General features: G+C 42.3%; 6 protein-coding genes across 18 annotated transcripts; 2 read left to right on the top strand and 4 right to left on the bottom strand.

Moving 5' to 3' along the window:
• The first annotated feature begins 22,041 nt into the window (after positions 1-22,041).
• Positions 22,042-67,326, top strand: LOC105906743 (chemokine-like protein TAFA-1). Of its 3 annotated transcripts, none has more exons than XR_006152369.1 (6): positions 22,042-23,933; positions 62,704-62,844; positions 66,528-66,652; positions 66,788-66,856; positions 67,102-67,155; positions 67,272-67,326. XR_006152369.1 is itself a non-coding variant. In XM_012834939.3 (6 exons), exons 2-5 carry the CDS (start codon positions 23,810-23,812, stop codon positions 66,812-66,814), a joined length of 417 nt encoding a protein of 138 aa, XP_012690393.1. In that variant the 5' UTR covers positions 22,042-22,470; positions 23,803-23,809; the 3' UTR covers positions 66,815-66,856; positions 67,102-67,308. The 3 variants fall into 3 exon arrangements, 2 of the variants coding, with proteins under 2 accessions (XP_012690393.1, XP_042563563.1); XM_012834939.3 differs by having other exon boundaries at positions 22,042-22,470; positions 23,803-23,933; positions 67,102-67,308; XM_042707629.1 differs by lacking the exon at positions 67,102-67,155 and having other exon boundaries at positions 67,272-67,319.
• Positions 67,327-84,202: 16,876 nt separating this feature from the next.
• Positions 84,203-95,520, bottom strand: LOC105906744 (chemokine-like protein TAFA-4). 3 transcript variants are annotated; one of them, XM_031565522.1, is made up of 6 exons: positions 94,816-95,520; positions 93,150-93,233; positions 92,688-92,791; positions 89,523-89,678; positions 87,743-87,867; positions 84,203-84,330 (listed from the first exon to the last, which is right to left on the bottom strand). In XM_031565522.1, the coding sequence occupies exons 3-6, from the start codon at positions 92,788-92,790 to the stop codon at positions 84,319-84,321; spliced, it is 396 nt and encodes a 131-aa protein (XP_031421382.1). In that variant the 5' UTR covers position 92,791; positions 93,150-93,233; positions 94,816-95,520; the 3' UTR covers positions 84,203-84,318. The 3 variants fall into 3 exon arrangements, with proteins under 3 accessions (XP_031421382.1, XP_042563561.1, XP_042563562.1); XM_042707627.1 differs by lacking the exon at positions 84,203-84,330 and having other exon boundaries at positions 87,491-87,867; XM_042707628.1 differs by lacking the exons at positions 84,203-84,330; positions 93,150-93,233; positions 94,816-95,520 and having other exon boundaries at positions 87,491-87,867; positions 92,688-92,886.
• Positions 95,521-96,982: 1,462 nt separating this feature from the next.
• On the bottom strand, positions 96,983-105,225 carry LOC105906787 (NEDD8-activating enzyme E1 catalytic subunit-like). Of its 5 annotated transcripts, XM_012834981.3 has the most exons (19): positions 104,719-105,225; positions 104,509-104,628; positions 104,357-104,395; positions 103,439-103,556; positions 103,020-103,100; positions 102,793-102,875; positions 102,488-102,568; positions 102,177-102,220; positions 101,985-102,049; positions 101,716-101,871; positions 100,786-100,888; positions 100,440-100,553; positions 99,611-99,664; positions 99,420-99,456; positions 99,235-99,316; positions 98,734-98,834; positions 98,564-98,627; positions 98,302-98,356; positions 96,983-97,636 (listed from the first exon to the last, which is right to left on the bottom strand). In XM_012834981.3, the coding sequence occupies exons 2-19, from the start codon at positions 104,526-104,528 to the stop codon at positions 97,548-97,550; spliced, it is 1,386 nt and encodes a 461-aa protein (XP_012690435.1). In that variant the 5' UTR covers positions 104,529-104,628; positions 104,719-105,225; the 3' UTR covers positions 96,983-97,547. The 5 variants fall into 5 exon arrangements, with proteins under 5 accessions (XP_012690435.1, XP_012690436.1, XP_031421984.1 ...); XM_012834982.3 differs by having other exon boundaries at positions 104,325-104,395; positions 104,509-105,225; XM_031566124.2 differs by having other exon boundaries at positions 104,509-105,225.
• A 77-nt stretch (positions 105,226-105,302) lies between these two features.
• Positions 105,303-108,751, top strand: LOC105906850 (PRA1 family protein 3). Its single transcript, XM_012835079.3, has 3 exons — positions 105,303-105,521; positions 106,413-106,630; positions 107,182-108,751. Exons 1-3 carry the CDS (start codon positions 105,343-105,345, stop codon positions 107,355-107,357), a joined length of 573 nt encoding a protein of 190 aa, XP_012690533.1. The 5' UTR covers positions 105,303-105,342; the 3' UTR covers positions 107,358-108,751.
• A 199-nt stretch (positions 108,752-108,950) lies between these two features.
• On the bottom strand, positions 108,951-113,172 carry lmod3 (leiomodin 3 (fetal)). Its single transcript, XM_012835077.3, has 4 exons — positions 112,318-113,172; positions 111,676-111,950; positions 109,880-111,499; positions 108,951-109,523 (listed from the first exon to the last, which is right to left on the bottom strand). Exons 1-4 carry the CDS (start codon positions 112,688-112,690, stop codon positions 109,476-109,478), a joined length of 2,316 nt encoding a protein of 771 aa, XP_012690531.2. The 5' UTR covers positions 112,691-113,172; the 3' UTR covers positions 108,951-109,475.
• Positions 113,173-113,747: 575 nt separating this feature from the next.
• On the bottom strand, positions 113,748-143,367 carry frmd4bb (FERM domain containing 4Bb). Of its 5 annotated transcripts, XR_004163550.2 has the most exons (25): positions 130,972-131,591; positions 128,440-128,505; positions 128,142-128,236; positions 127,883-127,975; positions 127,592-127,676; positions 126,820-126,876; positions 126,683-126,705; positions 125,297-125,380; positions 124,513-124,578; positions 124,165-124,222; positions 123,811-123,897; positions 121,816-121,892; positions 121,412-121,547; positions 121,125-121,263; positions 120,542-120,675; positions 120,290-120,406; positions 119,593-119,821; positions 119,150-119,206; positions 118,724-118,868; positions 118,191-118,355; positions 117,208-117,977; positions 116,704-116,842; positions 115,399-115,519; positions 115,072-115,113; positions 113,748-115,037 (listed from the first exon to the last, which is right to left on the bottom strand). XR_004163550.2 is itself a non-coding variant. In XM_031566122.2 (24 exons), exons 2-23 carry the CDS (start codon positions 128,503-128,505, stop codon positions 115,420-115,422), a joined length of 2,922 nt encoding a protein of 973 aa, XP_031421982.1. In that variant the 5' UTR covers positions 142,888-143,367; the 3' UTR covers positions 113,748-115,113; positions 115,399-115,419. The 5 variants fall into 5 exon arrangements, 4 of the variants coding, with proteins under 4 accessions (XP_031421982.1, XP_031421981.1, XP_031421980.1 ...); XM_031566122.2 differs by lacking the exon at positions 130,972-131,591 and adding an exon at positions 142,888-143,367 and having other exon boundaries at positions 113,748-115,113; XM_031566121.2 differs by lacking the exon at positions 130,972-131,591 and adding an exon at positions 138,468-138,679 and having other exon boundaries at positions 113,748-115,113.
• Positions 143,368-144,179: the final 812 nt, after the last annotated feature.

Genomic DNA, 144,179 nt, shown 5'->3' with positions numbered 1-144,179 from the left:
TAAAGTGGGAGAAAAAAAGCTATAATACAATGAGGCACACTGTGACATATCTGTTACATAAAGGAATGCATAGTCACTTCTACACAGATATGTGTCGCTACACATCGAACAGATCGTCTATCAGAGCCTGTCTTACACGACCTCGTGATTGCATTTACATGGAACTGACAAAATCATGATGCATTGCCTTCATTACTGATATGATTAAATGTGCTGGCAGTTATATCATCATTTCAGTGGACAGTCACCGATATATCTGACTTGTTGGCAGCTGTAGTGATTGAAGAAGATGACAGTTGACAGTTAAAATGATGGTAGATGATGACAGCTAATCCAAGGGTTGTTCTAAGATTCCATTTGTTTGAGTGTTTTTTGCTGTTCTTTTTTGAGATTGAAATGTGTGGGCATGTGCATTTTCTTTCTCATCAATAGGTATCATGGAGAGACATGAACAGAATTGGACACGGTTCAGTGGGGAGACGACCTTTCTCTTTTATTTGTCTTTTGAAACACACTGCTAATGCTGGATGCAATGCAGTGATGAGGAATCATCAGATCACACTGTCATTTACTGAACAGAGAAAAGTCCCCCTGAGTGGAGGAAGGAATTCAAAGTCAAAGCTGGTCTTTCAAACCATTTTCACTGGATTTGAAACATTCTTGTGCAGGCAAGAGTATTTTCTGTATCCCTTTGTAAAACGAGGGTTTGTTCAGCAGGTTGTTGACTCAGGAGGAGGGTTCTGCTGTGCTTCTGAACTGTTGTAGAACTTAGATAGGGGCTAACAACTGTGGATCAGAATGTTCCTGGGTGTTAACATTCTTTTTATTTGTCTCAACATAATATTGAGGATGCATACATACGGCGTGTTAAATCTTGTACTATGTATCTTTAATACTCAATATATTGCCACAGAACACCATTCCGAAGTTATAGAATATACTGAAGCCAGCATTACATTACATTGTCATTATCCAACTTCATATGAAATACATCCAACAAAAGAAGACAGAAATACAAGTATATTTAGAGTGAATTAAAGTTTATTTTTTTGACTCACCTGTTCCTGTTATCGCGCATCACACATTAAGTCACTAAGAGTATTAAGAGGTGACATCTGACGTTTACGCAATGGCTGCGAAGCCCCAGGCTAGTGGCAGCTGGTGCACAGAGGGGGCTGGAGCCAAACTCCCCAATCTCGGAAGGCCAAGACGAGCTTTGATGTCTGGCCCACTATCAAACCATGGGTATCAGGAGATCATCCTGGACTTGAACCTCACATATTGTGATATTGCTGCTTTGCGTGGCCATTTTGTGAACTGAAACGGTGTGCATTGCCTATTGCATTCAATAATGTTGCATATATGGCACTTGGTTTGATATTAATGCAAGTCTGCAGTCTGTTCAGCCACATGTCATTGGACAGAGCGTAAATCCACCTTCATTTCCCCAGCAGTCACTCCCTGAGGCATGTTTCAGATGGGTCACAATGTGCCATCACAGCAAGCAGGCACAGCAAAAGCACGTCCTCACCGGTGTGTGTGTTTATACATGTACAGTATAGTATATATAACACCTGAACATGATCACTGTGAGCCAGAGGACCCTTTGCTGATATCTCTGTTACACACTCAATTTTCAGCATGGTTTCAAGTGTCTCAGTGAGCTGCGCTTGCGTCATCCTCCCTCCAAAAGTACTCAGCTGTGGGTAGTCTGAGGGGAAGCCTGCATGAGGAGGTCATTAGCAGAAAATTCTTGGCAAGACTGACGGCCCAGGAGACTGCCAGTTACAGCAGACAGCAGCTCCCTCACAACTCTATAGGGCTCTTTCAACTCCCCCCAGCAGAGTGTTGGGTTTAGGCTGCAGAAATGGCTGTTAAATGCTTCAGGGGATGTTTTTTAGATACTAATCCCTTGTGTCTCTATTAATGACCTGCTACCACACTTCATTATGGTGCTTTATGGATAATATTTACTGAGGTTTGTCAAATAAATGAGTAGGCCTATTTATTAGTCTCACTTCTTTGTTGTTGTCAGAGGTCTGAGATATCCACATGATGTAAATGTAACTTAATGCAAGATACTGTTTTTGTGCAAGTTTAAGAGACACTTAGTATTGAAATGAATGGATCTGAAAATGATCAGAATTCTGATGTCCATGTCTTGGGGGCAGAAGTTGGCAAGCCACGGTCGTGTCCTTGAATTGTTGATGATAAAAAAAACGTTCTCACATTGCAAAATTTTATCAGTCTTAACATGTGCCTTCTAGCTACTGTGGAAAGTCAGAGACCTCCACCTTCGCTATACACAGATGCATTGGTCGTTATTCTGATTAGAATTTGTACTGTTTATATAAAAAAGTTAAAAAATAAATAAATGCTGTTCTTATCCCTAATGATGGGTAGCCTTCTATCTGTCATAACAATATAGTATGTTTTATTCATAGCCTGTTTAATCAACATGCCATGGTGAATCATTTATATTTACAGGTTATTTGACGTCCCTCGTGATTTCCATTGGTCAGCACCTACACAACTCCTAGTATGTCAATAACCGCCCCAATAAACATTCAGGCAGCCAGGCAACCACCTCTCTCCTCCATTTTCATTTGAAAAGCACATTTCACACTTTATTCAATACTACATGGCCAAGCAGGTTTATTATATTGAAATGTATTCACTCAGAGGGTCAATTATCCAAACTATTTCTGACTCAGATTGGACTTGATCATGGAAGCCAATGGGGCGTACAATAGACATCTGGTCACATATTTCCACTTTTACAGTCCTCGTATTTGGCTCTCTCGCTCTCTCTCATGCCCTCTCATGTTCAGAAAGAACAGTGTAAGCAATCTCACTGTGATTTAAAATTGTCTTTTTGTTAGAATTAAGCAATTCGATGTTGTATGTTGTAGATTCATTAAGGATTACTCAAGAAACAGATATTAATGAACACATATTAACAATTAACGCCTCTTTTGTTTCAGGTCAAAACCACTCTGTCACACTGGAGTTGCCAGATACTTGAGTTCAACCATTATTTCCTACCAAGATGAAAGTAGAGAGCTGAAACATTACCACAGCCAAGTCAGGCAACCACTGGACACTGGACACTGGACACTGGAAAGAAGGCCTTCATCTAGCGGGCTGGTTGGTTATGTCAGATGCAGTATACTGTAGGTGCCTCACCATCCCAATGGATTCCAGTTTTTTTATTCCTCTTTCTATGCGCTGCATATGAGAATATTTCCAGTTTCCATATCTATTTATGAACACTCATGCATGTAGCGGCACTACAGGATATGTCAGAAGAGTGAAACGTCTTGTGAATGATTAACCATCAAACTCATTATATACCAAAAGAACTTTGGCATATAACTTTGCAGAGTTCAAGCTTTGTCTTATGCTAACATCAGTCTTGGAGTTCTACAGACAGCATCCTTGTCAGTGTGACGCCATTTTCCCCAGTGTCATGAACAATCATTGTTGACACAACAGCAAATCCTGTCAAGAGATCCCCGCTGTTTCTCTGAACTCCTGGCTTGCATCAAAGGAGATCATATTTGCCTGGAGTGCTATTCTTGGGGCCCTTAGGTCAGCTTGGCAATGGAGATTTATGATGCATTGTCTGGGTGGCAAACGGCCTGACACGATTCCCCCAACTGAAACAGTTTGGCACTACAGAGAATGAGAATGAGTCAGAAAGGGAAAGAGAGAGAGAGAGAGAGAGAGAGAGAGAGAGAGGGGAGAATGAAAGAAATAATGAAAGGAGATAAAGCAGAAAGAAGAGAAGCAATATCGCTTCTTTAGCAGCCTTTGTCTGTGCATGGTTCCCTGATCTGAAATGAATCAATGGCTTGATTTGGCATCTCAAAGAAAGGAAGGAATTGTGGCATAGCATTTTAAAAAGGCATTCAGACACTGGTATCAGACAGACACTACTGTTGACATTGAAACTTTTCAACCAAATCCTTCTTTAAATCTACAGTCATGATGTCCAAACAATTCAAATCCTCTGTAACCCAGGTGTATTAAATGAAACTAAAAACAAAAAAAAAGAAATGAAGAGGAAGCCAGGTGAGCCTATTTACATAAAGCAGCTGCTAAATGGTGAAGATGAATCATTCTTGCATAAGCAACACAACACACTGCTACTCAGGAATAGAACACAATTACACCAAGCACCCGCTCTCAGCTCTGTTTCAACAACATGATTGTAGCCGATTTCAAGAGTCCTTCAAACACTCAAGTATTTGGTGGGAGAGGGATCAGATTACCACTCACACACACACACGAACACACACACACACACACACACACACACACACACACACACACACACACACACACACACACACACAAACACACACACACACACACACACACACATACACATAAAGTAAGTGGGAGTGGGTGGTGGTGGGGTCTCAATTATGTCTTAAAATTGAATTTCCTCTGATACCTGTCCCAGATCTAAAATAACTCCTGTTAATCATTCAGTCTAATAACTCTTGTGCCACCTGAGAATGCGAGATGGTGGTTTACTGTATTATTACATTGTTTAATAGCCCCAGTTACAGCTACACTACATCAGATATGGCAGTGGCTATGGCAACTTACAAGGATTCTTTTGAGCTGCCTTTATTAAAACAGAAACATTCACAGGTACACTCAGGGCATCCTCCGAGAGTTAGTCCACTGACAGCTGATTGCGATAAAGTTTGTAAAATGCTGAAGGTCCTCAGTATATTTTGTAACAAATGTATATGCTGCTGGTGTTAAACAAATATGTTGCCAACTGACATGACTCCTATTTACATATGTTTTCATTTTCCGGAGCTCATAACAAATTATTTGCATTTACAGAGACACTGGCTGGATGAGACATCAAGAGAGGCTTGATCACAGCAACAAAAAGACTGTACTGGAAGATACATTGTTTACACTGGGTATTTACATCAGCTGAGAAGACCACACTGGCTTTTGTTTGCATGCTATGTAATTACCTGATAAAACAAAGAAAAACTCTGCCTGGAGGCTTGAAGATCTTTTCCCACACGATGCAAACATTCTGACCGAAGGTGAGGTTGCACAGACTGTGGGCAGAAGGTGATTCTATAGTGGCTTTTCTGCTAGGGTATGAAGCAAGTACCTTTAATCATTTAGCAGACATCTTTATACAAAGCAGCTTACAGCACAGCACAGATACACGTTTTCATCTCTAAGTTTGCTCCCTGGTAGTCGAGCGAGCGGTGATCTCGGTGGACCTTTGTCTACTAGTCGCTCTCTCAGTTGAGCTACAGCAACACAAATGACACATAACCCATGAAGCAAACACTACAAGACGCTGGCTGCCAAAAAGCCATACACTATATCCACACTAAAATAGACTTAATGTGTTACATAAATCATTCATATGTATATTTACACCATTGAGCCATGCAAATAGCCCCCATATTCTTAGAGAACACAAACAATGATAGCACTGGCTTGCATTCACCTATTTATGCATTCACCTCCCTAAATTACTCGGGCTGTCAGAATCTATTATATGTGCCTGTATTGATTTATATGCCCAGATAGTAACCTCCCGTAACTATTGCTAAAATGTATCAGTAAGTATCTTATTTGTGTTAATTATCTGTAATCTAATTCACAGTCGTAATTCATCATTTATGTTATTGAACAAATGTATTATCAAGAGCACTGTGAGTGTTTGGGGCAGCTCCTGGTCGTGACTCAGTCTCCATGATGTTCTTCCTCTCACTCCTGTTTTTTGCTCTTGAATATTCCCCAGTGTCTCCAATATTACTTTAACAACCTCTATTTATCAACTAACCAACCGTCTGCAGTCAGCAGCACCCATAGTTTGGGAATTACTATTATAGTTCATATAATTTGGTGCTATTGTACCGGCAAAGGCCCTAATCAGGCCCTTAACAAGCTGGCTATGTAATTATCCTGTCATCTAATTAGCTCATTAGGAAGAAGAGACTTCCATTACCCTATTCTGAGTTAATGTAATGATGATGATTAAACAAGATTGCAATTTCTTTTTTTTTCATCTCTCTGCTGAGGCTGGCACCAAAGTGGGCAAGGCGTGGACACACTGATTCATCCGTCCCCCTCAAAAAGTCACACTGTGCACACTGTGTGTTTTTCTTAATTCGGCTGAATCTATTTCTCCAAATGCATCTGGCTGACATTATCAAAACATCCTTTATAAGGGAAAATTGGTGGTAACACCGTCACCTCTGGAATTAAGGCATTCAGTACTATTGCTAAGACCTTCTTCCCTTGTAAAATGAAATTGTGTTGCTGGCAGTTTGGGTTTTTGCCATGCATAAGGTGGCCTTTGTATGAAGTTGTTCTTTCAGAGGTGGAGAATTTTGAGAGAGTCGTGAATAAGGCAGTTAGGAAATGGGTTGGGGTGTCCTGTTGTCTAAGTACTGTAGCTTTGTATGGAAAAGCCTGGAGATCCAGTATGCCAGGATCCAGTAGTCAAGAACATTGCTCCAACTGTACAAACAGGGGAGAAGTGGAATAGCTATGAACTCCAAATAGGAAAAAAACATGGCAACCAATGACTTTGGAACAACTTGTGTATCAGCTGGAACTTAAAAAGAACCTTGTTTTTCCCCACACCCAGAGCCATATTTACCAAAGGGTGTTTATCTCTTAGACATGTCTAAGTTGGCCCGACAGATGGGAGGATGATCAGGTGTGACTAATAAAACGCAATTTTACAACGGGTGATTATCCGAGAGGCGTTTAAATGTTAGTCACCTGTGACTCAATGACAATGAAAAGAATTAGATGTCCGTGGTGGCTTGTTTTACAGGTGTCTAATGCAGTTATCTGGGTAGTTGGTGAAATGGACACACTGCAAGGACTTGAGGAGATAGAAGAACCTCGTCCCTGACGACTGCAAATATTTGCTGACAGGAGCAATATTCTGGCAGAGTTTGATGACAAAAATTTCATAATGCGATATAGAATTTCCAAAGCATAATTTTACTGTCTTGTAAACCCTAAACATGTATACAATTTATAAATAAGGAAATTATAAAAAAATTAAGATTTCTTTTCGGACATTTGTTCAGCCTTCAAACTGTACTCCCACATTTGAAAGGTTGCAATGTACAGGCCTGGCTCAGCCAATAGAATGAGTGCCCATGCAGCAGCTGATAACTTTGATCACCGTGCGATTAGCCAATTTATACGTGGCCAGCTAAACAGGTACTGATCATCATTTGCAATTTGCACTTATCACTGTGTAGCTATGTACAAGCTATGTTAAACAAGGGTTTAAGGCTTACATGTTGACCAGAGAAAACGCAGCTTAAACAGCCTTCGTAAGTATGGCCCCTAGTGCTCAGCAGATGGTCTATGGTTATGAGGCATCTTCTTTTCATCATCTTTTTACAGTTTGACTTGAATAAAGTAAATATCCTTGAATGTTGAAGAAATTCATTTTCTGTTCTCTGTGAAATATCTGTAAATTTACTGGAAAGAATTGTATATTTCTAACGGCCATGTTTATGTGTTCGTGAAGTGCAGAGACCACATTTGAAATATACCTCTTCCATCACCTTTCTCTCTCCCTCTCTCTCAGTCTCTCCTCTACCCTTACCTTTACACACTCCCTCTCTCTCAGTCTTTCCTCTACCCTTACCTTTACACACTCCCTCTCCCTCTCTCTTTCCTCTACCCTTACCTTTACACACTTCGCCTCTCTTGGATATCTCTCTCTTACTCTCTGCACTTCTTTTCTCCTTTCTGCTTTCCACCTTTTCTTTTCTCTCATCCTATTTCTCTCACCTTTCATCTCCCTGTCTCTCTCTCTCTCCCTCTCCATGCAGAGGCAGATGGAGAGATAGGTTCACACATGCCTCTCGGAGGACCTCTATGGCGCGGCGCAGCTGAAATATTGCTAGCGTACACACTGAATGATTGGAGTATACATCTATCAATAATGCATTACCAGGGGTGGGAAATGACAGGCACTCAGGTCACCCCGCTCTTTCAAGAAACCAGCCGTAAATTTCGAGGGGGTGATGATAATGAGGCTTTTTCGGGAAGATAAAGGCAAGGACCCTGTTCCCTAAAGTAATAAACCTGACTCACTTTCCCCTTGTTGGGAAGAAAAATGTGGCTGCTCCAACCTCAGGAGTCATACCGGGTGGTAACTCCAAGCTGGGGCGCACTGGAGGTTGCAATCTCCTTTCATTTCACTGTCAGAATGCAATTTTAAGTCTAGTATGCATCGTTTTTTTTCTCTGTGTGTGTGTGTCTGTGGCGTTCCTCAGGCCGAGGTGGAGAATGAAAAGCTCACTGGAAATGTTCCAGTTGATGTTCCATTTTTCAGTGGTCAAAAGGTGATTGTTTGTGTTTTTATTGTTGTTCATTGTTTTATGCTAGTTAATTCTCTCACTCGTGGCCCCTTGTTTATATTAGCGTATCCTGACTGTGTGGCTTACGTATCCATTTACAAAAGGATAATCTCAGCAAACTGTGTCCAATTTATTCATATCACTGTGATGAAGTGTGAACAGAAGACATACAGACCTCTCAAGATTTTGGCTGCTCTTCTCTCAATATGCCCTGTGGATAATTCAAATGTTGATTTCATACATGACAGATTAGTCATCCTTTTTTTTGTGTGTTTCCCTGCACAATGTATGTATGTCAGAAATCTAAGAGATTTCCTCCCTATTGGTATCTTGCTCCGCAAGGAAAAATTCAGGCATTTCTTATGATTTGATTGAAACATCCTCCCCTGGGGTGCATACCTGTCAGCAGATTAATTTGAAGGGTAACAAGACTGAGATAAAAAAAGGTTATTTTTGTCAGTGTTCATTTTCAGTGGAGAATCACATCTGCCATTGTGGCAGCAAAGACATAGGAACGCCCTGCCGAGGCTAAACGCGAGTTGAGTGTGTTTATTCTATTCAATGTGGTTTTGACCTTGCTTGGAGAGTAAATTGTCCCTGATCCTTGGGCATGGTGCATATTACGTCTACAGCAAGTGTCGTTCTTCTGCCAGTGCTTCAGGTAACTGCAAGGACTAAATTGAGCCCAGGAGTGGCTGGTCTCCACTCCGCTCTCTGTCAGCTTGTCCCAGCAGACACATGGCCATGACAAGCCCATCACGGCACCTGTCTGTCTCCATGGTGATGCCTAGTTCTCTGTCGGTTTAGCAAACATCCTCAGCTGTTTGAGGGACAATGAAGAGAAGAAGAAGATCAGGTAAATGTGCATTTTCATCAAAAGCCAAAGCTCCATTCACTTTCAGCAAAGCTGAACAAACAGAATGAGACAGATAGAAAAAGAATGTAGTCTGAAAGCTCAGCTTTATCTCTCTAGCTCAGTTCCTGATATTGATTGGATTAAGATACAAAAAAAAAGAGAAAAAAAAGGGGAAAACATTTCTGTATGTGACTGTTTCTGTTACATTGTTCAACCCTTCTATTTACTTGCAAATGGACACTAAATGGAAAGACATCTCAGTGTCACTTTATCCCTCGGTGAATATTTACATTGTTGGATATTTTTTTTTCTCGGATGTGAGAAATCAGCACACTGGCAAGATTAGATTGCTGCTGTGTAGCGTGAATGAGCTTCAGATACCACAGAGCCACTACCAGCCAAGCAGAAGCCACAGAGAAGAAACAGAACAAACCAACTCCAATATTTACAGAAGAAGCTGGCACACAATATTCCCTTTGTTCTCACAAGAGAGAAGATCTCAGGAGAACAGCTGTCTCAGAAACTAGGTGGGAACTTGGGTGAGTGTTTAGGTCCATTGCATACTGTAGCATTGGATGGCATTACCCTTTTTTGCTTTGAGTAAATAGGAATAAAAGGAATGTTGCCCTCAGGGATGTATTCATTTGCTGAGAACATTGTGAAACTAGATTAACCCTGACCTGGTGTTCCACACAATTTGCAGTATGTCGTAGTTCTTGTCATATTCAAATCCATCCATCAGTTTGACCAGCTATCATTGACTTTGGGATCATTGGGGTATCTTGATTTGAATACCATTGTATTCTAAACATAATGTTATAATCTTTTGTTATTTAGAAAACATACATTGGAATGTTTTACATCCTTTACATCACCATTTTGCATTCATTATGGCTGCTGTTTATCCACTGAAATAGATGGAAATATACAGTATATACACACACTGTTCCAAGAAGATGCAGAAAAACTGCATTCTGATATTCTGATATCCTGAGGAAAACCTTATTTGAAGGCTACTTAAATATGGATTTTAACGTATTTTGAAGCACCAAATAACAAACATAAAAAGCAATAACACTAATATAGGGTGTAGATAAATGCCAGAGCCAATTGCATTATGAGCTTGTCAACTGGCTTTAGATTCACATTAGAGGGCACACCAATAACTCATGCATAAAATAACAGACAGCATTGCAAATTGCGTATGTCTTACCACTTTAGTTTAAGAGTATCAGAATCATTCATATAACTCACAATTAGACACCCATCATACAGTACCTCTCCTACGGAGTCTGGAGGAAAAAGAGAGACGCTTTAATATAGGGGGCCTTTTTATCTTATTCCTTATCAAGTAGGTTCATGATATGTCATTACGTAGGGCCAGTAAGCTGTTGAATATTGGAATCGGTTTGACTCAAAATCGGGCAAATCATCTTTTACAACAGGCGTGTACTTCTGTTCTGAATGATCAATGTTTGCTAATTGTCTCTGAACCAATGCTCTTTTACTTCTCGTGAAATAATTAGCTTGCTGGCTAGCTCACAGACCTTACGCATGTGGGACAGATGGTGCTTGTCTTAGACACAAATCAAATAGCTGTCTTTAAGCCAACAAAGTTAATAAACGCAAACAAAGTTTAACATGGACATGCCTGAGATACTGAGTTTAATGTCTGCTATCTAAGGAGGGAAAGCTTTAGTTTTCGAGTTATGCTGATGTTTTTACGTGATAACATCAGATAAAGGTCCTCAGACCCTGAAAATAAGATGAATCTCAGTGGCCTTGGTGACAGCTGAAAAAAATCTCTGAAACCACACCCTTAATTGTCAGAACATAAATGTTTTGCAGAAGCTATGACATATCTTCTGGCCCACCACTAAATACTTAAAGTTTCATTCCAGGTCATTATAGATAGTAAAATGGAGCTAACAAACATGATGTCAACTGTTTCTTTATCAAAGATACAGCATCAAGAAACAAACCACAACAACCAAACTGTATAACAAAACATACAGCAAAAATTAGGTACCAAAAATACTCCTGCTGTTATACAAACCTAAAGGTTTACCCTGGCTCAATGACGCCACCAGAGCCTTAAGGAGCGGAAGTGGAAACATGATAAGCTCCAAATTTCATTTGAAATCCTGAGAGACACCCGTCTCAACTACCAGGACGCAGTTAAAGCTGCAAATACTTTTCTGACCTCATCTCGAATAATTATCCTAATCCTAAAATTCTATTTAGGTCTATTAATTCGTTATTCCTCCCGCCCCCAGTCCCACCTTAGATATGTCCCCAACTAAATGCGAAGAATTTTTTAAATATTTTATTAGCAAAGTGTCAAAAGCTGCACTGAGGTCAAGAAGAATCAGAACAGCACAGTCACCAGAGTCAACAGAGATGTGTATATAGATGCTTAGTTGAGTGTGTTGCTTCTGTTTTTCTATTTGATTTTTTATTAAAAAATAAATGTTGTGATCTAATTGTTTTGTTTCTGTTTTTCTATTTGTCTTGATATTTTATTGTGATTTAATTGTACAGCACTTTGGTCAGCGTGAGCTGTTTTTAAATGTGCTTTATAAATCATTTTGACTTGACCCCGGTAGCCCCGTCTCAATAAGCACCAAACCAAGACCACAGGCTAAGAAGTGGATAAATGAACCACCTCTGGATACCTGCCACTCAGTCTCTGATTAACATGGTTCTACATGAATGAGGCAAAGGACATGAAAGAATAACAATTTAAAAAGAAATAAAAGAATAGTGGCAAGAATATAATACAAAATAAATTAGAATATAGAATATAAAAGAAATTTGGCAAGCGCAACTGATTACAAAAAAACAGTAATAGTCTGCCTGGTGACTCATTCTGATTAGCGGTACCTGATGCTGTTCAGTGCAGCTTTGCACCCGATCAGTTCCAGGGAATACAGGTATGATATCCTGGGCAAGGCACACTTACCCTATCTCTGGAATTTTCACTGCAGTAGAAGAGCTGACTCTCGATCACAGAATAGAAGTCACTGGTCATCGCACTGACTTCAGAATGAGAGCTCAACACAAAAAAAAGATGTTAAAAATTAAGATTATGTGAGAATATGTCACTGACAAATACTACAATGGTCAATAATCACCAAATGAAGCCCACAACAGTTAGCTGAGGAAGCAAAATAGAGTGGAACGGACACGTCCTACGTGCAAAAAGGGATACCACCGTTTGATTCATGATACTGATCCTGCCTTGTCAAAACTGATTTGTGCTGCTCAACACAAAGATGGTTTCACAGAGTGTGTCGTAATAGCCTAGTTGTTTATCGCATTATATTGGGTGAAGTCATATCTTCTGTTAGTCTATGCCATGTAGTAGGTAAGGTTAGTCTGACAGAGGATGACAAGCTTCTTAGCTTGCAACAGTCATTACAGCATTGGCTTTGTGCTAATTTAACTGTTAACTGGTGACACAGGCTACTATTACATACCTCTCATGTGGACTTACCTCTTACACAAACATGGTCTCACAGAGTGTGTTTGTGTGTGTGTGTGTGTGTGTGTGTGTGTGTGTGTGTATGTGTGCGTGTGTGTGTGTGTGTGTGTGTGTGTGTGTGTGTGTATGTGTGTGTGTGTGTGTGTGTCTGTGGTGGCCTAGTTGTTTATTAAGGTAAGACCCCCACACAGCAAATCAGAGATTTGATTGGTTAGACATCCTGTCACTTTGCTAATAGGCAAACATCAGCAAGCCTTCAGAAGGGGTAGCGTGTTCATGCAACAGAGAGGCTATGCGTCTCAATGGACTGTTTTAATTGGCTATAGCTCAGCAGTAGAGTAGAAAGTCACCACTAGCCTATAGCCTTTGTGAGAGAGTGCACTTCCATGCCAGGGTTACCATCCCACTGTATTTGTAAGAGAGTCCAAATCTGGAAATTCTGATTCTGTCTACAGGACTTTTCAGGTGAAAGTTCAAAAGCATTCTTGCTGTTTGTAGCCCAGTGGTATTATGAGTGTTCTCTCAACTGCTGGTACTTCTGTTGTGCCTGCCAGTATTTGGCCCAAGTGAATGATAGTGCTGTGAAACCAGCCAGTCTCTCCCTCTTGCCCTCAGGATGACATGGCAGCCCAAACAAGAAGCAGAGGGATGCCAACACAGACCTATGGGAAATGTTGTTGTTAACTTGCATCTTCTCTTGCCACTGCTCTACCTAATGGTCCATATCCATCACTAGCAATGTACTGCGTAAGGCTAAAATCATGTTGAGTTTTTAAAGGCTTTGTTTCCCCTTGGGGTGGTAGGTGTAGTTTGGCTTTTCAGAGAACCACAGAGTAAGCACAGCTGCTGCATCAAGTCTGATTCTAAGGCTCATAACCAGGGAGTCAGGATGTGGAGGGTTATCTTCAGCCAGTTGGCATCAAATTGACTGCTGACATTTTTTTAAATGTTGTCCCATGGGTACTCACTTCCATTTATAGAAAAGGGCCAATTAGGCACCACATAACATATGACAACAGGCACTGAAAAATAGTGTGCCGTCTATGCAGATTGATGTTGAAAACCGTCCGTGATGACTGTCACAAAGCCATTCATGAACGCCCATAGTTGGCTTGCCACCACGCAAGTTTATATCCGTGGGTAGCTGGAAGGGTAACTTAATTAAAGTGCAAGATGTTTTGTACACCCAATGTGTAACATTTGCGGTGCTTTATCCATCTGTTGGCAAGCTAATTAAATCAAGCCAACTCAAATAAAACAATTATGGACAGAAGTACACACCCTTGTACATGCTGGTGAAGTGCAATTAACAGTGGAGCACGACGACATTTGAACTTACACGACAGAATATCTACTCCAAACCCACGATCATGAAATTCACCCACTCTCACAGAGAACTGCCGAATTGCTACTACTCCTATTTACAGCCCTCAAGAAGCATGGGCTGTTGCATAGTAATTAGTTGTTGCATAGTAATTGCATGCAATAAGTAGAAAAACAAAAAAAAACATTTCAATTTCAAACAATGTCACACATTCAAAATCAAGACTTATTTATATTGTACAGAACACAACAGGTGCTAATGTACGATGTTGTTTAACTTCCACATAAAGATATGCTAAAATTAATTTTCTTCTTTCGCAGTCATAATCACATTACCTTCCTATATACGTATTCCACAGCTTTTTAATGTTTCCCATTTAGCCTATAAGGCTAATATAATGGTTTGAGCCAAAAGACATTAGACTCGACACAAATCTCAGCAGCCAGTCTCTCTTATTGCTATTCTGAAACAAGGAATGTTGTCAACATGCACGCGTGAGGAAGTTCATGCCCTTCACTAAACTTGTGCATGAGCTGGCAGTTTTCAACATAGACATTCACATAGACGACAGACTACTTTTAAATGCCTGTTTTCATATGTTATGCGGTGCTTATTGGCTTTTCATATAGATGTTGCCAGAATTGAGCACCCATGGGACGACATTTTCAAACATGTCAGCGGTCAATTTGGTACTTCCTGGGCTGAGGGTTAGCATAGCATCGGCCATTGAAATAAATGGGGGTGGTACTTTCCTCACTCTCTCCAGGTCTACACAATACTGCCATGCCCGTAACTCCTCTCTTCAATTCCTCTGGACATTCCCAGCTGTCCCCAGCTCATTTGGCACATAGTCTGAGCTGTCAAAGCTTTGGAAATATTCCTGTCTTCCTAAGGTCATAAAATCACAGGTATTCTCTGAAGTGGTAAGAACACACAGGGGGGCCTCAGTGTGCTCTTGGTTATCATCCTGCTAGGACACACTGCAGAGAATCCAACACCCTCCTCAGACCTAGTTACAGGGTGTCCATACTACCACCCCCTAATAATGCTGTTAAAGCTGAGAAATCGTCCTTTTCTGAACTCACTTTGGCTACAGACCTTGTTTTTGCCTCTGCAGCTCCAGCACTGGCATATGGGGAAAGGTATTGGGTTTAGTTGAATATTGCCTGACTTTTTACATATTGGAATTCAAGTTAGCTTTCATCTTTTGTCCTCGGCTTTGTGGTGCACCCCTGCAAGGAATTATTGAACTTTCCAACCACTTCCTATTTTAATGCAAGCACATTAATTCTGTGGTTTGAATAAGTCATACTTCTATTGTTTATTCTATTGTCTAAGGTGAAGGCAGCTTATACACTCCTGCTATGCTCGGATTCGAGCCAGCACCATGCTACGGACCATCAGTTTATAGGCTGCTATCTAAACACACTTGCACTGGCTTGTAATTAAGGTATCGGACTCAAAGGTGAGACAGGTGGCACTTATGAGGCTGTGGCTTAAGCAGATGGTTCTGATATTGTAAACAACTCCATCATACAAATAAACAGATTGTTATACATCTGACCTTTCAAAAACACTGCATAAAATACTGAAATGTGAAAGTGCTATTGCGGAGGCCAAAAGGCAACCACAAAAAAACCTAATATATGCCAAAACGTGCACAACATGACATTTTGTTTTAAATTGAGTCAATGCCCTCTCTTCCACCTCAGTACCATGTAACCATGGAAGTGCACAGGGAAATAAATCCTTGTGAGTAGCTGCGTTTTAATCACAATAATTGACACAAATGCCTATGCCCTGTAATTGTAATTCATTAGAGTTCGCAGGGCTCCCTGTAGGCTTGAACTCCCCTTTCCCCTTTAATTAATTAATCAAACTTTACTGTTGCAAATAACTTCAGCTCCACACACATTCACAAGAAACAGCTAGACCAGAACAAAATTCAGTAGGGTCAGATGTCATGGAAATTCAAAATAACAACATTAAAATTCAGATTTTAGGTATGACATTCAAACATACGATTAAAGGATATCTCCATATCCCTTCTCTAGATTTCAGAACAGATGATTTTTGTCTGGAGGGACACAGGAGAGTAGGAATTTTCCAATCAAGCGTTTTCCCCCCATAGCAGATTCCAGATGATGGATGTTCTCTCAGGGAGGTGCTCATCAGAAATGAGGATAGCATCTGGAAATTGAACCAATTCAAATTCACCTCCAGCTCTCAGCATTCCTGAAAGTGCCCAAGACGAAAGAGGATAATGCACAGAATAGGCCCACTGCCCAAGGAGAAAGTGCACTGAATGAGTGAGTAGAATTCAACACTCAAACACACACAGACAGAGAGAGAGAGGAGAGAGAGAGAGAGAGAGAGAGAGAGAGAGAGAGAGGGAGAGCGAGGGAACGAGAGAGAGAGATGCAGACTTAAGTCCGCTTCACCTCTATTAAAAGTGACAGTATTTAAAGTGTTTTCAAAAGTCCAAACTGACCACAGACAGGTTGAAACACTTACAAAATGTGATGACATTGATGTGGAAAATCTCCATTTTTCCCTGATACAACCCGTCACAACTTGTATCGTCCCTTGCGTTCGGCCATTACAATGGAATAACCTCAAACCCTGAGAAATGTAAATGTGAAGTTAGAACAGAGAGGCGTAGGGCACCCATGATGTGTTTGATGTGCTCTGCTCAGCAGTCCCATGTTAAATATTTACGAGCACACAGCAGCTCTATTGTCTTCACACTGTGTGCATCGCAGCAGAGACATACCACCGCCAGGAAGAAAAAAAAAGAGCAAACATCCATCTGCAACTAAAAAGCATGTGGCAGTGCCACAGCTCCAGTTTGTTGAGTCAGAGCCAGCTTTGTTAACTCTGATGAATGCGGTTCCACTCAACAGCCACGCGGTCCCGGTAACAGCGCATATGAATTACATCTCTCCTCTCAAATTAGTTTACTTTGCACAACGGTGACCTTGAGCTGAGGCTCACCCACTTGTGGTCGCATTTCCTGTGGGTGTAGGCGATAGGCAAAGAAAAGATGTTAGCTTTATTGAATTAATAAAGCAAACGTTGCGCTGCCCTCTAAAGTCTTCATTAGTTGAGAGCCATTAAGCAGTAGGTAAAATGATGGATACAGGACAGCCGTAACGACCCTGTCAGACTAAGTTGTACTCATTTAATATGATGGCTGCCACCGTCACTGTTGTGAAGAGAAGGATTAAGGACCATCCTCCTGCTCCTGAAAACCCTGCTAATCCTCCAAACCGCCTCAGGTGCTGTACTGTGCAGAACAAAACTGATACATTTCACAGAAATCAAACGCTTTCACTCATAGTATTGTGGAATGCCCCAAAACATTATGAGTGAATGCTGATTTCCCTTCATGGCAAACATACAATGGTACATAGTATGATACCATACCACTGTAGACATGTATGAAGTGAATCCTTTGGTGTTTGCTTTCTTGTATGTGCTGTCACAACACTTCTGCATACAAACATTTCAAAAGGCTCACTGATCGATCAAATGTATGCCTTTCTTTGCCAAAGCTTTTGTTTGCGAGTAACTATTGTATGTTTTCTCCTCAGAAGAAATACAAAAGTGGGTCATGACTATACTTAATGACTCCTGTGTTGTCTTATACATTTAGCTGTAGACACATACTGTCTCTTCAAGAAAGATCTGATATGCGAACGAGAGGATCTCCCTGGTGTATCAATGATAGCTTGTGGTTTGTATATTGTATGAGTTTTGATGGGTTTGTTTTGAACTGTGAACTAACCTAGGTGGAAAACCTAGGTGAAAAGAAATGGAAGTTGTCAGTACATTGCAATTCCTCATTTGATGTTAGTCTCAGTTGTCTGAGAGAGGTCAGGTCTTCTTTTCTATACTCAGGGAAAGCCATTTTGACTAAAGTGAATGGAGTTTCACCTCTCTCTCATTGCTCTGCATGTAAATTAATTCTTCTCCATAGAGAATAGCTGTCAAGTACACTTTGAAGTACATCTCTGGAATAGCCGGATGTCTCAAGTGGCAAGATATCTTAAAGGTGGGGAAAGTGGGTCTCTCAAACATGAGTTCACTCGAGTAGTTCACACAGGTCTGTAAAAAACTGTTGCCAGCTCAAGCCAAAAACTAGCCCACAACACCTTAGTGTGGCCAGGATAAGCCTATGTGTAGGAGTCTGCGGGAGTGTACAATCTGGTGCATATGGATGAGATTGATTTCCACCAGCGTTAATTGAACTGACACCCATGGGGGAAATAGGTCAATGTCCGTGCCAAGTCTTTTGTCTTCACTGGCTATTACATTTACACTACATTCTGAAACCTATGCCATCCTTGGTTACATGCTTCTAACCGGCAATCCATTTATTTTTCAAATGGCTGAATGTTGATGTTTGAATTCTAAATGAAAGATGTATCCATCCATAATGGATATTATTTCGCATGTGGCTTATATAACTATGGTTCCTTGGTTGTGATTACCACAACTTTTTGAAAGAGACAGATGTAATATGAGGTCGGTGACTGGTAAATGTGGAGATGTATGGCTTGGGCGCAGTGGTTTGTTTGTGTAACAAATAGCCGCAGACTAATCTGGAGATGAATGACCAACTTAAGCTATTTCAGTCAGTATAACTCTTTACAGTGGGAATGATGCAGTCTGTCTTGTGTGGAACTGAAGGTCACAGACTTCAGCATGAATATATGAAACCCGGCACACACAAAGAATTGAATGGCATGGTATTTGTTGTAGCAGTCCACCTCATAAAACGCAGTTAAGAGCGTGTGCTCTGCAGTGGAACACCTTTATTAAAACTGGATTTTAATTAACAAAGATATGTTAATGTCAGGACCACTGCAGACAGCGGGAAACTAATTATGTTTCTGTCAGACGTACTGATCCCCATATCTAATGTAAAATAAACTGAAAACTCCTCTTCAAATACATTCTTGTAGAAGACAAACCCATTTTCCAAAACAAACATCACAGTCACCGTTTTTGCCTCTAGTAATGTTGTGTTTGAAGAAATGAGGATTGCAAACATTTTCACTCTCCTTAGAGTATGTTTTTTATGCCGTTGCCTTAGACTAAACCTCTGGGCTATTTATACCGTGCAGTGAAGCCCAGGACAGGCACATGTCTCCTCCCTCTTGCAATGATGCATCGGTCCCCAGCTTCTGTGCTTCCACACCTTCAATTAGAAAGCCCATGAATCTGAAACTTTCCCCTTTTGCGGAGCTACAGGTCTGATGCTACAGGCGTGTTCTGGGGATCGCTGATAAGACTGGACACAATGCAGATGCTTAGCGAATGTCCCAACTGTCAGTCAGACTGGGGTGATTCAATAGTCCCTTACCCATGCTGAACGTTCCCCACCTCACCGATGATGCACAAGAAATGAAAACACACAGAAATATGGGTGCTGTCATGCTTGCATGCACACACAGAGAGAGTAACACACACGTGCACGCATAGACATACAGGTACATACACTCACGTGCAAGAATGTATTACCACCCACCACACTTCTCCCACCCACCATACCTCTACACACACACACACACACACACACACAAACACACACACACACACACACACACACACACACACAAATGTATGCCTGTAAACATGCGCACATCCTTTTTTATGCACTCTCCCTTTCACATACACACACACACACACACTCATACACACACGAATAAACCCATACTTACAGCAACACTTACTTAGCAATACTTACAACAGTAGCAATGATTCATGGCTTACTGATCATTGTTCTTAGTTGTCGGCATGACAATACTATTTTCAGCACTCACCATAAATACACAAGACCTGCTTTGTAAACAGCATCAGTCATGAATAACAAAAACTTTATTTACCCTTGATCCCCCCCCCCTTCTTTTTCTTTTATTCTCAAATTATTCTCCATTGTGCTTTTACACTGATCTCAAGGGCTCAACTTGACAGTGAAAGGACTTTGTTTTTGTATAGTGGTGAAATTGCTATGTCACACTGAAACGCTCTCTGGATACTTTACAGATGTGTGTCACAACCAAATGAGCTCTCATGCAGATGGCACTTGTGGCTTCTCATAGGTTCAGTCACTGATGAGACCATATAAAATGACAAGTCAAACATGGACCCTTTAAGTACTCTGCAAGTCACTGAAGTTAAAAATGTCCCCTGCAAGGTTAAACACATTTAGGTCAAAGAACACTTTGTTTAAATGATCTCATCCGAAAACACTTCCTGGAGGCTGCTAGACTCTTTTAGCACCTTCTGTCCCCAATGGAGTTTCTTTTAGTCGACCAATAAATACTCTTCTAAGACACTGGATAGGAATGCACAACATTCTGAGAAAGTATCACAAACTGCCTTTCTTTCTAGTTTTTTGTTGTACTAGATTTATAGTAAAGGAATTCAAACGAAACAGTCTTTGTTTAGTGAGGCTGAGTAATGATTAAGGGTTGTTTGTGTAACACAGAGAAGACGTGCTTTTGTTATGGACGAGGGACCATGTCTCACCCCTGGAGCATGTTGTGGTTGCAGCTGTTTGACATTGTTCTGTGCAGGGATCAAATATGCTGTCGTACAAACTGACTCAAGGCATTTTCTACAAGTTGATAACAGCAATTAAAATTGCCAACATGCGCACATTAAAAAGCGTTTGGCTGTCAGCTCATGAATTGTGCTCATGTGTCATCAAGCATGTTTTTGCAGCGAAGATCAGCCTGTGGCCTTACTGATGATGAATGAGAAATGAACAGGTAAAAATATAGATTTGAGAATGTGGGCATAACACAGACGTTGCATGTCACATGCTTGTTTGTTTTTCCACTTCAATCATAGCCTCTGATTAAAGGGAGTGGAAATCTCCAATACAGGACGTTTAAGATGCTCTCTCTCGCTCTCTCTCTTTTTTTGTCTCTCTCTCTCTCTCTCTTTTTTTTTCTTTTCTGTGTGAGCATGAATGTGTGTGTATGTATGTTGTGTGAGTGTACGTGTATATGTTTGGTGGAGCGAAAGTGCCCCCACACAATATATTGGTGTCAGTCTGTTGGCAAGCAGGTTAAAAATGAACATTCCCTGTCATAAGAAGGCCATTAAAAAGAGCAGGTAGACAGAGAAGGTCAGAAATTCAATTTATCCAGTGTAAGGTCCTTCGAGTCATTTGGGTGTTGGTGGTGAATTCAGCAGCATGTTAGGCAGATACGAGAGTGGGATGGGACCGAGCTCAGATGACAAGCTTCCCCCACCCCACTGCACACATCCTCCTTCTGAGGGAATAAAGCATGTAACTCCCTCTCTTGAATTGCTGTTGATCACTGAACCCTCTGCTGAAACAACACTATAAGCTAGCATGCCGTTTAATGTGGATTTAATGGCATTTGCCTAAGAATAAAGACTTTAACCAACCAATTTAACCAATGCGCACTGAGAACAGAAAAGTGATGTGAGTTTATTCCTACTCTTTATTTTTCAGAATGACAAGCAAAATATGGAAAGCAAGGCGGAGTTCACATTCGGGTGTAAATTCACCTGACTCTGACTCTCTCCGTCCTTCGCAGAAGTCTGGCACCTGCACTGACGCAGTGACGGGGCAAGATGACATAGGGTGTCATTCGGCGCACACTTTCTGAGACGCGACAGGTCTGCCGTGCTTTGAGACATGCAGTGCAATACCAGGGCACAGTGCAGCAGGCAAGCAGTGACAGGGGGAACACTTGCACTGCAAAGTACTCACTGAAGGAGGCACAGACGTGCAGCTGGAGACAGCACTAGTAAGGAGGAGAGGCAGACACAGAGAGTGAGAGTGAGAGAGAGAGAGAGAGAGAGAGAGTAAAACCGGGAGAAGGACAGAGAGAGAGAGACATAGGGGAAGGGAGAGCGGGAGGGAGGCAAGTAGAGAGAGAGAACAAAAAGCAAGAGGGAGGGCGTGATAAGGAGAAAAGGGAGGGAGAGGGAGAGATCGAAAGAGAGGAGAGCCTGATCAGTCGCTGGCCGCACGCGCGCAAACACACACACACACACACACACACTCACTCGCTCTCTCTCCGCCGCTCCTTCCTTGCGCACGTGTGAATGTGCAGAGGCGTATTAACTCCACGGCTGTTGTCAGCCTCTTGTCCTGGGGGAAAAGTGACGATTCGGTGGTGAGATGTTCCGCCTTCCACCGAGTTAAATTACGTCGAGTTATCGCCTCATCTCCGCCAGGCTCCTCTCATTCAGCCGACAGCTGGTGCGATTCTGCTCGGAGTGAGCAGAGTGGAGAGGGAAAGAGAGAGAGAGAGTTTTCCCAAAGACGCCAAGCGGGGTACAAGTGGATATTCATGACAACTTCAGAATGGTGGAATTAGAGTGGACGTATTAGACCCTGCCCTTTGCCTGTGCCTGAAGATTACAGGTAAGACATGCTTTGCCACAACAACAACTGTAAGAGTCTTGATTGCAGTGTAATGCTGCTTTTTCCTGCTTCATTGCTGTCTTGTACTTTCAGTGAGTAACTGGGGTACATTAATGTAAGTGAATGACATATCTAACAGTTTCTCACATCTGCATGAGTATGAGACTCATGAGTTGTTTTTTTTCTTTTTCTTTTTTACATGCTAAGCATACACATAAGAATTTGAGCATCAGAATAAATGATGATCCTGCCAGAAAGTGCCGTCTGATTTACCTGGCACACAGTGCACAAGCATGACAGATGTGACAGCTGTCAGACACCAGCATGGCCATATGGGTCAGAGGACTGGAGAAATCTTACAATTATTTCACTGGAATATTCCTGGTTGCCAATACTGGTTTGCCACATCCCTGCCATTGCAACACAGAGAAGACATCCCACCAGTTTATTGTAAGAAGCTCCAGCCGCTCTTTTCAGTGCGGTGACAATAAAGCATTCACGTGACGGTCACAGTCACAGTCGGTGCTTTTTGCAATATCAGAAAGCGTTGTCAGACACAATGCTGGCAGCCAAGTGTCCTGAAAAGGGAAATGGAAAAAGAAGTCTTATCGGCCCCCTTTTAAGTCTAATTTTGGCTTAAATTGCGGAGTTGTGTTCAGAGGTTGACGGCAAAGCTGTCAGGAGGAATATCCAGCTGTGAGGAAACGTTCCCAGGAGGCGAGATCCATATTTCTGAGCGTTTGGGTGCAGAGTGAGCGCTCAACATGATTGGCCTTTAATTCAAAAACACCACAACAACAACAACACATGCAGTCAGTGTGGAAGGAGGCAAGAGTGTTCATGTGTAATATGAGGTCAGTGGAGATAGGCAGGAGAAGACAGGCAGGAGGAGAAGCTGGTGGTGGGGTTTTATAAGGGGGAAGGGGGCTGTCGGGGGAAGGGGCTGATGGGAAATGTGAGGAAGTCTTCACACCAAAAAACAGATTTTGGTCATTGCTTTTATTCTCTCTTGGCATCCAAAATAGATCCAAAAAATTGCAGTTGAGGAAAGAAAGAAAGAGTGTTTATTAGGTGTCAAAATCTCATTTCTCTTCCTCTTATGACACCCTTATGATTTCCTCATATTTTATTGTTTGCTTGTTTTTTGCGCATTCTTTTTCTGTATGGGAACAAAACAAACATTCATAAATAGGAATCAAGAAACTATGTAAACGACGAGACAGCAACTGTGAACCTAAAGGTGAATGACAAGGTATATGAGTGTGAGTGAGCGGGGGGGGAGGAAGAAGCCTTTGGGGACTCTGCTGTTGACTCTCAGCTCTCTCCCAGCAGAGGTGTCATGTCGTGGCTGCTGTGGCTGTGGATCAGTGTGGCAGGCCTGTCGCTGTGCCAAGCTACTTTCTATCACACAATCAAGCACCCGCACCTGACCCGGCCTGGACGCAACACCATACAGATCATAGGTGAGTACATCACACTCTCGTTGGGAAAAAAAAACACAGTTCTTTTCCCCACCTCGACTGCCTTTGAATTCAGAGTAGTATATAAAATATGGTTTCAATTCTTCTCTGATTGGATTGTGGTCTTCTGTTGAGAGGCTTTGAAGTGCTGGTTTCAGTAGTTCTGTCATGCTGGCCTGGTCTTTTCTCAGCAAAAGTGATGGCGGCCGGAGAGATCTGAGAGCGATTGGCTTTGATTGTGGAGCACCTTCTGTTTTGATATGTGATTGTGTGCATTTGATTTGGTAGTTGCTTTGTTCAGGCAGTGTAATAGAAGTTAATTTACCAGAGGCCTGTGGCTCAATTGTAGCCTGACGATGTCATACTCATTATTCTAGTCAGAATATGAGTCTGATATCGCTCCATTGGGCTGTGATTATGGGGCGTGTTTCAACCGAACCAGGAGAAAAAATGCCTCTTCGCTCAATTGGTTACCTACAACCAATCAGAACAATGTAGTATGTGACCAGGGCCAGCTGATAAATTAAACTTTTACCGGATCCCGTAGGAAGGAAGGCAAAAAATATTTTCGATTGACAAATGCCTTGATCGCGTTTCTTTGTTCCTCTTTCAAAATGAATGCACTGTCAATGTCTAAATGGACTCGAATCTATACATTTCAGCTCTCCAGCGGCAGCCATGTTTGTTGTAAACGAATTCAAACCAAGCGCCTTTTTATGACGTGGTTGGTTACGTTACTGTTGATCATCTGTCCATCATCGTATAAAGCCCGCCTTGACAATTTGATTGGTACGGCAATGTCTGTCCGCAGATAATTTCTCCTCAATGGAGTAATGCCAGACCGAACTTCCCAACCAAAAAATGTGTGGGCGGGGGTAAGTTCGGTCTGGTATCCAGGCTAGCTCAATTGCAGAGTAACACATTAAACCAAACAAGGTAGCCAGAAAGGCAGAGGCAAGTTTCTTGCGCATGTTAACATTTATTCTTAAAAAAACATTATAGCCACCTCTCAATAACCTTCTCATGAAGGTTTCAGAGGTAGAATTATTTGAAGAGTCAAGAATTGATCTCAAACGAACTCACTGCTTCAACCTCACCCACTAACAACCAAGGTGTACTTCTTCAGTATCGGCAGCAATGTGAGATAGGGATCAATAAGTGGTTGAGAGCTTGTGGTCCTCTACATCTGCTGAAACTGATAAGCTGTAATCAACATACAGTCAATATGCCATCCACTGGGACCAGAATACAGTGTTTTCATTTGCAGGGCAACAGGAAATGCTTTTAGCAGGGAAAACAACATCAGCACTCAACTGTCATGGTATGGAAGAAACAGGTGTATGGCAGGTTTTTAAAGTAGATCTACAGTGAAGCAAAAAGGAGGGTTATCTCCACTGGCAGCAAATGCAAAGGTGGTGAGAAATGTTGCTAGACAAAATTAATGAGACCCATTAAACACAGTCCCCCTCATTTTATTTTTTTTACAGCTGAAACACTATTTAAATTAACTGTGTTGGTTTTTGTTGGCAGTGCTGCCCAGTGACATTGCCAAGTGTACATCAGTGTATCAAAGTGTAGGTCCTGCATTAAAGAAGGTATTCGTGGTTGGAACTGCATTATGAACCAGTAGCTTCATGGTCATTAGTTAAGAGCTCTTGATGAGGTACAGAATTCTATACATCATGCTGTATCATGCTGCATCAGGCAAGATTATTTGGTTTTCAAGGTTTTTGTAAGGGTAAATGTTTACATTTGATTTAAATAAAAAAATATTTTACTACATTCCTTTTACTCTCATGTTATTATTGCTGAGGTCTTCTAGAATATAATCATATGTGCCACTTTTGCATCAATGTTTTTAGTTAGGTGAAATACAAAAACATCAAGGTATGTCAGACTACCTAAAAGAGTCTAACAGACCTTGGACTCCCAAGTGTGAAGAGGTAAGGGAGCATACTGAATCAGACTGGACTCTAGCTATCTGTCAGTTGCTTAGAGAAAGTATTTCTTAGATACACTGCAGACATATCAGAAGAGGTCCTTGTAAACTTAAGCTGAACAAATACCTGAAAGGGTCCTGCTCATGTAGCATGCTGAAAAGTGTGAAGTAAACCACTGAATCAGACCTCACATTAAAATGCATTGGCTTTCACAGCTGATGCTAATGCTGTCACAGAATTTCAGTTGTTTGCTGTTTACTGACAGGAATGACATTTATTATTTTGGTTCACTTACCTGATTTGGCATGGTATATGGCATTTAAGATCTGTGAAGATTATGAGTCATGAAATTTAAATAATTTGTTAAAGTAATTAAAAAACAACTCACATTAATCAAGGGATATTCAGTTGTAACATGTAACATTTATTTTTTATTTTTTAAAGTGTGAAACAGTTCACACTTCACAGCATCATTTAGGAGGCATGCATATTATAGATGTTAGAAATACTTTGATATTTTCCATCAGTCATACTCAGCAATTAAATGAATGCTGATGGTAATGAGTATAGTTTTAAACTGAAAGGCAGAGATGGAAGAAACTCTGCGTCATGAGTGCACAGCACAGCCCCCACTCCACATCTCTCCACATCCACATCTGTGAAGACACAGTCTACTTTTAACTTTAGCATGACACGGCCGACACACCCGGGTTCACATCTGACCTCTTTCCCCGCTCCCGCTCCCACTCCCCATCTCGCTTCCACTCATTTCCTGTCCTATCTAAATAAAGGCAAAAGCCCCAAAAATAAACTTAAAAGAAATGTGCGAAGTTAGTCCAAAAACAAATGAATGAATCCTGTAGTGATGGTAACCTTTCCAGTTCAGTTGAGATGAGAGCAAGGTGACTAATTACTGTAATGATAATTACAGTAATCAAAATAGGATTAGACAAAGGCATGAATAATTATCTCTAAATTATTAAAAAGAAAGAATTGTTTGATCTGAAGCTGAAATGGAAATTAACCAAAAGACTACTTGATAAATATAGCTGCAAGCAGTAATGAGGAGGCCAAGCAGTGCATAGTTGCCGTGGAAACTTCTTGTCATATCAAGGGCATGGCTGTCTTCACAGCAAGTTTCATGTCAACTGACCACAGATTGCCTGAGATATGAGCTCACGTCCTATTTGTTTTCAATTAGATTTTAATTTGATAGACTGTAACACACTAATGGTTTTGAAAATAAAAAAATCCATCTGATAACTTGCATGAGGCATTATCTGAAGATCATCTGTGCCAAATTTGGTGAAGATTCGAGAAGGTATCTGGACACTGAAAAAATGTAAAGGTTATTGATTTAATCCAATATGACGGCCACATTAATTTGGTCGACATGATAGGTTGCCATGTGCCATTCAGGGGATCTCCTGAGATATTACCAGGCATAGCAACCACTTTTATAAGGTCAAGAAGTAATAGGAAAAACATGTGTTTGCTTCTTGCAATGCCCCCTTGTTGTCCAATAATGCTAAATGATCTAATTTCCGGTTTGGCGGCTTTACCATCAATTTTCTAAATCTAAAATCCATCTGATAACTTTTGTGAAGCTTGGTCTGAAGATAATCTGTAGCAAATTTGGTTGAAAATGTAACAACATTTGTGGCCAGAGAAACCTGTTGATAAAATCCAATATGGCAGCCGCATCAATTAGGTTGACATGACAAGTTGCCATGTCTCGGCTCTGGCAGCTCCCACAGTATTACCAGACATTTTTTAAGGCCAACACAGTTATTTGTCAAAATGCATTTATGCTTGTTGCAGCGCCCCCTAATGGTCAAATGACACATTTTTGAGCCTCTTTTTTAAAGATCATCTCTGCCAAGTTTGGAGAAAAATATTAGAAAAAATATTTAAACTTTCTCATGAAATCCAAAATCCAATATGGATTGTGTTGAACCAAGCTTGATCTAAGGAATCCAATGGTATCTCTTTTTATCTGGCATTCGGTTCAAAAGTTAGGTGCATAAACACACCTCCAACTTTGCCCCATTGGTGGTGCTAGACTTCTCGAGGCGCAGACATGAAACTTTCAAAACTTTCTAGCATACAGTTCTAGGGGCTGCCTTAGATTCCAATGGTAGAAGAAGAACAAAAAGAGGATGAAGAAAAGGTAGAAACACAATGGTTGCCTAGGCAACTTCACTGCTTGGCCCCCAATGATACATTTATTGACCAAAGAAATATTGCAATGTACACAGAATGACTTAAAACACTCTATGGATATGACTATGTGCAGTGGGTCTAAAACTCAACCGTATTATCGAAGAGGAGAGATATTACCTTTCAGAGAGGTATATATTATGAGTAGCAGCACAGTTAAAGAGATGAACAGCACCAAGTAATTCATGCCCACAAACATACAGTAAGGTAACAATTCGCCCACGTTCACAAACACGCGCATACTCACACACATACACATTAATACGAACGCACATACAAAGCAACTCTGAAAGTAAACTTGTTAGATTTGTTATGAGACAATAACACCTACACAGCGTGAAGCAGAAGCTTACCCCACATGCAATTTTCAGCTGGAACTGATTTTGCAACAAAGCTCACTTATATTATTGACAATCACGTGTTGTACCTGTAGTTTTATTTCTATAAATGCACCCCCCTCACACCTCTTCAGTACCTCAGTATCTGGTAACATTTAAAAAGAAACCATTTCTCCACCGAAAGTGGACACAGGAATCATTTCCCATCCTTTATATTTGCCAAAGCTCTATGATGAATGATTAAAGCGGACTGTTAGTACAGGGTGTAAAATCTAGTTGGGCATGGCTACTCCTGATGTACTTTAACATGCAGTGCATCATAAATTCCCCCATCGCTCCCCTTTCCAAATGACAAATATCCTCCTTTGGCACAATTTATATGGAATAAGAGTGGAGGTGCTGCTTCATCACTTGAGCAGGATGTGCGAGGCCCCGTGCTCTCTCTCGTGAATCTTGGTTTAGACAACCTCCTCCCATGCCCTGCCAGGGAGATTGATTAGGCTGCTGTCCTGCGTGCCACGCTCAGGTTCTCACAGGCAATAATCCAATGCGCTGACAGATGATGACAATGTGAATGGGCGCTGGGCTCATCTGAATCCCTTTAACCCCCGGCCATAGCCCGGGCACACAGAGAGACAGGGAGCCCTGTTGGGAGATAAGGATGGGGCTGACACACTCTATACACCTTGTACCTCAAGCCCTGAAAACTCTGAGATAAAGCATAAATGTAAATGGGGGTCTATGTATAGGCAGGAAAGCTGTCCCATCAGGCACACAAACATGCATACGCAAACGCACACACACACACACACACACACACACACACACACACACACACACACACACACACACTCATGCTCACACATACCGAACAGAAACCTGATGACAATGGGGAAAGATAAAACCATCAAACATCTGTGCAGATTGGGGCTTTATGGGCTTTGCCTTGTTTCTGTCTGACACGCCGAATGACATGCTCATTTGGAGACCACGGAATCAGCTCCCTGGGATTATGATGGAAAGTCCTTATGCTACACAGCAAGGACAGGTACACTTTAGCTACCTACGTTACAGCCAGCCTCTTCCCCACAGCTGGGGGAAATTGCTCAAATCTAATTGGAATGCTTGATTTGCTTGCTGCAAAGTCGCTGTGAATGCACTTTCTCCTCTGATCCTCTGGGCGTATAGGTGCCCTGTCACTTCCAAAATGCATTGATGGCTTACCCCCCCCCAAGATGAATGATATAGCAGTTTCAGGGAACAGGAAATGTTGGGATATTGCGTGACAATGAGATATTTGTTTTGGGTTGAGGACTATGTGGCTGTTGGATTGGCTGGACTATCAAGGTTGACAGGTCATGAATTGTCGGGGGTGGTGGCTATTGGTGTCAACCCCCTGGCGCATTTATCGAAGCCAGTGATGAGCAGATTGGTCAGAATTACCTGGAAGATTACAAAGCACGGTGAAATCGTATTTCACTTGCAATAGGGATGTGGCCATTATGTTGTAATACATAAGGGTTGATGTGGGCAATCGGTCAGCAAGCGGTTGGCGGGAATAGAACCCCTCTGTGCGGTATTTATAGTAAACATTTGATCTGGCTGGGTTTCTCTCTGTTCTTCCTGTCACAGAGAGTCTCATAGCTGAACTTTCATTTAAAATAACATAGACTTATTCTATTATTAACAAGTTGTATAACTGCTAAATGATGCATTCGCTGATATTGCAAGCAACTGCTAATATTGTAGTTTGATTTTCAGTGCTGTAGAACTTTTCTGGTCCAAAAAAGATTATTAATAACTGATCCTCTCCCTCTCACATCAATGACCTCTTCTCTACCTTCAATTTGCCTCTCGTACGGTGTGGAAGGAAAGACATTTGGCCATTATTTGGGACTGTACTACTTAAAATAAAATAACTCCAATTTGATTCAAAGTTGTATTAATTATCTATACATTGGTTACTGATGTGTTTGTGTTTAAGTTAGTAATATTATTTCCTATTAACCTACACATCTTGTTATGATAGACTGGAATTCAAGCACTGCAGGCTGAATACTGATGACAAGGCATAGGACATCTTTTTCCTATGTTGACATTTTTGAAATTTTTGAATGAAAATTGATGGAATCAGTGTTGATTATTCAGTTATCACAATCTGGATATACTTCTTTTTAAGCATACATTAAATCCTGTTACCTTCTTTTTATTAATTGTTGTTTGGTTGGTTGGGTAGACCTGCAATCAGCTTATCAAGTTCCCACACCTCAATATATATATATACAGTGGATGCAACAAACCTCTGGAGCAGGTACAGTGAAGAAATTGTCTTCACAGAAGCTTTCTCACAGAATCCTTCGTGTTATTTATACACCCAATTATCACTTCAAGAAAACAATTATATGGATGCTTATACTTGGAATTGGTAAAACAATATGTGTGGAAAATAATGTCTATAGTATATGGCACAAAAACTAAAAGGAGGATACCAGGAGGAGCTCATGAAAAAAAATCATTATTTAAAATAAGAATCTCCCCCCCCCCCCCCCCCCCACATCTCCTACTTTCTTTAATGATGCCCAACAGCAAGGTAACCATCATTTACATGAAAAAACCGTGGCCTCTTTATGTGAATCCTCCATTTTAGTTCCCATTCCATTCTGTTAAACCAAGATAAACCAGGAACAGCACCAGCTAAGGGGCGCGCAGCACAATGTCATGCAGACAGGCGGAGGGCGGGTGGAGGCACAGATGATTATTTATGTGCTCTGGACGTGGTGGCGGTGGCGCTGCATGCACAGGGCCCCGGCCCCAGAGAAGCACTCTTCGAGAGCTCTGGTAGCGCTCACAGATGCGCTGCCGGCTGTTTGTCTCTCTGCCTCCATCCCAGTCGGCAAGGCTTGCGATGGTGATTCATAAGACGCCCGTTTTTTCTTTTTTTCATCCGGTACAGAAGACTTCAACAAAACAGAGAAATTGTGTTTGTCATGCATGCATAGCCAGTGTGTTTGGCTTATTTATTTATTTATTTATTCATCTCCCCCAACCCTACTCACTGCGACATGTTTGAACTGTCCATATGTGGGGAATAATCCGACTTCACTGGAGCGTGACCAGACCAGGCCGTGGGTAATAGCCTGCGTGGAAGCTCACTGGCTAAGGCTCACCTACTGTAATGTGTAATTACCCTGTTGACGATTACAAGCGTTTGTTTGAGGATTGATTTCTGTGTCTTTGCTGGCCCAATCACAGTCGCATTAGGCCTTGGCATGACATACACTCTGCAATCTGAATGAGAGAGTCAGCCACGCTGATTGTTTGTCTAGGGCTGTGTCACTCAGTGTGAGGACGCTACGGCGTCTGGAGGGCAGGGTGGTGGGGTGGGGTTTTGGGGGTGACACAGAGCCTGGGGGAGGTGGGAGGACCAGCAGACGTGTCCTCAGAGATTGACTGCCGTCTGCCAGTACCTGTCAAGCAGGCTGGGCGAGATTGGAGGGGCTGTGGGAGTGTTTGTCTGATGTCTCCATCAGCAGGGCCTCTTTCATATGCTGTACTCTCTATGTACCCATGCAATCCAAGGCTCCTGACGTGAACACACGTCCCCAGTGGATCACAGATGTGTTCTGTCAAGAGGTGTTGTTTTGGTGAGGAAGAAATTGTGTGTGTGTGTGTGTATGTGTGTGTGTGTGTGTGTGCGTGAAAAAGAGAGAGAGGGATACTTCTTCTAAGCATTTGTTTGTCTTTGTAAGCAGCATCCAGTCTCACCCTGTTGGCTACAGGTTTGCATCTCTCCATCGTTACACCAGCAATCATGTAGATGCACTCTGAGGCTGAGCAATCATCTTGACTGACTGTGATGACAGCAGAAATGCAAGCGAGTGGCTGCCCTGTGACAGTGCTCATATTAAAACTAATATGAACCATTGAAGGTGCATCTTGAGCCATGATGCTTTTAACCCTCATACTGCAACATGGTTAAACTTGTTGTGGTTCTGATCTGTATTGACTGGCCTGACATGAATGTTAATAATGTATTTGATTTTGCTCTATTTTGATTTGAACCTTTCTAAAGATGCAAGTAGTTGTTTTTATGACAATACATTTATATAATTTCTAGTTTTTAAGCCTCCTTCGATTCATGTTGTACCACTTGGTTTTATTCAAAATCAGGGATATTCATAAAATATTTTAACATACATACGACTAATCCAAATCTAAATCTCAGGATCATTAGTATTTTGTGGAATTAACAACGTATTTAACAATTAACATCACACATTTAAAATATGCATAAAGTATACATCAAAGTGAGTATTACAGTCTAGGACATTCATTTTAGAGGCCCGGTCATCTTTGACCAGAGACACAACAAATGTAACAGTGTTCAATTATTAAAAAAATCGTACTATAATTTACTTTATTAATTTAAGTAGGAATGTGTTACGGTTCCACATGAGTTTAAGATGAAAGAAAATATTTTTGTTAAGGACTTAAGTTTCTTAAAAAAAACCCAGAACACAATTTAATCACCAGATGTCACACAGTGAAGTGCGCGCCTTGTTTTGCTGAGGCGCAAGATGAATTTCACATCAGATGTGACATGACAAAATTCTTGTACATCATGCCTATAAATTAGCCATCTGCAATTACTGTGTGTGACTTGTGCAGTCTCTGTTGACTCCACTGTGAATGAGGAGAAAATAAGGAAACAGAGTGTTGCTTTTGACATTCACACTCAATATTTGGCATTACAGGAGTAAATTTTCCAGTGGAAATCGGTCAAAATCAAAGCTATTAGAGCTGCCACAGTACTATAAACAGTACGAAGACACAATTCTAAACCACGAAAATGTAAATCTGTTCATACGTAGTTCCATTATCACTGCTCTACTTGCCAAGCTCTTCTTCCAATTAGCCCTCGTCTAACTTTATTGTCATGTTTTAGAATAATGTATGCCAAAATAGTATGCTAATGAAGCACAGATATATCCTTCCTTTTCATTTGGAAGGTTACGAGAATGACAAGGAGTGGAGGTCTAACTTATTCATAGGTTCTTCATCCAGACCCACTGTTTTCTCTGTGTGTCGGTGCTTCTGTGAGTGTTTGTACTTGTGTGTGTGTGTGTGTGTGTGTGTGTGTGTGTGTGTTCTTTTTAAATTTCTTTTAAAAAATGATCTGTTCCCTACAGTGAGTACTCTGGTGTTTGTTTACTGTCACTGAGAGAGTTTCTTTAAGAGAGTTTTAGGCTGTTGAGAAGAGTTTTTAAATCCTTAATGTGCTAACATAGGGAGAGGCACTGAGCACACGGCTGTGTAGTAGCCTACAAGGTTGATCAGAAGCCGTGGCCCACATCCTTTTCTTTTTTTTCTTGAAAGCTTTTCATTTCAAATATCTGGGTAGGAGAGCTTGAGTGACTTGAACAGAGCAGCAGAAAGGTGTGCTGTGTGAACAACATGCTAATTTGTTTGTAGCGTAGACAATGACTGTCACGTCCGTTAAGACTAATAGCGTATTACCTGATTTGTAGAGAGGGACCTCAAGAGAGATCTCTCCAGCAGGTGTGGATGGTGGTGTGAGATGCGGGCCCATGAAGTGGCACTCACACGTGGACAGGTTTGTTTGAGATCCATCACACTCTGTACACTGTCTAAAAAATCTTTCAAGCATCATCTTGTTAGAGGGAGGCTTGTGACCATAGTGTTTTTTTTTTTCCACTTGAACATTTATAGAGGCATTTCCCATATTGTCAATTGATGCTTGCAATCAGTCATATCTATTTTTGACACAGGCGCACTGTGAATAGAAAAGAAACAATTACAATAGTGGTGGAGCAGCAGAAAGCACAAGACAAGCAGTAGAATGGTTATACCCAGAGACTGATAATGATATTTCTATGGTTTCCACCCCCTAGACAGATTCCTGACACATGTAAACATGTAAGTGCTAGCCGAGTTACATAAAGACCTTTAGAATAGCACACGGGATTGGCTTTGTTAGCATTTAATGCGTCTTAGTTGGAGAACGGGGACCAGAGCAAGGGAACGGCGTTCACACACAATCCCTCCATTGCTTTTGCGAACAAAGGTGGACCGCCACAGCACTGGCACACAAAAAACAAACACCAGAGTGGATTTTTCGTATGCCTCAAAACAAAGGTTATCTGCTTTTGTGCACGATACAAGACGCTGACAGTTTTATAGCCTTATATAAGGCATCCCCTGCAGCCACATTATTTTTTTCCTCAGACATTTCCATTCCGTGCCCCTCCTTTCCCCCATCCCCTTCTCCCGCCCCCCATCTCCCCCTCCATCCCTCCACCCCCACAACTTCTCCCAAGCCATCGTTTTCCGATGACATCCCGCTCCCCTGCAGTCTGGATGGGATGCGACGTTCAGTCATGGCCCCTGGCTCAGCTCCATCTGCGGCCTGCCAAAGCCACTTTGTTGCGATGTTTCCGTGAATGCCACCGTGCTGACCCAACAGGACCCACATCCCGCAAAACAATATGCCGCAACATGAGGGGACACTCGCGTTCCAAAATCTGTTTTTTTAACCATCCATCTGTCCACAGAAAGAGATTTAATACATGGATGACCAGAACTGATATTAGTGGTGAGGAAAAGTAGACGAAGGAAATGCCTTAAAGTGTGGCAAGAGGCTTGTGACACTTCCCATCAAGGGGGGAGTACAACAGCTAATGTAAGAGATGACTTCAAGCTTTTTCAGTCAAATTTCATTACAACTGTTGTCTGTCCTGATTTAATTTAGACTTCGTAGATAGATAGAGTTGAGTTGTGTTGATGAGAGTGTAGCTGCCAGTTGCAAAGAGATGGGAAACTCTCACAATTTTTTCGCAGACAAACTCCAAACCACAGTTGGCTATTCTTGTCCCAAAGCATGACATTTTAGGAATAATGGATCCAATTTAGTTGTGCAAAAATTTTGAACAGATACGAAATGGGGAGCAGTATTTACAGGAGAAATGTGATTAGATGAGTTCTACCTGTGGATCTCTCTTTGATGTTTAGGAGGAAATCTGTTGAAATTATTCTTAAAATATTTCCTTTTCCCACTCTCTGACTTCACTGAACTTTTGACATCCTGAGACAATTTGTAGCACGATTCCTTTCAAAATGTTGCAGTGTGTATATTTTGACCTTGACTTTGTCCTCTGCAGGCGCCACATGTATATGCTTATTATTAAGAAAGAACATACATGCAGTATACTCTTTCATTTCCCTTTACTTCACACTGTATGGTATCCATCTATCAGGGAAAGGGCCCCATTTCAAGAACGGTATCTACACCCGCTATGCTTTGACAGCAAAATGACCTCAGATGGCATGGGTTGGTTCCATTGAAACAGACAATTCACAAGGTTCATCCATGTCCTCTGAAACAACCGGCCATGAAACTCCAGCAGCGTGAATGGCTTAAGTGTGTCCTGGGGCCACCAGGAGAAGGGTTCTTTCTCAGGCCAGGGCCCGTGTTCTATAAGAATGGGTCGAGGGAGCAGTCACTTAAGAAACCATTAGAGGTGGCGGCCAGCTCTCTTAATCTCTGACTGCCTGGTGGCTGGTAGGCTATGCTATCCGTGAGCAAATGACACCACCGGGGGAGATACAAGAGGATTCTGCCAGGAGCCGCGGAAAGCAGCCAAACCTCTTAAAAACCCGAACACATAATAAATAAATAATTTTTTTAAAAAGCATTTTCAGTTGCGAGGAACCCATTTATCACCCATTGCCCCTCACTGGCTGGTAAGAAAAAAAAGATGGGTGGTTTGGGTGGAGAGGTGGGGTGGGGATCTGATTTCTTCTACACCCCCACCACTTCAGAGAATGAATAATTCAGTGCTAGTGACATGACTGTGCTCCTGGATGTTTGTTTAAACAGCATGTGTAATTGGAAAATGTACAAGCGGATGTTTTTTGCAAGGTTCACCGTGACTTGGAGGTAGAAATGTTTACGAGGAGGGGGGGGGGGGGGGGGGGGGATTTCTCTTGCCCACAGCTTAATTAATTACAACACACACTCTTTCCCCCCAACTTTGCCAGCTGTTCACAGCCCGAGATATTCAATAAGTGGATCCCCATGCCTTAATAAACATGGCAGATTGCTCCCACTGTTTCCTGCCGGCTGCTCGCCGGCTGAGGTTGCCATGTGCAGCCGTGAGCCTAAGACGGACGGACGGGAAATTGTTTTGTATGCCAAAGTCACAGCCATCAACTACCAAGAGTAGTAATCAATCAAAACAATGTCAAATAGCCTAAGCCCATTTATAAGTGGATAGTAGTTCTCAAGCACTCAATATGGAAAGCGACTCATAGCAGTACAGTAGCTATGGAAATGCACTTATTTTCATATAGTTCAACATTTTTAACTTTTAAAGCAGGGAAGGCTTCTGATGTGCATATTTGTTTAGAGCAATTGCACATGCTGTTTGATTGCAATTTGACTCAAAGGCTAGACAAGTGGATAGATTAATGAATACTTTTTAAAACCATGACAACCAATTCTTGCAACTGGCTTGTGATGAACATGACAGATGGACAGTGTATCATCAAGATGCAAATGGAACAACATAGACACCCAGAATTTTGTGCAGCATTTGGAAGTATGGCCCACCTACTTAAGAGGTGTATTTTTGCATATGTGAGATAATTAAATAAACTTAAATCTCTGATGACTTAAACGTTCCATTTGTTTACTGAAGTTATTTCATCTTGCATAATATTGATAGTCATAATGCTCTCAATTAATCTTCCACACTGGAGGGTTCTGGCTAAAATTGGGCAAAGTCCCAGGATGTATTTTTATATGAGGGAGTTTAAGAACAGTCCACACTCACACAAATGGTTGGATTTCAAACAGCAGAGTCAAGGACATACAAAAGCAGGCATATATATTATGCTAACTGTGAGAAAAGATAGAACAAGTTGGAGGCATGTTTTATGTCATTGGTGCATAACTCTGGTGTATGATGTGAAGGCAGGCGGGTACTCATGCGAGCTGCCAGACTATATCTTAGCAAAGCTTTCGCTGTTTAGAGGAGATTGGTCTGACAGGGTAACTGGAGGACCGACCTGCTATCCAAGGGGAGTGGCTGACTGGGTGATGGCAGAGAGAAAGTACTTTTGTTTAAAAGACAGCTTTGCCTGTATGGCTACAGTACTGTTGGAGAGTTTAGCTAAGATGTTGCAATAGATCCAAGGGAAACTAAACCAAAAATTGACTAAACCTTTCTAGTGGATAGGTGTTATGGCTCATCTACCCACTCTAATGATGATTTTGATTCACTGACAACATTGCCTTGAGCTTCCAATTAAAATCTTGAAGGGCTCTGAGCTGATCCAGTGACTTCCAATGTAATGTGGATTGATCACTAATTAGTGACGAGTGTCTCCAGACCATGAAGAATGCAGTGCCAACCTGTAGAATGGCTGTGGCCGTCTAGGTGAGCATGCATAATGTCAACATAAAAGATATATTTGTCCAGATGACTGTGGTGACAGCAGTGAATACTATGTGATAATGAAAATGCACAATTTCCTCCAAATGATCACAAATAACCCTGGAATGAGAGTCAAAGCTACAAAAACAGGCTTGATGGTCTATATCACCATCACTTTAAAATGATGTGTACTCCACTTTTGATGGAGATAATTTCCAAACACTGTTAATGACTTAAGAATATAATAATCAAGTGCTTTGTATTAATGTATTCCTTGTATGAATCATGTGCTTATGAAAGCAGGAACATGGCTTTTCTGCGTGTGTGTAACTAAGATTATTAGGTGCCACTTAGTCTGCATATGTACAAGAGCATGTTTAGACCAGAAGTGATTATAAGGTTCGAACTGTGCTTCTTCCGACCTTGCAAAACTTCAATCCTTGCCTCGGACATCAGAAATCCACCACGTGATTTCCCTGCTGAACGCTCAACTTCTGTCTATATAAACCTTGTGCGATGTGTTTATCATTGCTTCACTTTCAGCCTTGTGCTGGGAGTGAGCCCGATTACGATTGTTGTTTGTCTAATAAATATACTTATATGCAAAAAAAAAAAAAAAAAAAAAAAAAAAAAAAAAAAAAAAAATCGGCTGTTGAATATTACTGGGCAGGAAAATGTAAACAGTCTTTTTGTGGAAAGTGTGTTTTGGCAGTCTGGTTTTCCACCACGGATGATCTTTAGGTAGGCCCCATCGCAGACATTTGACCAAGACCGGTGCCTGTTGTGATCAATATGTTAACAGTACCAAAATGTAGAGCAGTACAGTTATTATCAAATGTTTCACACATTGTTTCATTTTTCCCTTGTAACTCCCCATGACTTCACAGAGATAGGACCGCCCCGCCCCGCCAGTATCCACTAGGCTCTTTTACCCCACTGGACAGTGTAGTTTTCTTCACCAGGTTTGAGACAAACAATTGCAATCGGGCTCACTCCCAGCACAAGGCTGAAAGTGAAGCAATGATAAACACATCGCACAAGGTTTATATAGACAGAAGTTGAGCGTTCAGCAGGGAAATCACGTGGTGGATTTCTGATGTCCGAGGCAAGGATTGAAGTTTTGCAAGGTCGGAAGAAGCACAGTTCGAACCTTATAATCACTTCTGGTCTAAACATGCTCTTGTACATATGCAGACTAAGTGGCACCTAATAATCTTAGTTACACACACGCAGAAAAGCCATGTTCCTGCTTTCATAAGCACATGATTCATACAAGGAATACATTAATACAAAGCACTTGATTATTATATTCTTAAGTCATTAACAGTGTTTGGAAATTATCTCCATCAACTTTGGTCTCATGCCCTTTGTCCTTTTGAAAGTGTGTACATGGGCAACATGCTGAAATGCGGAGACATCCTTAGAAGGAGTGGCAAGATAAAGATGACTGGAAGAACCTCACAAGGCGTGATATAGAGACACATAAACACAGACAAAGATACAGAAGCACTTCCTTGGCCTGGTGAGAGGCTTGCGTTCCAAGCAGCTGCCTAAGTAGGAGCGTCTCTTCTTTGTCACAGTAAAAGAGCTAAAAGGAATAGGTATTTACATTTGCTGAGTGCTTTTTTGAAGAGAGGGTTACAGACTCCTCTTTCTTCCCCCATGAAACAGGTTTATTTAAAGGAGGTTCTTTGAATTATGAAGAGAATATCGGGGCTGATATTCCATGGTTTTCACAGACATAGCGAAAGACTGCTTTGTAATTTGTCAGCGTATCATCAGTGGGCCCAGTGGTCTGGTAAAGAGAGAGGGAGTACCTGAAGTCTGACGTTGAAAAGGACGTGAATAAGAATTCATGGCACATTTCCCATTGCGCTACAAAATGATACACAAACAAATTTGAATCATAAAGTGTTTGTATTGCTTTCACATTGCTAGGTATGAACTAGCCTTTAAGGCGTAATATCTGTATTTTACTGAATGTTATGTTCCCTTGAAAGGTCAGTGACCCACACACTAAGCTTGAAGTGCACAGAAAACAATAAGAGTATCAAACATGTATCTCACAATCTCCTTTATACAACAAAGCTTCTTAAAGACTGATATCTGAAAGGCTGACATCTGATGCCCTAAAGCACTTGTGCGGCTTTAACACCTTTCTGAAAATTAATATTCATTTCCAAATTAAACTGAACATGACACTAGTCTCCGACATTAGCTGACTGGATTCTGTGTGAGTATCTGATTGAATTGCTCTGACAAAAAGCCCACTGTTGTTTGACCTCTGTTTCAAATATTATTAGTGTTATTATTAGTGAGCCATTGACCTCTCAAAAACTCAAACAACATGGACATATGTTCACTCCTCAAGTAAGGTTAAGTGAGGTTTCAAAAACTCTCCAGATGTTCTGCATTATTGATAAAGCACTAAGTCAGGAGAGATGAGTAAGCCATGTATATTCAACTTCTGGAATCTCAAAACTGTGAATCGATCCATTTGCTCTTGGTCAGGAAATCATGCCCTTGGTTCCAATCTCACGTGGCCAAAGGCCCACAGATGGTCTAGTATGAGTACATAAGATAGTGTGTGTAGCACATATCAAAGCCAGATGTGGACAGCATGTGGAATGATAAAAAGGTGAACTGGTGCTATCTTTCTCCCAGTGATCTGTTTTTATTTCTCCATTGCTTCTGACCTTAAAGCAGCATATAAATACTTAGTGTCCTTTTCCAGGCTGGAGGTAGAGCATTAGACTTTTATCCTCGTTGTAAGTGCTGGATGATGTTTCATAGTTATAGACAGTTCCTACTGCACTGAAGGTGCAGAGGGTGGAGTTGAAATATTCATACTCAAATTAATGCATAGACAGGTCCTATGGGTCTCGCTTTCTTATAAAGAGCTAAAGATAGCTTCCTACATGCTGTTTGATGATAAGTGACATCTGGATGTAATCTCAGTTTGACTACACTGTGTGCGCCAAGTCTGACTTTGAGTAGATCAGATGTACTGTTGTCTCGAAACTTAATACATGAACCCACATACTTGGCTGACATGACAAAAGTATCGTCTGTACTATTCACTGACTTTCTATCATCACAACTGAAAATCCTTCAGGGAAAGATTGCAAAATTAATTATCATTACTTAGACCTCATTAATTTAAAAAGAGCATCTTGAGCCTGTAATTGGGTCCAAGAGGGAGTGCAACTTTATAAATTAGCAAGATAATGAAGTACTCTCTGCACAGTGTAAGACTCCATAATATTTCAAGCTGCCATCAACAATGGTCTTCCGGTGAGCACTGAAAAGCTGATTGCACATGTTTACTTGAAGTCCATCTGTGTCAGAGAAGATTACCAACTTATGTCTGTGGCGCCTAAAAATAGCTAATTAAAAATATATTTGCCTGCTACACAAAAAGCCTCGGAGTGGCAAATGACATGGAATCTGGCAATGTCTTTCAAATTATCTGGCAATCTTAAATGGCCACAGATTTAACTCTGCATCTCAATTATATCCCATCTTTCAATTATTCACGCACGTGGTGCAGATCAGTTCAGTGTGTAGTCGTGTTTATTTGCATGATACCTCCACACAGGGCCATGAAGAAAATTACACTGCTTATTGAGTTTGCAATGAGCCATTTCCTCAAGATCCATTACCGGCCCGGATGCCCACCCAAGCTTGCATAATCTCTGCTGGCTGCCCATGGGAGTACATGCCATTTCAGACATTCCGCTGCAGAGTAATCTGAGCATTACACTCGGAGAACACGTCCTATAGGCATATTAGTGTTTTCTAAACCCTGGCACAGTTCTGTCAGCTCGGAAGGGTGCAGGTGGAGTGGCTTAATCTTGGCACGACACAATGCATGCCAATCTTCTTCATGTCAGTCCCCAGTCCCAAGAGTCCTATGTTATTGCCGAGCAATGGAAAATACCATTCCAACCCCCTGAGGAACAAACAACGACCTCCAAAGTCTGCTCTGCACGATGGCTGTGCACGACCGCTTTTGAGGGTGTCACTTGGCTTTCCTGGATTGGTAGCTCCCTGCACCTCATCACCACCACCCAGCACCATCTCATCCTCCTACAGACTGCGCCTGTGGTTGAATATCCTGCCTCCAAAGTGTCATGTGACTTGAACTATGCTCTTTTTAATGTCAGATCTCTCTCTAATAAGTATAATATTTTGAAGGGTTTTATTTAAATTTTTATTTGAGACTTGGTTAATTTGGTTAATTTAATGTCATTATAATTTAATATTATTTTTCTGTTATGTGAATTGAATTTGTATTTTTGTTGTAGTGAAGCGACCTTGGGTGTCTTGAAAGGTGCTTTTAGATAGAATGTATTTTTCTTCATCTTCTTTATTTTTTTCTTCTTCTTCTTCTTCTTCTTCTTCTTCTTCTTCTTATTATTATTATCGCTGATGCACCGCAGGACGGTCAGATAGTGTTATAGTGTAGTGTTATAGTTTTTTTTGTCCACGATTTTTGGTCAACAGTATCATATACTTAGACTTAGAGTTATACTTAGATCATATACTTAGACTTAGACTTTGACCAATCTTCATGAAACTTGGCATGATTGTAGCCCCACGTGGCAAGGTTTGTGTCCCTAGGTGGGTGTTTCCCTTCCTGCTAGCGCCCCCCTGAAATAGGGTAGCTTCAAAGCACTTTTGGGGCAGTAGGTTGAAAACAGTTTCAGTGTTATGGCAAGTTGACTTCTAGGAGAGACATGACTCCGGCTTATTACGGCTTATTTGTGGAATAGTCCCACCTAGTGAATAATGGTTAATACAAATCTAGCACTTCACTAGCCAATATCTTGTGATGTAAAGGTTAAAAGTTCACGAAATGTAACACGCTGCATCACTATTACAATGTTTGAATGCATGCCAAATTTCATGACATTTCCTTTCCGCGATTAGTTAAGGGGAATTCGAACACGTGTTAAAAACGTGGGTGGGGGGTCCGCGAGGCGTCCACGCACTTTTGTGAACAGTCAGGTTAACCTGACTGTTCACTGTTCAGGTTAATAGGGGGCGCTGCAACTGACTGTCCACTCAAAAACTGTTTTGACAAAACTTAATTTTTTTTGGCTGGCCTTACCACAGGTGCATTACCGTAGCTTATTATGGCTTATTTCTGGAGTAGCGCCACCTAGTAAATATTGTTCAATGCAAAAATCTACCGCCTCACCAGCCAATATCTTGTGATGTTGACATGCATGGGCTAAGGCAGCTCTGACCTAAAATCATCCTCAACTCAGTAACTTCAGAACTATTATGCTCCAAATGATGAGAAGTTGTGGTAAGATCTAACCAATTTGTTTGTTCCGCAAAAAATTCCGAAATCCCGAGTGAATGGACTACAAACGAAATATAGCCTAGGTTACTCTCCTGAGTGCTTTGGTCGGGCCTTGTTTGCGGCGGTAGACTACTATTGTTGGCACTTGCTTTAATCTTAAATTTCTCGCATACAAACATTTAAACCGAATAACCGCATGTCCAGTAAACCTACACCGGAGTCCAAACGGTCCAGAGACGACATGGGCTCGACCTGGTTCAGAGGACGACAATGGTATGCCTACAGCATTCACTCCCGCAGACCGGGAGATGTTGCAAACAATCTTTCACTCAACTACAGAAATTAGACATTCTAGAAGAATTAAAACTGATGTCGTGGGTTTAAAACAATCTGTTGAGCACAACAACGCTCTTATTGAAGATTTAAAGATAGAAAATAAATCGCTAAAGAAAGAGGTTAAAGTCTTAACATCTGTTACAAGTACCTTGACCAATGACAACGTCAAACTTAAAGCGAACCTACTCGACCTGCAATGTAGGGGAATGCGAAACAATCTCCTGTTTATGGGAATCGAGGAAAAAGAGAAGGAAACTTATGAAACATCGGAGGCGATCGTGAAGAACTTTATGCATCAGCATCTCAAATCCCCGTGGAAGAGGTTAGGAAAATCCAACTAGAACGAGTGCACAGACTTGGTCCCCGAAAAGAAAACAGTAAATTCCCAAGGCCGTTGGTTGCTTATATTCGCGAACTGCAAATGTAAGGACCAAGTCCTTGGCCTCAGTAAGAATTTGAAGGGCACAACGGTTCTACCTGAGCAATCAATATCCAGCGGAAATAGTGGAAAGACGACGAAACCTCATTCCAATCATGAACTCGTTCAGACAAAAGGGAAAGAAGGCACGCCTTAGTTGTTGACAAGCTGTATTGTAGACGGAGAATTGTACAGGGGGGACTATCAACAAAGTGGGAAATGATATTGGAGAAGAAGACATGCCGTTAAGGCATTTTTCCTCCGGTTTTCCTAATAACACAATGACGTCGGAGAGGAGTGATGAGGGTTCATTCATTCAAGAATACTTGGATTGGATATATTAGGTTCTCAAATGGAGCTACTTTCTACTTAGGTAGGTGGGGACTGAGGTTGCGATGATTTTTGTGTTTTCCTCTCTTTGTTTTTTTTGGTACACCAGCACGGCCATGGTTTGTCGGGAGGGTAAGGGTGGGTTTTGTTTTATGTTATGTGTTCTGTGATTTATGTTTAATTATGTTGTCATGGTGTTGATGTTAAGAAGGCATTCAGATCCTATCTGGGTACAGTTCAGCGTAAAAGATGCGATTTTATCGTTCCTAACTGGGGAGGAAGGTTTTATCAGCTGCAGATATGAATAAAGAGATAGCTTTCTGGTTACTTATGTTACTTATGTGTGGGCATACATGTATGGACATACATGTTTTATTTGTATTTATTGTTTTGTGTTTACACACTTTTGTTTTTTTCTGTCGTTTGTATTAGGATCAAATGTATTAACCTTTGTTCACGACCCTTCTACTTTAATCATTGTCCTTTTCAGAAATATTAAAGCTACTTTGATATTAACCAGTAGATCCAATAAGGTTCATGGGGCCCTGCTGTTAATTTGCCTAGTCTTGATGGGAAATGAATACGTGACAATGGTGGCTAGTAACCAGGATTTAGAACATAGGACTGTTATCGCTTTAACTTGTAATGCATAACAACCTGATATCAATTGCTAGTTACAACTGCAACGGACTAGCTGACTCCTGTAAGAGGAAAGAGGTTTGGACTTGGCTTCATGACAAAAAATCCTACGGTATCATATGTTTACAAGAGACTCATTCTGTGTTGGAAAATGAAAAAATATGGGAAAAGGAATGGGGTGGCCCCATGTTCTTTAGTCATGGTTCAAAAAGCAAAAAAGGGGTTATTATCTTAATTGAAAGCCATATTCAATATATGCTCCATTCAGTCAGAAAGGACACGGAAGGAAGATGGATTCTGATTGATATATCTATTGATGAATTAAGATGTAGTATTTTAAACATATATGCTCCAAATAACGATGATGCTTTTTTTTTTGAAGAGATTACCTCCACTTTGAATGATTGTCCGGAAAATGTACTGATTGTTGGCGATTTCAATCTGGTACTAAATGCTGATATGGATAGACAAGGAGCTAGTCAATACAATTACCACCCCAAAGCATTTAAAGTCTTATCCGAATGCATAGCCTCATTGGATCTGGTAGATATTTGGAGACTAAGAAACCCAGGACTGAGGAGATACACATGGCGCAGGAATAAACAGGCAAGTAGGATTGATTCTTCCTTATCTCTTTTGCTTTAGTTGGCACTGTATCACAAACTAAGATTTTGGATCGCTTTAGATCTGATCATGCTCTTATTACATTACAACTGACCACTAGTGAGTCTCCAAGAGGTAGAGGATATTGGAAACTCAATCAACAACTGTTAAATGATTGTAAATTTATCGAAAATACTAAGAGTTTTATTTCCATGTTCTTTGAAAATAATGTAGGCACTGCTGATCCACATATGGTCTGGGACGCCTTTAAATGTGTTATTAGGGGCATATTATAAAATGGTCGTCATGGACAAAAAAGAAGCGTCTTGAGAAGGAAAATAGACTTGGTGATGAGATAGATAAACTGAATCAAGAATTAGACAAGGCATTAGATCCTCCCATAGATATGCTCATTTTATTAAAAGATAAACAATATGAACTAGAAAGGCTATATTCTGAGAAGGTTAATGGTGTTATACAGAGATCTAAGGCTATTTGGATGGAAAAAGGGGAAAAATGCACCGCCTTTTTTTAGATTAAATAATAGAAATAATCATAGAAAAAATAACTAAATTATTATCAGAGATGACCTGTATAACATCCCCTGAACAGATCTTAGCAGAACAAGTTAACTATTTTAGAGAAATGTATTCCTTTAATCAACAACCAGTATCCCTTACAGAATTAAATTGCAGCAACTTCTTTCCAGAGAATGCTGTGAAATTGAATGTAACTCAGAGAGCTAGCTGTGAGGGGCTAATAACTGAAGAAGAACTGCTTTTAGCCATAAATTCATTTCAGACGGGGAAATCGCCTGGATTGGATGGCATTTGCATGGAGTTTTATAAGGTCTTTTATGAAGAAATTAGAGGTCCTCTTCTACGTGCTTTAATTATTCTTATGAGACAGGTGAACTGTCTCCTACACAACGAGAAGGCCTGATCTCATTGCTTCTTAAACAAGACGGTAACGGAAAAGATAAGGATCCTCTATATTTAAAAAATTGGAGGCCATTAACATTGTGTGCTGTGATGCACGTATTTTATCAAAATGTCTCGCTCTCAGAATAAAAAAGGTGATCAGTTACATTATAAAAACGGAGCAATCCGGCTTCATTGCTGGTAGATATATTGGTGATAATATTAGACACGTTTTAGAAATTATTGAATACTATGAAAAGGAATGTCGGGAAGGCCTATTGTTTGTTGCCGACTTTGGAAGGCTTTTGATAAAATAAGGTGGATACATCCGCGAATGTCTTCAAAAAGTCAATTTTGGTCATTCCTTTCTTAAATGGTTTAACGTCCTATATAATAATCCTCGAAGCAAAGTCACCAACTATGGATACCTATCGGATAGTTTTGAATTATTGCGTGGCGTTCGCCAAGGCTGTCCCTTTCACCATATCTGTTCATCATTGTAATAGAAACACTAGCTAATCGAATTAGGAATAATAACAACATACTAGGATTAACCATCAATGGATTTGATACAAAAATCTCATTGTATGCTGACGACGCTACCTTCTTTATACAACCAAAACAGACAGTACTGGCAGCCCTTATGGAAGACCTTAACTCTTTTTCTCTAATCTCCGGTTTAAAACCAAACTATGAAAATGTACAATCTTAAAAATTGGTGCCATCAAATATTCAAATATGAAGCTACACTGCTCCGATCAAAGTCAAATGGAGCAATGGTCCTGTCAATATGCTTGGGAAACTATACCAGAAAATATGGCTGAACTGACCAAAGTCAACTTCAATAAAAAAATTAAAAGATGGACAAGATACTCATGCCTTGGTATGGGAAATCATTGTCCCTTTATGGAAAAGTGACTTTAATAAACACACTCGTAGTTTCTCAATTTGTTTATTTATTTCAATCACTACCTTCACCAGATCAAGGATTCTATAAGATATATGAAACAAAAATCTTTAAATTTTTATGGAATGGCAAACCAGAACGAATAAAGCGGAAATACATTTATAATTCTCATGATAGAGGCGGATTTGGTCTAACTAATATATATACCCTGAATCAATCACTAAAAGCTTCTTGGATCCAGAAGGCATATCAAAATAGGGGCTGGGCATACTGTAAGATATTAGAAAACCGTCACCCCCTCTTCAAAACAAATCTGTTTCCATTTATTCAGCTGGAAGCTGCTTTTTTCTCTTGGTTTTTAAAAGAGTATTTAAAAAATGTTTCGATTTTTACTAATGAAGCAATAATGGCTTGGTTACACTTTCAATACCATCCTCCTGAGGGACCAAACGATATCTTAAGCCAGATACTATGGTTGAATTCAAACATACTGATAGAGGGTAAACCTCTATTTTTCCCAACTCTCATCAAAAACGGGATTATATTTGTTAATGACCTGATTGATCCAAAAGGAAGTTTATATGATTTCAATACTTTCTGTAAGATCTTTGGGAAATTATGTACGCTGTTTGAATACAATCAGCTGTGTGCAGCAGTTCCAGTGAAGTGGAAAAAAGGAATTCATAATACAGACCGACTTTTGGTTTGCAGACCTTGCATTAGAGAATATAAATGGCTTAACAAATGTAAAATAAACAAAGCAGTATATACACATGTTTTACATAGTAGAAAGTTGACAGCCTTTCCACACAAGTTTTGCAATTTTTGGGAAAATCAATTTGATACTCCTATTGACTGGAATAAAGTATTTAATCTGATTTATATTACAACTGTTGATTCCAAACTACGTATGCTGCAGATAAAAATTATTTATAAATATCTCCCGACTAAGAAAATGTTAAACATCTGGGGTATTGAGGAGTCGGGTTCCTGTCGCTTTTGTAGTGCAGAAAAAGAAGATCTGTTACACCTATTCTGGTATTGTCCTGTAGTAGCACATTTTTGGGAGACTGTACATAGATGGATAGGTCCCAGCACTAAGAACTTTAGAACATCTCCTGATATAGTTCTGTTGGGTGATTTGAAGATGGGTGCAATGGGTTTGAATAACATAGTAATACTTCTAGCCAAGGCATTCATTTTTAGATCTCAAAATATGAATGAGCTTAATCCCAACTTTATTTAAGAAATATGTCAAACAATATTATATGTTGGAAGCCATAATTGCTGGCGATGAGAGGTGATAGGGTTACACAAAAATGGGAAAATCTTATTCTCCGGGAAAACTGGAATTGACTAAGGAGTACAAACAATATATATATATATATAATTATAAAGATGGGCGTGAATAATTCTTGTTTTCTTTGGGTGCATACACACACATTTTCTTTAGTATTGTTACTACTTTGTTTGTTGTGTTTTTGTCACTATTTATATGTGTATGTTTGTCTAGTTTGGTTTAGTTTTCTTGTTTTCTCCTTGTTGATATGTTTTTTTGTTTGGGTTTTGCCCCCCTCAGTCGCGTCCTCGTATGCTTACACCTGTGCGAGTACGGTGACTCTGCTGATAATGCATCCATCCCACTCTTTATTTTTGTCATTGTTAATGTTGTATGATTATTATTGATATTGTTATTCGGCCTTATTTTATATAGTTTTTGTATATGGGAAATGTATGGCTTTGGTCTGTACATGGTGTATGTGTAAAGACTGTTGATACTGTTGATAACTGTAGATAGGGTCTATATATGTATGTGTGTATATGTATGTGTATATATATATATATATACGTACATATGTATATTGTGTTATTATATATACAGTATGTGTAGAAAGAAATAGGAATAAAATATAAATGATAATAGTGATAAAAAAAATAATTAAAAAATAAAAAAAATAATAATAGCAGAGTCCCCAATTGAGGGGGGGTGGTGGCGGGATTAAAAAAAAAAAAAAAAAAAAAAAAAAAAGGTTCAAAGTTCACAGAATTGAACACAATTGTACACAAATTCACCAAATGGAGTTCTTCAACTGACAAATTTTAAATATCTCAAGAATGGCTTAAGCTAAAGTTTTGAAATTTGGTATGCTTGTACTTGGCTACATTGGATGCATGCCAGATTTAGTTACATTTTGTCCATAACGGGCACTGCAACTGACACATTTCAATATCTCAGTGACTGCTCAAACTAAAATTTGGAAATCTGGTATGCTTATACTTGGCTATATTTTCTCACATCTCCTTATATCCAAAATGGCTGCCTTCTTGTAGCAACTCATAAGTATTTGGCAGGGAAATCTTTGACAATTTTGAACTTTTTTTATTGTAAAATCTTGTTGAAAATGTATGTATCAAATATGATACAGTGGGTATTTAAGGAAAATGTATCAAGTATGATATATGATACAGCAAGAATTGAAGGTAATTTATCTGTAAAGCCCTCAATTGTCTTTGATGCTGAATGATGCTGATAGAATTTAATTCAATTTGATTTATATAGCACCAAAACGATAGAATTGTCTCAAGGTGCTTTACAGATCCCAGAGCCTGAACCCCCAGACAGAAAGATCATATCTCAGCAACTCTTAGATGACACAAAATTGGTATAAGGACCAGGACCCCTTCCTTAGGTGATGCAAAAATGTTGCCTCATTTGACCACACGGGGAGCACTGTGATATTTTTTGCCTATGACAAGGTGAAATAAAAAGGTTCCTGTTTGAAACAAAGAACCAAATTAAATGAAATGTTCTAAAACATTCCAAATGCAATGTGCAATATTTGTTTTACAAATATAGCCTTCAACATCTACCATCAAACATGCAAATAAACAATCATAACAATGTGCCTTAAACTACAGTCTGTTAATCTCATGTTTGGCATAGCAAAACCAACATAACCACCTCTGCTTCAAATAAACTTCTTTCTACTTTATATTGTTCCCACAAAGAAAATCATTCACAATAACAATCTTTTTCTCTTGGGATGCATTGCACACACACACACACACACACACACACACACACACACACACACACACACACACACACACACACACATGCTCCATTTAAATTGACTGCAGTCATGAGCTTGCACCTAAAAACTATTCAGTAAAACCAGGCTACAAGCAGCAATCTACTGTATATTTTAAAAACACTGGAGAAGCAGGTCATAGTTTAACACTATAAGTCATTCCCTTTCCCTTTCTCTCTCTCTCTCTCTGAATTTTAATAGGTCTGATGGCACAGTTGATAGTGAACTGGAGCATACTAACCTTTACCCTTTCACTACAATGGAGAAATTGGGGCCACAAATTGTTTCTTTTTTCCATGGAAACTCTGTCGTGTGTGACGGCTCTGTGACAGCCTTTGAGGGTCCTCAAATGCAAATGCAGACCCATTCCCTGGATCCGTCTCCTCCATGCCGTTTGCACACATCTTAAAACAATAGCATCTCAGTGCTACCAGTTCACCAGTTGCTTGCATTTCGATAACATGCTATCCTGGTTTTTTTTTGAGAGAGAGAGAGCACAGAACAGAAAAAAACCCCACAGAGAATCCACTTTATTTCCTGTCTGTACCCTCTCTGTAGTAATGGTATTGCTTCATGGCGTATGCATTTCATAAACTTATCCGGCTTTAATTTGTCAGGGGTGGCACTGTTCTGGGTCTTAGGTGATTGATATTCTTTTCATCCCTGAGTAAATGGTGTGTTCTAGGACTGGATCCAATCTTTAGGGAATGGCTTTGGGGAAATAAATCATTTGTGATACGCAAACTAGACCAGGGTGCTACCTTTCAGTATATTTGACAAAAAGGGAAGTTATTTTTTGCCCATGATTTGGGACACATTGTTACAGACTTTTGAGTGACATTTCAGAGAATTGAGGTCAACAAGGGACTGGGCCGAGTTTTCTTGTGAATAAATAGCAGCTCTCAGTGGAGCCGAGCCGCTGTCAATAAGGTGATGACTACCTAAGCGAGTTTTTTAATCCTTTACATTAGCACATCAAGTAAATCACCTCTTTGTTTCATATCACTGGTAATGAAAGAGTCCTCTTGTAGGAACTTGTCTCCGATGCTTTTTCAAAGGATGACTGTTGAAAGTTGGAGCCTTTTGCATGGCAATTTTGGGTGGAAATGATGATGACTTGGAAGTGAGTGAGGCAGTGAGGCTGATGGGAGTGTAGATTATTCCAGAGCGCAGCAGTCACCCTGCGGGCCATTTGCAGCATGGCAAACATGGTTAGGCCAACTGGAGAGGACAGGGTATAGGAAGCAGGCCAAACATCCCATAAGGTGATTAGAGTCCACAGCATACCCCCCGCATGTCGGCATGCCACACTCCCTCATACATGCCCACAGTCAGTGGGTGCACTGAGGAGAGACTGAGGCAGTGTATCAGCCCAGAAGTATCAACTGGGTGGTGCATTTCATGTCATTCATTCTGACTCATCATCCCTATACTTTATCACACAACCCATCGAGAACGTTGTCAAGTTACAAATGTGAAGTAACCAAACCAAGGTTTGCTTGATTGCTGCCAGGATTTGATTTTACAGGGGCAATGTTGCTGTTTAACGAGAGCATGGACATCAAGCTATAAAGTCATCCAGTCATCTCAGACAAGTTAATAAATCAATTAATTGAAATAATTGCTCACTCTGACATCTTCTGTAAAATTAGCCTCACATAAAAACATACCCAGTGTACAAGATATCCTTCACTGCAGCAATCTATTGTTACATCTGATCAGGACAATAGAGATAACTGGTTGGCATTTGATGTGTCACATGCGTGATGTGTCTGATCGCTGCGCAACCCAGCAGGGTCTCAAGCAGCGGGGCTGTGTGATGTGCCATCTGTGGAACTTGGGAGACTATGAAGAAATGCATCAACTGTTCAAAATAACAAACACCACAATTCATTATGTGGGATATTGTTTTGCTTCACACATTTTATATTTCAATATTATATATGATGTGTTGCTGGCGTCTGGATGCATTTTTCAACTTGATGATTTTCTTACCCTGATTCACACATCCAAAGGTATTTTTTGGTGACTTCTTGGTGCAGCATGGGGCATTCTCTAAGTGATGCCTTTTTCAACAGCAATAGGACATAAATGTTGAAGCCTGAAAGACGATTGCCTTATTGACATTTCATCATGGCAAAGAGCTTCTGACAAGACTTAGGAGATTATCATATGGTGCTATGCTATATATTATCATATGGTGCTATATGGGTCCTGTCATGTTAAAAGCATGAGTAAGATGCAGTCAGTGCATCTATGACTACACCAGTGCATCTATGACTACACCAGTGCATCTATGACTACACCAGTAAGACCAGTAAGCATGGTATGCATTCATTTAAGACTAGAAATCATGGCTTACATGACTGGAAAAAAATGGTAAATAAGTGGTATTTCAAAAAGATATGACGGGAAAATTGCTTATCAACTAAATATAAACAGATAGAGATGATCTCAGGATAGGTCTTTTGCAGGTTTAAAATAAGTCTGGATGGCCACAAACTTTGAAGCTGATTTGCACCGGATCAAGGCCAGATGTGGACAAGATGTGACCCAGAGTCAGCGACTGTCCTGGAAGTGTGTGATTGTGCTCTGCTGCATGGCATGGGGAAATCTCAAGTGTCTCGCAGGGCAATTTCCTCCTGCTATCTGTAGATTTATTTGAAACAGATGAACATCAGTTGCCATTACACCTTGTGAAATGGACTGGAAGAGTTCTCTTCACCTTAACCCTTCCACTTACCGCCTCAGTATAACATATGGTCTCCTCTTCTCATCTGACAAACTGTCTATGAAGCACAGAACCCACCCCCCCCCCCCCCCCCTCCCCTCTCTCTCTTTCTCTTTCTCTGTCTTTCTCACCAACTCTCTCTTTCTTATCTCACTTTCTCCGGTGTTTTGAGAGAAGAAAAAACAAACATCTGTTATGAGAACCAAACAGTGTATCACTTCACGCTCGGCCTACTACTTTATTGCTTGTGTATGTGTGTTCCACCAGAGCTGTGTGTTTTCTCAACAATCCATCCATCCAGACCTCAAACGCAAAACCGCGCAGCTGGGGCACATCCCCCCGCGGCCTGGGCGGAATATCAGAGGCAGGGGCTGTCCTCCGTGGTGGGTGCCATCTCCGGCATGGGCCCTTTGTTTCTGGCCTTTTTCCATCTGCATTCATCTGACACTGTCTGATCAATCCCGCAGTCTCATTACAGGGTTCTGACAGGCCCTGTCATAGCCCTGCCAGAACACACAGCCAGAGAGAATAAGCGCTGAGTGTCTGCTCAGGGTGACCTTGAGGATAAACATAAATAATCACAAGCACACACGCACACACATGCGCGCACTCTCACCCGTACACACATGCACACGTCCGCTTACAGGCCCATGCAGGCCTAATCACACATACATTCAAGCGCACACACAGACACAGTGAGCATCAGTGGCGCTTTGGTTGGTGCCAGGGATGTGGAGTATTTCCTCTGTTGCTGAAGAGCTTTGTACTTTATTTAACTGCAACCAAAACACTAAAATATCTCCAGTGAGATGTGGCAGCAGAACCTAGTGGCTTTCAGGAGTCATGCTTCAGTAGGCTCACACAGAATTATGATGACCACCTGTTGGTGCTCTTTGAGATCTTGTAAAGTATGTGAAAGCAGAGGGTTCATGAGTTCAAAGCAAGGTTAAGTGCTTTTTCTCAGACAGAAAGGGCTTGTTGCATGTGCCCTTCTATTGTACAGCAGGCATCCTGGCAGGTCTCTCTCTTTTTCTCTTTTCTTTCTCTCTCTCTATCTCTCTGTCTTTCTTTCTATCTCTCTCTTTCTTTTTACCACCATCCCACAAAGACGCTGTTCAGGGCAGACTGCAGATGCGTGCTGTAAGCAGATTTCTCTGGGGAGCCCGGAGTTTGGATGCGTTTATGCACTGTGGAGGAAATGGACTCAACCCAGGGGACCCCCCTGCCCTGAAGCCGAACGCAGTGTTCAGTTGAGCTGCCCACACAAACACACACACACACACACACACACACACACACACACACACACACACACACACACACACACACACACACACACACACAACAGACGAGAGTAATTACTTGAATGCACACCCCACAGCACACACTTTGTAATCACTGAGGGGTCAGGTGTAAGCGGTGACAGGAATGACAAATTAAGAACACCGAATATTTTATGATTGCCTGGTGCCTGGTGTGTGTGTGTGTGTGTGTGTGTGCCTCATGGTGTTTTGGGGTGTGTGGAGGCATGCATGTGTAACCACATGACAGAAAATATAGAATCTAGTGTGAATATATGGGGCACCAAATGTAACAGACTTTATTTTGTGTACAGGGTGCATTCGGTGCTACGACAGGCATTCATTATTAAGACCATTCCTTTTCTTTCAAAATGAGCTTACAAAATGAGTCTACAAAGTGAAAGGAGCATTCAGCCCTTTTGTCTACAAAATGAAGAGTGCAACGGTCAATTCAGCGCAACATGAATCATTTGGTTTGTTTTCTGTGACCGAAGAATGTGCTCTCTTCAAAATTTCACGGACACAATGCTGACACATTTGTGTTTTCTTGTACAAAAGGCTTTACGATGTTACACGGTTATGTAATAAATGAATGCCTGTCGTAGCACAGAATGCGTTCTGTATACGAAATAAGGTCTGTTACACTTGGCACCCCATATAAATATGGCGTATCTGTCTGTGCATATGTCTGTTGCAGCATGTGTTGGTGCATATGGGGCCGTATGTGAGTGAAAGACACAAATAAAGAGAGATATTCACTGCAAGCTTTAATGTATGCATGTGCTGAGTGGAGTGTTTGTGCATCTCTCTCTGTGTGTGTGTGTGTGTGTGTGTGTGTGTGTGTGTGTGGTGTGTGTGTGTGTGTGTGTGTGTGTGTGTGTGTGTGTGTGTGTGGTGTGTGTGTGTGCCTGTTGTCAATCACAGGGTATATCTGTGCATCCAAGGGTCCCTGGGGAATACTTTGTTACTGTCAAATTGAGTCCTGGTGGCTAAAGCAGCAGCCTTGAATGGTAATGTGGAGAAGGGCTGTGTAATTGCCACACAACTACTCGCAGTACAAAAAACTAAAACCTTGCATGTGACCAACACAAAGAAATCTCTCTCTGCTCCATAAGCTTTAGTAAAGATCCAGTCAAAGATGTTGATAATTATGGCAGTACGTGCTCTTGCGGGGTCTTTCACTTGGTTGCTGTCGCTCTACTCCTCTACTACTAAGTCCTGAACCTCATTTCACACGCACGCACGCACGCACACGCACACACACACTCACACACACACACACACACACACACACACACACACACACACAGATTAACTCATATACTCACTGATACAAATATTAGAAATCACAAACATACCCACACCTACATGCATAATGTACATAATAAAGATGCATGTCTTCATATAAGCAGGATAGTGCACTGAGTGCTTCCTTACCTGAGCTCACCAAATGTGTTTCTCTGTAGGTGTCACCCCTGTGAGTGAGAAATATTACCCAGTTCAAAATTGCAAATATCATATTCTATCTCCCCACAGTAACATGAAAAAAGATCATGCTGGTTGTTGTTGACAGCTTGCAATAACCAGCGGATCAGCAGATACAATGTTGTACCGTACCGGTTATGTATGAATATTTCCAATGAAGGAAAACATACAGTTTCACTTAGCCTTGAAATTGCTCTCCCTCTAGCTAGCTAATTAGGCAGCAATGGCTTACTTATTGGGGCCTGACACATCAGCTGTAATATATGGGCTATTTCCCACTGTGCTATGACTGCACTGTTATAAGAAAATGAGCATTTATTGGTCCCATAAGACTTCTGCTGCTATGCATTTATCTGAAGTCTGCTGTATGCCTCCCTACTGTAAATCTCACCAATTGCACATCTGCCGTACGCTCTAGTGCAAGGCAATATCTTCTGGAAGACACATAACCATGTTTCTGCCTGTGGACAAGCTTGTGTGTGTGAGCATGTGGGCATGCGTGTATGTATGCGTATGAGTGCTTGAGGGAGAGTGGGACTGTATGTGTGTGTGTGTGTGTGTGTGTGTGTGTGTGTGTGTGTGTGTGTGTGTGTGTGTGTGTGTGTGTGTGTGTGTGTGTGTGTGTGTGTGTTTGTTTCAACCACAGCACAGTAGCAATCTGTACCAGTGGCCTTTCTGTGTTGTTTCTTTTAATCTGTCAATTCCTGGGTCCAACCATCCAATATGGCCAATCTTCTCAGGAACACAGAGGCCTCGCAAGGTCACGGGAGACTGCCGCAGCATAACAGTGCAGGAAACAGGGGCGGACTGGCGGCCTGTCATGTCTGCCAGGTGTGATGACATGCACCCCCCTCAAAGAGCCACTAGAGGGGGGAGGGAGCGAGCGAGGGAAGGAAGGAAAGGAGGGGGGGAACAGAACTCAATAACACACTGGCATAACATCAACCAGGCTCCCCTGCTGCGTGAGGGTCTGTGCCCAGTCAGTCCACCGGTCAGCAGGCAGGCGTGCGCCTTATGCAGATGAGCTGCTGAACAAGGGCAGGGTCCCTCAAGGTGCTCGCACTGCTCCCGGAGACAGTAATTACACGCCGAAGGGCAGGATGCTGACTTTCACGTCAGTTCAGTTTTGATTAGAACGGTGGACTCACACTAAACACGCATGCATAATCACAGTGGGACTCCTCAAGTTCCTCTGAGTCATGATCCAGTTCCTTCCTTCCCATTGTTTCTCTCTGTCGTTCTCTCTTTCATGGGTTTATTTGTTTCAAAGCCTCTTTATCTCACTGTCTCTTTTCATTTCATCACACAAATGCATGCACAGTTAGCTGATGATGGAGTAAAGCTTACCTTGCACGCTGGAGGATGGACTCCTTAGCAACCAACCATTTAATGGAAGGCAGTGGTTGAAATGGAAATTATGATAGAAAGCAATAAGTGAGCATTGTAACAACCAAACACAAGTTAAATTAAATTAGAAATCCACCTTGAGCAACTGAAACTTAAAGTAATTGATTGTGTGCAGCCTATATATCTGCTGAGGTATTACAGATTACAACCACATGTTAATTCATGTGAAAAAGAATACTATGACACAATGGTTTATGCAGATGAACAGCTGTGAAGAGTTTTATTTAGAAATGTATGTGGGTCCTGGACAAAAGTTATGGGTTTCTGGTTTTGAAAGCCTCCAGGTACTTGACCAATTAGCAGCCATTGTAAGAGTGTTAGAGTCAGAAGGTTTTTCATTTACATTTAAAAGCAGAGACACACCACAATTATAGTAATTGACAGTTACCTACGGAACTGGCAAATGGAGATTAAGTTATACAAGCCCAGCATCCTTTCAGTGCTAAATATATGATATTGGTTGTAACCACCAGAGGCAGAAACCACTGGAGAATAACTACAAGGAGAAAAACACACGCAACTGTGAACACAACATCAACATGCCTGCATACCACACACACACACACACACACACACACACACGCACACTGGCCCTAAATACACAAGAACACAAAAACTCATGACATGAAAGAACAACAGGCCATAATGGTCTGTGCACAGTTCTGCACAGTAGCACATGGAGCTGCAGTCTGGCTTGAAGTCATGCTATCCCCCCTCACCTTTTCAAATATTTATGACCCTGAGATGTGCTCTTAGAACAGTCAGACAACTGTATGTTACCCTAGCTAAGGAAGACATCTTGTGTGTGGTTCAGGCAACACTATGAGGTAGTTTTAGTATCATCTTTAAATTCATTTGTTAGTATATTGTCATGTGAAGGTCAGATAAACACACTTGTCGCACCCACTAGCTGCCCAGGCTATGCACTATGTATTTCTGTTGTTTGGGACAAAACACCCCCGAAAACATGTAAGATAAGCTTTTACAGCAGAACATTGCCAACTAAATTATATCGCCAAAAGTCACCAGTTAGCATGCTGGCAAGCTATAGCAGTGGTGTTTGCAAGGGTTTTACATGCCTTTAAAGCCCGCTAGTTTTAGGCCAAAACTCCACACAGTTACTTTTATAAACACATTTGTATATAGAGCCTGTCAGATCACTTACCTGCAGGAAGTGTAATTTCACTCTGCATCTTCTATTCATTTCTACAGAAAGTTATCATTCCGCCTGTGCTGTGTGCTCACAGGCACTAAAGTTATTTTGGTAGAGTAGCGTGTTTTCTAAGAGATCAAAGGATAATCTGGATGTGTTTTATATAATTAAGAGTGCACATTAAAGAAAATAAACCCGTGTGTTTTCCTTGCGCGGGTCCCACTGGTGCGCTGGGTGCTCCATAATTAATGCTGTGCAAACACGGCCCGCTGTAAAGCACTCAGACAAAGCCACAGAGGATTCCACCTCGTTTCTCAACGCATCCCACGAAACCCTCTAGCTCCACTGCAAACTGGTATAAACCACAGGACTTCCCACTGACTGGGTAATATAGTAAGACTTGAACTGGGAGGGTGGGTGGGGTAATCAATCTTTTGTGTCTCCCTCCCTCATTATCTTTTTTAGTCCGGGCTAAAAATGTAATTGCTCCCCAACATGTTTGTCGTCCCATTAACCTTATGCGGTCTCCCATGAGAGTAAACTGTCTGGCATGGTTGTTAATTTATTAATTCATAAATTATCAATTTAAATCCTCCCGGCTCTGTGTCTGTGCACCGGAGGAAGGACGAGGAGGGTGACAACCCTACCCGGGGCCCAGTGAACCGGCAATGCTCCTGACATAAAACTCCCTCAGTCATGGAAGACATCGCCACAGATCACCCTCTCATTTTTCTACCTCTTCCTGTGTTATGAAAAGCGAATGGCACTGAGGGCAGTTCTACATCAGTGACGAGACGCATATAAGGTCTGAATAACTGGGCCTGTGTTGTGACTGACACCTTTGTATTGACTACAGTTCAAAAGCCTTTACACAAAGAGGGGAGACGTCACTTAAAGCATCGATCTCACCCTGTGCATTCTCACCCAGATCTAACACCTTTGGAAAGTCACAGAAAAAAACCTCTTTTCACATGAATCCATTTAAGGTTATGCCACAAAAAAAATCACAAACCAAGGCCAATCAATGATCAGTGCTCTAAACCCTGGCATTCTGAACCTCGGGGTGTTTTTGGCACTGGATGGAGTAGTGTTCATTTAAAAGCATACCCATAGTGCAATGAAATCTCAATGCAAGCAACAGGCGGCAGCACAACAGTGTCTACTGCAGCACAAAGGAACACACCAGTAGAAATGTCAGCATTCAGTGCCCATGCTGCCCTGATGCTGGATGCTGGGAGTTTCATGTAGTCCTATTGGATGTGAGCCGTCAGGATGCCAGGTGGCTAATTCAATCGACAGGATTCTTGTGGTGTGTTTTTGTAACTGAATCTTTATGATTGACAAGATAGCACACATGATATATACTCCTGCACATGCCAGATACACAGTAGATCACTGTGAATGTTATGTGGGACATGTTTTTAGGCTCATTGTACCACTTACCTCATACTGCTTGACTTTAAGAAAGGAGAATGTTAGAAGTTAAGTACATTATCAGGATGACGGCATGCTTCAAAGATTCTACATGGTTGCATCTACTCAAAAAGTCAGTGTAAATCTCCATTAAATCGTATGCTTATGTGCCCTGAGGGACCAGCTGTTAATGTCCCATAAGCGTTCTTATCTGATACTATGGCTTAATTAAGGATTGCCAATTCCCTCAGGTCTCTGTGTGCAGAGCAGCTCAGCTGAGACAACCAGAGCTACATATCAATGAGAAAATGATAAAAGCCTTATGAATATTTCACCTGCTAGCATCAATCATATATCCGCTCTCCCGAGCTTATTTTACATTGCAGCTGTCATGCAAGGATGGAGATGCAAAATGTGAGTGGCTGGTTCCAGACATTGAGAGATATACATTACATGATGAATGATAAAGCTACAACATAATCTGGATTGTTGTATCGTGTTTAGTTTTTTTTTTTTTTTTTTACACCACTTTAGTTTCTTTATCCCTCTGGATTCTGGCATTGCTGAAGATCCAACTGATTTCACACATGCTTTGAGAGGTCCTTAGAATGAAAGGTTTTGGCAATCTAGAGCTTTTGTGTACCATTAGCATACTGTTGTTGGCAAAGAGGAAATATGTTTCCTTGGTTTGTCCAAAGAGGTTTGAATGTTAAAGACAGAGAGAGACTAGTGGGGTTAGAATGCGATGCTCATGTATAGTGATAAAATCCACTGCATTTTTAAGGAATGATAACAGTGATTGCATGCCTTACTGCCATTTTTCATAGATCTCAAACTGAGTCAAGAATTCAGCAGCAGATAGAAAAGCACCTCACTACACTCTGCCCCACATCATACCTAATGTCATTCATTTATTCACTGGGATGACCCAGGGCTGTATAAATAGACTTGCTTTAAATAAGGAATTTAATCTTAACATTTAGTCTGAGTACAATATGTTTTGGGGTAATAAAGACAATTAAGGTGATTCCACCATATAATGATTGTAGATCTCTTTACATTTGGTCCTAACATTTGTACATTAACAGACTATGCAGCCGCACAGGTTTTGATCACACTTAGTAAAAGTCGTTACCTGCAAATTGATCGCATAGCGTGCACTAAGAGTGACTTTTAAGGAGGCTGGAATAACTTCAACGTGTTAATTCAACGCTCATCCCACACACTGCATTACTGCTTCATTGTTTATTGTTGAAAAGACTCATTTATGCATGCTGGAATACACAGCTGTTTTCCCACCTGAAATAGGCTGGAGTGTTTCTAAGCAACTCGCTGGCACATTCATAGTGTTCTGGTGGTTTCTCCACACAACTCTACAGAAGAGTTTAAGGATGAGTGCCTAGAGGTTCTCATCGCTGATGCCGAGATCATTAATAACCATTAGAAGTCCGGCTGCCACGGTTAGCTGTTGAAAGGCAGTGAAGCGTAACCATACAGTGTTACCCCCCAGGATATCTCTGTGGTCAGCATTTACAGCAACAGATAATTATGAACACTACATATCTCACATTTGTCAAACCATTTATATGCATTAAAGATTCAAGACATCTCATTTAAACAGGAAAAAATCCTGATGGTACAATAACCTTTAATCCTCAATCAGTCCTCTGTAAAGGTGTAGATACCTGTCTCGACTTTCATTTGTTAAATTACATATGGGGACAGAGTAAACTGGGCAATATTTTGTTGTTTTTTGAATCTCTGAAATGTCATGCGTGTGCCTCGCAAATGCTTCGTGATGAAGTGTGTTGTGCAAGCAGTTTTCATGCCAGCATCCAGGCATTGCTTTGGATGTCAGTGGCAATGGACTTCGAGGGGGCATCTTCACCCTGCAGTCCTGCAGGCAGAATTAGCCAAGCGTTTGGTAATTACTTGAAGGGCCATTACTCAATCTCAGTGAGTGCACCTGCAGGCCTCTCACTCAGCTAATAGATCTGCCTTAAACTACTACTCTCTCACTTCACCACCACCCCACAACCACCCCACCCCTCGTTACACCCCCCGACACACACACACAGAAACACACACACACACACACACACACACAACCAGCAACCCCCCCTCCCTGTGATGTTGTGCATTTACGCAAATAGAATCTTCCTCTGAGGCTGCCCTGCCCTTATGCGTTCAGTGTAAATCCGCTTTGGTACTTGGTAATGATCCAGAGTATCTGTGGGATGTCAGATGAAGTCAACAAAGCCCGGCAACTGTCAGCCTCACGCTTGACGCGCCACTGAGGGATGAGTGATGTCCTGTTTGGGTCCTAGAGCTGTCCTGCTTTTTTTTACAGAGACTTCACATGCACTGCAGGCTGACTCTGCCTCACTCAGACATGTGCAGCTGCATTACATGCACTTCAGTGACTACAGATCACTTGCCTAATCCAATTTAATTTGAGGATTTTATAAGTACCCTGAAACTGAGGTAGTACCAGATGTCTATGGCAGTTAAGTATGGAAGAGTATCCATCTTACCTTACCATGAATCTGGTTAGGTATACTTTTTTTTTGAAAAATTATGACACTATTATTACAAATCATTATTGTTTAATTAATGTAGGCCCATATTTATGTTATTTTCTCTATTCATTATTCCTATTATTAATGTCTGTAGCTCAACTGGTAGAAGTAGGTTACTTGAATACTAGTTAAAAGGACGGAACATGTCTGCTGTTGACATCCACAGTTGCTATCTAAAATGTTGTCTCTCGGCAGAAGGCGGGACATGCGAAGTGATCGCAGCTCACAGGTGCTGCAACAAGAACAAGATAGAGGAGCGATCTCAGACGGTGAAGTGTTCCTGTCTCCCCGGAAAAGTGGCAGGGACCACACGCAACAAGCCTTCCTGCGTCGACGGTAAGTGGGACAGCGAGCAGACACTCACACAAATGTGTCATGACAGTCTGAGTAACATTCGGAATAAAGACAACTTTTTTTTTTACCCAGCAAGGGACTTTATTTAATTTTTTTATCATAAGGAAAAAAGAAAAATTGGGATATGTGCAGTATAAAGAGCGCAAAAACAAAAAAGCAGGATGGTGGTAATTCCACAGACGTAATGGCACCTTCTGGCATGAATTCATTAATTTAAAGGTGTGCATGCCACAGTCTGATGTAATGCTTATGTGCCCATTTATATTATACAAAAATGAACAAGAACTAAGTCTCAAAAATTATTACCAGGACAATGGAGTCCTAATGAATTATTCCAGGAGGCATATTAAGGCTATGCATATATTCCAACTACCAAATCTGTGCCGCATTCCATATTATAATTTAAAAGAAATGTGCGGGTTATGCTAATACAATTGATTCCAGATGCAAAAGCAGGCATATAAGGCAACATTAACCTTCGCACACCAGTCACCAGACTGTGGAGATTTGTGAAGCAGTAGGGAAACAAACTGCCTGTTACAGTTTTCTTCTTCTGTCTATTTCCATATTTTGAGCTAAAGTTAGAAAAACTTAATGGAAGGTTTGAACATTATCGTGCATTGCTTGATGTAAGTAGATCAATGTGGCACGCATCCTGAGAACGAGGTAGGAGCTGAGGAGGATTTTTTTTTTTTTAAAGATAGTTTTGAATGGCTGCCGTGCTGGGTCACTTGGCCTACTGCAGTATCTCGTCCCAGAAAAGTCCACATCCCCGGGCCCCATATTATTAATGTTCTGTCATTTTGAGTAACGAGCCGGAGTAGGCGTATACCTCTGGGACAGAGCTACCGTGCCATCCCAACCAAAAACTACCCCACCACCACCGCAAAAAAATCCCCATTGCCTGCAGTTTCCCCACACAGCAGGTGTCTAAAGTAAACACTGCCCACTGAAAGTACCCAACTGTGCAGCCAAGCTTTATCGCAAAAGGGGTATTAACCAGCGCAGGCCCCTACGTGGGATGTAGGAGGGAAGCTTACAACAACAGTATTTATTCAAACAGAACCAACTAGCGTGAGCTAATGTGGCAAAATGAATCCCAGACACTGCCAAATTAAAACAAACATAAAGATTGCACATATGCTAAATATCTTTTGTTTAATTAATCATCAAATGCAACTATTACAAGCAGCAACTGTCCAGTACAGTGTGACTAACGGGTGTCAATCAATACACCACAGAGACCCAACTTGATATGATTTCAAACAATCGACAAAGCATTTTTGTATCACACATATCAAATTGCTTATTATATGAAGGCATGTGGCTTTCAGGGCCTAACACAGGTTTTTTTCTATCTTCCTTCTGAGACACAGGAGCTCAATAAACTGGATTTATGTCAACAGGAGGAATTTTGCCTGAGGCATCACTGTTATTGATTTGTTATAACCTTGGATACATTTAAACATAGAAACTCACCTGACAAGTGAAACAAGGTTTGAAAAACAACATTTACAACTTTCAGTCTGTATCAAACACAACTCTGGACAAATGTCCTGATGTTTTCAAAGATCCCTAATGTGGTACATTGTAATGTATTTTTTAATAGGTTTTATTTTGGCTTTTGGTTTAGAAATGACACATGTTGAAAAAAAAACATCTTGAGATTCTGGTTGTCACTACGTATGTCACAGTGTTACAGGCCTACATCAACATTACACCATAGAATGAAAATTATCCTAAACTCACAGACAAAAATCAGAAAGGACATTTAATAGAACAAATAATAAATAATAAAATGAGTGATGACAACATTATGTTCAGTCTCCATTCTCTCTGATGCTTTGTGGGGAAAAAAAAGTTACTCAAGCAATGAACTGAAAAATACAGGAATATCATGTCATTTTAATCGTCACAATAGCAAAATAATAGTCGCATTTGTATGCACCTGTGACATGAGCCATGGAAGTATTAAAATGCAGTCAGAGTCTCACTCTCACTGACTGAAGTGAATAATGGACTGCATTACGCATAATCACGAGAGCTGTCTCAGTCTGAGCCTGCCTTTATTGCAATCCATTCAGACATAATACAATTTGTAGGGTATAGTAAGAGAAACTGGGTTCTTTTCAGAAAGGTTGATGGGGTCTTTTCTTCTCACAGACTCTGGGAATGAATACCCAGTTATTGTACACTAATGGGGATCTCCAGCTATAAGTGCAGTAATGGGAATGGCTAAAAGGTCCTGCTGCTGGGACAGAAAGACCCCCCCCCCCCCCCTTACGCACGCACACACATACACCTCCAGTATCACAGACTCACTCAAACTAACTTATTTTCCGAAGCATTTTACATGATGAGATTCTGATGAATAGTTTAGCCATCAAGGACAGCATGAAAAGTTGAAATCCCACACAGCATCTGAAACTCACGTCTACACATGACAGCTGCATCTGTCAAACCATCGTTTCACAGGGCCAGACAACTTTGACATGTTGTAGTGAGAGTTCACGGTCTGGAGACTACTCATTTGTACGATGGCCTCTATGCACATCGAAAAACAAATGCAAACTAGGCTGCACTGAACCTAGAGGCTTTCCCTCTAAGGCCCACTCCCAACTTCCTCATGTCTGTGTGATTTAAGCCAAAGATCCTCTTATTTTGACCCCCATTTTCAGGAGGTCTTCAGACTGGTTTTGAAATTTCAAATGAAATGTGAAATGCTAATATTGATTCTACCCTCATTCATTCCACATGGTTGTCTGCCTTCATCACCATGGTTGTTTCCAGACGTACAAGTAATTGTAGGCATACTATCAAAATAAGTGTAACCTTAACTTAGAATGGACTTAAAATAGTTCCCCTTCCACTTGCTCTCATTATCCAAACACTGTAACCCAAAAGGTTGAGGTCTAATAAGCTGAGAGGTCAGGGCTGTCATGTTCTTCTTTAGAATGACAAAATGACCTGTCTTGTTGCCATACAGAGTTACCATCTGACACTCTGAGGTATGAATACGGGTGAGAACCGTTGACAATCTAAAGCTGTAATGTACAACATCATCACATTCGCTGAATTTTAGGATCTGAAAATATGCTTAAGAATATGCTTAACATTCTCTTGAACTTATGGAACTCTTGGTTTCATCAACTTGAAAGAGCGTCTTATCACTGACGATGATGAGACAGAATGATGCTGAAGGTCATTCAGAAGACGTTTTGCTCTCCTCTGTTCTCCCCAGATTTGTTTGCCATCTTCCTATTCACTGCTGTTACACTCACTGACATAAACATGCCACCAGATCAGGTCTTAAAGCCTTCTGTCTCAATAAACAGCATTACGACTTCAGCAACAGTGCTCCTGTGAACATTGTAAGAAATCTAATAAACAGTGTTTTAAAAATAAAAATAAATAAATAAAAACTGTGTTTTCCACAATGAAAATTAATAGTGCTGCACATGAAAATGACAGCAAGTATGACGACGACCTTAATTTTAATCTTAAAGTTTTTCGGATAATATAGAAATCTAGCATCTAATAAATACACAAGATGAGATGGCTCACCCTGTATGCATCTGGCTTTCTGCTATCTTAAACAACCAGACAGTTGGATGTTGCTGCTGTGCTGGGCATGTTGAGACTGTGTCTGTGTCTGTTTGTGGCAGCCTCCATAGTCATTGGGAAGTGGTGGTGTGAGATGGAGCCTTGCTTGGAGGAGGAAGAGTGCAAGACACTCCCAGACAACTCAGGCTGGATGTGTTACTCTGGCAACAAGATCAAAACCACCAGGGTAAGATTCTCTTCTTTTACAAAATATCCTTTATACTGATATTACAAAACATCAGTGTGATCACAAAGACAAGACTAATTAGCTTTGACAAATGCCATGGTTATGTCTAATTGTCTTCTGTCTTTTATTTCCCAGAACACACAGCCTTACACCTCACTGTAGCTACGGAAGCCATATTAAAACCACCGTGAGAATAAGATTCAAGTAAGTTTGGTTTTCCAGGATTGGAAATTCACATACAACTGTAAACATGTGGAGGGGATGTAGTGTTAAGGAAAAGGAACATTCATTTAAAACCATGCTGTTGTTGTTGTTGTTGTTGTTTTAACATCAGTTTCAGTTATGTGAGGTTAATTGCACTGAACAGGGTGAACAGCTTCAGAAGATACAATTATTACATGTCAGAGAAAAGCTGGACATTTTTTTTTCAATTTTTTTTTCTTTCTTAGTTGATTCCTTGGGGTGCTTTTGAGTTAATGCATTTCAGATGAAGTGTGCTCCCTGTAAGTAGCTCAAAGAACATCTTTCTGCCTTTTAGTTAAAAACAGTACCTGCTCTGAAATGCTGCGAGGATTGTGACATTCAATAAAATATGATGCCCTCTTGGTGCCCTCTGCAGATCAGCTGGTGTGAACCCACAAATCAAGTGAGACAGTTTTTTTGGGGGGGGGGGGGGAGAACACGGATTACTCCGACCATAAAGCAGTGGAGAACCTGAAACATGTACACTGCTGAGGAATGAAGAACGCGGACATGTTATCTCCGTCGTTAGTTGTTTTCCTCAGATGTTGCTATGATGGTTGGTTTTGCTGCTACGCCTTTCCTCAGCAGCAACACAACAAACAGCATTGTTGGATTACAAATTCCCCTCTGCTCGACACTCCAGGTCGACTCTGCAAATTGCAGCAACCCCATCTTCAACAACTCGTTGGACTTTATTTTCAGATGTTACTGGTGTGACCCTCTCCCCCTTTCAGGCAGTAATGTTGGCTGCACATGTCTACCCTGCCTAGGGGAAACAAGGACTGATGAACTGTAATACTACAAAGAATTACCCCAAATTGGAAGTTGTCAGATTGGTCGTGTTACTTCTAGTTGTCTCAGCCATCTGTATATACATTACATCATTTACTGTATTGTAAGGAGACGGTAATGGAAAGAGAATGGACATATGGTCACATTTTGTAAAGGGAACGACGGAAATCTTACAGCGTGTTGTATTCATAGTTTATGTGCAAAGTGTATGAAGAAAGCTGATGTTTTACAAAAATAAATACGAACCAAGGCCTTGAAGATAGAATATCTTTTTCATAAAATGTTATTGATTGCCGTTATGAATGCATCTAATACTGCAACTGCCAATTTTCAAAATGTTGCTCACACAAAAAAATGCATCAAGAGTGTTATTAAGTGCTTTCTTATACTCCGCAGTTACAAACTTAGTAGGCGTGAATAGTCCATCAAAGAAAACATCTGAAACATTTTAAAAGCCCCATTACAGAAACCTATTATATGGAATCACGATGTAATGTATCTGTGGACAACAGTGTCTTTCTTCTGAGTTTTCATCGTCATGGCAGCTGGAAAGCCCATATGCATTCCCAGGTAGAAGTGGCACAAACTAAACTGATACAAAACTTTAATATCTTACACTAAAAAACTGTTCAGTTTAGCAACAGTTTCCATCTCTGAATTCCAATTTGACAGTTTGAACCATCTGTTTGAGTGTGAAGCTGTTGTTGTACACCTAGCAGCAGGTTATGTTATAACAAGACACTAGGCTGACAGTTAAATCTCTTCACACATCACAGAAACTCTTGACATTATTTGGCCTGGTATTCATTTCATGCTACTAACAGTTTATAAAGCACTAGGTAAACTCGAACAAGACAATGTTAACCAGACTGCACACATAGCCAAACTCTATGGAAGTTTAGTTCAGCGCACTGCTAGCAGGTCACCAGTGTTCAATGGGGCGAGCTGCTAATGGCTGCTGCCAGTAGCCTATAGGGATTTTACATGGCAGCCATTAAGTGTCCTATTGGTGGGCCAAAATACAGATCCCTGTCCATGGAGAGCCATCTGAAAGACATTTATGTTCACCTACCGTTATGATTTTTATTTGTTCCTGATGACCCACATCTAGGCCACACGTAGGCTAGACGTGAAATCATAATTTTGGCACTTGCAAGTTCAAAGAGGTTTTATTGTACATTGTTCAGATACAATATGTAAGTGGATGTAATAACCTCTCATGAACTCCGTTCAGCATGCCATTCCATAAGGGTTTACATCCAGGTAAATTAAACTTGACAGGAAGTATCATGCACAGACTACCACCATTTTATTGCTTAGTACAGAGGTATACAGAGGTATAGTTTGTAGGAATCTCTTGTTAATTTTTATCTTGAGAAGTGATTTTTGCTTCTCATAATATACAGGCTCCAGTCACATCAACCAAGAAACACTGATACGGCACATCCACTGCTGGTTGGACATCTTGCGTTGTGCAGGATGTAAAATACCATGACATTTGAATAGTTTGCCACAAGTTCACTTTGCAAGCCTGCAGCTGTCTCACAGACTGATCTAAACTTCTGAGAAATACCACGCAGACACAGTTGTCCTAGGGCTGTAATTACCCAGATAGGTTCAGCTGAGTCGAGGAGTAATACAGACATGACAGGCAATGATGGGAGACATGATACCCAATGCAAACACATCACTGGATGTGGGAACATAAACAGTGAAGGGCTTTTTTTTTCTTTTTTTCACGCCCAGGCACCTCTTGCTGTCATTTAAATTCAGTAAAAGTCTTTTTTTTTGTACAGAGAGAGATGGAGGAGGAGAGAAGATACTGAGCTGTAAAATGCAGTGTCTGGCATCCAAAAGAGTAAACACACACACACACGCTCTCTCATTTCTCCCTCTCTCTCTCTAACTCTCTCTGTGTCTCTCACATGCACACATACCCACGCATGTACACAGATACACCAGACACACATTTTAGTCCTTGAAATTCTGGACAGCATGGAAAAACTCTACCCAGAATATAGATTTTTTTTAAATCAGCACAGTGTACAGAGGTTTGCATCTTACCACCGGGCTGAGGTTTTGTTTACAATTGGACCACTCTTTCTCGACGCGAGGCATAAATCAGTTCTCACTAGCTGACACCTCAATAATGCATGCCATGGTAATACTAATAATCCATCAACTGTAAATGAAGTGAATGTATTTGCATAAAATATGAAGCCAATTCTATTTAATACCCCATTTGAAAGATACTTAGTACTGGATAATAGTTATAAATGAATGCATAACCTGAAGAAGCAATTAAGAGGCGGTTCATTGCCAGACAGTTATGAATGCAACTTTTTATGATCTTGAATCGTGAATCTTGAAGGTCTCTATTCAGTCAAGGTACAGAAAGCAAACCACTGAATATCAGCACTTGCACACAAACCTGAACACACATACAAAATTGGCTTTTTAGAAAGTATGCCGTCTAGTCATGTGTGAGGAAAGCCTCGACCCAATAAGTGGGTATAAAATCCCAGACGGTGTGATGGCTCATTTGTTATAGTATTAGGGACACCTGTTTATTACAGGCCCCTTTTACCATCTTGCTGATGAGGCCATTAGGGACGGTCAAGATGCAGCTGGTGAGAAAAATACAACAGGGATCTGTTAAAACATCACAGGAAACAAAACGGCTCATTCCCCTTCACTTCTATCTGAGTGCATCCAAAGCTCCATGATAAATGTGGCCTGTCTCCACCAAACCAACTTTCACTGTACCCATTGCCGTCTGGAACTGTTCCCATATTGGGCTGATGATACTGATAGCCAATTAATGCTGAAACACATTACGTTAAAAGTGATCAGCTTGGAGTTCACATCACAAAGGTTGAGATCATAGAAACACTAAATAGAGCTAGATGGAGCTAGATGGAGACATCTCAATCTCAATCAAATCACGAGGAGGAGACCAACGAGGAGGATTCCCTCAACAAAGTACATCTACTCAATTTCAATAATCTAATCTATGAAACAAATGATGAAACTGATTCAATAACATCTAATTTTCTTAACAACAGCATATGGATGTAATCAGATTTCAAAAGAAAGGGCATCCTCTTGGTCATTTCAGATCCTAATCTTAGCAAATGTTAACACAGGGATACATAGTCTTACTATCACCAGTGGTCTTGGCTATGATGGGAGGATACAGGGGTACGATATCTGGTGCGTACCTCATAACCATGATGCTACACCGGAAAAGATCTGAAAATGATCCCACAAAAAGAAAAAAAAAGAAACGTTTTACCACAGGTTTGTGTTCCATGTCTAGGCCAGGCCTGCCCGTCACAAGCATTCTTTTTATAGCACTTTTTGCCATTTCAAAAGCACACAGAACAAAAAAACGCCTTTGTATTTTTTTTAAAAGACGCCATCAGGTCCAGCTGCCGGACGCTCTGACACAAACAGTCCTGCGTAGACGCACGACACCATTAAATAGCACTGTTTAAGTATTCCTCCGCTCTCCCCTGGGGGACCGCACGTCTCACACCACTGTGTAGTGCCATGACAAACTGCCTGACAGTAATCTGCCCCGACTTCTGTCATGATGCAAGTGAGGCAACACGGGAGCTGAGAGGGACCCAGGGGAAATGCAGCCAACAGTTCTTTTCCTCCCTCTCTCTCTCCCTCTCTCTCTCTCGTTTTCCTTCTCTCCCTCTACAATATGTATCATCTCAACAGGGCAGCATGGGCTGTGGCTCGATGCCTTATGCATGTCCCCCGAGAGCGCTGAGAGTGCCGTTTGCAGCCACACTCCACTCACCTGGGCTCTCTCTAATGACCTCAGTCCATTAGTGGGGTGCATATTGAGTGGGCACAATGCAGTCACCATGGGTGAGGGAGGAACACGTTTCCATCAAGGGCTAAGGTAATTTGGGACCTTATTACCATGAACGAAGGCTGAAGAAAAGTTTCTGCTGCCACTGAATGTGTGCTCATTTCTGGTCATATTTTACTCTAATGTAATGTCATTTTTTCATAGACATTCCACCGGTCTCGGCTGAGTAGGCACTTGCAAAGCTTACCTGTGATGACAGTTTATTTGGACTCTGGAAACCTGGAATTGCATACACTGACAGGCAGACTCTGGTCTGATGACATGTGAAGGTGGTTTTTCTAAGCTTCATTCTTCAATAGGTAGCATTCCCAGTCCTTTCCCCATCAGAATTTCCACGCATTTCCTCGTCCTTTCAATTGTGTGTGTGCCTTAAGATATTCAGAAACGCTAAACCATGCTAAAAGAGTTGTCAGGGAATCTTTAGGAATAAGTCATGCGAAGTCAGCCTGAATTCTTATCCTGTTGCCTGCAGCCAGAACATCAAGACGTTACCCCTCCCCCCCAGAACAGATAGTATCTATGTGTCTGAATAGCATCTGTGTACGTCAGGCAGTGCTTCATTCCGCAAAAATCATTTGTCTTATTTGGTAATAAATTAGGTAGAACAGAATAAGATTGCTCGGCCCACAAAACCAGTATAAAAAAAACCAATAGCAATACCCTTACTGATGTACACACCCAATGGGGGGATAGCCGATCAAGAGACAGTCCTCGGAGTTCAAGGAGAGGACACTGAGAGGTAAGATGACTCAACCATCCAGTCTGGATAATTGCCATTGACAACACATCTTTGCAAACAACTCTTTGCTGGACCTCATCCAGCGAGTCGAGTGATTGCTGCGTTTGCTCTGTTATCTCAGCAAACAGGCCCTGACATCATTACAAAGTCTTAACACATCGCAAGACCAAGGCCTGCCAGAGCTCCCCGCTGGAAGAGGAGGAATTTCAAAGTCAAGGTAATTCTGGGCAAAATGAAGTCTAATTAAATTGACACCAGGTAACTTCAGCGAAAAAAGAGAAATCCTCTGGTTTTCCAACTCCATTATTCATGATGAGGGCCGTGGTGTCATGGCTTGACTTGGAATGATCAGAAGTGATAGAAAATTATCAGAAAAGCTCAGCCTTTGTCTCCAGATTTTCACGGACAGATTTTCTACATCCGTGTGTGTGTGTGTGTGTGTGTGTGTGTGTGTCTGTGTGTGTGTGTGTCTGTGTGTGTGAGAGAGAGAGAGGTTTGTGCGGTGCAGCCTAAACCATTCACTGATACCTCACACATGGACGCGCTGGGCATGAGATGAGCAGCTGTGGTTTTTAGCCTGGAGGTCAGCACCTCTGTCTCTCCTGCTCAAGGTCCCTGGTTCCAACCTGGAGGGCAGACAGGTTACGTTGGGCAGGTTCAGAGAGGAGAGCCACTACTGGTGCTTGCCCTAGCAGCGTAAAGCCTTCCCCAGCCCTATGGGAGCCCCATGCATCTCGTCTGCTGGTGGGTTAGCAAGCAAAGCTGACTGACTTGCTATGCCTGAGAGATCCTGATCCTTTTGATCAAACCACTTAACCAGGTCCATGGCTCAAAAAAATAGCATGTAATTTCTTAGTAAAATGTAATCCATTCAATTGTCACTGAGAAAGTTCAATTTTTTTGTGGAATCCTGATTGTTTTAAGCAGATATGGCTAAATGAAAGCATTGACTGATGCCTTGATTCAGGCACCATATTAGCATAGGTCCTTGGTACAGTTTTACCCACTGGCCCTCTATGACTGCAGCAGCATGCTGCATAGAACCTCCATCATCTCCATCATCATGTTCTAACAGGGCCATTAGACCACATGCACTAACAGCCTCTCAATTAGACCACATGGACTTACAGCCTTGTTATCGGCACGGTATCGATCTCATGAGGAAGAGACATAGACAGATGTTTTTCAGTGCATCAGCAATGTTTATAGATTTACTCTTCAAATGTAAATTAAACAAGAAATCAAGGAGGGAAAAATGCTTTCTACAGCACAGAATCCAATGCTCTCTGAAAGAAAAACTAAACTTATACAACTTAACTTCACTTCTCTTTCACACCTTACTTCTAGCTGCATTTTCTGTGTAGTACCGAGATGCTAATAAATGATATCTTTTTGGTGTAAGTACAGAGGCAATTTGGAACTAAAAGGGTTGCGCTACGGGATCATCTACTGGTCTTTCTTTAAGGAAAAAGGAAGCTATAGAAATGGTGGCTGAGGTGGTTGCTGAGCTGTGTTGTATACAGACAGATAACAGGGAAAGAGGTAGGGCCCATCCCATCTATTATGTCCTTCTACAGAACAGCGGGTGACTCCTTGGCTATCTCTGACACCATGGGGGATGTGCCTCTCTTCCAATACACAAGGAAGGCACTCACCACAGGTTGTTCAAACTGTAAAAGTTGGCGGTCGGCTGGTTGTCACTGGGGCTGCATCCCCAAAAACTTCACTTCAAGTTGGAAAAAGTGACCCCAGCTTGAACTTCAGGCCACGGAGGGTCAACCTACCCAACACTAGATCCAGCCTTTGAAGATGTTGCTGAAATGTAGACGAAGACTACAACATCATCCAGATATAAGAGGAGGGAGAGAAAACACCAAAGGTGATCCCATAGGTTGTTGGAAGGTCCCTGGTGTGTTACATACAGTAACTCTGTATAATTCTTTGAATCTCTGCCACAGGTACTTGGTTGCAACCACTTGCTAAGTTGAGGGTGGAAAACCAGCAAGCACCAGTGAGACTCCTCAATATGAGGTAAGGGTCTTTACATTCAGCTGTCTATAGCCAACACATAGACAAATGGACCCATCCTTTTTCTGGACTACCACAATGGGTGAGGAATTGGGACTACAGCTGACTTTCACCACCCTCTGCTCCAGCAGCTCTTGGATGTGTGCCTTCACTATGGCGGAAGCTTCCGATAGCACTGCTGAACCGGTACATCATACAGTAAGGGGATTTCATGTCCAATTAAGTCAGTGCATCCTAACTCCCCTTCCCTGTGACTGAAAGCTGCCCTATACTTCTGAAGTAAAGACTTGGCCTACTCCTGTCATGTTGGGCCAGGAAATGTCAGCATGGCCAGACAGATGGCAGGTTGTGGCTTCTACTGATTGAATCAAAGCAACTGGACCTTGTTTACCCTCTTCATCCCGAAAGCCTATGTGCCTGTTCAGAGGGCATACATCAATCATATGTAGGGATGGGAATCGAGAACCGGTTCTTGTTAAGGTTCCCAGTGGACCGATTCCTTGGAATCATTAGCCAAAGTCCTTTTCGATTCCGCTATCAATACTTAAAAAAAAAAAAATATGTAATATTAATTTGTCGATTTTTTTCGATTCCGCTATAGATGCCTTAAAAATGATTAATTTTTAGATTTTTTTTTTTTTTTCCGGTATCGATATAAGTGCCGTTTAAGGCCCTGTCCCACCATGATGTTCTGGTCAACGTTCTATGATGTTAGAGGAAACGTTGGTAATCGTCCATGGTCGCTGGAATTGCGCCAGAAGAGCTTTGTGTGAAAGCTGGTGAACGCTGTAATCGTCGGTGATCGGAGGAGAACGCTGGTCCAAAAAAAAAGTTTTGAACATGCACAAAAGTTCTCATGGAGATCAGCGTTCTTCAACGTTTCATTTAAACGCTGGAGAACTTTCGTGGAACGTTTTATTAACTTTGCACGCGTTTAGCTATCATAGTCAGTCGTTGGGTAGGGTAGACTGAGTACAGTTGATGCACCCGAAATAACTTATGTGCGCAGCAATCCTGAGAGGTGATTTTTAGTTTGGACATGCCTACTAACGTCCTCTTTGATCCAGGGAAATTTGAGCACCCAACCCATCTCTAGTAGGAAGATATGGCGAAAGTTTTTTCACCAAGGGAAGATCTTGATTTTATCATGTCCCTTCTACAATTAATATGTTATTACCATACGTGATCAACAAACGCAACTTACATCATTGCAAACGTTATTCTGTGCACTATACATCTACATATTCAATGCTATCATGTCATGCAAGGTCATTGCATAATCTAGCGAAAAGCGGAGTGGAGGGTATATGCTTGCTTGAGCCAGCATGAAGTAGATGTAGCCTACTGAACTTGAACATAGCTGAGCACTGTTATAGCTGGTGCTGTTCCATGGCAGATGGATATGATATGAGTGACATGGACAATGTGTGTGGATGTGTTGATGTTTTCTAATAATAAACATTGAGAAACACAAATTCAGTGTCCAATTTAAATCATTTATTTTAATAACATAAAACCCCAGGAATAACGCCCGTTATTTCGTAAATCACAGTAATAATAACAGTAAATCTTCGTCCGAAGACATTGCTAGTGAAAGAGGCTTTGTATTCTTCTTACTTTCAGCAGCATTTATCTTCTTACTTGCAGCAGCGCTAGTAGCAGAAGCCCCCCTCACACCTTTTCGTGGTCTTGGCGGCATGATGTTCACTGTTCAGATCAACTGAATCCACTATGATTTTCCAGCGTTTTATACCCGTTTGACCATAAAACCCACACGCCAGCAAAACGCTTTTCTGTCATTATTCACACGTAAATTACACTCTTAACACGCTCTTCTAAGGTTGACTTATCGTTTGTCGCGCTGGAGTGACACGTCAGCACACGTTTGTCGCGGACCAGTGACACGTCACTTGGTCGGTGTTACACACTCCTCATGTGTCCACATCGCCCTAGAACGCTCGAAATTGAACGATTAGAAAGTTCAGAGAACGTTGACCAGAACGTCATGGTGTGACGGGGCCTTTAGGTATGTCACACGCACGCAGCTTTGTTTTGTATTAGACTGCAGCCAACATGGCGTCTAGGCAGAGGCGTTCAAAAGTTTGGTTATATTTCACGCAAAAAGACGACCACAGGGCCACTTGCAGTGCTTGCAAAACATCTCTTTCGTCAAAGGGGGGGAAAACTACCATTACTCCGAAACATTTGTCCATACTGCATGCAATAACTTTGCAGACATGTGAAGATAACGTCAATGAATCTCAACCAAGCAACAGCAGCGTGGCTATCGTTAGCGCTTTATCTGTTAATATTGAAGGTAAACTCTAACAGTCTATTGTGTTCGTGCCATTTGTTTCATTGTGTAAACCAGCTTTCACTTTTTGTTTATATCAGTTTTATTTTTAGTTCAAGGTGAATACACTTGTAAAAAAAAACAGCACTGTAATTGGCATGTTCAAATATTATTTAGCACAGCGGTTCTCAAACTCTGGTTTATCAAGGACACCTAAACTGCCACAAATTAGACCAGGGAGGGATCCCTATTTGATAAGACTATTTTCCAGGCTCCCCCATCTGATGAGATTTTTGAGTTTAGATGTTTTATTACAAAAATTGTATGAAACCCATTACCAAATCAGTCATACATTCTGTTACTTATGGTTGGAATTATAGTCAAAACAAATAATTTTTTTCTTTGTTGGGACCCCCTGGCACCCCATCAAGGAAAAGGATCTCTAGGCTATGGGTCTCTGGACCCTACTTTGAGAGTTTGTTGACCTATTCTTAGGTTTGTTTTTGGTTATTTAAAACATGTAAATGTATACATACATACTGTATATGCTGTGCATCGTCTATTCAGAGAATATTATATAAAAGTAAATTCATGTAAATAAACTCGTTTGTACTCTTTTTTTTTTTCCTTGCCCAAAAAAAATCGATAAGAGAATCGATAAGGAATCGAATCGATAAGAAAGAATCGTTATGGAATCGGAATCGTTAAAATCTTATCAATTCTCATCCCTAATCATATGTAACCGTCCTAAGATGGTACAAGGTCTTACCCACCTGTCTGCCCACATTGACTACTGGTGCCTGAACTGTGTCATCGCTATGGGGAGTAGAGAATTAGGCAGGGTCAAGTCTGGTGGCAATCACCATTCCCCCATTTTCCCAAGCTCGATAAAAGCTAAGGAAACCAGGGGACAAAGCTCTTGTCTACATACTGCTGACACTGGCTTTATGTATCCAGCAGGGACACGGACAGAGGGGCCTGGGGTTATAGACACCCTACCCAGGACCCCAGAGTCTGACCACAAGGCATGTTTCCAAACATAAGGAGCTGAGGGGGAACTAAACAAAATAGTGCCCCCTTGACAGGACATCTTTTGCACACAGCACCTAAGAATATTCATTATTCATTCATATCATTATGTACAAGAAATCAACAAAGAAATGAAAAAAGAAAGCAATAAAGCATTGTGCTTGTGCAAGTCCTTGCATCCACCAACCAATTGCCATTGTATTATTCATCGTGTCGTCATCCAATTTCCTTCCTCAGCCACTATTTTCCCTTTACTTAACGTGCCTTCGGTTTATCACAACCACACAAAAGAGGAAGAGCACAAGAGGGAAAAACTACAAAGATAGATGCCCCCAATAGATCCTGACGACTACGCCAATGTGACCATACGGGGTTGCTATTGCGTGTAATTCATTTATGAGATGAGTTAAAGTACACTGACTACGCCACTCAGGGAGGAAGGGAACCCAATCTTTGAGCAGGCTGTTCAGGCGAGTGAACAATAATAGTGGCTGATGTCATACAAATACAAATGTATTAAATAACAAAAATAACAATCAGACACGAAGATAAGATGGGGACACCAAACTACATTCCACATACAGGGTACAGTGAATAAAAGACACATACCAAAAAAAAAGGTTGGGCTTAAAAGGATGTATCACACCAATCAGACAGTGTACACATAGACACTGACTATGTCTTGTATGATCACATGTCACAATCCAAACACCTGTAAGTCACTCGTCATAAACACATTGCATGATGCACTAGGCACTACAAAGATAAAATTCAATTGCCTAAGTTTGGGACGCTCACCATCCTAGCTACCGGCCTCCGCATACTCTATAGCCAAGGCCTATTGCTTAAACCCCACATCACAAATACAGAACATGTCATAGCATATCAAACTGAATGATGAAAACGAAGGCAATGACCCCCCCAATGGACCTCTTGAGGAGACAAAAGACAACACACACACACACACACACAAAAACTTCTCCTAAGGAAATGGCACCAGGAAAAACAGTGCCTGAATAGATGAAGACAGTTCTCCTGAAATCAGAGATAGAAAACTATATGATACACTGCAAGGTCAGATAGTGGCATAATCTCTGACAATGCACTTCATATCAACTCGTCCCTAAATGTACAGTGCTGCTTGAAAGTATGTGAACCCCTTGAGCAGTTTAGAGTTATCTGTTGTTTTACCATAATTTTTCTATTTCATCACCAGTTTTCCATATATGAAATGTCAGGTTTATGTTTATCAATTGCATGTACTAGTTTAGAGGGAATTGTGTGAGTAGCCAAAAAACTAAATGAATCATGGAATAAGTGTATGTGCAAAAGTAAGTGAACCCCCAGCTGCATTGGTAAAGTCAAGTAGGTAACAGATATGGTGAAACACATTTGGGTGCTTAATTAGTCAATTAAGCAAACCAATCAAATGAGACATCCTTAAGAAAAGGGTTGGGCAACACAGATTAAAAGAGAGATGAAACCAACCAAACTACTGTAGTGCCAAGGTGTACCCACACAGATCAACAATGCCGAGAGGAAAGGAGATATCCGAGGACATCAGGAAGAAGGTACTGACAGCCCATCAGTCTGAGGAAAGCTATAAGACCATTTCCAAAAGATTCCAGCTCCATCCATCCACTGTAAGACAAATAATTTACAAATGGAGGGCATTCAACATGACCGCCACTCTGCCTAGAAGTGGACGCCCATCAAAACTGTTACCAAGAAGCACCAGAAGAATAATAAATCAGGTAAAAGCCAACCAACACATCACCTCTAAAGAGTCGCGGACCTCTCTGGCAGCATCTAGGGAAAATTTACATGCGTCTACAATCAGCTAAAATTGAATAGACATGACATTCATGGGAGGGTTGCTAGAAGGAAGCCTCTGCTCTCAAGAAAGAACAAAGTTGCCCGTTTCAACTTTGCCAGAGAGCACTTGGACAAACCAGAGGCCTTCTGGAATTCCATTCTCTGGACAGATGAGTCCAAGATAGAATTATTTGGTCACAATCAAAATCGCTTTGTTTGGAGAAAAGACAACAATTTTCATCTGATTGTAGACGCATGTACGAGGGGTTCACATACTTTCAAGCAGCACTGTATGTATCAACCAAAACTCTCTGCAGAAGGCTACTGGTCAGATTCGGACACTCTGCTGTCTCGCCAACTACAACACAATGGCAAATTGGAAAGTACCAGACCTGTGAGCATAACACTTACATTCACAGGTAGAGGAAGTGAACAGACTCACATTCTCTGGTGTGGTTTCTGTAGGCTAGTAGCTGTAGCTAGTAGCATTGTTTAATGTTTGCGCCCTCACATGCAGGAGCTATAGAGCAGACAGCAGAGGGACAGAAGGCAGTGTCAACACAGGTGTATGAAGTAATTTATAATAGAAGAAGGATTTAACAAATAAACTCACATGCTTCTGTGTAAACAACTGAGGTTTTTAAAAGTTGTGTTTGCCGAGAACCGTGCACCATGCTGTTCTCTGGTCAGCATCTTAATTTGTCAAATCATTAAAGGAAAATGTTTGTCACATGCCCAACCAGGTCTAGACTATATTACTCAGCATATGAGGAAGGAGTCATCAATTTGCACTTGGTGCCTTCCCCTGTTTTGCCAGCTACATTAGTGTGAGTCCTATCAATGGCAAAGCTGTTTTTTACTGTAAAACTTACTTCACACCTTCAAGCTCTTGCAGGCCTGTACCGTTCAATCTGGGCAAGCCCAAAATGCCTGACTGTCTGCCAAGCAGATGTAAATATAGTTAGTGTTATTTATTTGAGGAGCTTGCTTTCACTCTGTGTTTGATGTGTAGTCATGCCACTAATGCGCACCAGGGAATGAGATCTAAACTGAAGACAGACGCCTTGTTCTACAAATACATGAGATTCCTACAAAGGATGGAGGTGAATAATTGATGTGGTGTTTTAAAGAACTGTCTTGAAAAAAATGTCTCCTGTTTTTTTGCTGGAAGGAAACAACTACCATAGCCATTTAGCTAGAAATGGGATATCGCTAAGACACTCCTGCTCCACTTGTCTACGGTATTTTTCTTCTTCACAAAGCTCAAGGTAATATTCATTTACAGACTGTAGTCTGTTGTTCCTTCACCCTCCCACTCACGTACTCACATAAACACATAGTCACTCACCTAGGCTACTCACTGTCCTAATTATACATGTATACACAACTCTCTTACTGTACACACACCGTGCTCTCTCTCTCTCTCTCTCTCTCTCTCTCTGTCACACACACACTTTTTTTCTGTCTCCTCGCCTCCTCCACAGACATTCACGGATGCGCTCATACTCGCGTTCACACCTGTACCAAGGGGGCTTCACACATGAGCGGAATAGAGAGGCAGCTGGTGGGTGAGCAGAACAAAAAAGCCGCAGCTCCGCCAGACCTGGCCCCACATTAATGGCACGGACCGCGGGGAGGTCGAGGAGTGCCGAGACCAGACAAGAATGTCAGCTCTCCTGACCCGCACACCGCTCCCATTCTCCCATTCAACAATGGAGAGTGCCAGGATTCACCTCTGATCCTTTTAGATCCAATGAAAGCACTTGAACAAATCAAAGGGAAAAAAGACAGAATCTTGTGTTCCCCTGCGTAGAGACATGCTGTATGTGTCACTGAAAGCAGCGCTGACTTATGTAGATTATAAGGAAGAGACTGGCCATATGTGACATTAAGATGATTCTGTTTTCACACATATGAATGGGGAAGTGTCAGAAATGAGGTGAAACAGTGATTATCTTGGCTTAGATTGTTCATGCCTAAGTGCTCTCAAATACAAGGGAATGAGATTTGGAGTGAGATGGATAAACAGGTTAATGGATTTTGTAATAAATGTCATTATTCCTCAGATGAGGGTGTAACACCAATAGTCATTTAGCCTCAGAGCTCTATGCTGAAGTGAACGGCTGTGATGCTCTGATGTGCAGCTCCAAGGGTTTCTATTTTCTCACAGGAACCAGGTAGAAGAAATCATACTCAGCGTAGGATCTCAATATGTAATAGATCCATTTGGATTGGTCTACAGTAGTATGAGTTCACTGTAGCAACACTGACAGTGAAAAAGGTAAGTGCAGTGATGACCTAAAAATGGCCACATAGTAACCAACATGGTTCAGGGGGTCAGGGGTTCAGCTTTATGACTAGTGTCAAAGACAAAACAAAGACAAAAAAAAAGTCAAAGACGAAGGTCCAAATCATCACAAACAGAAATGTAAAATAATTACAAAATATACATTAACGTTTTCTCTGTAACGTATAAGCAGACCTGGTTTTCCTCATATAAGACAGGTAGAGGGCCTAGCCACCACTTACCACGTCAGTTACTTGCCATCGCAAGTAGCTGTAGAAAAATAGTTCATATATGGACATGTGTATTTTGTGACATTTAAAGGCCATAATGAATTGGTGCACTGCTGCTTTAGCGACCACCATTCTCTGTTACATATCTGTAGTGTTTTCCAATATTAAAGCTTAAATGTCACATGATATACCTTGATGCACATAACACCACAGCTTATCTTCTGATTGTGGCTGCATACAATACGTCATTGACAAGACTGACAATCAACCTTTGTCAGCCTTTGACAAATGACACATTTCATTCCCCTGGCATCTATTTTCCTGGAACACATCGGATTTCGAATTGGCTTTTGTCACTCAGACTGTCTTTTGAGATGATTTTCATCATTACAGTATTACATCACTGACCGTCTCCACCGGAGAGAGATTTCCACCGGAAGATGTGAAAGTTTTGGTCATGCACATTATGCACATACTCCATGCATAATTTATAGGTGGACTCATCTTCTGTAAAGAAACATATGCCCTGGAAACCATCTCTGGTAATAATCAAATTAATTTCATATCACATTAATGTTCAATTCCACTGTCTACATAATTTCATATCACGTTAATGTTCAATTCCAAAGTCTATATAATTTCATTTAAACTCTTGACATCCTCTGTCAGCAAATGCAATCATTTCGAGAGTTATTACCCCCATTTCCGCAATTTGTGCCGGTGCGGTGCCTGACAAGCCTTTAAATATTCAACTCTATAGTCCAAACAGAAAACATACAGCAATTTTGCAGTGAAAACATTTATTCACAAACACTTGTTAAATTTGCATGATTCAGCATATTGTGGGAAGACATTTGAGATTCTCGTTACATTTGAGATTCTCTCCTCAAAACCAACAAAGCCAAATTATTCATTGGAAACCTCCAGTGCACCACACATTCACTCGTGATAGAGGTTCCTCACAGGCACCTTGCGCTCTTTAGCGCAGATGAGAGCGGTGTGGCTTTAACTTCGACGAGATGCTCAAGAGCACGCCAGACAATGAATTACAAGTCAATAAATTATTTCCTCCCCTGCCCAGACAAGTTGCCCACTGATGCAATTTTTCATAATCACTGCGGATGAGGTCACCTTTCGGGGAGAGGCTGGCAGGGAATAATAGAAATGAAGTGTGATGCAAATGCGATCAGCAGGGGGAAGAGTGCTCGCTGCGCCTCTCTCCATCTTTCTTTATTACTCCCCCTTCGCTCTACACCCCATCTACTCTGTTTCCCCATGATTTTCTCCTTTCCTGTCCTCTTGTTTCCTCTCCCCAGTCTCACCTCCCAGTCTACTGTCCTGCCCAATGCTATACTCTCTCTCCCTCCCTCTCTCTCTCCCTCTCTCTCTCTTGCGTTCTCCTCTGCTCCTCTCCTCCTTCCTCTTCTCTACCCCTCCCTTCCTTCCCCTTTTCGCTCCCACTCCTCCTATCTCCTCTGTACTCCTCTCCTCTCTCTGTGATTAGCATTTCAAACAGGCCTTGTTTTGCTGCTGAACCCGATGTTTGTTTTGCATGCCTCCACAACCTGGCAGGTGGTGTGTCAAAACTAAGAAGATGAAAAGTCTTTGTTAGGGATATGGGGGGGGGGGGGGGGGGGGGGGGGGCATATTTGTCTAACTGGCTATAAATTGACTGGGCAACACAACCCTTTTGCTGCTTTTAAGAACCAGCATGACAGATCCGCTGGGAGGAAGAAGAACCAAGCTGTGAACCGTCATCTTCAGAATGTATTAAACAATTGAATGCATACTACTTTTTTAACATAATTCCTACTGAAAAAAATACCTGTTCCCTTTAGGGAGGCTAGTAACAAGGTGGTACCAAATACTTTCCCCTTAATCATTGGATATATTTTGACCTCTTTGTAAATCAGTTAATTACAGCAATTCATTTACAGTACATTGACAAATACAGTAAATTGATTCAGCGTACAGGGTCCAATAAAAATCATGATTGCTATAATGTTGGTATGGCATTAGATGGCAAACATATATAACTAGTTTCCTGATCATCTTGTTAAAGAGGTGCATTGTTTCTGTTGCTCAGACTAGTCACACAAAAACATGAGACAAAAGAGACAGACAGACATGATGAGTCAACATGATGACATAAATACAATCAGGAAATGACCTCATAGTCCCACGCGTGGCTCTCAGATATCTTGACGGGCTGGAGTGTGACGCAAAGAGTTTACTCATAAGTAATGTCCTCATCTTTGTAAATCAACAGTGCATTCAGAAAGTCCATCCGACTCAAACGAGACTTGGCAACTCCTCTGGTCTTGTTACCGTGTCACCTGTGGAGAAAAAAAGACAGAGAAGAGGACAGGGGAACACGAGTGTCAGACAGATGTGGGGAGATTAACTGTGCTAATGACCCATTTCGCCACCGACTCGTCACATTGTAGTCTCCCATACGCCATTACCCCGCCGCATTCAGCTGCGCTCACCGCGGGGAGATCCTGACAAGTTCCATAACCTTCAGAGCAAAGTAATTATGAGGTGTCTCTCTTCCCTTCGGAGGGGGCGCGCGCACACGCGAGAGAGAGCCCTTGTATGAATAAATGAGTGACCGTGGCTGCGATGAGGGGAAGAAGAGGAGTGGGCTCGTGACTCATGCTGCTCTTCTAGCACTATTTCATGGCTCTTTCAGGCAGGATGGCCTTTGGTCAGCCTCTTCCACAGGCAGGCAGGAGAGGATCCCCCCCCCACCCCCGCTCACACTGGGAGAGGAAAGCCAGCTGGAGTGCTAGGCTCACACTGAGAAATATTGTTGCAGGATTTACACCTATAATGGAAGTTGGGATGGGGTATTTGTGTAGGTGCTTTTTATGAGTAACTGGAATCAGACTGCAAAAAGCCTCATTGTGCTGATTCTATGCTTTCTGAGTTGAAACAGTTACCCTAAATCCCCATTTGAACATGTACCATACCATCTCATCAACCCTTTTAATGTGAATGGAGAAATACAAGCGTTTTGTTTTAAACAATTCAATGGTACTCCATTGGTTTGTTAGAGAAAGATAACCTTGTACTATGAAAAAGCCATGCAATCAGAACCAACTGCCCTTTACAAGCCATCAGAGCACAGAGATGGAGGTTAGCCCAGCTCCATCGATTCTGCTGAAGGGGAGAAAGGTCCATGAAAGTGGAGCTTCACATCAACCGATGCATGGCGTTTTGTTCTGCTGGGTTGAATTCTAACTAGCTACTAGAAACACGCAGAAACCCACATGAAACAACACATGCTTTTATTTAGAGGGCTGTAGGTTGATTTGGTTTAAACTATTGATACAGATCCATACTCTGCGCAGCAGCCTATTGTTATCAGAAATATTGCCGAATGTAACATACATTTTTCTGCTGCTCGGTTAAAACTGTATAAAGGAGGCCAATACACCAAGGCATTCTCTGGCCTAGGAGGTCAACGGTAGGCTCTCAGGTGTTGACCTGCGGTCAGAAAGACAAACTATGTCAAGATCTAGACAGAGTCCTGCCCTCCCTGCCCTGTCATTCCGATAGACACATTACTGAGCACAGACACTACAGTCAGCATGTCAGACAAACTGTCATAAACATCATATATGTAAGCATTACTCAATTACATGCAGTCTACTCTTAAAGGAAAGATAATATTGCGTTTATATTATGCTGGCATGTTTATACATGCCTCCAAGTATCATCTCTTCTAGGAGTCTCTACCACTCATGACTGATTATAATGTGCTGTGAGTGATATCATCTGTTTAAGATGAGCATGGTTTACGGCTGTATGACGCTCTGGTCACTGACAAAGAGACAAGGCAGTTCTCTCAAGTTCGTCTGAGAGGACACACACACACACACACACACACACACACACACACACACACACACACACACACACACACAACCTTGGGCTAGGAGGCCTCCATGAGATCAGGGCTCAGTGACCTCTAGGAGCCGTCGCAGCACAGTCTGTCCCACGGCTGCGATTTCCTCTGTCATCTGTCATCAGGCCTCACGGTAAGGGAGTACTTGTTCCACCATTCACAATATTTCCCATCAAACCACCACTCCCTAAACACCCATCCTTTTCTGAAGGATAAAAGGGACATCATCTGCTGCTGTAGACCTAGAGGATTCGTTTTATTAAGCATCAGAATAATGCCCTATTGAAATAATGGCCTTCATGACAATAAATCGTTTTTATGTGTGATATGGTCATATTCGTAGTATGCCCCTATGTGTATGTTTGGTTTATTTGCAGTGTCCAATCAGATATGTGCAAACAGAGGATGAAATTAAAGTGTTAATTTCTTCAACCAGAAGGTTTACTACTGCTACAGAGATTCTTCCCGCTGTGCTATTTATATCCCTGGAGCCCTCATTGTCTTTCACACCAAACCCCTCATTCTTTCCAGTTGTGCCTCTTAGAAACATGTTTTTTCACACTGGTGTTATGAGCCACATCTGTCCAGATTACGGTAGAACATTCATTCAGTCTTTTAAAAGTCGCTCCTGGTTGCCATCATGAGAGCAATTTCAAACAGAAGGGGAGGTTTATGTATGTACTCTTTACATGTATACTAAATGAGATGTCCTTAAGGGTTATTCAAACAGAAGGGGAGGTTTATGTATGTACTCTTTACATGTATACTAAATGAGATGTCCTTAAGGGTTATTCAAACAGAAGGGGAGGTTTATGTATGTACTTTTTTACATGTATACTAAATGAGACGGGCTATTCAAACATTCCTGTTTTAAGCAGTATGGACAAGCAAACGTGTTAGGCGGCACCTCAAAAGTGCAAGGGGATGTTATGTGATCATTGGATCACATACACGGAAAACAGAATACTACATGTGAACAACCACAGGGACGAACAGAATTCCTAGTCCGTGCTCCAGTATGCTCACCATGCAGCAGTATTGCTCAGGTGTCAATTCTTAAAATAAAAATCGAACATAAAAATAAATTCTTTGAAAAATACAAATATGTGATATGTGATTCTGTGATAAGGTGTAGAATTATAAAACCTCAGCATGTACCTCAATTACCAATCAATAGTTGTTTTTGCAGTGTAAAAGAAAAACACACCTCCAAGTAGCATGGACGCTAATTATAGTCTCTCAGTGCTAAAACACCCAACACAATTTGCACCTTGTGTGCTTATCACCACACTCCTGAGAAATTTGTAGAATCTTATGGCTAAGTGCATTGCATGTCTGATGGCTATCACTAAAAAGATGCTCTTAGAAATGGTATTCAGGATTCTCACAGACTCTGTAATCAGCAATTTCAGCATTGTCCCACCCTTGAACAATGAGGAAACAGAGACGCTGTTTACCCAACCAACCAAACATTTTTTAACAATTCAGGTATATTCAAATATCAAAAATTTCAAATAAAAATTCAAATATCCATGCTGTTTTTGATTACTTCTTGAAGCCCATGTTGCAAAATAACCACTTCCCAGAATTTGAATCCTTATGATGGCACAGCATTAACACCTTTGACAAAAAATCAGTCCAGAATATTCTCCTGTTCCAATTAACACACCCCTGTGTTTTCTCACTTATTTCATGAAACCTGTTAGACCCATGCCAGGCCATCAAACCTCATGGCTCTCCGTGGCCTTCTTTGCTACACTTTGCAGACGACCAACCCGGCAACGTCTCGCAGGTTCTCTCCGCGGGCCGCCGCCTGCCAGGAAGGGGGGGGGGCTCACCTTGGTGGTTTTGACCTTGTTCCCGGAGACGCAAGACCAGCCGGTGAGATCAGGGAGCACTCGGCACTCCTCCCCATCCAGACAGGGCCTCATCTGGCACCACCACTTCTGACGGACGATGGAGGCTAAACACGGGACACAGGACACACAGACGTTTAGCCACCACTCCCCTCACCCCTCCAGCTCCACCCAGCTGCACACAATGAGGAAAAAAAAGGATACGAGTTTGAGGAGTGACGTGCTGTGTGCAAGCTACAGGGAGTACAGGGCGGTACCTTAGTGCTGTGGCCTTGTCAGACAGTTTTCACACTGGCGAAAAGTGAAGTATCCCCCAGCCCCACCCAACAGTTCAACAGTACTGAACCCAAACCCAAACCCAAATCCACAGACAAAGCCTTCACAAGACCATGACAACACAGCGATTTATTTCCTCTTGAAACAGAAAGCGCACCCGCGGACTGCGAATGCTCTAACCCACTAAATGCAAGCTAAACCGCCAGAGAAAGCCGGTGGACAAATCTCCACGGCCATCATCTCTGTGGATCTGAGCTCCGTTCGACTACCCGCAACCTCATCGCACAGGGAGACTTACATCTAAAAACAAAGAGCTCACAGAGAGCCACCGAGTGCCGCCAGAGCCTGTGGAGAATAAGTGGGACTTGAACTCCAAGGCTCCGATGGGCTGTCAGCAGACCGCTGGTTTTTCTTATCCCGTCTAGAGGAGCTTGACTAAGAAGATGAAACAGAATGCTATGATGGAGAGAGCGCTGGAGAGAACCAAACAAACTGTCACAGTCACATGAGCGGCGGGAGAGCCTGGGGGGGGGGGGGGGGGGCGCAATGCAAATCTCCATTACTAGGGCATATTAGAAGGGGGATGAAGAAACAGGGACGGGGTTCACTCGTGGTAGTTAAAAAAAACATGGCTAAAACAGTCATGAATAGTCAACATCCTCTACAAAGCAGAGTCTCAACGTTTCTGTCAAGTACAGTCCATTAAGGCAATGCTGGACTTCAATGCCCCTAGGAGAGGAGCAGAGACTGATGTGTGCCAGGGACGAGAGTGACACAAATGCCTTTTGAGAGGCATAGCGGGCAAGACCGCCGCTTAACATGCAGAGTCTGGGAAAGCATTATGCATGTGCGAAATTCTTGTTGAAATTAAAATTGAAATGGATGTACTATGAGGTACAAAGAATTGACATGGTTGTTCACTAGAAGCTTTAAAAAGAGGCAGAGATAATGCCTGTCAAATTCTTCATAAAGTGGGTGATGGTATGTTCATAGAGGCAAGGACGAAAGGTCAGAAATAAAGGAAATAAACATGGCTGTGAAGTCACAAATAACGCTGGTGTTTCAAATAACATTGGCCATTTTGGAACAGATTGGTATTTTAGAACCGCTACTCAGTGTCAAAATATACCAAACACTCTCAAAATCATTATATCATCACAAACCATATTCTAACCATCTGCAAATACTAAGAGAGAATGGAGCAAAATATCTCTCTATGCAACATGATAAACCAAGGATTCATTATGACAAATGCTATGACTTTGTGGGGTAATTCTGCCACCTCCTGGACAATGCTGACAGAATGTGTTCAAACTAACAAAAAAACAAAAGAAATCAATTATAACTATAACTTTAATTTGATTGACTCTCCCCCATTTAGCAGTTGTAACAGTGTTTACTATAGTCAACAAAGAGAATCATAACAGATCAGTCAAAAGCAGAAACTGATTAAACCAGTAAATGGAGTAAAAGTCCCACTGGGTACCTTCCACACAGGAGGGCCGAGCTTCTGTGGTCCCCGCCACCTGCCCAGGTAGGCAGGAGCATTTGACGGTCTGCGATCGCTCCTCAATCTTGTTCCGGTTGCAGCAGCGGTGGGCAGCCACCACCTCGCAGGTCCCAGGCTTCACCTGGGTCTGAGCTGAGACAGACAGAGGAACACTGACTGTCAGATCATGGAAAGAGCGCCGCAGGGAGAAGTTAAAGATGAAGAGAAGTTAAAGATGTTTTAGAAAAGTTGAGTGGCTTGACACTCTAGGGGGCTGCTGCAATCACACTCATGGATTCGCAAGCACCTGATGTACAGGTTTGTTAGAAGGTGATAATTAATTGTGAGAACCATGTGCTTTTCACTCCGGTGCTCCTGCTCGTGCTTATTATGTTTATGCCACAGTGGAATTATTTTCCAGCAGTTGCAGTTAAGTTAAATCAGGTTTATTTAAAGGATCAGGTGAGAACAGGTGCTGTGATTTCTAGATTTTCATGCAAGAAAGTCAGGTCTGATACAGTTTCCATTTCACCCACTCAAGGTCCTCTGAGGAACAGGACAGCCCCATACACCGCACAGATGGATTGATGTAGTCTCATATCAATAAATATCTCAGAAGTAGTGGTATCTGACTAATCAAACTGTGTAAAACTAATAAAACTGTACTGTGCAGTCATTTATTGAAAAAAGTAAACTAATGAAACTATGAAGAAAATGTAATCTGAGTGAGGAATTATTGGATCTGAAACTCTAGATATGCTATCACTCATTTCAAAAGATTAAAGTAAAAGTGATAGTTGGATCACAACCTTGGAATATATATATAAATATATATATATATATATATATATATATATATATATATATATATACAGAATTTGGCAATCTTGGTGGTTCTGATCCCTTGAGTGTGAGTCTCTGTGGAGTAGAGCTGCAGGTTCAAATCTCAGAGAAATGTAAATGGAATGCTGTTGCAGTCATTCGGATTTACTGAGAGCTGGATGTTCTAGTTGAAAGCTTTGAGGTAACCTACATTGAAATGTGACATATACTATAATCTACCGAATCAATGGGTTCAACGGTGCTGTCAATTTCTTAAGATTGGCCTTTTTTTTTTTCAAAGAACATTTACACTATAGAGTAAATAGGCAGTAAGCCATATTTTTAATTAAGTCAGGCTTTCAAGAAAAAGGTTAATTGCACCCAAATGGAGTGGATAGTATGACTTAGAGTTAACAACTGGCTGTGATTTATGGCTGTGGTATAATAGTCAGAGTTGATCATAGCAATCCCTATTTTGTTAACACATGGTGAAGCAGCAAATCACATTATTTTTCTCATCACTCTATCTGAAACATAAAGTAGTGGCTTTTACTAGTTTATTAAACAATAAGAAAATTATATTGGTATTGCATGAAACTGAAGACAGAATAATAAACAGATTTATGCCAAGCACTCAGAACAACCCACATGCACAACTTTACACTCTCTCTCACACACACACACAGATCCACACACACACACACACACACACACACACACACACACAAACCAGTTAGATGGTTTTCCTGTTTTTAAACTTTTTTTTGTACTGGACAGATGTTGACAAGACCAAGTCATGTGGAAACTGAGGTGAGAGAGCCACCATGTGGCTAAAAGACAAACTACAGAACAGGCTACAACATCTGCTAACGTACTCAGCCCCATATGCGTAACACTCACTGCCAATCAAACGGTTGAGGACACCAGCTTGAAACAAATGGAGTTAGAAAGTTCTATACATGGCTCTTGACAACTGTTCTTTCCCACTTCTTTAAATGAAGGCTTCTGAGGTGTGCCAGTGACGAGAGTGACACAAATACCTTTTGAGAAGTGAAATTTCTTAGCATGAAACACATGCACACACTTGGCCTGATGCTGTACCCCGCAGTTTCTTCTTGGCTTGTATTCTACTATACACAGTCCACAGGCAACAGGCAGCTATTGGTAGAACTGCATGGCAGACACATGATGATGGTATGATGATGCACTTCCCCAAGTGGTATTTGGCATGACAGTGAATTCATTATCTGACAAAGCACAGAGCAACTTACATAGCTTCCCATCAATAGGCTACAGCCTTCCAAACTACTTATTTGACTTTACACTTTTGACACTTTTGTAACACTCACCCTAACTACAGAAACTACTGCAGAAACAACAAATATAACTACTAATATTTGACCATACCCTGCCAGCCTTCATCTGAGGATAATTATGATTTCTGGTCTAATTATGGGATAGAATCCACAAGCATCAGATTTCTGCATCTGTAGAGGTGACCCCACCTCACAGCAAAATTCGAGGCACTCAAATTAATACAGAAGCTTAAAACTTTGAACTGAAACAAAACCAAAAACTCTGAAAATAAGACTTAAGATCATATTACCCGTAGTGCATACTAAGACATGTATTCATTTTTTATGTTGCGTTTAATTTAGTTTCTAAATTACAGTAAGTAGTAGAGACTTTAATTTTTTATATATTTTTATAAGAAGATTTTTCCTAATTCAAAATTCACAAGTTTAAAGTTTTTTAATGCATTTTAAATGATAAGCTTCAAATTCTTTCCATCAACAAAAACAATATTGAAAAACAATAGTGATCCATGCAGGCGCATTAGCAATGTTCTCCGCAGGAAACTAGATAAGAAGATAGTCTCCTCGCTGCAAGGACAAACGTGTTCTTTCTTGGCAACACACCAAAGACATGCAGGTTTTTCCTTGATCTCTTCATCTCTTCACTACACCTCCGTGAGACTGAGGAAGCTCTTCCAAACTCCTTTTTGATACTCCTCCTCTGGGGCTCTGAGACCACAACACAGACTCTCCCAGCAAACAGACTCATCTCAACACAAACCGGCTCCCTGTTTATGCCTGTCACTTTTACAATCTGCAAGGTCAATCACTAATCCTGTTTAACCAGTTCACAACATAAAAAGTTAATGCTCCAATTACTTAACCAATACTGTTTCTTCTGGAAAGAGCTCCAAACAACCACTCAGGCATAATGACCCCTGGTCTGGGTGTCCCTTTCCCCTGGGTGGGCATGTGTTGTAGCTATGCTGGTGAGCGCCCACTCTAATGAGCCCAGAGGGGGTTGTCTGGTGTGGCTGAGGCTCACCTGCTGGTCTCATGACATTGCGGTTGCCGGTGGACACTGGCGGAGAACAAACGATCAGAGCGCAGGCGAGCAGCAGGGCCGCCCCCGACGGCCTCATCTTCATCCTGCTCAGCACGTTAAGGAGAGAGAATCACTGATGAGTTTGTGAGAGACACGGGATAATGACACGAATCGCATGTGTGCGCTTGCGTGATCCTATTTCAGCATTGAGTTAAAAAAAGGGAGCTTAATATGTTAATAATGAATCGTCATTTGTTGTTCATACTTAATTTGGCCAATGGCTGTCATTCAACACCAACAAGGAGACTTCAAAATGTGTTTGCACTTTTCCATTAAGTAGGAATGGGTGGGAATGCATATATAGAGACGTCTGTGTTCTAAAAAAGAAAAGGTGATACGGACACCATTACGTTCACCATAAGGGGGTGTCAGGGGTAGGCAATAGTCCTAACTGCCCCTAACCTGTTTTATCTATGATCCATCCAAATCCAGTGAGGCTTTGCTGCTTCTGGGTAAGATCACCATGGTGGCTCAGAGAGAAGGACCCTGGGGAGGGAAAGACCACTACAGATTAAGGAACACTAGCTGGTGTGGTATGGCCATACAGAACTGTCAGACACCAAGGCTTACAGAAGGTGAAACAGCGAACATGGCATACAGTATGTAATATCACAAATGGAGCATTCCCTCTAAATATATCTGACACAATTTTGTGAAATTACTGGCTGAAATGAATCATATTTTTGAAAGTAAGAAAAGAAAAAATGAGAGGGTTGTCATTATAATGAATATTTCTGGCAAAAGGCATCTGAAGAGATATTAAAGATAAATAAATGTTAGCCCACACAGCTTCAGCTGTAGTGCTGATTCCTATTTTCCCATTGAGTCATGTGGTAGAAAGGAAGAAAGGACCGCCACTGACCTCACAAGCAGCCATTCAAACCACTGCAAAACCACACCACTCACACACCACTCACACAACACTCACACACCACTCACACAACACTCACACAACACTCACACAACACTCACACAACACGGCTAGCATCTAATCAGACTGGTGCTTAATTCCTTTAGTGAGAAATGAAGACAAGGTCTTCTGTTCATGTACATTTCAGTAAACTGACACAAAGAGGGCAATAGGTGATAACACTTCCCATATATCCAACAGGCTCACAGTTGCATGCAGGCCGTTCATGTGTCTTGCTCGGGCCTGGGGATATGATGCCCCCCCCCCCCCCGATCGCTAACTGGCCATTTGAGCACAGCAAAGCACACCCAACGCATGTTCCACACCCCCCTCCCCCAGGTGTTCCTCAAAAAATCAACAGGAGGATTGATCTAATTTTTACCTACCATCTGTTCCTTGACCAGGTCTGACATCTACAGATCCTGCTTCACTAATTAAAATAATTGTATAGCCACTATACATAAACGTGTATAATGGAACACTGCATAAAGGTGAACATTTTTTTATTAGACATCTAATGTCAAGTATTCATAGTCCATATTTGACAAAGATCAGAATATATTGATGTTACCTAGGCCTTAGTCTCTTTCTTTGGGGTGTGTGCATGTACACAAAATAAACCTGGCATATTATACTTACTAAACAAAACAATACAAACAGAAAATGCAAATATTAAATACTTAAATTACATTGATAACTCTAGTATCAACCTATGCATGATGAGTATTTAAAAATAGCTTATGACTCGGGCCTAGATCAAGAACAAAATAATTATTTCTCATACATATTCTCCTTCATGCCTATATACAACTAACGCATAGCCTACGTTTTTGTGTATACTGTAAATGTATACTTCAGTAGACTACACATTTTAAATCCCTATAATTGATTATAGGCTACAAATGAAATCTGCTGTAAAAAGTCAACCTGGAAAGGTGTGACTACACTTTAATCGTTCAGTGTCACTGCATACATTTAAAAGTTGTAGACTGTAAGACTTGATTCATTTTACAGCTTTGCGACACTAACATACATGTCTACAAGATTGCACCTTTGAGAATGTATACCGGTGACCAACAGTGAATAATGCAAATCCACTCACGGAGATGTGCTCTAGTTGTTTTATTACGATCTGTGGAACTCAAAGAAAACACCTACCTCTATAATTAAACAGCTCGCGAAAGCAAGGCAAAGTCTTTTTCCCTTGGTGACAGTTGTTTAGGTGCCATTTATAAAATGTCTCCCATGGTATCAGATTGAATTTAAGGAAAAATCTCCGAACTCGATTATTGCTTGCTTCCAAACAATAAATTGTAGAAAGGAAGTTGGCAATATTTATCCAGATTGATGCTTCAAAACGAAAAATGATTCATGGTGGTTTTGAAGTCCGGTCCGCGAACACAGACAAACCCAAAAAAAAGTACCGTCTCGGGCGAGATCGTATGCTATCTTTGCGACAGTTTCAGCGAAAGGTCAAGCGACTTAAGCAATACAATGTGAATATTTCGTCGGCAAAACTTCCCTGAGTGTTTTTCCGCAGATGATTTGCAGTGCTCTTCTTCATGACACTAGTCACGCCCCGTTTTCATCCACAGATTTGGCCGCTACAGCAAACAAGAAAGTGATCAAGAATGTCTAGTCCGACTGACGCAGAAACATGCATTCAGGTGATTTTTCAAGTCAAGTTTGGGTAAAAGTTTTGAGTTTGTCTTGGCGAGGACGAGCGTTACAAACCCCAACACACTGAGGTTAGACTCCCAAGTCGATTACACTCAAAAAGCCGACAAGAAGCTTTTCCCATCATTATAAAACTTAATCAAGACACCATCTGTTCCGTGACAGTAGCAGATCCCTTTCATTATTACTCCGAGGGGAGATTACTCTTGTTTGTCACTGACCGAGAGGACGGTGTCAACCTCATTTATGGCGATGCGATTTCTGACGGAAGCCCTACAAGAGAAATTTTTGCTTTTTCTGTTCCTGATTACTTTAACCAAACAGGCCCATAATTTAACTAATCAAAACAACAATTTCGAGAATGCTATGTATGTTTCTGTTTATGGTATTGGGGGCCATGGACAATACCACGCTAAAAGTGTGGTTATCAGTACCACGGACAGCGCTTTCTGTGCCCCGAACCCCTTGCTCTCTTTTCAATGCAATGGCATTTTGTGCAAAGTTGCTAGAATATAGACTTGTAACATTATCACACTGCAGTGCCTGAAATCTCAGCACCTCAGCTGGACCTCATCTGAATGCAAATGTATTCAGAAACATTTGTGTTTAAAGCATCACTGATGTCACTTATAAAGATGAATTCTTAGTTAATGCTTTATCCTCATCCATAAGGCTTCATCTACCCAACTAAACAAAACACAAACAGTGCTTCACCTCACTGCACCCTATAAAATGCATGTTTTCAGGGTCTGTGTGCTTACGCGACTGCAAAAGAAACGTAATCAGATGCTGATTATCTGCACTGGACGTATGTGTAGTTAACATTTACTCTGTAATGCGAAGAACATATGTTTGCATAACCACAACCACCGCTCCCCCCTTCCCCCTCCCCACTTGCACGGAGGTGTCAGGGACAAACAGTGCAGCATCCTCTAGAATTTCCACAAGCATTCCGTTTCATCGCTAAGCCAGAGGCAGTTTGATCTGATATTTCCATGAATAAATTATTACATTCATTTTCAGCAATCAATGACTCATTAGGGCAATGCTTCCCTTGCAGCCTGCTGTCGACAGCGCACCGGCGGCAGACACACCGGTGCATGTTTCATGCGAGTGTCCGTGACTCACAGTCCGCACGCCTAATGAGACAAGTACAGCTCAGTATCACACAGGTGTGCATGTGTCTTAGTGTTTTATGCGTGGGCATCTGCAAACTTGCTGCATTAATGTTCTCTTATAAATATACCAATGAGTCTGAAAGTGTGGCTTTTTTGGGGCCGAGCCAAGATTCAAACTAAAGTTTTCCATCAAGGAGATTAAGGGGCATTGGTATGTTCTGCTTAAATCAAACAACACTGGGTTTGCAGGTGTGCAGTATTGCGTCTCATGGTCATGTTTTTACTAGTAGATGGTGGTACAATCACATGGTGTTGTGGTTTCAGAATGGTTGTCCTCAGAGGAACTGCTGCCTCTTTTCAGTGATGTTTTGTATTATACATGAATACATGAACGCTCCAAATCTGCAGTTATGGAAGGCTTACCACCTGATAATTACACATATTAATGTCCATAACCATTGGAAGTTTCATGGAAAGCTATGACTTACTTCATGCGTTCTGGATCTATATGACAGAAGAACGCAACACAGTTTAGGCAAAACATTTAATTATGGTACACATAATTTTTCCACAAGCCTTCAGATATGGAAGTGGTATTTACACTTGAACCTAGACACGATAGTTTAAAGCAAGCCTTAGAGATTAAAAAACATCAGCAGTGACAAATGTACATGGTGTACACTGACTCACTGTTTAAACTATACTCCTGTGAAAATGCAAACACAAAACAGCAGGGTACCTTTCAACAGTAGGCTTGCTGTTTGCCTAGTCACACAGTAAGTGAAGGATCAGCTCATCTCTATGCAAATCCAGGAAATCAGTTGCAAAAGATAGAATGCATGTCAAAATGTAGTGCTTGGCCTCCTCAGTCCGATAGCGATACACTGAGTATGGCAATCAAATAGCCTGGATGCACTCTAGCCTCTGTACCAACACTGTGCTTCTCACAAAAAAAGAGCCAGGACACATCTGAAGCTAAGGCTGGCAAGAGGATGAAGAATAAGCATACATAAAATTAGATGTATGTACATTAGCTGTAACATAATTTAAATAGTTGATATTCCAATGTTCTTCCGAGGGAGTGCGAGTGTTCGTTCAGGACGTGAAATTGAGCTTGAATAGAACGGTCTGAGGGGTGGTGGCGTCAGCCACGGCCAGTTCCTGTCCATCTGCCAAGCCCAGTTCTACGTCAGCCAATGGGGTCAAAATAGGGTCAAAATAGAAAACACGTCAGTATGTGGAGCTGGTCAGTCAAGAGAAGTTTATTTTAAAACTTTAATGATTTTTTTATTTTCATATATTCATCCCTTTTCTTTACTGTCTGTATGCAAACATATTCTACTGACAGGGTCTCTAAAATGGCATCCTTAAATTAACATTTTTTCCCACCATACTGTTGAGACAACACATAGTGTCAAGATAAAAGGCTTGGATTCACTGGAGAAATATCTTTCAAGGTCAACATTATCTGAGGAGCCAGGTGTCTTTTCAGACACCAGCAGTCAACCACACACTGATGCCAAGCTGAACGTGTCACTTTAAGTGGAGTCCTGACAGGCTGGCAATGCACTGAAGGAGAAATAACCTTCAATATGGGAAAAAAATGTGCCATATCTATATTTGATTACAATGCTGCATGTCTAATTTGAAATGAGAGATGAGAGTTCAATCAGATGATTTGAGATCCATCATTTGTTTCTGAGCCGCTGCGTATCTCTACACAACCTGACCCCTGGTGACACCATTTGCAGTCTGACAGCTGTGGCTTTCTTCTTGTGAAATATAGTGATGTTTGATTTAAATATTCCTAACATCTTTGAATGAATGCAAATTTAGATCGGAGTCTTACCTTTTAAAGTTTTGCAAAGATTCGGTCTTGTTCTCTCTTCAATCGAGGCAACCGTCTGAAAGAAGCACGTATTTTAAGCACAGAGAACTTCATCACAATGTCTTGGGGAGCAGAGTTGGTATACATTTCTTTATGTTTCAGTGTTTTTCAGTGTAAAGCAGTCGTTTTCTATTTTAGTGTATAGGTAATTTGGCATCTTTACCATAACTTGCTTCTGTGTTAAAAATAAACGACTCCACTCAACAAAGCGCAGGGGCCTCACCTGTAGATAAAGCGTTTTATTCTTTCCTTCCAGTGTTGCTGTTATGGCCGGAGATTTCATTTGCCTGCAAAGAACAACTTGGACATCTTAGATCTCGCATACTTGCTTTCACCTACAGGGAGCCGTGCCATGGGCTTAAGGAGTGCACTTGAAAGTGGCGGCGTACTCACAGAGAGGAGTTCTCCGTCAGGTACTCCAGCACCTCCTGCAGCTTGGCCGAGGGGGGGAACTGCAGCTTCTGAGGGACCTGGCTACAGGCTGTGCAGTTCTCCTAGAGAGCACGTAAAAACACAGCTTGTTGTTGACCTCAGAGAAAGAAAGTAATATCCCTTAATAAGACTGTGATTAGATATGTCTGCCACAAAATAATAACTTATATTTGGGCAGCTCGGGGGGGGGGGGGGGGGGGGCTGTTTGGCCTCTCTGACAGATGATAGTAGAAAAGTAAATATGCCCCAGAACATTTGTTACTGCCCAGACTAATTATTTGTCTTCTTGTGGTAGTTGAATCTTATAATTTATGGAAAAGTAAAGTATGTGAATCTGTTCACTCACTCAGTTATCTGGGTAAACCTTATTGCATAATGCTTTTGGAATTATGGGTGCAACAACAGCGTTTTTTTGTTTCCTGCAGAAGCTTTATATGAGCTACAAGTAATAGAGTTGCTCACCTTTTTCTCAGCTTCAAAGGTGTAAGTGTACAACCCATCCACATCATTGAACACCAAGTAGTTATTTAAGGGAACATAAGCACTGTTTTAAGACAGAGAAAAACAAAACATGTGAAGAAAGGCTTCACTTAAACCATCTCTATAGACTGCTGCTAATGACAGAAGGTAAATGATACAGTACTGACCTTGTGGCGATTTTAAAGACTTCGGTCGCACACGCAGCTGGAACACAGACATTGCACCTCAGTGTTAGTCATACATATTTCCATACACCACATCGGTGAGTAAAACTGGATACTGACCGTGGATGCACTACAGCCTCACACTGTAATGGCCAAGAGTGAAACACTGCCTGATGAAACATGTATGAACTTACCCGCTATTACAGCATTGGTTGATGCAACAGCAGGGATAATCCTCTTGACCACACCTAAAATCAGAAACGAGGTCTCAAGTGTCATTTGTGAAGATAGCTAATTTCTTTTGACCATTACAGCTACTCTTAATATTGTGTGAATGAAATGTATGGATTATGTTAAAGCATATTTTCTACAGACAAATTAAAACCTTGAAAACTTATAAACATATCCAAATTCAAAATCATCCCAAAAAAGCTTTAATCAACTGGCTGACAGGAAGAGCATTTCACACAAGGGTCCTGTCTTAAATGTAAAGCTGCAATCACAAACACATATAAATAGCAGTATGTGGTCTACTAAGAAAGATGCAGTCCATGTGTTTCATTGTGTGTCTGGGCATTGATGGTGTACAGAGTGTAATGGGTGTACAGAGTGTAATGACGGTGTAATGACGGTGTAATGACGGTGTACAGAGTGTAATGACGGTGTAATGACGTGTAATGATGGTGTACAGAGTGTAATGACGGTGTAATGACGTGTAATGATGGTGTACAGAGTGTAATGACGGTGTAATGACGGTGTACAGAGTGTAATGACGGTGTAATGACGGTGTACAGAGTGTAATGACGGTGTAATGACGGTGTACAGAGTGTAATGACGGTGTAATGTCGGTGTACAGAGTGTAATGACAGTGTAATGACGGTGTAATGACGGTGTACAGAGTGTAATGACGGTGTACATAGTGTAATGACGGTGTACAGAGTGTAATGTCGGTGTACAGAGTGTAATGACGGTGTACAGAGTGTAATGACGGTGTAATGATGGTGTACAGAGTAGACGGCTCACCCTGTGTGAGGCGGTAAGTGACTCCAGTAATGCTGAACTCAGCTGCCCTTTCCTGGGCCTTCTGGAACACCCACTGGATGTGCTCTGGATTATCCCCATCCAGGAATACGTCATCTGGAGGGAGGGAGGACAAAAAAGGCCTATGCAATCTGTAATGTCATCAACTGTGTAATGTAATGCTTAATGAGAATGTATAAGATGCATGGGGAAATTGAAAAATAACTTCACTACTACATTTCTAGTACAGGCATCATACGTCTAGTGACTAAGTAGCTGTTCTATCACTTTTGATATGCTGCACCACAGGGTGTGATTCTAGGAATGGGCTGTGTTGACTGCAGGGTACCTCCAAATGGCTTCTCTTTGGGCCACTGTAGCATGCGGGCGTACTCCACACAGTGCTCAGGTAACCGAGGCATGGACGCAATGGTGCACATGGGGAAATTAATCTGTCGATCAAGATAGGGCCAAGACAGTAAGTAGCATATTGATTAGCAACCAATCAATACAGTCTACAACAGTGCTCAGTGTGGCAACCAGGGACACAGACGGGTGAGCTAAGTGCCTAGAGGAGTCTGTTCGATGCTGAAAAGAGAAAGGATGTACTGTGGAGGCACATAGTAGGACTTGCCCATACAGGTTCCACATGGCAAAGAATTCAGACGGGACAATACTGGCAACACAAAAGACTCAATGCACACAGAGATAATAATGTGAGAACCCACATCCCACAAGCTACCTTTATCCATTTACTAAAAGAGCTTTATCGTATTGTTGCATTTAGTGTACAAACTACCATTAGCTGGGTGACATGTTTCTGCTGCACACGTCTACACTGGAATAAACATTATATCAGCAAACTAGTGGACATTACGGACTTCACCAAAACATCACAGAAATATCACAAGAATGGTACATGTTCTTCTTCAAACCTATACAATGAACCAAAACAGTCCATGTGATGTGATCCTGTCCATGTGATGCAATATCTGCACTTGGAGGTAGACTGCCTACCTGTGCAGTCTTCACCTTATGCATTAACAATATGCTGAGCTAAGGACAAAATGCACCCCCATTTACTCAAGGAGGAGTGAGGGTGAGCTGATCCAACTTTTAATATGAATCTGTATTTTCAAGGTGCATTTACAGGTATGTGTCCATTACATGTTATGCAGCATGATGCATTCATGGACAGATTTCAATGCAAGGTATAAAAGTAGTTTACAGCATGTTATTGGAGGTGGGCCACAGGGCAGAGATCATTGAGCAAACTCACCTGAGGGGGGTAGAGCTCCAGGGTGCAGTCGATGCAGGCGGTCATGCCGGGGAGGATGACCCGGGCGTTGCCCTTAAAGCCCTCCGTCCCTCCATCAATGAGAGGGATGATAGAGCTGGGATCCAGCACGCCATCATCATACGTAAGCAGAGACAGCTGGGACGAAAGAAAATCAAAGATGGATCAAATCACAGTCAATAACAACACCGGTTTTGAATAAAAGACACATGATGACGTTGCAACCTGCCCTCAATGGGCTTTCCACGTACCAGCATGCCGTTCATCCACCTCCTGGCAATGATGGAATCCAGCCCACAGACAATTATGTGGAATTCTGCAAGACAAGGCAAAAACGTCTGATGGATTGGTGCTTCTTTCATTCAGGATAGTCTGCAGCCATAAGCCAGAGTAGACTTGGAAGCAAAAAGAATGGCAGGCTAAGTCAGCAAACTGAAACTTACGTCTGTAAAAAGATTCATCGAAGTCCTGGATTTTCTGAAAGTGCCTGAATGTGTTAAGTAAACAAATCTACAGGATAATCAACAAAACAAATCAGATCAGATCAGTATATACTCAGAGACAGTACGCAAAAATTTGCCATTTTTTGAAGTATGTTTTTCGAGGGAAGAAGTACAGGTATCATCTTCAAATGGTGTTTGTAAGGATTTTGCATGCCTTTTCAGTTGTTTTTTTAACAAAACTCATTACTGCTGCTGTACTAATTCTGACAGCACTCTAAGTATTAACTGGAAGTGCTTAAAGGGAAGGATACGGGACAACATCACATCCAGGGACACGGTTGTTGATGAAGTCTGCTGCCACTTCAGCCTTGGGCCGTCCCACATCTTTTGGCCTTTATTAACACAACACAGAGCAGGTGATATTAGTTATTAGCAATAACACACTTAAATATATCATATGTCCGCTGCAGAACAATAATTAAATAGAAAAACTTCAACAAATATCTCTTTAGAGAGACCAATTAAGAGGCTCCACTTCAGTTTTGCGCTTGGATGCCACAGCAGTTAAACATACCTGTCACCTACATACTCTGTAAGTTCATGAAAATAGTCTCACCTAAAGAGGAACTGCCTGTTGAGATTTGAGACATCAATTGTGTCCATATCAACTACATGTACATGTTGAAATCCAGACAGCGCCTACAGTCAAAATAATGAAGAAGCAAAAGAAAATGCAGTTGCAAAAAGGCATACAAAATGGGATATGTATTATCAGATCTATTTAAAAAAAGAAGAATTTTACCCAGTATTAAGTTAATGCAATTCCAATTAAAATGCACTTACCAGATTTTTGAGAAGCTCACAGCCAAGCCCTCCAGCTCCAATTACCAGTATCTTGCATGTTTCTAGTAAAAACTGAAGAGTCTAGGAAAACACACAAAATGAACAAATACAATAGAATGAAGTGCAATAACCTGAATCAAGTGATTGTGTTTCCAAAATGCTTAAAAAGGAAAAGTTGTTGCATTTATTTAACATGTCATTATCAATTGCTTTAAGTTATTCACGGCAGTATCTATTGGTCTGCAGCATATCTTTCTTTTAAATGCATCTCTGTCCAGTGAGATGGTTCATCTGAAGTACACAAAGTTTTTGAGACCTTTCCTGGCAGATGGTTTTGAATTTTGCAAAAATGTTATTGAAAGATTACAAGAGCTCTAGGAGATGTTTAGTAGGTCTTTCAAGTAAGATGTACAGCATACCTCAGTGCTTGGTTCAAAGTCCGGGTGGGTAAAAGGACCGGGTCTCTCCAGGAATTTCTTCACATGGTTCCAGCGTCCTTCCCAGTCACAGCTTGTGTGCCCTTCATCTACTGCCATTCTGCAGAGAACACAAACCCATTTGCTCAAAATGTTAATATTCTCTCTTTCAGTTACCTGGGAATTTTTTTTACCCTTTTAAACCACAAAAAAAACCTACATCTTACACAGGAAAACAACAAGCAACGGTTCTAAATGTCCATTTATTAGCTACTTGAAAAGCACTAATGTATGTTGCCTAAACTGTTTTACTGTTAGCAATTAAAGAGAGAAACATAATTTGACCAAGTGTGTCCAGTGTTTGGAGTACTGTTTACATCAGTAAAAGTACCTTTTAAAATGATTTATCGACGTCAATCAGTAGTCATGGTAAGACTACCATGGTTATTACTGCTGTTGTGATTATTGTCAGAAAATATGGGTTTATTATGGAATATACATGCAAAGAAATAAAGTTCCACTACCTAATAGAATTCATGGTAATGGAAGCCCCTTACACTTAGCAGTGTAAGCAGAGAGATTTTTGGAAGTACAAGCCCACTTGCGACTGCATGAACTTGACAGGGACAAGCAGCTAAATAGGGCTTCTCAAGCTAGCTTGCACTCTACCTAGCTAGCACTGATTACAATTATTTGGCTAAGTCAGCTGGCTAACATTAAAAGGTGAAGTATTTGACACATCGGAAAGCTCATTAGCTGACAACAATCAAATTGTAATGTAGTGTCTCTATAGTGGCTGCCACAGAGTCTCTGTTCAGCTGAAAAGGCGATTTACGGTGAGCAACGATGAGTGAATTTTCACACTCCCTGCGCTGTGTAATCCTCAAACCTGAAGCCAGCTTTTAGCATTTCATCACTAACTTCTCAGTCAGCTCCTCTATTCTCCTTCTTTTCTTCTCCCTAAAGAGAAACATTAAAAGGAGGTTCAACCGGGATTGGATTCCATCATATAATTGTTGAACAGCACTCACAATTTGCGAATTAATGTACTAAACTCATTCAACGATACTCACGGCTCTTCCCCATCCGCCATACTTTCACAGTCCCATGCCTTCCCAGAATGCCTTACTGCATCCAGATCAGCAGCAAAATGTGTCCTTTCGTTTGATTACCACTCTAGAATGCAGATAAAGCTGAACTGGGGTCAGGTTAGCTCTTCAGCAAAACCATAAGCTGGTGCATTACTACTTCATGTAAAAACGTTTTTTAAATGAAGGACGAACCTGTTTTTGATTGGAAATAGATACTTTAGGGTGCCGTTTCAAGTTCATTATAGTCCTTTAATATCTCAGATAATGTTTATATGTGAAATCAGAGCCGTTGACAGTTTTTTCTACCGACCTGTGTGAAATGACCCAATTGAACGTATTGTAATCTATTATTAAAAAACAGGGAAGTTGAGTTTGTTTGAGCTCAGCAGTGCCCCCTATGGGACCGAGTACAATGTTACAATGTACAATGTTATAGTTGCAGAGGAAGTGGTGCATTTTGTATCTAAAATACGCAAAACGATCATATTAATACCACATTTCATTGCACGTAAACCAGACGAGAGTCAAGAAGTCTACAGTGAAGATTCCAGGTGACAAACACATGGACAACATAAGCTGTGCTAGGCTGTGGGCTACATTATTGGCAAAATCCAAGACGAAGACAAACATAGGCAATACAAAATATAAATGAAAAGTTAAGCGTCATTTTGATCATCTAAATTGTTCGGGTGTCGACACTGGGTAAATAACAACAAACTTTCAGAATCAAGTTGACAGGCAGTGTACGCTCGCGCGAGAGTGCATGCTTATGTGACGTTGCTGCGCCATCTGATCTGACATTCACCAAGCGCAGCAATGGCAGGGATGGAGATAGCCCCGCTTAGACCATGGGATGACTTTTTCCCTGGAGTGGACCGATTCGCCAAACCAGACTTTGGAGATTTAGCCAAATGGAATAATAGGATCATCAGCAACTTGCTATACTTCCAAACAAATTACCTTGTGGTGGTCATCGCGGTTTTTCTTATTGTTGGGTAAGTGTCTACCAGGAAGTAGCAACCGAATAGCAATCTGCTCCCACTGTCAACGAGTTTACTTAACGTAATTCATGTAATTCCTGTCTTTCACTTAAGTGCAGTGATATGATTAGTTAGCACGGAGCCATTGTGAGTAAAACAAAACATCTCAGAGGTATTGGCATGGCATTATGTTGCAATCAAAACATTTGCTAGGCTATCTACCATTTGCGATACAGTAGCCTACTGACCACCATCGTTACATTATCCCCAGTTTAGAAATGTAAGTTTGATCAAAGTATAGGAGGAGAGACGCTGTTTTGTAGGTTACAAAAAAAATGTATTCGGGTGTTGAATCAATCTGGGTCTCTGAGCACTGATTCCGAGATGATTTACTGCGGTCTGTGTTGGATAAAAATAGACCATTTCGTATGTTGACAAAACACTCACTGTCTGTTATTATCAAAACATCTCTCAGTCTGGCTTATCTTTTTGTGTAATCGTGGTATTGTAATGATACAATAGATTTTTTAAATAAATATATGTGAAATATTCGTGAAGAAGGGCGTGTGTGTATTAATTTTGAACTGAGGACAGACTGACTGACTCATTCATTCCGAACCATTTGTGTCCACTTGCACAAAAAACAAACAGGACATAGCTGCATGGGGCGTGATCCGCCTGGCCCTTCTGCCTCCTCATCTCATGTGGGCACGTGTAGCTATTTCTTTCAGGCTCATAGGCCTATTTGAGTCAGTGTTTCCATCAGGTTATGGGCAACGAATCAGTGTGAGCTTCCTGAAGTTTAATGCCACATGGCCACTAGGTGGAGTTCTTAAACGCTGATGTTCTTACAGCTGCCTTCATATTTCACCCACTTCACTTACTTTTTTTCGTTTATGTGGACAGGTTCATGAACCCCATCGGCATGTTTCTGGGCGGGGGTGTGGTCACACTCGTTTTCATGGGCTCCGTTTGGGCCGGAGAGAACAAGGCTGTGATCAAGAACTTCAAGAGGAAGAACCCCATGCTGTTCATCATCGCTGTGATGTCGGTCAGCTACTTCGTGCTGTCCCTGTGCGGAGGGGTCATGGTGTTCATCTTTGGAATCACTTTCCCCCTGCTCCGTAAGTTACTTTCCACTGTGCTGTGAATATTCACATTCCACACCTGGCCTGAAGGCCACACGCCACAGTCTGCTAACACTACCACAACACCCTGGGCTAATTTAGCTTGTTCTAGAATTCTACTGGGGTATAGAGCACTGTGAGACACGATGGGTATTTGACAATGTGGTGGAATAACTGGGACGTGACGCACTGACTGTGCCCACAGATGCAGGGATCATCCTGTGTTGACCCGTCACCATGGAGTGCGGGATGCAGAGAGATCAGAGTTACACCACTCTGCCAGCATAGATCACAGCTGGTGTCATGGAACATTTATAGGGCCCTCTTCCCACAGGCAAACAGAGTCTCCCTTCCCTGTGTATACATTAATTACTCCCTGCAAGCAGGGGCAAGCTTATCTGTAGTGTATAGCAGGGGTTGACAATCTCATCCACTATGCACCAGTGTGGTTGTGTGTCATCATGCGACTGATTATCTATGTCGGAAATGTCTGTTGGCATTGCCCCAGGCTTAGCTTATTGAAGGTGTTTGATTTTCACCTCCTCCAGTGATCCTGATCCACGCCTCCTTGCGGCTGAGAAGCATGAAGAACAAACTGGAAAACAAGATTGAAGGGGTTGGCCTGAAGAAGACTCCCATGGGCGTGATCCTGGATCTGCTGGACCAGCAGGAGGAAAAGATCAACAAGATCCAGGATTTCATAGAAAGCAAGATGAAGGACTGAGGAGCGAGGCCAGGGTCATTCACAAGGCTATGGTCCCCTAACCTGTTGTCACCCTCACCAAAGTCTGTTGTGTGTCATAATTGTGTGCATTTTATCGGACTCAAATCAGTGTTTAACGAAAAGATGAAGATGTAAATATCAACTTATTTTGCTTCAGCCAACATCAGGTTTAGATTATTGGGCCACGTAACTGTATAGGCTGCCAGTTGGTTACCCTGTAGATGTTGCATCCCCAAAGGTGTTCCAGTGACTACACAGATATGAAGTTACAACTTATGGGTGACTCACCGCAATTTACTCTGTATGTGTCAAGTTTTTTTGGGCTGTCTGTCCTGAGAAGTGACAGGTAGCATTACGTTCTCATTGTTTTTTTGTTTATCTTGTTCTTATGCGCATCTTCTTGCTTGGAGTGTTATATAGTGTGGTGTGTTGAGGTTCAGCCATTAAGTATTTGGCTGAAGAGTTTGGCTTTATTGAAACTTTTAGTTTTTCTCCTTAGTTTAGATTAATCATAGAATGTTCATTCACTTGCTATAACAAGATTATAGTTGTGATATGATGGCTTGATATAGATCTTTCCATGGCACTTTATTAGACAACTTTTGTGGTGTAAGTTGCAGCTTATCAAAAAAATCATCACATTTATAAGAGTTAATATTATTTTCATTAAATATTGTTTATTTCATTTGAATGATAAATATTAGGTTCCTTTCAATCATATTTCAGTGGAATTCCTAAATATAGTATATGAGACCAACATGTTTGCATGTGCAAAAGTTACAGGCCCCATTTAGAATTCAGAAGGGCAGACTGGTAGTGCCGTCAAGAGCTCAACTCAATTGCAGTGCTACCTCAAAAAACATCTTTGTTTTTCCCAACATTGTTACAAAACAAATTCCTTTTTATATTTTTGTTTATTGTTGTTGTTATTCACATTGTTTTAAGCCATTGTGTTTATTTACATTATTTTATTTACTTATTTACTTTATTTATGCAATATGGTTTGCGTTATTCTCCTATTTAATGAGTAGCAATAATTAGTCATGGGGAGTCGATGGACATGGTCATATCATAGCTATGCAATACTGGAAAAGGAATGGCGACTGGCTTTAATACTGGATTGTATCAAGCTGTACCCCATCCCCAAATATAGCTTTAATGAGATTTTGTGGTATGCATTACAGGCACTTTTCTTGCACTGTTCTGTCTCAAGCATGCAAATGGAAACTGCTGAATGAAAAGCAACATGTACTCCTTTGTATCTAAGCAAGGTAATCAATCACAGTCGTGTGCATTTTGCATTGTTATGTATGTCAGACTCCTGTGTCTCACATCTCGTACGTATGTGTAAATGCAGAACAGGAGGACTTTTGAATTAAACATTTTTCTCTGTTTATGTTGAGAGATTCAGATTATTCAGAATATTCAAAAACAACATACTTTCCAACATCCTCAAAATTGTATCATTACGTTTGTCTATTGCACTCAGAGAGATATATCTGTCAAAGCACAGCCTGGAAAATCATGGTAACCACTGTTTCACAGTATCTTAGTAAAGGATTATTCATTAATTGGTTTCTGAGAGGAACTTCATACCCAATAAACTGCATTGTTGTGTGGAAGGTGAGCAATGAGGTGAGCAGTGCTGCAGCGACTCCATTTGATATGACTATTTTCATTTCTACACACTGAGAAACATTAATAATGTAAGGGTAAAACTGGAGGGAAATCACTGTACTCCTGCAAAACAAACAGTAATAAAATAAAATGAAACCTTGCTTGCTCTCACAAGTGGATGTGAAATGAGTTTGGGTCCTGAATCATCGCCATCACTGTAAGTGTCTAAATTGAGTTCACTTTATTACAACAGGATAATAAATATATTATAAAACAAACTTTGCAAGTAAAGCACACAAATAATTTGAAGTACTATGTCTTCACAACTTCCCAACGCAACATAAAAAACAATATTTGCTTCCGTGTTCTACATGTGCAGGCAAATGTTCCTAAAAAAGGTGGCTTTGTTAATCATCTCAGGCACAGTTCTGATGTAGATGTTTGTGGTATGAAGTGTATATGCTTGTAATCACTCTTGACCATTCCCTGTGAGAAAATCCTTTAGAAAAGACTGGTTTCTTCTGACTCCAGCATTTTGGGGAGTGGCACCTGTGAACACAATCACACAAATATCACTTTACGATGAACTCTAATTTTGTCCAACTTTAACTATGATTCATAGTTAGTCTATTTCTCTGACACCATGCATGTGTCATGGAAGATATTGTATTACAGGAGGAATATGTGATTATATATATAATACAGTTGAAAACAGATATGACCCCCTTATTTTTAATGACATACAACAACACATTATTGGAAAGGAAGCAGCTGCATTGTTAAATGATTAAATTAATCAGCAGCATTTACATTTAAAGTGATGTCAATAACATGGCTGTCTGCTTGTGTTACGTGATGGCAGTTTGTTTAACACTGTTTATGCTTGAGGCCCTGGCTGAACTCACCGCTTTGAGGTAGGCCACGTTACTCTGTCTGATCTCGCTGAGGAGATCATCGCGTGGTGTCGGGTCCACCTTAGGCGGCACGCGCCTGCGCGGCACAGGTTTGAGAGTCTTGATCATGTCCTTCAGGTTGGCGCGCTCGTCCGCCATTAGCGCGTTCCTGCGTTCGCTCCCGCTGTCCACCTGTCTGAGGTTTCTCCTGAGCTGGAAGCTGGCCCTCATCTCCCTCTCCTCAGCAGCGCTCATCTCCAGGAATGGGTCGCGTTTCTTTGGGGTCTTCTTCAGGTGCACGTCCTTGATGGGGTTCCCCGCGTCAGGGCTGGGTGGCTTCGGGGCAGGGTTGTGCGCGTTGTGGGTCTTACGCAGCTGTGGCAGAGCCAGACCTGGCTCGGAGGAGGGAGTCTGTGGCTCTGGGGCATCCTCCTCCTGCTGCCCCTGCTGCTGCTGCTGTTGTAGTAGCTGATGCTGCTTCTCAAGCTGAGCCAATAGCTCCGTCGGTGGCAGGTAGTCGCCCAGCATCTCCAGCAGGCCTGGAGGCAAGTTCAGGCTGACCTTGTACATCTCCATGAGCTCACGCTGCTGCTTCAGGTCCTTCTTATTCTGCTCCTCGTGCCGGGACTGGCGCTGGCGGTCTAGGTTGCGAGTGAGCAGGTTGGTCACCACCATGCGTGGCCCCGGCAGCTCAAAGTGGTAGCCCATCTTCAGCAGCGTGTTGTTGGCCTTGAGCAGCCGGGACACTTCCATCTCAGCATGGTGGCCCAGCATGTGCCTCTGGTTATGGAAGCGCAGCTCCGTCAGGGTCTCGTTGAACTGGAGGCAGCGTACGATGGCGGTGATGCCTTTGCCAGTGATGAAGTTAGACTCGATGTTCAGGGTGATGATGCTCTTGTTCTCGCGCAGCATGTTGGCCAGGCTGAAGGCGGTGTTCTCGTCTGCACCCGTGTTGGCGATGGCGAATGTCTTCACGTGCTTGTTCTTCTTCAGGGCGTTGACGTAGTCCAATAGCATTTCCTTAGGAATGTTCTCGATGTTGTTCAGGTTGACCTCGGTGATCGCAGGGTTGTTCTTGCGGATCTTGTGCAGAGTGCTATCCAAGTTGGTTTCATTCCCGGAAGGCCTGGCTGTCAACTTCAAGGCGTTCCCACCCAGTGCCAGTTTTGGAATTTTCAGTTTGGAGATTGTCCTCTCCTCCCTCTCCGGGACCCAGTTCTCAAACCTGCCCTGAGCTTCTTCCCCTGCTTCTAGGGGTTGATTCTCCTTTTGATCTGTAACGACTGCTTCCTCTTTTTTCTGTGTATCTGTGAGCCCCACAGGGGGCTGTAAGATGTCCTGGGGCTTGGACACCGTGGAAACCGTGTTGTTTACTTTTGAGGTGGCTTGTTTATCTTCCTCCTGTGGCTCCTCCTCGACTTTAATCACTTCCTCTATGATCTCTTCGATGACTTCCTCTATTACCTCCTCCCCCACCTGTCCGTCTTTCGACTCCACTTCCTCCACCACCTCTTCGTACACGTATTCCACCTCGTCAACATCCTCTGGCACCTCTTCTTCTACCTCCTCCACCACTTCCTCTATCACCTCCTCTTCTTTTTCTTTCAGCTCAGCTGCTTCTCTCAACTTTTTCTGAAGGGACAAATTAATTTCATTAAAATTCACATTGTACCGACGATTGTTAACAATGATACTTACCATAATACTGAACATTCTAATCCCATAGACCTACTACAGTGTCATGTTATCTTGATGGAAATGACTAGAGACTTATACTAGTCCACTAATACATGTCAATGTTGTCTCACCTCACTGGGTAGCAAAGTGGTAGGGACTCTCTCCTCATCCATCATCCGTGTCGATTCCTTCTCCCAGTATAGGTAGTCCACCAGTGACCTGTGGTCAAACGTGCCTGTAGGGGTTTTCTCCGTCTGGTCCCTCTGTCTCATCCCCACTGGAACCCGCTCATCGGGCGCTATGACGTCCATCTCACTCTGGAGCTGCTTGATCTCCTCCGCAGAGAGCCCAGATAGAATCTCATCCTCATCAATGTCCTCACACTCGGATTCCTGATCACTGTCATCTGACAGAAAGCCAGAGTCACCCATGTTTAAGCAAACAATCATGTTCATTTCCTTTCCATCTCTATTTAGATATACAGTAGATATACGGTAGCATAAACTTATAGACTGATGGTTTGAAATGTTGTTGTCTGAGATACATGTTAATTGATGACAGGGGAAAGTGCACTTCATTTAAAATGAATTGTTTTGTACATAACAGTAGACACTTAATCTGTATTTTACTTCATCAATGCCTTCCTGGCTTTTAGAGCTATTTGTCTCTACAGCCACATGAAATCCCGTCCCCCTGAAGCAGTCTATTTTCCAACCCTCTAGGGAAGATCCCAAAAAAACAGGATGACACCGGATTTGTCGTGAAGGGCTCACCCTTGACCGTCCGCTGAGGGGCCGAGTTCTTCTGTCTCATGCCGACTGGGACCCTCTCGTCAGGGGCTAGGAAATCCATTTCATTCTGTAGCTCCCTTATCTCCTCCGCTGAGAGCCCGGCAAGAAGCTCGTCCTCGTCAAAGTCGTCCATAAGGGAGTCCTGCTCACTGTGGTCGGACATGCTGCCGTGAGAAATCAAGAAAGAGATGGGGGAACTACCAAGGAAGAAACCAGTGGAGCTGCTGTGTTGAACAGAAGTTGGTAGAAGTTTTAACCCTGGCCGTCTGTGCCGAGTGTTCTGTGCATGGTCTAAAATTAACCCCATTTGACAGAGAGGAAGGTATTTATGGCGCAAGATGGCAGAGTCTACCATGCTCTTTTTTCAGTGGCTTGAGTCAGCTGTTGATATATTTGCATGGCACAGGCTGAGAGTGGTTAGGAGAGGGAGGGAGACAGACAGAGACAGGTGGGTATCTTTTTCCTTTTTCTTTTTTTTCCCAAATGCATGCTTGGAAAGAGCCGCTTGTCTGTGGTCCTTTGAAGCCCCCTCGCCCTTCCCCTGTTCTTCTCACAAACCCGCAGAGATCCCAGGAAAAAGTAATATCTCTCTGAAGCGGTATACAAACTACAATACAAACTGCCTCAGGGGACAAACAATAGAAGACGAAAATAAAAGTTATACCAAGGCTGGTATACCTATGGGGCAGGTGGCTGAAAAAGAAGGTCTTGGGTCAGTACGTATCTTAACCTATTGAATAATAAAAGAACATTTTACAAGATCTGAGTTATTTCTGGATACTGTTAGTAAAGCTGTCAGTAACTTTTTTTCCCCCAAGCCAAATATTTTCCGACACATTCTTGAAATGATTACAATGGTTCAGGCTTACCAGACTGGATAGTGTAACCCCAGGGGGGAGCTCTAATGAATGTAACCACACACCTCCCCTGACGTGGAGCGCGGCAGATGAAGCAACATACTCCGAGAGGTCCGGGGGCAATGTCCCGACTTGCCTCTGGAGAGCTGTTTACGTCTGTGCAGGTGTGGCATCAGCTGGGAGAGTCAGAGGCTGCTCGGGTCCTCCTGTGGTTGCTGTGACTCACTGACTGCTGGTGTGCAGACAGGACAAACTCAGAAGAACCCAACTCTCCCAAGAGCTTCTTAAGAGTTGGTCGATCATTTTGATCAAGTTGAAGTCGTATTACATCGTCTACAGCAGCCAGTAACCTAATAGTACAACATGTTTTAACTGGTTTAATCACAGCATCTTGTAGGGCATTATTACATATTTCTCTCACTGGGTAATCATTTAAGTCTTAGAAATGTTTTCATTGACAGTTGGACGTAGACAGTTTTCATGACTGCAACTGGTGTACCAAGTATTTTAATAAATCCAGCATATTTTAATCAGGTAGACAAGAAGCAACCGATGTCTCTGACAACTTTTTTTATTCACACTCCATTTGTCAATTGGAGAGATGTATCTCCCTGTAAGTGTTGACACAGTTTTGAAGGCCGAACGCTGTACAAATATCTATGATACCAAATGACAGGCATACTCTGTTACCTTGAATGTCATCCATGTTTTAAATTCAAACACTGTCGTCCTAAAAAAAAATGAAACAGCCAAGAACCTGTTTATCAAATGTTAAAATATCACTGTACATAACATGCTTTCAATACCACTTTCAACACACACAACAGAAAACAAAATACAAACACATACTATGAACATTATTGACATTTACATTCAAAATCCTTATTTAGACCAAGAAAGAGAGGAAAGAGAGTACTGTGTGTGAAAGTCAGAGAGAGAGAGAGAGAGCGAGAGAGAGAGAAAGAAAGTGGGGGTAACGGAAGCACCTAGTCCATGTATTCCAGCACAGGACAAAGGCGCGCAGTGGAGAAGGCTCAATGTATGTCATTTGGGACCATGGCAAATTCCCTCATTACTGCTTCATAATGAGCAGCTCTAAAACACAGAGGACTAATCACCGACTCTTCAACGTAGAACAATGACAACAGATGACAAAATCCTAAGAATGACTGGCTCACAAAAATAGCGCACTTAACTTAAACACCTACAATAAACACTGTACTTTGAAAAAAACGTATTGATCCTTCCATTAAAGTCAGCAGATGCCACCCAATATTATTGACAGTTCGACCAGAACGCAGATTTGCGATCATTTTGATCAGCACCTGGAGCTGCATGGAGGTGACATTGTCTTTTTAAAAAACTGACATTTTTATAAATACGATGGAAAAACAACAAAACATATGACCCCTGGGAGAAAACTCAACATGTCACAGACATTCAGCATGGTTGTGTGCGCATTGAGTTAAAGTTATCCATCGCAGAAGGACTTGCATTGTCTTATGGTTTTGTCTTTGTATAGTCAGAAGTTGTCCCCAAATGTGCTGTTTGATTCCACTCTAGTTGCAAATATCAATACAAGTGCTTGGATGGATGTTTCTTTGGATACCCTGGGCTGAACTGCATTTCAATCCAAGGCACATAAGTGTGTGTGTGCATGTGTGTGTGTGTGTGTGTGTGTGTGTGTGTGTGTATACATTTCTGAGTTTCTGGGTTTGTGTGTGTGCATTTACATGTGTGTCTGTGTATTTCGGATCCTGTTGCTCTTGCTGTCCTGTGCTGTCCTTAAACCAGTGAGGCCTTTGGACCTCTGAATCCTCAGAACAGCAGTAGATGTGTAATCCACTTGTGATCAGAACAGCAGTAGATGTGTAATCACCTTGTGATCAGAACAGCAGTAGATGTGTAATCCACTTGTGATCTGGGAAACACAGCACACATAATTGCATCACACACAATTTTCTAACCAGTACAACCACTCAAAAATGAAAGCTTAGACATATTATGGCAATATCTAATGTGTTTTGTATTTGAAAAAACAAAACAATGTAAAGCAGTAAGTAGGAGGGAGCTGTAGTGCCGCGGTAGCGTCGGCGTCCCACATCATACACGGGTGTAGAGCTACTGAGGGCCCAGGTTCGGGTTTGAGTGATGTCATGTCACATACAGGCCTGCCTCAATCTGCCTGTTTGTGTGTGTAGCTCACCTATGTCCTTTGTGCTCTCTGTTAATGCTCCTCATCGGTACATCTGGCCGTAGCACCAATCACCTCCACCGTATCAGACGTGAGACTCACTGACTCCGCCCGCCTGGACTCAGTAGCATATCTGTGCAGACAGGTGGGTAAAAAGAAAAACACATTTATTAAAAAGACAAGAAACACTCTGGTCCTGTCAAATATTTTCAAAAGCTGTGAATTATAATTGGGGAATTTAAAGTCAATATTTTGAAGTCACAACATGCGTCTTTGAAAAAAAAAAAAACAACACACATACATATACAATACACACTCACACATGTAAATGCACACACACAAACCCAGAAACTAGAACACTAGAACAAACTATCCAAAAGATCATATTAAATGTTAGTTTCAGACACAAAGCAGGCTCAAGTATGTCATGGCTCATTAACGCACACCATGCTAACAAAAGAAACACACTTGTGACCTAATTCTGGTGAGAATGGGACTCCCACAGCAGGGGGTCTGTCCATTCACAGGGAGTCTTGGAGGAAAGAGGAGGAGGAAGGCTGAGGCAACAGAGGTATGAGGAAGATGAGGACGAAGAGTCGTGATAAAGGGGGGGAAGGTCATGGTAGCTCTCTCGCTCTGAGAACTGACAGGGGCACTCGGGGGGCTGAGAAATGGAGCAGCATCTGGGGGAGAACCTGTCACTGGGGGCAAGAGGAAGTCATGAGCGACGGCTCACTGTTAACTTGGCTAATTAGCCGGCACTCCCCTGCACACTCCTGCAGGAGCTCAGGCACCGGCCTGTCATGTCAAATGATGTGGAGAGGTGGAGTAGAGTGCAAACACTTCCCTGACATAGTCCCAATATCTGACCATAGACTCCCTGCTCTTTGCCCTTCCAATTGAATTCAAATTATTGGAACATCTGACAGCTTCACTGAACTGGATTATTTTGTGGAATACCTACAATTCTGTGTACACAAAAAAAAACAGACAGAAGATTTTCAAAAGGTTTTTTTTCTCCCAAAGCTCAATTCACTTGAGCATTGAGGTGTGGATGGCTGATGATGGAAATGCACTGGACTGTGTGTGGGGGCAGACTAGTGTGCAAATGCAAGCCTGTCATAGTCCCGATATCAGCCCATAGACACTGCATCTTGCCCTGCCATTTTTGTAGGTAGAGTCATTTGTGTTTGCCACAGACTGTATTTCATAATTAACTGCTGCACACATAAAAACAAAACAAACGTTGATGAGGATTTTCTAAGGGGTTTTTCTGTTTGATAGGAAACTTCACTTGATCATGGAGCTGCTGCTGACCTGCTGTGAGTGGGGCTCCGGCTGTAGGGGGCGCTGTAGGACGGCTGTGTGGTCAGGGGCATGTCCAGCAGCTCACTGTCCGTCAGGCCTACAGCAAGGTGACTGCGCCAGTTACTTCCCCCACTGGCTGCAGAGGAAACTAGTGAAGGAAAAAAATATATATTTTTACTATAGGTGACAATCATGCACTCAAGCAAATCTCAATCATTCAGCTTTATCCTGATTCATAACTCAGCTGAGGAGAGGAAACTGCAGGAGCAGTAAGTAAGCAGTAATCACTAGGGGAATGCGTCTAAATTTGGGTTCTTGGCAGCCTTCCTCACCTGAGGATGATGACTCGCCACATTTTATAATGGCGGAACAGGCTCTAAATCTCCCTCTCTTTCTCTCTCTCACACACACACACACACACACTCAGCATGACTCTGAACCAAAAACGAACAAGTAAGCAACGTCAGCCTTAATCTGTGTTACAGACGCACAGTTCAGTTCAGTGTGCTCTACCTGAGGAGTAGGAGGTGGTTCGGCTGGAGTGGCTGAAAGAGGCGGCTGGTAGGGTCTGGTAGCCCAGGCTGTGTTGCGAGCCCCTCTCGTAGTCGTACCCTCCTATCAGGCTTCTGCCCACGTCCTTGTGGACGGCGCTGCGGTGGTACCAGCCACGGAGGTGCTCCACCACCAGGGCCTTCTGCATGTTCTTGGCCAGGAGCTCGTTGCGGGGCCCCTGCCGGCCCCGGGGAGGCCTCATGGTGGCGTAAGGATTCTGGGCCAAGCTTTTGGGCCCCTCGGCCCCGTAGTGCCGATAGCTGCTCTGGGCCGCGTAGCTGTGTGCCTGGTAGGAGGGGTTCACGTTGTAGTGGCCCTCCAGCTCGTTCTCGTACATGTAGCCCCCAATGGAGTAGGGGTCGTAGTCCTGGCACGGATAGCCAGCCACGTAGTAAGCCATGGGTCCGTACTGCATAGGTGGAGGATAGGCATAGCCGCTGCCTGAGTTGTTGTGGACCAGGTTGGGCATGCTGCCTGTGTTGCCGTACACCTCCACCTTGCGGTGCTGGCGGTAGTCATAGATGCGGTGGTCAATGGTGCGATACTGGGCGTAGTCGGCGCTGGACAGGCTGGTGTACGAGGAGCAGTCGTCCAGGGCCTCGGAGCTGTTGCTGCGGCGGGCGGGCGAGAGTGTGAAGGTGGGCTTCTCCGAGCCGTTTTCTCGTAGCAGGTGCGACTGGGACTCAAGGCTGCCGCTGCGGTGCCGGAAACACTGCACGTTCCCGTCCGACCTGCAGGGGGAGTCCCAAGGCTCAGATACAGCTCATGACACTATGACACTAAAGTGCAATGCTTGTATATTTTCGTAGAGATTATTATTTTTTTAAATACAGAGAGACAAATCTACAGAGAGACTGTCAGAATGCATACACAATCTCAATTTGAAATGCTGTCCATTCCTGACAGCACGTTCTGACACTATGGAGGCTAAGTGTGGGTCTCACCTGAGCTGACTGCTGCTGTAAGCGTTGCGGGTCATGACGGGCGTTTGGGGCATGCTGCGGGCGTCTCGCAGATGCCTCGGCATGGTTTTGTAAGGACTGCTGTGGGTGGACGAGACTTCCCTTGAGCCATAGTAATGTCCCGTGTCCTGGAGGTCATAATCTAATCTGTGGAGGGACAATGTGCACGTCTGTTAGGACATTCTGGATGTTTCTGTGACAAGAGGTCAGATTTATCCACAGGGATGTCAATTATTCCCTCGACAGGGAGTGAACCCAAGGACTAGAGCTGCTCCAAACCAACAAACAACAATGAACAACAGACAGAGAGACCAAGCAAACGTAAGAAAGAGGGAGGGACAAAGTGAAAGAGTGAGAGCGAGACAGGGAGGGACGAAGAGGGGGCACAGACAGAATTAGAAAGAAAAGAGTTAATAGGAGAATAAGTGAGAATGAGAGGAGGGGTAAAAGGAAAGAGGGAAGTGAAATGTAAAAAAGTAAGAAGTAGGGGTGGAGTGGGTGGAGTAACTCTGTACCTGCTGAGAGCCCGGTCCTGATGCTGGTCACTGGCTGAAGCTCTCCTCTCCAGGTCGTAGTCCAAACCAGCGGAGGGCGGCGGGCTCATGTAAGGGGAACACTGCACGGAGCGAGACCGCGGCCTCTGAACCCCATCAGAGTCATCTGCAGAAAGAAAAAGGAAAGAACGTTTGAAGAACATACGAGAACCACAAAAGAACCATCACATGGGCAGTGTGTCTGAAAGGAGAAAACGACTTTAAATGTTGAACAATAATGAAAGTTTTCTCAGGACTGAATCAAACAGTCCAGTCTCGTCCAGAAATATAGATTGATCTGAGGAGACATTTTCCATCTTCCCAAATCTATTTAAACACTGGGCCGGGCCTGATATGTATTCAGGAGACCCAGCCGGGCGGTTTATTGAATGTGTTTTGTCTTCTCACCATCATCCAGCGGCAGGCTATCAGACAGGGAGCTGCACTCCGACGGCACCAGCTCATCTGTGGCACACACACACACACACACACACGCACACACATACACATACACACACACACACCACAATGACAATGCAGTTGAAAGGACATTCAGAATGACATGCACACAATCACACAATGAATCTTCATTGCATAAGTTACAGCATGCGCCTTTAAATGTTTCTCCACCCAAATCAGCTCCCATGTCGAATAACACCATCTTTATCTATGAGTCTGGCTCTTGGCTCCCCTTTTAATATTCTGCTTGGCCGTACTGCTCCTGTAAGGCTGTCTGGCATGCAGAATTAGAAGGGCAAAGGTGCTATAAAAGTCTTTATTGAAAACAAAAACAAAAACCTGCAGACTGTTCTCAAAACCAGTATTTGCTAACATGACGGGCTAATCCCTACCTGCTATGATCAGAGAAGCTCTCTGGGTGGGCTTCTTGCCTTTCTTGATGCGGTACTGGTTCATCTCGTCCTCGATCTCCTGGAGCTTCTGCATAGCGTCCAGGCAGTTCCTCCGCCTCTTCTTCTTCACCGTCTTGTTGAGGTCTAGTTCTGTAGCCAGCTTCTTGGCAGCCTCCACGATCTTCCGCTGCAGGGCAAACCTGCTCTCCAAGTTCCTCAGGTAGGGGTCCTGCACACATAATGCACACCAGAAAAAGATGATGAACAGATGACAATGATGATGATGAAGAACAGATGATAAAACAACAGTATGTGTTTTATTGGGAGAATTAAGCAGAAGTATATACAGCTAACAAATACATATTACATCCTTTTTTATAATTTCAATTATACATTTATTAAATACAACAGTGAAATGTGTCGAACACCTGCTGTAAACAGTGGGATTGGTCCAAAGCACGCTACCACACTACAAATAAAACACAGACAGTACTGCAGTTGGCATTCTAAATTGGGAATGTGCCCATGTAAACTCAGTGCACTCCAACTGCAGAGAGTCCAGAAGTAAACTCAGTGCCCTGAACAAGTGTTGTTGCATCACTCTCATTAATTTATGCCTGGATATGCTTGAAGGCTTGGCCATAGAGCACTTAACTCCAAGTGGTACCCAAAGAGAGACAAAGTGACAGACACACACCTCGTTGTATGGGAAGAGGTCGTCCAGTTTGAAGGCCGTCCCGACCCGCCGTCTGACTTGTGGAGGTTTCTCACCGGTGGTCAGTGGGTACTCTTTCGGGAGCCTGCCCGTCAACTCCTGTGAGAACCATGTCAGTACAAGCACACTCACAATCTCACTTCAAACAGATGATTCCCCTTTCATGCGGGGAAGGGGGGAAAAAAAGAAGCAGGAACCTCAAAAGAGAGAAAGAAAAGGGAACTGGCTCTTTACCGCTTCTCTTAGGCAGATTTTCTTCAGTTCCTTCATTTTATGGAGCAAGGAATCCTGGATGTCCTTCTCCTTCTTCTTTAGATCGGATATCTTCTCTTTCTTCTGGTCGTCATTCATTTCAGAGTCTGCCGAACCTGTGAAGAGGGCATTTTTACTTTTATGGCTTTTTACTTCCTGGATGTCAATCCCATCTGTCCCCTTTCCTGTGAATTCACTCAGGCAAATAAAGGCAGCAAACAGATGATGGGTTTCAGGAAACCCTAGGCTGTTTATACAAACGCTACTTAGAAGTCAATAATTATGGTCATGACTCATAGTTTGCGAAGAATCCAAATAGGGACGGAAATATTTACCAGATCTTCTTATGTACACTGTCTACTGAATACAAAAACAATGTATTCTACCCTAATTAATAAAGCAAGGTGCTACAAAACATTAGTCATGGGTCAATGCACGCATGGAACGACCAGGAAACGCACATGTGATAAAAATGCATCCCCTGTATCCTATTTGCATGATTGTAAATAACTGGTGAAAGCATTTGCGCAATGAATAAATGTAAGTAAATCTGTAGCTGTTCTACCTGTTGATCCAAGGCTCCCATTACTGGCCATGATGAGTTGATTCTTTATCCCCAAATGACCTTTGCTTATCTTCGATGCACCATTCTCTGTGAGGTCCTGGGCGACGTCATTTAAACTTCTCGCTGCGCTCATTTTAGCCTGTTGTAGAAGGAGTTGGTAACAAGATGGAGTGGTTCATGTTTCAGACAAAAATCTATAAAGCGTCAAATAAGCAGTGATTTCACAGTCACTCCCAGAGTCAAATAAGGACAAGCAGCTGGGCTCAGAAGCAAGGGCAAGAACTCACTTTGCTCTGTTTCCTCTCCAAGTAGAACTGGTGCTGGCTAATGGCCATGACCCAAATGGTTTTAATCAGCGAGTGGCTGGCATACCAGGTGTGGATAACCAAACCCGTCTGCCCAAAGGTACGCTTGGTCACAGTCCTGCCAAAAAGACACACCATCTTTAACACACACACACACACACATGCGTGTAGCATCTGGGGAGCTTGCATTACAGTCAAGTGATAATGGACCTCCATTAAAAGTTTACAGCGACATCTGGGAAACCCACATGCATTAATAGGCTTCATATGGGCACAGACAGCTGTGCTGTACAGTTAACTTCCAAATAGTACAGATTTGGTAGGAACACATGGCAAGTGCAGAGGCTGCCGATAACCAAGCCTGATGTGTGATGTTTGCGCCTCACCTGTGAGGGTCGTTCACCTCCACTGCAAACTTCTTCTCACGGAAGTAGAGGTTCTCCAGCTGTTTCCACTGGAAAAGCTAGAGGAGAGAGATAAGACACACATAGAGAGAGTGAGAGAGAGTAAGAGATAGAGAAAAATAGACAGAAAGAGAAAAAGAGACAGAGAGAATGAGAGAGAAAAATCACAAACTTCAGCAGGGCCAGCCCCCCTCCTGGCTGACACACACACACACACACACACACACACAAACAATTGAGACCTCTGTTCCGCTCCAGACAGACGCTACTGTCTCCCAGGTACAGCTCACTGGCCTCTCCAGGTGCACGGGATGCAATGTGGCAAAATTAACACCCCCCCCCCCCCGGCCCCCACAGACACACACACTACCTACTCTCCCAAAAAAGCTTCATGACTAACGCTGACCACGTCTGCACAGACTGGGCCAGACGCCCCTCTCGTGTCCTTTCTGTTCTCCTCAGTTATTTGCGGTGAGGTGGAGTGTTTGCCAAAAGGAAAAACACAACACAAGGTCTACAAGATATCAGCGCTGATAGAGACTTGTTTGTCACTGTTATTTCCCTATCCATTCCCTTAACATTTTAACAGAGGAGTTAACATAGATAGACTGTACTCAGCGACCTCCAGTCTAAAAACAAATCACATTCAAGCAGGCAAAGTATAATTACTGCAGCCATTTTTCACAATCCCATCGCAGCGCAAACCACAACATATAATTTCACCCTCTCCTTTCTTCTCTCAAAATTCTATGCTTGCAGTTGCACGATAGGATGTCTAAGGGATGTTCAGGTTGGGGAAAAAAGCCTCGCTAGTAAATCTTACCAGAGAGGGCTCCTTACACAAGCGGCCCTGCTGTTTCTGGTTCCTTCCGCCGGTTCCTTGCTCGGTACGTACTTCCCTGGGCAATGCTGTGTTTTCCTTTCCCAACTTGTCTCTTCAGGTTCTCAGAATACCTACAGGCACAGCCCAGGCCTTGCCTCTCCCCCTCTAGCATCACATACCAGTGCACACCAATGCCCCACCCGCCAGCATATAACGTGCCAGTCAAACTCATATCACCCTCTCATTCTCTTACCATCTTCTCTGTGCCTCCCTTATCCCCTCCCATCTCTCTTTCTATCTCTCTCTCTCTGTCTCTCTCTGTCTCTCTCTGTGTGTCCCTCTCTCACTGTGTCTCTCTCACTGTGTCTCTCACTCTCTCACACTCTCTCTCACTCTCTCCCACACACACACAAACACACACACACAATCCAGTGGTGTTTCCAGTCAACTGCTTACATATACACTCATTTCCATGAAACCAGTGGGACAGGTTGCCATATAAACAAATACATCAAACATACAAATATATGAACACACACACACACACAGCCTCTTTTGAGGCTGGCGCCTCTGTGACAGGAACTGTTCTGGGTCATCACAATGCAACGCCCCAGAAAGATAGCCGTGTTTTCTTAGGAAAACAGCTACATAGTGGCAACACCTCTCTGCTCACACTCACACTCACACACACTCCTTGAAGAGGCCTCAGCGTCTGCTCATCCCTGTCTGAGTCACTGTCAGAGTGGCAGGTAATGGATGTGTGTGAAAGGTCCAGTGAGTCACGCCTGAGCTACGTGCAGCAGGGCGTCTGCGTCTCTCTTCTCCTCTCCTCTCCTCTCCTCTCCTCTCCTCTGCTTTCCACTGATATCACGCTGTCATCTTTTCCACTCTCCTCCTCTTTCTCTACCTCTACCCCTCTCCCTCCCACAGTTGCGCTGGATGTCAAACAGCTGATCTCATAAGCAAACTACTCAGTTGGTAAACTACGCAAATCTCACAAATCCAAACTGAGCGTACAGAGTGTCACTTCATCTCTAAGGTTTCGCTCATCAGTTAGAGTGCCCAGGTCCAAACAGCGTGATGTAATCCACAAGACACAAACAACTCTTGAAAGGCTGATTACACTTGCCAAAGGAGGGAGGGTGATATTTTACCTTGCGTGGCTTTACTTTGTCCTGTAAGTCATATTGACCAATTCCTTTGTAGCTGATTCCAAGCCACCATGGGATTCCTTGCTTGTCCTGCAAAGGGAGAAGGGCAGCTCAGTAATAATAAATAAATAAATAAATAAATAAAAACAGTCACTGTGTTATGATGGATCTACTCTCATTTCATATATGGAAATCCATTCGGATTCTCTCACATTACCACATGGTTCTACGGAGGCCCACTCTCAGGTCCTCATTATGAACGTGCATTGGTTACTATCCGCTAATAAAAATCTCATCAGTCTTAATGACTTGCGCTGACACAGTATTGATCCCAATGTTGCACTCGCGATTGCTTACCTTGACTTCATAGTAATGGACGCCATATGTTGGCAGCGACTCCACTAAAGCCAAATACCTGAAATTAAACAAATATTGATCCCACTTGAGTTAACGAACTCCCGTAATGCCTTTGCTCAGTCTCATCCTTGTGTCTGAGCCATAACGGTGTCCTGTGGGTAAGTGACTTTAAACGGGGAGGATTCACTCGCACGTGTCAGTAACAGGAGTGGGCTTATTGATTTCTGGCAAGGCCCTGGCAGTGAGACAGTGTGGATTTATGAAGCCGGCCACAAATCATGTCCCGCTTGAATGAGCCGCGCCTGGCCCCGCCAAAATAAGGCTAATCATTGTTTTTCCAATACTTACTGCACTATGGCCCGGCCCCGGGTGAGGCCCTGCAGCAGCTTGTAGTGCTCAATCACACGCTCCTCACTGGAAAAGAGAGATGGTGACACCTTCAAAACCTGGACAGCAGACGGTCGGGCAAGAGCAGATCACCCCCATCTCTCACTCTCTCTCACACACGTGCACAATACACACACACACACACACACACACAGACATGCACAATACACACACACACAGACATACAAACACACACCGATACACACACACACACACACACACACACACACACAAACACACTACATATACAGACACACATACATAATCTCTACCCTCCCAACCTTACACGTACACATACAGTATTCATCACACTGCGTCAGCAAAAATGAGTCACATATATAATGGCCTATAAAAACCACAGCATAGCTATGATTCCGAATGCATCCTCAGCACTACTCTCTCCCCTTCTACATCCCCTTCTACATCTCTCTCTCTCTCTCTCTCTCTCAAATTAGGCCTCCAGGCTCTGAGTTCAGCAGAAAATGGGATCTAAACCCATCAATGCTAATAATATACAACCCATCCAGCAGGAGCCAAGCCAGTCAGAGATGTTTGCTTCCCAGAATAATGTCTGCTATAAGTGTCTCAGCAGACAGTGCCTGAGAAGATGCTCAAATCACAGACCGTAACCTCCAAACATGAACTCAATGCCATGAAATGGCTGGAATGTCTGCTTGAATCAATGCCATAATTCTTTTCTGTTTCTCGTCAGTCAGCCATTTGTGGTGTAGGGCAGCCACAGTACCAATATGCAAGCGACGGGTGCTCCTTCAGCACTTTGGTGGGGAGAGTGGGCAGCTTCTTCAGGTCCGTCCTAGTGGTCTCATCACTGGAATAAGGAAAAGGGTCGATGAAATGCCACATGATTAAAATGCTGCAGTTCATTTTGGTGAGAGAGCAAACGACCAAACAAATCGGAGTAGACTCAGGTTTCAAACTGGCAGCAGTGAAACTAGTGGCATGCACTGTTTTGGCAGCACAGCCCTGGTATGCAAACATAAGTGAAACATAACATACTTGTGTTGAGATTACCACACAACACACATCATTCATGTTTAGTTCTTTGTTTAATACATATATTGTTAGTGCACAATGATGCATTGCCAGTGTGGAGTAATGGTTGAAGCTGATGTGTTTTTTCTTGTGTCCCTATTCATCATGTCAGTTGCTTGCTAGCGTGTGTATTTTAAAAGTTCATTGGTCCAAGGAACAGTGCCACTTCAATATCCAACTGGGCGGGTCTCTCATCTCCCTCCCTTAAATGGATTAAACTGAGCAGCAGACCATCCAACACTCAGTGCTCAGGTGATTTGAGCCGGTTATACTGGAAGCATCCATGCAGCCAGAAATAAATTTAAACACAGGCTGCATTTAAGGCAGCTTGCTGGGCAGGTGTGGAGCAGAGAGAAAGAGAGGGAGAAAGAAAGAGACAGAGAGAGAGAGAGAGAGAGAGAGAGAGAGAGATGGAGGAAGAGGGAGGGGGAGGGGGAGAGGTGGAGAATGAAAGAGCAAGAAAGAGATAGGGGATGAGACATATCGGGTAGAGAGAGATGACAGAGAAAAAGAGAATCACAGAGAGAGAGAGAGAGAAAGAGAGAGAACGACAGAGAGAGAAAGAGAGAGAGAGAGAGAGAGTGAGAGTGTGTGTGTGTGGGAGGGGGGATGTTCCGAGCGGTTGGCTGCGGCGTGCGGTGCAGGACAGCGGTGGCCTGCTCACCAGCTCACTCGAGGCTCCATCCCTGCTGGGTTGGCAGGTGGCCCGCTGAGATAATGACCGCTATTGTTGCTCCGGCGGCTCACTGATTAAAACTAGGCCACAGCTTGACTGCGCCGCACTGACATGCTCCGCGGCCTAAGGTGTCTGGAACTGGTGTCTGACTTACGCTTCTACACGGCACTCTTTGGGTGGACACAGGTCAAATGAGAGTCCTTTCTTGCCTATTACATTCTGTGGCGTGTGTATAGGTACATCTGCGTGTAGACTGGAGGAAGGGGTGTGTTAGAGTGTGTGTATGTGTGTGTGTAAGTGTGCACTTTAGAGTGAGTTTCTGTTTGTGTGTGTGTGTGGGGTGTCTCTGTGTGTGCGTCACCTGTGCAAAATGATTTCATGTTCACTGGAATAACTACTCACCTTGTGTAGTCCCCTTTGGCCTCCTGTGAAAAAGGAAATGAAGAAATGCAATGAGGAGCATGGGACTTTTTTGCTCTTTTGAAAAGAGCTTGAGAGAGACCTGATTAATCGCACCCTCAGGAGGACAATGCACTTACCTGTAAGGCGTGGGCTGCAAGCTTGAAGACGACTTCACTTTCCACTTCAATATCTCCCTGTGGGAAAACACAACAGCACATGAGCCACAGCCACAGAGGTCAGAGAGAGGCTCTGTGAAATTCATTGCATCCAGTCAACCAATCAGGTCAGCTAGCTTAGAATTCAGTTAGGTTCCCTGGCAACAGAAATGGAAACAAATGACAGAAGTTTCGGAAAACATAACTATATATCCAATATCAAATACAAGGGCAAAATGTAATGCTTCCAGGTGTGTGTGTGTGTGTGTGTGTGTGTGTGAGGGAAAGAGAGAGAATATGTGCACTCTGTATCTAGGTCGCAGTACCTGTAATGCATGATGCATGTCTGGGTCTGAAATCTAATGTTCTCTGACTAACACTGAAATCATTGGATGACGTTCTAACCCAATTACTCTTGGCCACCTCAAACCAACACCTCCTGCAGACACAACCATTTTACTGCCTCTCTGACGTTCACTGCCTGAGGTCTGCGGCTTTTTAATAGTGTAAGTATTGATTTTAGAGGGTGTTAGACAGTCACATTTTTGACTTCTTAAGGAAATGCCTAGAGGACTGTCTTCCATGGAAGATATCATTGCAGGTCCTGGAGTAAAATCTCTGCTATCTCAGTTAAAGAGCATTTTAGGTCAGAGCTAGAGATTTACATCAGGTATGCAGTCTTTGAGTTGAGCTTGCAGTTAGCAACTGTTAACAACCTAACAAACATGACAGCCAGATAAAAAAGAATACTTACATTGTAAATGGCAGTTTTTGAATTGAGGAAAAACAACTCCACTGTAGTGGTGTCCTTCAGGAGAGATATGTTCTCGATGTAAAACCTGCAAATTCATCAAACCAGGCATCAACACTAGACATTCACTTCAATCAAAATACACCAAATTGCTTTTTTGAGCTAAAAGAGATTTCTCTATCTGCTCAAAGCAAGGTAGCCCACTTTTTTTATCTTCATTCCAGTCGTATTCAGCACGCTCTACTCTGTCTTTGATGAAGGTTAATTAAAGATAAGAGAGTTGTGGTTTCATACCTGACCAGGAAGTTGAGTGAGATAGGCCCAGACTTCTTGGAGAAGTCATGCTCAAGAACCCTGCGGTCCAGCTGCAGCCACTTGCACTGGCCGCTGGGAAGACACGGATAAACAGAGGGTTCATCGTTAAAAACGGCACCCTTATATTGGGTTTCAATGTGGGATACAACAAAATCAAATATATTTTAAAAGTTTATATTTTAAAAGTCAACAAACAAACAAACAAACAATGGAGTAGACAAAAACAAAGGAAACTCACGTGTCATCAATAAATGTGAGCCCAAAGTATTGCTTCTCTTTGAGGTTAAAGTGGGAGGACACTAAATCCAAGAGTTCGCGGGCCAACAGTTTAGGCTGCGGGGAGAGAGATCATGTTGAGGTGTGCAACTGAAACTGACACATGAGGACACTGTTGGCTTTGCATACCTGTGTTTCCCCCGGCTCTTTTTTTTTAGAAAAAAAAACGTGGCTGTATCTCTTGTGGCAAGTGGGCAGGGCTCACGTTAACGAGCGCGCAGGGTCGTTAGAGTCGTCATGAGACGTTCTTAAGGACATACCTGAACCAGCAGCTCTAGTTTCCGGTTGTCAAGGAGATGCACCTGGCATAGTCTCCCCTCTGTCATCTGTGGAGGTAAGGAGGGACTCGGGTTACTCTCAGCACACTGTCTTCCCCTCCCCCCACACAACTAACACCACAGTCACCACCTCACAACTGCAAACATGGGACTCAAGTACACAAGGTGTAGCCTGACGATGTCATACTCATAATTCTAGTCAGAATATGAGTCTGATACCACTCCATTGGGCTGTGATTATGGGGCGTGTTTCAACCGAACCAGGAGAAAAAAACGCCTCTTGGCTCAATTGGTTACCTACATCCAATCAGAACAACGTAGTATGTGACCAGGGCCAGCTGATAAATTAAACTTTTACCGGATCCCGTAGGAAGGAAGGCAAAAACATCTTTTCGATTGACAAATGCCTTGATCGCATTTCTCTGTTCCTCTTTCAAAATGAATGCACTGTCAATGTCTAAATGGACTCGAATCTATACATTTCAGCTCTCCAGCGGCAGCCATGTTTGTTGAAAACGAATTCAACCCGTGTGTTGATTACGGTACTGTTGATCATCGTATAAAGCCCGCCTTGAAAATTTGATTGGTCCGGCAATTTCTGTCCGGAGATAATTTCTCCCCAATGGAGCGACACCAGACCGAACTTCCCGACTTCAAATGTTGTGGGCGGGGCTAAGTTCGGTCTGGTATCCAGGCTACACAAGGTGACAAGTGACAGGTAAACGGCAGGGAGAAGACTTCTTTTCAAAATCATACCGGCTTTCACTTACCCTGGTAAGGGCTTAAAACAAAAGCAAAATATAAGTTGCCACTGAGACAAAAAAAAGTATGCTGCAGTGTATGAATAAAAATATATTTTATGATTGATGGTTAAATTAAAGTGGTTTAAGGAGCATTTCCTGGTGCGGAAACAAATTGCTACATCGGCTAATGAACTACAGGAAACAGTTATGCTAATTAATGTGATAAGCTGTCCCTTACAGTGTGAATACTTTGGATTGCCTCTGCTGAGACAGAGTGAAGCATCATCTCCTGGTCTGAGCAGCTTTGACAGATTTTGCACATGCTATTGGTCTCCTGTAGCGTCTCTCAAAACATTTGTTTTAAGCAATGAAGACAAGAGAGCTACAAAACATGCTGGTGGTCAACACATTCACTCCAAGGCTGCACATTAACAAAAACATTTCCTGAAATTGTCTTTCCTTGAACACTGAGTTTAGCACATGCAGATAGTTTATTTAAGACTGAAGGACACTGGAAGATTCTGGGCTTCTTAGCCCTGGCCTCCACAGTATCTCGCGTGATAACCACTGGACCGCCACTCAACCACTTGGCCGAACTTGGCACAGCTGAAAATAACTTGCGGACACTTTTGCAGAGAAACATAAACAACAAAAAAATGTTTTAAAAAAAAGAAGACACAATAAAGAACATCTGTTCACAACGCATATGCAAAAAGCAGGCTAGCCATGCAACCACAAGGGTGACACACAGCTTATGTGGTCCGGTGTGGCACAGAGCTGCTGTTTTCTTCATTTCTGACCAGATGTTTTTTCATTGACGTGGAGTGCAAGAGCTAGAACAGCTCGGGCTGTAATATATAATGGTCCAAAACAGAATATGTGTGGTCAAACAAAACACTGCTCTCCAGCAAAGACTTCCCTCTGAAATATCAACACGACATGACAAGTTTTCCAGATTTGAACGTTAACTCTTTCATTCATACATTCTGTAAGATCAGAGTGAAAGTAAGATCATTCAAATACGTGAACAGCATGAAGATAACACCAGACAACTACAGTAATCAAACTTCTGCATTTCATTGTCTAAACACACTTTTGCAAGCCTCGTCTGTGTGAAACAAACTGTTTAGACATCCAACAGCTGGCTGGTTACAGAAAGTGCAATCTCAACAAAACACTACATTTAGGTTGCCCATAATCCTTTTCACAAAATAATTACCGAAGCTGTTAATTACCCAGCTTTGTCGAAAGAGGATTTATTGCTATAGTAACACACTTTGGGAACGTGGTCTGGCCTTGTGCGAGTCTCCATTCTGTGTCATTTTCAAGATGACTCGGAATGATGTCAAAGAAACCTTAAATAATTCAAGATGTTCATGTACTCAACTTAAAATGCCAGTTCACATCAGTGTCCTGCAAAGTGCCGTGAGACTCTTTTAATCCAAATCAAATACACCTCAAATACATGCCATTTTTTAATTTTCCAAATGAATTCACTCAACGTCTAAACTAAATTAACTCAACATCTATGCTGACATGACACAACCCAGAAATTAACAACACAGCTTTCAAGCACCTCCCACACTCCTCTGAGATAATGTCTGTCTAATTAAGACACAAAAATGACTCCAGCAGCCAAATGAATGCAAAAAACGCAAAACACTAAACCGCATATCATGTGACAAATCACATCGGTCTCTGGCCTACAAATCTACACATAGAGACTGACAAACGCATTCCCTGTCTGGAGTTGGCTGACTCTGCACGGTACCTGATAGACCTCGCCCAGGTAAAAGCAGGTCTGCAGACACTGCTGGCATGACCTCATCCTCTCGAAGTAGCACCTCCTGAGCAGCCAGAGCGCGACGTCCCACAGGAACCTGCTACTCTGCACAAGCAGCTTTTCCACACTGACCATTAAGCTGCGGGCCATGGTCGCGGCGACGCCGACGACTGGTACACAAGTCCTGCCTTACGTAACGCTCTGCTCCCCGCCGCGCCGCTCAGCGCCGCTCGTCTCCTCTCTGCTCCGGGCCGTCTGGGTCAGGTTCTAGACAGGCTGTTCTTTCAGCCGCGCGGCACCCATTCGCTAAGCTCCAGATTTAAAAAAAAAAACACTTCAGCTCTAGCTAGAACTGTCACATAGGTGACGGGATCGTCCCCCACTCCAAATAAAGCAGGCCCCTGGCTCCTGGAGAGCTGCTGGACGGACGGACCCGAGCACTCATACAGACTCCTAGTGTTCCTCCGGAGCCGCAGCACAAGCTTTTTTCCCTCTGTTGGGGTTGGACAGGCCCAGGGCCAGGCAGCAGAGAGAGGAGGGCAGGCCCCAGAGCACTCCAAGGCTCAGCCCAGACCAGACCAGCCTGCCAGCCACAAGTCCACTGTGTGTGTGCTGTCCAACACACACAGACAGATGTGCAGTGGCTTCACACACACATACACGCGCGCGCACACACACACACACACACACACACACACACACACACACACACACACACACACACACACACACACACACACACACACACACACACACACACACACACACACACACACACACACACACACACACACACACACACACACACACTTGATCTTGATTACTCACACTGGTCACACATACACACTCATAGGCAAGCATGAACTCACACTCTCACTCTCACTCTCTCTCACTCACTCACTCACTCACTTACTTACTCTTTCTTTCTTTCTTTCTTTTCTCTCTCTCTCTCTCTCGCTCTCTCTCTCACACACACACAGCTATACCCCTCACGTCCAAAAACAACCCAGAGTAGCCACAGAGTCCTCTCTGCTCTGTCCACGTGTCCATTGGTCTCATGTTCGCAGTATCTTGCCACTCCAAGATAACCACTTCACTTCTTTTTCTCCTTTCCACTGTCCTCTACCCCGCCCCCCCCTACACACACACAAACACACACACCACCACTCCCATATCTTCACAAACACATTTCACCTTATTGCAGCTGTCATAATCTCTAATTTTGTGAACCAGGGTTTCTGCATCTGAAGCACTACATTCAGAAATGTGATCACAGACATCAAGCCATTTATTAGGGTCCCCCAAGAATGCCTAAACTCCATTCAAGACCGGTCATTAGTCTGTGCTTTAACATCAGACCTCTTCACCTCTTCATGGGGATTTCTGCATATGTATTTAACATTCGTTCCTCTATTTAGTTAACATTTCAGGAGAGAATGCTGAAGAAAATATCAGGCAGCATTTTAAACATACTGGTGTGAGCACATGGAAAAGTATGCATGCTAAAATTATAGCTCTGCTGTTTTGTGGGCCACAAAGCTATGCTGTCATTAAAATGGAAGAGAGGAAAACCAGAAGAACTGCATCAGCCACAGACAGCAAAAAGTCTCTGAAAGAGAGTTTTTCCGGCCCTCATCTGGAAACAATATTGCATTGTTTGTCCACATAACTCAAAACTGGCACGACACCCTCAAAGAAGCAGAATTATCACACCTCCTGCTGCTTCAAGGTCTCAAGTGTTTTGCACATTTCTTGGGCTCCTAAATGTGTAACATTTTTCAGAAAAACTCGAGCGTTTCGGTTGGCGAAAACCTAGTGCTAAAAATTCACATTTGTCTGGTCTCTGGAGTGTAGTGAAAATAATTCTTAAGCCATTCAGCCATTAAATAAGTGCAAAAGTAAGAATACATAATCATTCTAAATGAGGAGGCAGTAGATCTACACAATCATGTCCAAATAATGTAAACACAGTTTCAGTGACATTAAATGTAAAAAAATCATCCTGTGCTTGAACCTGTTCACTGATTCTCTTTCCAGCACAAATCTTGTGTAAGGCCAGACCTCGCTGCAATAAAAAGCAGAACTGCGTCTGGGGACTGAAACATGAGAAAGAATGGGTCCCGTTCCCGAGCCATTGGAGGACTGAATCAATAATGTTGTAAGCGTGGAAATACTTCAAGCCTCAAGTGGAAGCTGAATGCTACCATTGTAGAATTCACTACACGGCTTATCAAACGGCAATTTATGTGTCTGACCTCAACAAAAAAAAAACAAGCGATTCATGCTTTCACCCACAGGCTAATTGGATGAAAATGCCGTTTGTCCTATTGGCCGCTTCCACACGACTGGCCACACCTCAGCCCACCTCACTTTAGCCTGCCGTACACCTCTGCCAGCGCTGGGGCGTCTCGGCGAGTGATGTCAGCCCATGTCCCTGGGGAGCGGCCAAACTGATTTATCCTTTCATCAGGAGGGCCGGGGAAAGAGCAAGCACGCTCCCTCACCCCCTCCTGCTCTCCCTTCCACCCTCGCTCCCCTGTCCCGTGGCCCCACAATTCACAGCGCGGTAGCCAGGCCACTTCATCAATTAGGGCTCCAATCAAATCCATATCAAATGCTCTGTACCGGTAGTAAAGGGGAATTTGTTACCTTACCCGCATTGGGTCTTATAGTTAAAATAATGCTGGGGCGATTCGGAGAAATCAAGGCGGAAAAATGAATCAGACTGTCTCACATGCTGGTGGTCATTACATCTTCTTAAAGCGTGCCCCCATGACTCATTCACGGGCCAACAGGAAATCTATCTGCTCCAATCATTTTCAGGGAGATGGATTGTTTGTCTGCTTGGGTTGTTTACATTTGCCAGGCCACTGGTTGCCTGCTGCTGCTGATGTGATTGTGTTTGGCCGCCCCCACTGAAGGCCTTCAGTATTAGGTTGGACTGTCACTTCGGCCTGTTGTCTCAGAAAGTCATACGCTTTCATGGAACGACCTGAGAGGCCAGCCGGACAAAAGGTGGGTGTGGTGGGTAGCCATGTGTCCCCTCGCATCAGCATCAACGGCAGGGAAATGCAACACGGAAGAGAGCACCATCTCCTCAGAGCTCCCCCGGGCCTTAAAAAACCACAGGGAGGCTGTCCTGGAGGAAAACCTTGAGAGTTCACCTGGAAGAATAATATTTTTGCCAGACTACTGGGCTAAAAGACCACAAGGTCATTTTCATTTATTTGTCCTTTACAGAGGAAACCAACATGACCATCTTGTTAGAAGTAGTAAGTAATTTCTGAAATGCATAGTTTCAGCTAATTTAGTAGTCAAATGAAGATTATTGACAGTGACCTCAATGCAATTATTTACATATGTTGCAGACACAGATATGTTGCACTTCTACGTATCCTCTACTCATCATATGGAAATTCTGGTAATTCTCTTGATTAGAATGTAAGGAGAAGAGGATAAAAACACACACCACACAGACTGACTCTCTCCCACGTATAGAGAGGGAGAGCTAACAAAAGAAAGTAGGCTGTGTGTTGTGACAAAGTGTTAATAAAACAGAAAGCTCTGTTGGTTACAATGACATGCTGATCACTCTGACATGCAGATCAAAACACTAGTCTGCTTTAAGGATTCTCAATCCCAGCCCTCTTGCAGAACAATGACGGGTAAGCTTTCCACCACTAGATGGCAAAATATTTCAGTGCCTCATGTACTGACATTGTACCGCTGGCATGGGATACTGGATGTGAATATACCCCATTATTTCTTTAATACATATAAGAATAGATATATGTATGGAGGGATGACCAAATAAAATAGAAAATAGTCATAATTAAAGGAAAATACCATAATTTCCCATTTCCGATTTTTTCTGATGTTTCTCTTTGGGGCTCTTACTGCAGAGTTAAGATGCCCAACACATTTACCCTTGAGAACTTTTAAGCCTGCTTAACAATCAATCAAAGGAGTAGATACTGGGTCAAGAGGATGACTGCAGATGGCACCGAAAGGGGGGGGGGGAGTGAGCAGAGGCAAAAGAAGTCTCCCCAAACATCAAAGAAACATGTCCGCCACAGAGACATGAGCAGTGCCAGTGTCATATCGTGACTGGCCTGGCTAGTTTAATTTCCTGCGTCTCACCCCTTCCCCTCTCCAAAGAGTTTCATTAATGACATGCACACTACATGGCTATTGATCAGAGGCCCAATAGTATCACATTAGGCGGTGAGGAATCTATGCGGGATATCAATATTCACCCCGAGTTGTCAGGAATTCTCTTAAACCAATTATAAGACATTAGCCTGAAAGCATAATATGTCTACTGAATTAATGAGGCAATTTAAGACAAATATGCAAATGCGGGGCGAAATGAGAATGGCTTTGACTTTACAGCAAGGCCTTTCGATTCCTGGATGGGAACCAACAATTATTACACTTGCATTCTACTTTCTCAATTGATGCCTTTTGACTCACTGCCTTTCAGGTCATTGGATGCATGAGGCTATATAAACACGTACTTCCACCAAAGTCTTGCATTAGAATATAAGTGGAGCAAGAAAACGGCCTTTGGCCTTTTAAAACCGAGATGGCTGACACTGAAACTGACCAGTCAACCAGACAGCACAACCTTTTTTTAACTAAAAGAAGAACAGAAAAGAGAACCAAGAAATGGTCTGTGAGGCTGGAGGGGCAACGTAAGCCCCTCTGCCGCATGTGGTGAGCTAAAAAAAAAAAAAGACAGTGGGCAAGGACATGATCAGAGGACCAGGAGGCTTTGAGTGCTCGACCTCCAGGGGCTGAATGTTTTATGATGAGAGGGCCACAGGGGAGGGGGAGACACAGCCGTGGGCCCCGGGGCCCTGTGTCATGTCCTGGGCCACATGTCTGATGTGCAGTGGCCTGGGGCCGGAAGCCCTTGCCTCTCAGTCACATGTGCATCCACCAGACAGTAAGAAAAAGGAGAGAAAGAAAGTGAGAGCGAGGGAGGGAGAGAGAGAAAAAAGCTCTTTTGTGATGAAGATGATCGGTCTGTCGCTGGATTTTATTTTATGGTGGAGTGGGCATGCGTCAGCAGACTGGCCTCTCAGTCAAACCTCATGACATGTCACAAAAAGCAGTCACACGTTCCTTTTTTTGTGTGATGGTTACTTGGCCCACTAAGGTTAGTTTGGCAGTGACATGCGGCATGCTGTTACAGCACAGCGGAGAAGAGGCTTTCGGAGCCAGGGTTAGCTGGAGGTGAAGGAATGAGTGTGGCTACAGCACAATGCAGTCCTTAAGTGGATAATTGAATCTGTTTAGCACATTCCACTGACCATTCAGAATCTGTCTGTGCTTTCTTTCCTCCTGGAATAACAAAGCACCCCAAGTCAAACACAGACTCTTAACTGGCCCGGGTTGGTTTAGAAGGTTCCGGGGATATTTGGATTCAGTAACTACGGCGACACTGAAAAGCGAGGTCATTGGCAGGTTCAGATAACGACACATTGCTTCTTGGCCTGCACTGGCATCATAGAAGGCAACCTTTAGTGCAGGGCAACTCAGACTAACAATGACGTTTTGACAACGAAAAAATCATTAAGTGTTGAGATAGTGTTTCTCATTAGCATTGGCCAAAAAGCCTCCAAGTGCATTATCAGTCTCACTGTATGTGCTGAATTTGAATATCACTGTCATATCAAATAACTTGTTTTAATGTAAGATATATGTGTACAGAATAGCTACAATTTGGTTTTAGTGAATAATAATTTATAGGCTTCAAACATCTGCTTTGCTTGTGATGGTGTCTGTTTCTCAACATGTAATTAATGCCAGTCAAAATATATTGAGCATCAAAAGGAACCGCTTAAACTCTCCACTCCATTCCTCCACTTCTCATCAATTATTCACCTTAGCGCAGGTTAGTACTGGGAGAAGTGTATTTACATTTATCAAAGTAAAGTGGTTTGATAAATGTAAACAGGCATCGAAAAAGAAAATCACACCAGGCTGCCAAACCCTGGGCCTGGCCGGCATGATCCATAATAACCAGGTTGCCTTAGCCAGAGGGTGAAAAGGGTGTTTCTGATTTCATTCGCACGGGCACATCCGTGGTGCGTCCAAGGAACATATCAGACAGGAGCTTTTATACCCCTTGTCCTGGCGCAGTCCTCTCTTATCTCAGTTTGACGCTCTCATGCATTATTTATGTACCGATGTTTTGTGTGTCGCACGGCGGTGGTGGAAGACAAGGAGGAGGAGGAGGAGGAGGAGGAGGAGGAGGACCAGCAGGGCTGCGTTGGCCCTGGTCTCCTTTCGTGCGCGTCATGCGTGACTCACTCTCTGTTTGCTGGAAGGAATAAAGCCAAGGGGCAAGGTGGCCCGGGTAAACATGCTCAAGTTACAGGAAATTAAAAATAAAATGTGTGAAAAGTAGTACTGTCAATCAAAAAATTTACTTATTAATCTCACAATTTCCTGTGATTAATTGTGAAATCACAGAATTAATGCTAATGCTAATTCAAATACTATTGTTTCCTGTTTAATAGCATCTTTTTAACTTCTTTTGAACACAGATTATCTCCTGTGAACTACAGATTTCCAGTAAAACCATCAAGGCCATCAATATTGACAAAAGGGGCATATTTGTTATATGTGTAGCACGTAAAGTGTGTAGGAACTTTTATTTTGAAACAGGGATTGAGCAGAAGACACGAAGAAGTAAGAAGAGAGACAGACTTTTGTGGAAGGAGATACTTTGGATGGAGCTCAGCTCAGTTAGAACGTGGTGTGCAGCCCACTGGGTTAGCTCTAAGTTGAAGTGCTCAATGAACTTGCAAGCTTGTGAATTCAACTAAGCAGGTGTACGTTGGATGCCTAACGGACATAATGAGAAAACCCAGGCAACTGTGTTAATCACGCTAACTGTTTTAAATGCATTAAATATTTCACATGAATCAGAGAAAATGAACGCGTTCATTTTGACAGCACAAGTGAAAAGATGTGGAAACGCAATTGTGGTTTAAATTGTGAATTTATTTGTCTCGTTCGACAAGTATATGGTCTGTGACCATATAACCATATTGTTCATTCCCTAGACTAGGTCTGTAAATAAAGGCCTCGGTTGCATCCTCTACTGTATATCACAGTTACACCTGAATCAGTCATTCATTCAACACAAATAAAACCTATTGAACCTCAGCCAAATATAACAACCATCAATACAGAAGTTACGTGTCCAATTTCAGTTTATTCTACTGAAACAGGGTAAGTGGCTTCACACAGCACACACACACACACACACACACACACCACCAACAGAGCAAACACGAAATACACATGATAAAAGACGTCATCACAACGGTTATCAAGCTCTAAGCAAACAGTCAGAGGAGAAACAACATTGCCTTCCTGCCTTTCTGTCCACAGCACCGTAAACACAGACTACACAAGGTGCTCATTCGGTGTGAGGAAAGCTACGTTCACAGAAAAGTCTGTAAGCATACCTCAGCGTCCGTAGAGAGAAGAAGCCTCCTCCATTTTTCCATCAGGGTGGCCATGGAATGGTAAAGCTACCCCTGGAGTGCTGCTGACATTTCTTACACGTTTGACTTTAGGGAAATGACTGGTCACAACCTACAGCGTTCCAGTACGCCGTCATGGCTGGCCACAGAGGTAGGACGACACGGCCAGAAAATATCGACAGGACACCTGTTGTGTCAGCCTGAACACTGGATCCAGCCACTGAAGGCTCAGGGGTGTGGTCTGGGGCATTCTCCCAGATCTTATTTCTCTCAAGGCCTAATTCCGTCGGCACTAACATGCAATGCTAAAGAGCCTCACCCTGCATTTACTGATGGCAAAAGGTTGTGCTTCTTACTGTACTGGATGTGTGTTTGTGGAAAGAGGGGGTAAATGTGCTCCACAAGAGTGAATATGACTGCAAGAGTGACTATGACTGCAAGAGTGAATTAGAGTGAGTATGACTGCAAGAGTGAATATGACTGCAAGAGTGAATATGACTGCAAGAGTGAATTAGAGTGAGTATGACTGCAAGAGTGAATATGACTGCAAGAGTGAATAAGAGTGAGTATGACTGCAAGAGTGAATATGACTGCAAGAGTGAATATGACTGATCCAGGCTGTAATTTGCCTGAATGTCACTGCCCCACCACATGTAACAACTACAGTCACTATAACTACCAACTACATACCATATCATGAATTACTGTTCCTGTATTTGTGAACAATACCGCACAAAAGAAATAAATGCAGTTTTTGTGGCCCTGGGGTTTTCACCTGTGCCAAACACTGTTATTCACATAACGACAAAGGTACACATGTACTACTACCACTAGAACTCTGCGTCCTCCATTAAGCCCCTACGGCATTGGCAACAGCACAAATGTACAGTATTGCTCCCCTACTACAACAAACAAGAGTGCCTGTAAAATGGACTTTCCCTTGAGGGGGACTGCTGCAGGTGATTAATAGGGGATTATTACCACGCCGCCTGGAATGGCTATGCTGTAGTGTGCGAATCCCCCCCCACCCCTGACAAAAAGGTGCTGCAGAGTTCCACAATGAGGAGCTGCAACAGATCTGCAGTGGAGGGGATTGACTGCAGTCCCCAAGGGAGGGGGGCAGTCAGTCACCGAGGACGGGAGAGGAGAGGAGGGGAGAGGAGAGGAGAGCTCCACTCCTGGCCACGTTTCTGAACCTGCACGGGAGGGGAAGTCAGAGTGTGCTGCACTGGAGCATTTGTGGAGGGCGCTCAGACTTTGTTTCTCCTCCTCCCCTGAAGACGACGACTACAGAACTCTCAGGCAGAGAGCAGCCCTCTAGCATTCTGAAAGCCTCTAGCTCATTTAGCCAAATGTCTGTGTTCATAAAACACACAGAAACACCCTGTTTAAAGCTAAAAACAACTATGTACTATGTGTGTGTTGTGGGTTAGTTAGGTGCATGAACCTGAAAGGCCAGACTGAATTGTGAACAGAAAAAAATGAAATGTGAGAATGATAACAAATAAACCCACGGACAAGCCTCTTGCTTTGTTCTTCCCTAAAACCAGTCAGGCTTTCGATGTGTACGGAAGATGCATCTCCCTCATACATGCCAGGTCCATGGATGGCCCACCTTTCCCCTGCCAGACGCTACTGCTGAGAGGCCGGCAGACCTGCTGCTCAGACAGTGGGAATAATTAGAACGGTCAGAACCAGTGAGGCACAGGCCAGGAGACAGGATACGTATCAAGAGCCCATGGAAACAGAGCATCAGCAAGTCAGACAGACGGTCATTATCGCTACTCTGGTTCTTTCCCTTGTAAGCCGATTCTGTAGGATGCGTGTTTGGTTCTGAGAGACACTGAGAGATTTAAGAGGACGTGGGGGGGGGGGATTTCTTTCTTCCTTTAAAGTAAAAAGGGGAAACAGTCTCCTCCTGTGAATGCATCATGTGAGGATGTCAGACTCCCTCAGGAAAACTAGCTGTTAGCTGAGCGCTAAGCACACGCTGATAGAGGGTGTCGACATGCTTCAAACGGAAAACACTTCACCACAGCAACATGAGGGGACTCAGGATTCTAGAGCCCTTCTTCACAGACCACAAGCGATGGCAAAGAATGACACCGCAGTATAAATATGTGCAGTCCGCAAGTCACCAGTGATAAATGATCAGCACTGCTCAGCTGCTAAACTGTAAGAAAGCCTTGGCTGGGGAAAATCGTTCCATTGACTAATTTATGCCATTTTCTTCAAGATGGTGATGATGGCCTCCTCATTTCCAATTATCTCATGGATTGTCTTCACTGGAGAGCTGCTGCAAATTAGACACAGACTGTTTTTGACAGGATTTCCTGTCAAAAGGCCTCCTGGAGCTGCAGCGAAGAGTAAGTCACAGACTTCTAGTGACACTCCACTTCCCCGTCCGAAAACATTCCTCTAACTAACACTTCCTGTTTATCGCGCTGACCACCAGTGTTGGCGTCAAGATGTTTCTGTTCTTTTCCTCAAACAACAACGACGACCAACATGGGTTTACACATAGGAGGAGAAGGAATGTGTGGCTTGTCTTTTGAGCAAGAACACCATGCTGTGGTGAGAACTTATTCAGAGAGTTTGTGTTTATACGGCATCACAAACACAGAGTCAACAGACAGGCAGAGGAAAGCAGTCACAGTTCTTAGAGGAGGGGGACTGACAGTGGTAGTGAGTGTTGGCAGCAGGAAACCAGCAATGGGCCACCATGGGATTAGTAGGAGTGATCCACTCTATTGTGTCTAAAAAGTGGCTCCCAGTTGCTAAAGGACCTGCCTGAGAACACAAGCCTCCCTTCTAGCCATGCAAAGCAGTCCATGCAAATGTCCAACTATCACCATGACTTCATCTGGCTTTACAAAATACAGACGCCTACTGTCCAGACAAGCACAAAATACGAGTTTAACCCACATTTAGGATTAAAACAGTGAAAGACAAGCGCACACATGTTCCCTTATCTCTGCACTGAATCCCTCTTAACCCATGATAGGTCCCAGCACAGCCAAATGTTGACAGAATTATGCTAAATGTACACCATGTGTAACATATATGTCCACCTCTGCAACTGATCAGATATAATTTATTCTCTAGACCTCAAAAGAGTTAAAGTTATGACTAATGTCATGATTACATTTTTAATCATACAATACAAAACCAAAAATACAATACATGTGACATCAAAATGGCAATCAGTCTATGTGGCACTGACTGCTAATGCTCTGTGGTTCCTGGCATCTTCACACAATCCAACTAATTCAATGACCTTCACTTTAGCATCCTTGCACATTTTGTGGCAGTGATCTACAAATTTGACTCAACGGGAGAGGAACTCTATAACGCGTCAGGCCCAAATAAACCTGATCTTCCTTGTTTGTTGAGACACAGAGGGAAATGATACTCTACACAGGTCTGGATAGTAGTCATATCCATGTTAAGGTACATTTGTGTTCACCTACAACATGCATACACAAATTGGTAGTTCTCCAAATATGTTTGGTTTCATTCAAATTGCCTTCAGGAGTGACAACTGTTCCCTAAATTGCATTAAAAATGACAACGCTCATTTATGACAGCAGGTAAATAATGACCTACTATCCCCATGTCTTGTAACCACACAGACTAACGCAGTTTAAAAAGATCTATATTTTGTTAATTAGACATCTGTTATAAATAAACTCATTAGCCCAAGAAAAGTTGTTTATAGCTACAGAAACTTGTCCGAGTGCGCCCTTTGTTGTACAGCCTGTGGACATCCTACTGCTGTTATAGTCTTCAAGTCATTGTCATGTCTATTTCATGTCATTCAATCCCATTTCTTTATATCGATCCACTTGCGATTGATACTCTCTTCTTGAAGACCAACGTAGCATAAATTAAATAAATGTACATCCATCTGATTTCCGATACTGCTAGGGCATGCTATAATGAGCTTACCCATTCCCTATCAATGCTGAATACATGATTTCAAGGATATACGTAGGCTACTTGTTCATTCACATCACTGTAATTGAGCGATATTGCCCGATAAGAAGCCGGCATTGGCTCGGCCATGGTTAAAACCATTTTTAAAAAGAAGCATGAAAACGATGAGTTCAATTCGTAAGATCAGCCGGTGATTTCCGATTACACTGCAGCTACCGGCAAATGAATGATATTAGAAATCTATTCTCTTTGTTTAGAAACCCTAGGAGACACACCAAACATTGTAAGGTATGGAACATGAGCTAGCCAAACGTTAACGGCATTTCCCTGGCAAAACCTGCGTAAAGTGATAAATCGATTCATTCCCACTTTCACACATGAATAAGGCAGTTACTTGTCCATCAAACATTTGGAAAACCACAGATTACCGGGCATATTGCTGTACATTTCACAAGAGACTACAAACCTTGCTACTGGGCGTTTCCTTCTAATTCAGCTCGTCGTTTTCTGGCGTCCAGAAGAAGGCAGGTGTTTCCCCGGCACACTGGGAGCATATTCAGTCCATCCCTCGCCTATTCTTTCTTCGTTCTCTGCACAGGAGGAGAGAGGCGCCTCTCGCCTCTCGTACTCGCGCGTCGCGCACGCCTGCATTCATCTGTGCTCACCACGCCTTCGCCTCACTAGACCCAGCACCAGGGCATCCAGCTGTCTCCGCCAGACTCCTGCCATTGTGTACACACTTTAAATGCGAACTGAATTTTCGCTCGTTTCGCAAGCGATTATTAGCCCATTGTTCTTGCGGGGGTAAATAATGTATGCATTCATGAATGTATGCATTCATGTGTGAATGAATAGATAGATAGATAGATAAATAGATAGATAGATAGATACGTCACATGATAAATGTTTACGTACAGTAGATTGTAGCTTAGCTGGGCATGGCTATAGTAGGTTGTAGCCTACTGTATCCCAGAGGCTAACATAAATTTGCTCTTTTCAGGATTCCTCGGAAACCACGTTTATTGAGCTTGGTGATCACCAAAAATTTAAATGAATGGGATTCTCAATATGACAACATACAAATATTAGCCTACTGGAGTCGAGAAAACAGAGTGTTATTAATGTTGGTTCTGGGGTGAAGGTAGGCTATCATAAGTATAATTTACAACAAATTAAGTTTTCACTCTTAACACTTAATTTCCTTTCCCAAGACCAGGGAAGCCAGTATGGAGGTATTGTCACTTATATCATGACCAGTGTTATGAGGTCAAGCCCAGTAGAAGCCTTCTCATTTACAGCAAAATACCCAAATTCACATGGAATATACTTGTGACAGTTTGCATCTTTAAAACATTAAAACAGATACAACTGGACGAATACAAACAGGGTCTGAAAATATTTGTCATGACAAGAGATGTAACAGGACATCAATGTCATTCTACTCTCAACTACAAAAAAAAATAAAATGGTAAGGACACCAAATATATTTGAATGTTAGTAGCTCGCTTTTCTGTAAGAACTGTTTTTTTTTTTCATGAATTCATCTGAACTCCAGGTTTAAGTACTCAAACAGGGTTTGATGTCAACTCTACCACATTGAGAACTATTGGTAAAACAGAAAGCCATATAGGTTAACGGTGTCTGTGTCCATATGGGAGCAGATGAGCTACAATAACTGGTCATCAAATATTAATGTCCATGTCCACAGCCAGGTAGCAGCTTTTTTTTTTTTTATTAGGTTTTGCAGGTTTTTAACAA

The sequence above is a fragment of the Clupea harengus genome, chromosome 4, assembly GCF_900700415.2.
Source record: "Clupea harengus chromosome 4, Ch_v2.0.2, whole genome shotgun sequence".
NCBI classification, from domain to species: Eukaryota; Metazoa; Chordata; class Actinopteri; order Clupeiformes; family Clupeidae; genus Clupea; species Clupea harengus.
The sequence above is the reverse complement of the archived record's forward strand: the minus strand, read 5'-3'. Positions and strand labels throughout refer to the sequence as shown.

What these genes read in the sequence shown, in the direction of transcription:
- LOC105906743 (XM_042707629.1), top strand. Translation starts at nt 23,810, where the DNA reads ATGTCGTGGCTGCTGTGGCTGTGGATCAGTGTGGCAGGCCTGTCGCTG. An exon ending in CAAGCCTTCCTGCGTCGACG is followed by an intron (nt 62,845 to 66,527) that starts GTAAGTGGGACA and finishes TGTTTGTGGCAG; the next exon opens with CCTCCATAGTCATTGGGAAG. An exon ending in ACAAGATCAAAACCACCAGG is followed by an intron (nt 66,653 to 66,787) that starts GTAAGATTCTCT and finishes TTTATTTCCCAG; the next exon opens with AACACACAGCCTTACACCTC.
- LOC105906850 (XM_012835079.3), top strand. Translation starts at nt 105,343, where the DNA reads ATGGCAGGGATGGAGATAGCCCCGCTTAGACCATGGGATGACTTTTTC. An exon ending in GCGGTTTTTCTTATTGTTGG is followed by an intron (nt 105,522 to 106,412) that starts GTAAGTGTCTAC and finishes TTATGTGGACAG; the next exon opens with GTTCATGAACCCCATCGGCA. An exon ending in AATCACTTTCCCCCTGCTCC is followed by an intron (nt 106,631 to 107,181) that starts GTAAGTTACTTT and finishes CACCTCCTCCAG; the next exon opens with TGATCCTGATCCACGCCTCC.
- lmod3 (XM_012835077.3), bottom strand. Translation starts at nt 112,690, where the DNA reads ATGGTAGACTCTGCCATCTTGCGCCATAAATACCTTCCTCTCTGTCAA. An exon ending in CCCTCAGCGGACGGTCAAGG is followed by an intron (nt 111,951 to 112,317) that starts GTGAGCCCTTCA and finishes GCTTTCTGTCAG; the next exon opens with ATGACAGTGATCAGGAATCC. An exon ending in ACGTGGCCTACCTCAAAGCG is followed by an intron (nt 109,524 to 109,879) that starts GTGAGTTCAGCC and finishes TTGTGTTCACAG; the next exon opens with GTGCCACTCCCCAAAATGCT.
- LOC105906744 (XM_042707627.1), bottom strand. Translation starts at nt 92,790, where the DNA reads ATGAAGATGAGGCCGTCGGGGGCGGCCCTGCTGCTCGCCTGCGCTCTG. An exon ending in CAATGTCATGAGACCAGCAG is followed by an intron (nt 89,679 to 92,687) that starts GTGAGCCTCAGC and finishes TGTCTGTCTCAG; the next exon opens with CTCAGACCCAGGTGAAGCCT. An exon ending in TCGGCCCTCCTGTGTGGAAG is followed by an intron (nt 87,868 to 89,522) that starts GTACCCAGTGGG and finishes TCCCGTGTTTAG; the next exon opens with CCTCCATCGTCCGTCAGAAG.
- LOC105906787 (XM_031566124.2), bottom strand. Translation starts at nt 104,528, where the DNA reads ATGGCGGATGGGGAAGAGCC. An exon ending in AACAGGCAGTTCCTCTTTAG is followed by an intron (nt 102,569 to 102,792) that starts GTGAGACTATTT and finishes GTGTTAATAAAG; the next exon opens with GCCAAAAGATGTGGGACGGC. An exon ending in ATAAAACGCTTTATCTACAG is followed by an intron (nt 98,357 to 98,563) that starts GTGAGGCCCCTG and finishes TGCTTCTTTCAG; the next exon opens with ACGGTTGCCTCGATTGAAGA.
- frmd4bb (XM_031566119.2), bottom strand. Translation starts at nt 131,133, where the DNA reads ATGGCCCGCAGCTTAATGGTCAGTGTGGAAAAGCTGCTTGTGCAGAGT. An exon ending in AGCTTCTCTGATCATAGCAG is followed by an intron (nt 119,207 to 119,592) that starts GTAGGGATTAGC and finishes TGTGTGCCACAG; the next exon opens with ATGAGCTGGTGCCGTCGGAG. An exon ending in TACAGCAGCAGTCAGCTCAG is followed by an intron (nt 117,978 to 118,190) that starts GTGAGACCCACA and finishes CTCCCCCTGCAG; the next exon opens with GTCGGACGGGAACGTGCAGT.